The 135,833-nt window shown below is 50.3% G+C and overlaps 2 protein-coding genes across 14 annotated transcripts; both read right to left on the bottom strand.

Annotated features, from left to right (window-relative positions):
* Positions 1–42,660: 42,660 nt before the first annotated feature.
* On the bottom strand, positions 42,661–74,140 carry ARHGAP27 (Rho GTPase activating protein 27). Of its 12 annotated transcripts, XR_005024381.2 has the most exons (20): positions 73,940–74,140; positions 72,881–73,013; positions 70,911–71,588; positions 52,130–52,525; positions 51,790–51,972; positions 51,468–51,548; positions 51,315–51,398; positions 50,905–50,972; positions 50,505–50,595; positions 49,902–50,006; positions 46,805–46,903; positions 45,617–45,722; positions 45,371–45,496; positions 45,199–45,297; positions 44,938–45,015; positions 44,715–44,849; positions 44,465–44,570; positions 44,009–44,380; positions 43,464–43,605; positions 42,661–42,892 (listed from the first exon to the last, which is right to left on the bottom strand). XR_005024381.2 is itself a non-coding variant. In XM_036883083.2 (18 exons), the coding sequence occupies exons 3-18, from the start codon at positions 71,568–71,570 to the stop codon at positions 44,203–44,205; spliced, it is 2,592 nt and encodes an 863-aa protein (XP_036738978.2). In that variant the 5' UTR covers positions 71,571–71,588; positions 72,881–73,013; positions 73,940–74,140; the 3' UTR covers positions 42,661–44,202. The 12 variants fall into 12 exon arrangements, 6 of the variants coding, with proteins under 6 accessions (XP_036738978.2, XP_036738972.2, XP_036738974.2 ...); XR_005024380.2 differs by having other exon boundaries at positions 42,661–43,605; XR_005024377.2 differs by having other exon boundaries at positions 42,661–43,929.
* Positions 74,141–75,595: 1,455 nt separating this feature from the next.
* On the bottom strand, positions 75,596–120,604 carry PLEKHM1 (pleckstrin homology and RUN domain containing M1). 2 transcript variants are annotated; one of them, XM_036883072.2, is made up of 12 exons: positions 120,464–120,604; positions 114,583–114,671; positions 112,414–112,661; positions 110,134–110,760; positions 102,120–102,525; positions 93,253–93,523; positions 89,836–90,756; positions 87,348–87,493; positions 84,167–84,360; positions 79,455–79,518; positions 78,731–78,888; positions 75,596–77,887 (listed from the first exon to the last, which is right to left on the bottom strand). In XM_036883072.2, exons 2-12 carry the CDS (start codon positions 114,628–114,630, stop codon positions 77,776–77,778), a joined length of 3,195 nt encoding a protein of 1,064 aa, XP_036738967.1. In that variant the 5' UTR covers positions 114,631–114,671; positions 120,464–120,604; the 3' UTR covers positions 75,596–77,775. The 2 variants fall into 2 exon arrangements, with proteins under 2 accessions (XP_036738967.1, XP_036738969.1); XM_036883074.2 differs by lacking the exon at positions 120,464–120,604 and adding an exon at positions 117,906–118,033.
* Between the last annotated feature and the right edge of the window lie 15,229 nt (positions 120,605–135,833).

Below are 135,833 nucleotides of genomic sequence, written 5' to 3' on the forward strand. Positions count from 1 at the left end.
CTAAGTAATTACAAGTGCTGTTACCTGGTGGGTCTCATCGGGTTGGCAGGCTGTATAATTTAGTACCCTAACTGGGACACAATTGAGAGTAGAAGTGATTGTTACCTATTGAGCTCTCCAGAAAGCAGATCCTGAGACAGAGATTTGTGGGCAGAAAGGTTATTGGACACACTTTGGGGGTCAATACCTGTGGAAAGGGAGAGACAGAAGCCAGAGTGGGCAGAGAGAGAAGTTGAGATGGGACCCCATCAGTGGAGGCCTCATCCAACCTCACAGGGAGCCCAGAGCTGAGAGAGCCCTTCAGCATCAGCTCTATTGGGTCAAGGGGGCCTGGTTTTAATACCATGGTGTTGATCAGTCATTGGCTACTGGCTGCCTCTGGAAGGAGTGTGACCTTGGGTGAGACTATTTTCTTCAGCTGGTCCTGTATCAGTGCAGGGTGGCATTAAGCTCTGGGCAAGCGGAACAAGCTCATGGCTTGTTCATCCTGAAGCGTCATCATCGTTAGCTCTCTCCCTTTCCCTCATCTGTTTCCTTTGCTTTAGAGGACAGTTCACAGCTCTTGCAATGCATTATATCATTCACTTCATATGCATCCTATCATTTAATTTGCAGCAAGGTGCATGTAATTATTATTCTCATCCCCACATCCAAACTGTCAGGAAGTCCATTCTCAGTCACCTCCAAATAGAGCCCCAAACAGTTCACTGCCTCTGTCTTCACTACCTCCACCGAGTGTAAACCACCACCGCCTCTCTCCTAACTGCTGACATTGTTCTGATTTTGAATCAAGCTGGCCAACAGCACGGAGCTACTGAAAAGACAAGAGACAATGTGAACAACAAAAAGACCACTGAAGAACCCCAAGTGGAGCACATGAACTCAGAAACCTCAGGGAAGCTAACAACATAACATTTGATCTGAAAAATCAGCACATGACCTGACAGTTGAGGATATTCCTTCTTCAGAACAAATTGAGAGGCAGAAGAGTATGGTTAGCAGCATAGCCCCCAAGGCCATAGTGCCTGGGCCAGTTTCTGATTTCTTCCTGGCTCAGTTTCCTTGCAGAACAGTGGTGGTGATAACAGGACTATTAGACAGGTCATCAGGAGCAGTAATGAGTCATGTGGGTAAGATATTTAGAACTGTGCTTGTGGCACACAGGAAGCGCTCCTCCGGGGTTAGCCGCTGGCATGACCCTGTGAGCTGCTGTCTTGGTCCACATTGAGCATGGCGGATGTGGCTGTCGGTGGCCCTTCTGGTCCCATCCCCCTTCTGCTCCTGTCTCCAGTACCCCCTTCCCCACTCCCACATGGAGTCGTTTATCCAGTCAACAAACATTTCTTGAGTGTCCACCCACGTGCTAGGCACTAAACTCTTGCTTTATTCTTTTGCATCCCACAAGTCCTTGAGCTGACAGTCTGGCTGCCCAGGCTTGCTTTTGCTGGAGAAGGGAGGCCCCATCCCCTGCCATTCATTTCCTGTTCACGCTCAGGTCACCCAGATGAGAAGCCAACTGCCTCTTGTCCTCCCTTTTGGACCTTCAGCTGCTGGCTGAGAACGAGCATCGTGGAAGACCCCATGGACCTCCTCTTGGGCACAAGAAGGCTCAGCGGGATAGGGGGCCCTTTGCAGCATCGAACCCTGCTCTCTCACGTGGCTGCATTCTCCATGCTGATCCTAACTTGGCTGTGGCCCTGTGTACTCCTGACCTGTGCCTCCTTTCTCGGGATGTCTCTCTTGATGTCAGGAAAGGCCTTGGAAGGGTTGAGGTAAGGGTCAGAGCAAGTGGAAGAAAGGATGAGGCCATGTCAAGCGAAGGGTGGGAAGGGAAGAAGGACCAAAGAACACCGATGACGACATTTCATGTGAATTAACACATCCAGGCCTTAATCTGAATAATAGCCCTGGGAGGTTAGTACTAATTCCACCCCCATTTTCCAAGGGAGGAAACTGAGGCAAAGATGGGTTATGAAACTTGTCCAGAGCTATGGCTTTAAGTGGCAGATCTGGAATTTGAATGCAAAGAGTCTGGCCGCATCCCCTGGATGGGGAAGGGTGCAGAAGTTCCAGAGGGAATCCTGAGGAGGGCAAGCCCCTGGCCAGTAGCCAGCATTGGACTGCAGAGTGTTCAATGGATGGTGGTGCAGGGTGGATGTGGGCTGGCTCTTCCCCTAATCCCTAGTGTTTGTTGGCATCGGCTAATAAAGCTTCTCTTCCTCACCCACCTTGGTCTGTGCCCGAGGGAGACCTGGGGTCTCCAGTTCTGGGCTGGCACCAGCTGTGTGAGGAGGGAGGTGGTGGTGGTATGGGTACAGCTTGAGTTGGTCATTTCCTACCCCTTCGGGCCAGAGGCAGACGTTTAGCCTCACTTTCCTCAGTTGCAAAATAGGAACAGTAGGCTGGGCCTCACCGGGTCACTGTGAGGATGAAATGGCACACAGGCAGAGCCCCGCGCAGGGCAGAGAGGCAGTAAACCAGCACCAGTAGTGTTGGGCTCCGGGTCCCCGAGTCTACTGCGCTGATGGCTGCTGAGGTCTGTACGGTTGGCAGAGCCCTTTCCTCTCCCATCTCAGCCTAGCTCGGATCTTCTTGGCAGGTGGGCAGGTACTGCATAACCTCCCTGCTTCACAGATGATCAAATTGAAGCCCAGGAGGTCAGAGAGGACGAGGAGGCCTTGCCGAGGTCTGTGGGGGTCTGTGGGAGTATCGAGACAAGAGGACCCTCCGGGCAGAGAAGGAGGATGTCCAGGAGCCCAGTGTGGCCTGCCTGCCTTCCCCTCTTTCCTCAGCCACTGGGCCCATCAGTGTGGCTGGGATCTGTTGGCCCCACACGGCTCCCATGTTCCTTTCCAGCAGCAGCCTGACCCTGTCTACTTGGAGAAAAACAGGAAGCTGGGCTCTGCCAGGAATCAGAGCACACCCTTCCTCAGCCCAGGGCTGCGGGGTGCTGTGGCAGCAGGGGGCTCTGCGGGCAGGACGCAGGGCGGGTGTGGGGTAGGTGCTCTGCCGGCCAAGCCACGGGGGCCTGGGCTCCTCAGATAGGCTGGGTTTGCCCTGGCTGGGCCTTGCTGAGCCCCTCAGGGGCCAAGAGATCGCAGGGAGGTGGGAAGTCAGGGGAAGGGGCACCCAGCTTGCTCTCCCGTGTGGGCACAGAATCATGGGATGCCAGGGCCACATCTAACTTCTGCCTGCACGGGCCCTTTCCTTCACAGAAAATATTATAAAGTATATTATATCACTGCACTGGCATTAAGAAGGGTATCGTTATGCTGGATTTATGATTATATATTCATTATAATTTTATTCAATTTATCTTCTGATTTTAAAAGGAATTAAAATGAAAACATTTTCATGGGACCCTAGAAGTATGGTGGGCCCTGTGTCTAAACGATGTCAGCCCTGTGGGAAAGCTCCTAGCACTTTCCTGTCCTGCAGAAACTGTGTTACCCCCACCCCACCAGGCCGTGCAGCATAGGGAGCAGCACTCAGAGGTTAGAGGGCAATGACTGACTGGCCCAGCCTAGAAATAGAACCTCGCTGAGCCTCAGTTTCCTCTTCTGTAGAATGGGAGGAGAGCATCTGCCTCTGATGTTCTTCCGAGATGGCCCTGTGAAAGATCCTGTGCCTGCCCCAGGGACCCCACTGTGTTCACAGAGCCGGGGGACACCACAGCAGCTGCTGGGGCCTTGCTTTGGGCTTTGGGGACACTCCCAGCATTCCCACATCTTCAGCCTCTCCCTCTTCTCTGTCTGTCCCCCTTGGACCCCTGTTTCACAGTCACACCCAAGGTAACAATGAAGCTAATGAATCACAAACCACTTCCACCCCCAAACCCCATCCATCCTCCAACAGCCCCATGAGGACTATCTTACGTGGATTATTCACCCATTTGCCCAGAGAGGATACGAATCATCAGAGAGGTTAGTTAACCTTGTCCAAGGTCAAACAGCTAGCAGGGACAGAGCTGGGACAAGAGTTTAGATCTGTCAATCCTAACCTCGGTTGGCTCTGTTCAATTCGACACCCCAAGGTGTTCATGACAACCTGTGTGTGTGTGTGTGCACGTGTGTGTTGGCTCTTGTGACAAGGCAGGTGGCAAGGACTGGAGCAACGGTGGAAGGGCCTTGGGTGCAGAACCCAGGGAAGAAAGAAGCTTAAGAGAAAACTTTCTATTTTACATTAGAGCTTGGGGTCATCTTTAATTTTTAACTTTTTATTGTAAAACAATTTACTATTTTCAAATGCACATAATTTTACAAATAGAAATATAGTGAAAAGCTGGTATTCATATTATATTTCAGTAAGGAAGACAGAGGCCCAGGCTGAAGAAGACCCAGCTCATGAATACTGCTTAAGCACACAAACTACTTGCCAGGTGGTGCACAGAGAATGCTTTGACCTTGAGGGAGAGACTGAATTTCCAGCCGACAGGGATGGTCTGGGTAAAGGTTTTCATTTCCGTGATGTTTCTGATTAAAACCTCCCAGCTTCTCTGGCTGAGTTAGATCACTTTGGTCTCTTGTTATTTCTATATTTCCTAAGAATCTGAGCTGGGGCTGGATGACAAATGTGCTCCTCAGCCCATTACCCATGGATTCCGTGAGCTGTTGGCCTGAGATGCCACCGTGCAGCCCCTCCTTCGCCAGGCGAGGGGGAAGGGAGGGGCAGGGAGGGCAGGTCCCCAGCTGGTAGGTGTGTTGGGATTGAGAGTGAATTTACCAGGGATTGGGGGTCGGGGTCTCTTAATGACCCAAATCTGAGTCTGTCACTGTTCTGTCTGAAAACCCTCAGGGGCCTCCTCCCAATAGAAGGGGAGGCTCATCCCCTCCCCAGCCCAGCAGAGCTGTGCTCCCTGCCCACTGGAACCTTCTCGGCTCTCACTTCCTCACTTCCTGCTATTCTGGGTGAAGCAGGTCTGCCGTTACGGTCCATTTGAGCCTCTTTTTGGCCTCCTTCACAGACTTCAGCATCTGGAAATGACCTGTTTCCACACACGAGTGTAGGAGTAGAGCCTTTGAAATAGAGTCCACCTGCCCCATTGGGTTGTAAGCAACCTGAGGGCCATGTCCTGTCCCACTCCTGGCTCAGCGTCCAGCCCACAGGAAGCACCCAGGAAATATTTGTTGAAGCCATTATTGTACGTAAGCATACAGTATTAATCCATACAATGATGACTGCCACAAATCTTTACTGGAAGACAGGCTTAGGAGTCACACAGACCTGGGTTCACATTCCATCTCAGCAAGCCTCCCGTCTGCCATTTTCAAAGTTGGGCACTAATTGCACCGGGCTCATGGCAACTTCAGAACCAGTGACACTGGACACAAAGCGCTCAGCAGAACGCTGGGACAGAGCATGCGCTCACCAGTGGAAGCTGCTATGCTGAGGATTCCCTCTGGGGACAGGGATGGGTGAGGGAGAGGATCAGGACCCACTGTATGAGATCACACAGCTTTGTCTACATAAATGGTGGACATTCATCACCACAACCACAGCTGTTCCAGCCCTACACTCGCTTCATCTGATTTAGAACAGTTTTACAGCCATGGTTCCCAAACTTGGCTGCATGTTGCAGTCAAAGGGGGGGATTAAAAAAGAATCCTAATGACTGAGTTCAGCCTCAGAGATTCTGATGCAATTGATCTGAGGTGTGGCCTGGACATCAGGACTTTTCAAATGACCCAAGATGATTCTACCATGCAGCCAAGGGTGACAACTGCAGCCTTAACTCCAGGTGTGACTTCAGTGGCCCCTCCCTGTCCCTGCTTTCTCCCCATGGCCTGAAACTCCTTTGACGTAGCACAAAGACTTTCACTGCACAGTAAAGATAAATGGCATAAAATGCAGAGGACTAACAGGAGAGAAATGGCTGAATCTCTCTCCCACACCCTCTATCAGTCACCTGTCAGATTTTTTTCTGCCTTCCTAGTAGGAAAGGGATAAAAGCAGAGGGGATTGGTCCTGGGAGTGGGAAAGAAAGGGGGAAATTGGATTTGGTGTCTGGAGACATGCATCCTAACCTCAGCTTTGTCACTGTGTAAACATGGACAAATCACTCCTCTCTTGGACCTTGAATCTCAGTTCCCGCTCCGTGAAATGACATCCCTTTGAGAGCCAGCATCCTAGATCTACAGTCCACTACTGGGACAATTCTCCAGTCCCTACGAATCAGCCTTTCAGCAATCCTGAAAGCTGCATATCCATGCAGAAGCCCTGGACTCTAGCTTGCCCCGCTTTCTGATATTTATTTGTTTAACACAATCAAGTAATTATAAAGCTTGATTCCCAGAAGGCATCTCTGTACTTTTGAGGTTATGAAGCAACTCAAAGCAAACTTATGAGGTGTTGATAAGTAGAGGTCATGGGGGAATCAGCCTTTTATTGCATAGACAAAAACCTTCTATAATCAGCTGGAGGCTTATCTGCAGTTAGATGTTGCCTAAGAGAGTGAAAATGTTTCCTCTCTTGAGCAGGCCAACATGGAGCCACTGTAATAATTTTTTTACACAAGTTATTGAAAGGGAACCATGTTCTTGTTTCCCTGGTCACCAGCTAATTGACAAGATTTTATAGCTCTTGGAAGAAAGAAGAAATGGAAATTCTCAGGAAGAAACAGGAGGACCTATAAAGTACTTATTCATACAATGAGACACAGGAATGAGTAGGGCTGAGGTAGGAAATATCCTAGAACCAGCCTGAAGGGTGGGCGCAGGAAGGTGTGGGCCACCACCCTTGGCTTTCAGATGATTTCCCAAGGCCAGGGCTGAGGGTCTCCCACCTACAGAGCTCAGGCAGGCCGTGATGATCACACAAATCACAAACATCTAGTGCAGCCAATCTGGCCCAAGTTCAACTTTTTGAAAGTTAGAACTTGCACATTTGAGGTCAAGTTCTGCTGGACACAGAGAGGAAGGGTATTCGGGAAGGGACAGGCTTTTTCCAGAAACTCTCTGGCATCTAGCCCCCCACCCCCACCCCACCAATTAGCACATCACAGCACGGCTTCTCATCACAGAGTTCACATCACAAAGACTTCTCAGATGCTGCGGGGAAGCTCAGATACCAGTGGATCTCTAAATGAAATTCATTCAGTCTCCTCAAAATATACATTGGTTGAGCCTCCTATTGCCCAGCAGTCGGTTAGATGCTCAAGCAGGAGGCAGGAGCTGGGAGGTAAGTAAACTTGGCATTGTCCCTATGCTCTGCCTGGGAGGGAATTGAGCAATTCTGTGTTCCAGGCACTGTGGATTCCGAGTGGGGGTTCAGAGGGGAGGAAGACCTGCCCCTACTCTGCAGGTGTTCACAGTCCATGGGGGAGACAGACAACAGACCTGATTTGACTGTCCTGCTGCCCAGGCCTGGATCCCACCTAGACAGACCCTGGCCCTTGGTCCCTCCCACAGTGATCATTAACCCCCCTGCACACTATTACACCCTCCTATATCGGATTGGCTGCCTGATGGGCTGTCTGAATGACCCAGCCTCCAAATAAGAATTTATCTTGATTACTGAGTTTTTTGGCACCTCCTAAAATTTATCTCTTCAGGCAAATTCCCAACTCATCTAACCCTAACGGAGGCCTGGGCAGACCTCTGACCTCCACACATATCCAAGAAGCTCCAGGCCAGAGGAGTGAGTGATTAGAACAAAGGCCCCTAAGAGTTCAGAGGGACAGTTGAGTAACCTGGGTGCAGTGTTTCCCAAAGTGTGCTCTGGAACATCAACCTGTGAGGGTCTCCTCCAAAAAGAAAAGATTTTGTGGACAAATAAGTTTGGGGAACTGTGCTTCCCCCCGATAGTCACGATAGACATGAACACACTGAAGGCTTTAGACTTCTGTACCTGAAAACATTCATTTCCTAGCCCAGCCTCTGTGGCTACTTAGCTGGGTCAGCTTGGGAAAGCCTATCAATGTTTGGGAAAGCCTATCAATGTTTGGGAAAGCCTATCAATGTTTCTTAAAGTGAAACAAGAGGGCACTCATTTCAGAGGCTCCTGGGGGAGCTTGTAGGAAATACGGAGTCCTCAGCCCTGCTGCAGACTTTCTGAGTCAGAGTCTCTGCATCCAAGACCCAGGAATCTGCTCTGAACGTGTTCCCAGTTCATTGTGATGCATGTTCCCATTGAGAACCCCAGATAAACCTTCTGCAGCCTTGCTTTTTCTCAGTGCTGTAAATATCAAGAGATAAACTTGATCAAATGAGTAGTCAAAAAGAAACCTAAACACTTCCCAACTCATTTTTTGAGGCCAGTATTACCCTCATAAGAAAAACAGGCAAGCGTCACAAGAAGACAAAACTGGAGACCAATATATATATATATACAATGAATTATATGATGCAAAAATCCTCAACAAAGTAAGAGCAAAGCAAATCCGGCAACATATCAGGATTATACACAATGATCAAGTGGGATTTAGCCTGGAAATACAGGGTTGATTTAAATCCAGAAATCAATTGTAATACACCATATCAACAGAATGAAAGATAAACACCATAATGATCACCCAATACATACAGGAAAAGAGTTTGACAAATTCCAACACCACTTCATGATAAAAAAAACAAAAATGCTCAGTAAACTAAGAATAGTGAAGAACTTCCTGAACTTGGTAATGGGCATCTACAAAAACCCCACAGTTAACATATTTAATGGTAAAAGATGGCATGGTCTCCCTCTAAGATCAGGAACCAAACAAGGATGTCCACTCTTGTCACTTCTATTCAACATTGTACTGAGCAAAGAGTAGAATGGTGGTTGCTGGGGGCTGGGGCAGGAGAAAAGAGGGGATTTGTTCAATGGGTTTAAAGTTTCATTTATAAAAGATGAATAAGTTCTAGAAATCGGCTGTACAACATAGTGGCTGTAGTTAACAATACTGGATTGTACACTTAGAAAATTTGTAAGAAGGTAAATCTCATGTTAAATGTTCTTACAATCAAAACCAAACCAAACCAAACCAAAACAAGGGGCATGAAAACATTTTTGGAGGTGATGGTTATGTTTATTACCTTGATTTTACCTTGGTTTATTACCTTTATTACCATTGTTTTCATGGGTATATACATATATCCAAATTCATCAAATTGTATACATTAAATATGTCCCATTTTTTAATACATCAATTATACCTCAAAAAAGCTATTTAAAACAAAAGCCTCACAGAACTGGAGGTTCTAGCCAGGGTAGTTAGGGAAGACAATGAAATAAAAAAGCTTCCAGGTTGGAAAGAAAGAAGTAAAAGTTTTTATATTCTCAGTTATCTTTTATATAAAAATCCTAAAGAATCTATTAAAATGCTATTAGGATAAATAAGCAAGTACAGTAAGTTTGCAGGATACAAAAATTAGTTGTACATCTATACACCTGCAATGAACAACCCAAAAATAAAATAAAGAAGTCCATTTACAATAGCATTAAAAGGAATAAAATACTCAGAAATAAATTTAACAATGGAAGTGCAAATCTCATACTCTTGAAAACTATAAAACATTGCTGAAAAGAAGTTTAAGAATATCTGACTTCTCTAATAAATGGAAATACATCCCATATTCATGGATTAGAAAACTTAATACTGTTAAGATAGTAAACTTTTCTATAGATTCAATGTAGTCCCTATTGGAGTTTTAGTTGGTTTATTTCTAGAAATTGATAAACTGAGTCTAAATTCATATGAAAATCCAAGAGATTAAGAATAGCCAAAACAGTCTTGAAAAAGAAGAACAAATTTGGAGGACTCAAACTTCTGGATTTCAAAATTTACTACAAAGCTACACTAGTCAAGATAGTGTGGAATTGGTGTAAGGATAGGCTTATAGATTAATTGAATAGAATTGAGAGTGCAGAAATAGACCCTCACACTTATCATCAATTGATTTTTGTCATGGATGCTGAAACAATTCAGTGGAGGAAAGAAAGAATTTCAACAAACAGTGCTGGGACAACTGGATATCTAAGTACAAAAGAATGAAGTTAGATCCTTACCTCACGGTATATAAAAAAATTAACTCAAAATGGATCATAGATCTAAATGTAAGAGCTAAAACTACAAAACTTTTAGAAGAAAACATAGGAGTGAGTCTTCATGACCTTGGGTTAGGAAATGGGTATTGAGATATGACACCAAAAGTACAAGTGACAAAAGAAAAAAACAGATAAATTAGATTACATCTAAATTTAAAACTTTTATGCTGTAAATGATGCCACTGAGAAAGTGACACAAAAGCTCACACAATGGGAGAAGATATTTGCAAGTCATATAACTAATAAGGACCTAGAACTTGTGGTATATAAAGAACTCCTACAATTCAACAATAAAAAGACAACCCAGTTTTTAAAATGGACAAAGCATCTGAATAGACATTTCTCCAAAGAAGATATACAATGACCAATAAACACATGAAAAGATGCTCAACATCATTAGTCATAACAGAAATACAAATCAAAACAATAATGAGATACCACTTCTCATCCCCTAGGACGGCAATATTAATAACAATAATAATCATAACAGCAACCAGACAAAAGCAATTGTTGGTGAGGATGTCGAGAAATACACTGCTGGTGGGAAGATAAAATGGTGTAGTCACTTTGTAAAACAGTCAAAAACTCATCTAACCCAAGTCAAGGACCCAACAGACCTCTGATTGATAGTGACACACACACAAACAGCTGCAGGCTAGCAGAGTAAGCTCCTCAAAAGGTTAAACATAGAGTTACCATATGACTCAGTAATTCCACTCCTAGGTATGTACCCAAGATAATTAAAAACGTACATACACACAAAAACTTGTACATGAATGTTCATAGCAGTATTATGCATAATAGCTGAAAAGTGGAAACAACTCAAATACCTATCAACTGATGAATAGATAAAGAAAATGTGGTTTACCCACACAGTGGGATATTATTCAGCAACAAAAAGGAATGAAGTACAGATTCATGCTACAACATGGATGAATCTTGAAAGCATAGGCTAAGTGAAAGGAGCCAGACACAAAAGACCACATATTGCATGATTCCCTTTACATGAAATGTCCAGAATATAAGCAGATCTATAGAGACAGAAAGTAGATTAGTGGTTACTTAGAAAGAGAAGGGGTGGAGGAAGGGGAACGACTACTAAAGGACATGGGGTTTCTCTTCGGGGTGATGAAAATGTTCTAAAATTGTTTGCGGGGATGGCTGCACAACTCTGTGAATATACTGAAAAACATTGAATTATCCACTTTAAATGGTGAATGCTGTGGTGTGCAAATTATATCTCAATAAAGCTGTTGCAAAGAGAAAAGAAACAGGGGACTCCAGCTGTGCCCTCTGACTGATAAAGCTCATCAGCCTAGACACAAACAGAATGAAACTGAACATGAATCGTTACCGACAACCTCTCTCTTCCTTGTGCTCCTCGGTGTGCTTCCCCTTGCTTTGCTCATCCCGCCCATGACCACACTTGGTGATGTAGCAAAGGAGTCCTTGGCTGCAATCTTGGCTGATGCTTCAGGTCACCCTCTCTCTTGATGCCTAGAGTTAATTTTCAAGATCTCATTTACCCCAAGAAACATTTATTTAGAATCCATGTTTCGCAAAGCACTTTGAAGATAAGAAATTCAGCCATTGCTCTCAATTGCTTGTAGTCTCATAGGAGACATAAGACCTATTGTTTAGGATTCACACAGTTAATTCAAGGAAAAAAAAACCAAAATACCAATGGCTTAAACAAGATAGAATTTAGTTCATTCATACCAAATAGAAGTTTGGAGGCCGGTAGTCCAGGGCTGGGGCTCTTTCCTAGGGGACATGGGGAATCCAGGCTCTTTCTGTATTCCCATTTTGTTCTAGCCCATGATTTCCCACCCTGGGCCAAGACGGCCGCTGAAGTGCTTTGAGAACAAATGGGGGTTGACGCAGAGGGGGCCAAGGAGTGGTACAATGCTGGATGGGCGTATGATGGGGTCAAGAGAGGAACTTGAAATGGTGGGAGATAGTGGAGGCATGTGAAATGATCTGGTTCAGAAGGAGAAATTGGGGACAGCAGAACAGGTAGAACAGCTCAGGAGTCCAGTTATTGGGAAGGGGAGGAGAGGGCACCTGCAGAGAAGCGGAGCGCGTGGCCTTGGAGAGGAGCCGGACACTCTTCCAACTGTCACAAGGAGAATATGGCACATAGGGGGGAGGTGGGAAGGCGAGGGTACTCCTGAGGGGTTGCTTCTATTTTCTCATCAAAGTTGTCTCCTCCCTCCCCCTCCTTCTATCTTTCTTTCTTTCTACAAGTGTGTATTGAGCTCCTACTGCATGCCATGGCGCTGTTACCGTGCTGCAGTTATAGCAGTGAATAAAACAGACAAAAACACCCCTCCTCATGGTACATACATTCTCCCCGGCACAGAGTCAACTAGTAAAATGAATATAGGTTGTATTGATGTCAGAAAGTGATAAGTGCTATGGAGAAAACAAAAGCAGGAAAGGATGTAGGGTAATTTAGTGGAAAGGAAACAAGGGAATAAGAGGGGGCTGTGGAGGAAAAGTAGGGGGTGACCGGATTGGAGATGTCTGGAGCACTGGTGCAGTGGGAGAATGAGAGTCAGAGCTGGAGGGAGGGCCACGGCGTCCGAGGGCGGGCTGCCTGAAATCAAGAGTCAGAGGTAGGACAAGGTCTAGAATGTGCTATGGGGAGTGGGTGGCCGAGTTGGGTGGAGGAAAAAAGCCTTGGAGGTGAGGAGGTCAAGTAACTGAGAGGCCAGAGTACCAGAGGGTCATCCATGCGGGCATGAGGTCACAGGAATGTTGACAGGTGTGGATGGAGTGGAGTCGGTGCCTGGAGCTGAAGTTCACAGGGACTAGGAGGTTGTTGAGAAGGCAGGTGGATGCACTGGGGGACAGGTGTGGAGGTTTTGGTGTGAGCCTCGAAGGAACTAGAGTTTCTGAGGGAGGAAGGAAGAGAAAGGGTTTGGAAGGAACAGCGGGGAGCAAGGAAAACACCCGCCCAGCCTCACCTCTTGGCTCTGTGCTACTTGGAATCTAAGAGGAAAAAGGTTCTTGAGCGATGTCTCAGAGACTAGCTTGGTTTTCATCACAGCCAGGAGGTAGGGGGAAATCTCCAGAAGAGACCAAGGGTATGGTAACAGTGGGAGTTTCAGAGAGCCCAGGGCATGGTTTGTAAGAGGTAGGAGAGGGATTGGGCAGCGTGGGGCAAGTGTCTGCGTGATGATGGATCAATAGAGACTTCTTTCAGTGAACAAAGTGAACAAGGATGTGGGCCTGACGGGATAGTCCCAATGGTCTCTTAGAAGGAAGGAAAATAAATGGTCTAGACTGTGCTGATGAAGATTTGTTTGTTTTGTCTTTTTCCCAAAACATTTCATTTTGAAAAATTTCGAGCATACAGAAAATTGAAAGAATTGTACACGGGCACTCATATACCTACCAACTAGATTCTACAGTTCACGTTTTATTCGACTTGCTTGAGCATGTATCTATATATTCCTCCCTTCATGCAGCCACCCACCACCTCACCCACCTATCCTTCCTTATTTTTATTTTTTTGGAATTATTTCAAAGAAAGTTGCACACATCAGTATATCTTATGCCTACACACTTCAGAATGTATGTAATTAACTAGAGGTCAATATTGGTTTAACTTTTTTTAGGTAAAATTTACATACAAGAAATGCACAGACCTTAATCATACCTGTATCTTAACTTTGGGAGAATTTTGACAAATGTCTGCACCTGTGTAACTCAAACCCCATCAAGACACAGCACCTTACCTTCACCCCAGGAAACTCCCCATGCCCCTTCCCAGTCAGCCCCTCCCTTCCCCCCACCCAGGTAGCCACAATTCCAATTTTTTCACCATAGATCAGTTTTGCCTAAGTTCTAGGACTTCATATAAATCAAATCATATTTTGTTTACTCTTTTGTGTCTAGCTTTCTTCTCTTAGCATAATGGGAGATTCATTCATGATATCACATGTAAGGGTAGTTAATCCCTTTTCATTGCTAAGTAATAACCCATTATTTGATTACATCAGAAGAATTGTTTATTTTTCTGTTGTAGCCTCTGGATCTGTTTCTGGCTTTTAGCCATTATGAATGAAGCATTCTTGTGTGAATCTTTTTGTGGTCATAGGCTTTCATTTCTCTTAGATGAACATCTAGAAATGGACTTCCTGGATAATAGATAGGTTTTGTTTTAAGAAACCACCAGATCTTTATCCAAAGTGGTTGTTACCATTTTGCTTTCTTACCAACAATGTGTGACAGTTCTAGTTACTCCACATCCTTGTCAACATTTGATGTTGTCAGTCTTTAATTTTAGTTCTTCTGGTAGGTATATGTTGGTGTCTCATTGTGGGTTTAGTTTGCATTTTCCTAATGACTAAAGATTTTAATCACTTTTTTTCATGTGCTTCTTGGCAATCTGTGTATCTTTCTTTGTGACATTTTTATTCAAACATTTTGTCTCTTTTAAAAATAGGGTTCTTTATCTTTTTATATGGAGTTGTAGTAGTTCTTTATAAATTCTGTGTATAAGTCCTTTGTCAGATATATTTTGCTAGCACTTTTCCCCTGTCTGAGACCTATCATTTTCTTAATGGTGTATTTTGATGAGCAGAAGTTTTTTTTCTTTTGACAAAGTCTAATTTATCAATCTTTAAAAAATAGTTATTGCTTTTTGTGATCTATTTTAAGATAGTTGCCTACCTCTAAGTCCCAAAGATACTCTCCTGTTTTCTTCTAAAACTTCTATGGCTTTAGCTGTTGTTTGAGGTCTAACATTCATCTAAAATCAGTTTTTTTGTGAGGGAGGGTATGAAGTTTATTTTTTTTCTGTATGGCTATTCAGTTGTTCTAGAAATGGTCATTGAAAAGACTTTCCTTTTGTCATTGAAATGTTTTGGTGATCATATACGAAAATTGGATGACTGTTTAATTCTGGGTCTATTTCTGCATTCTCTATGCTATTTCATCAATCTATTGCTTATCTTCATGGTAGTGCTACAATATCTCAGTTACTGTAGGCTCATGATAAGTGATGAAGCCAGGTAGGGTACATTCTCAAATGTTGCTTTTTTTCAAGAAGCTTTGGTAGTCTAGGTCCTTTGCACTTCCATAAAATTTTAGCATCAACAGGTCAATTTCTACAAAAGAATCTAGTAGAATTATGATTGACATTGAGTTGTATCTAAACATCATTTTGGAGAGAATTGATGTCTCAGTACTGATAATCAATATTAAGTCTTCTAATCCAAGAACACATCTCTCCATTACTTTAGGTCTTCTTGGATTTTCTCAGCAGTATTTTGTAGCCTTCAGTGGTCTTACATGTCTTCTGGGAAATTTATTTCTAAGTATTTTCCCATGGTTTTTAAATGCTATTGTAAATAGAAAAATTTTAAATTTCATTTTCTACCATTGGCTGCAGAGCTGAACAACAGAACAAGGACAGAAAAAACAGTCCATAAGGAGGTCCTAGGTGTGGGGAACTGGGGACGGAGGACATGCCATTTATTTGTAGGCAATTATAGAGGGTCTGAGAGGGTCAAGTGGAATATGGCCATGTGATGGGAGGAGGTTAGATGCAAAATACAGTGAGGAAGACTGACCTCTTTTCTCCATCCTGGTCCTAACAAGGGAATTCTTTCCTCAACACTGTCTTAGGAAAGAGAAGCAGGCAGTGCCAAAGGGCCTTGGGAACATGCTCCTGTGCCCTCTTTCCCAGTCTTCAGAGCTGCATCTTTCAACCTGCCCACTGGCGGGGGTGCTGCCACCGTGGCCTGGGAGGAGCATGGCCCTCTGTGGGCAGGTTGGCTGGCCTCAGTGGCGTATTCTGCCCTCTCTACGAGAAGCTGCTGTGGCCTCTGGTCCTTAGCTGGTCCAGCCTACAGGGAGGGATGGAGCCTCAATATCCAGGCCGGGGTTTACCCTGCTCAAAATATCACAGCCACTCTCTGGGCTGGCGTTCAGCTCTCTCCCACTGACTGCCACCCGCAGTGGTTTCTCTGGCCCCATTTCTTCATGTTGCCCTGCCAGTTATAGAGTCAGCTGCCCACATTTCTCAGGAGGGCCAAAAGTTCCAAGTTAAACTCTGAGGAGATTCTTAAGAAGCAGAAAACTGGACAAGCCCAAACTCCACCCATCCTGGCCCTGGCCCTGTTTCATGAGGAAGGGTGTGTGAGGGGAGGAAGGCACGGGTGCTGCCCTGTTGCTAGGCAGAGGGCTATTGGAGAGGCAGCTGTCACCCCCCTGTACTCCCCAAGATGCTCCCAAAGCCCCTTTAGAGAAAGGTGGACTTACCATGTTTTAAGAAATGCTAGTTGCTGGACCCAGTAAGCCCCAAATACACTGTGTCTGTCTCCCTCATGCACTAGTTCATACAACTGCTCATTTCCTCCATGCAATGATTTAGAGGCCAGGCTTTTTGCAGTTTGAGACTCTACCATCCCCTGTCTGACTGTACTCTCAGACCCCGTCTAGTAGGAGGGGAAAGAAACCCAATGGAAGACATAACGACATCTCAAAAGCGTGGCACAGAGATGACACACAGTACTTCCGTTGGCAAGAAGCAGACATGGGGCCACACTTAGATGAAAGGGAGCCTGGAAAACATGGCCCCTGGCTGAGCAGCTCTTTCCCAGTGACAACCGGACACTTAGAAAGATAGCTTGGATTTTTCTGTCCCTGTCACTGAGCCCTGCTAAATTTTAACCAGTCTTGTGACCTTGCGCTGTAAACTATAGGGGGATGTTTGTATGTGAGGGTTGTCCCTCACCCCATCACCAGCCTGGGTTTCTCAGGCTTTCCTCTCTCTCTGAAGTTGCTTTCCACCTCACTCAGACACCACCCACACCCCAGTACCCCTTCCTAGACAATAGCCTTAATCTGACCTCCTCCAAGAAGCCCTCTAGGGACCTGAATATCCACACTGAGGTTCTCCACTCTCTGGGCATCCTGCTCACCACAAACATGAGCAGCAGCAATGTTTAGGGGCACATCTTTCCCTTTCTCATCCCCTTGCAACGTGTGGAGTTCCTTCAGTTGAGGCCAAGACTTTCTCCCCAAGGCCAATACTGAGGCTTCAAATACATGTGCTCTGGGAGAGAGGGCAGAATTCTCACACCTTCAAGTCCTTCTAGGTTCTTCTGTAGGGAAGGGAAGGAGAGCAAGGGGATCCTGGGCTGAGCAGAGAAAGGGACCTGCTGTAAAGAGCAGGGCTGTGAGCCTAATCCAAGCTTTGCTGATGTCTCAGCTGTATTTTTCAATCACATGTTGAGCATCTTTAACTTTCTAAATGAACGGAGACTAATCAAATTGTGCTCATTTATTACTGCTTACCATGAGGCAATGCTAAGCACTGTTCATGAGCATTATCTGATTAATCTTCCCAGCAGTCTAATAAAGTAGGGACATCTACATTATCCCTGCTTTGCAGATGAGGAGAGTAAGGCTCAGAGCAGCGTATTTTTCCAAGGTCACATAGTTATTGAACAGAAGAGCTTGTGTTTGCCCTGAGGCATCCAGCCCTGAGTCTGCTGGCTCCTCTGTGCCTCTGCCTCCCTATTTCCTGGGACAGCTGGTGTGGCAAAGGCACTTAGTGCTCACTAAATAGCCATGTGCTCCTGCACATTTCCCAGCCTTCCTCGCAGTCAGGCGGGGGACATCTGACTAACTGATCAATGGGCTGTGAATGGAAGTGACATGTGTCATTTCTGGACTAACGCACTTGCATGCTGGTGTCTGGCCCTCCTGCTCTCTCTTCTCTAGTGGTGACTCTACAGCCCATGGCCTGAAACGGGGGAGCTGCTAGAAGGAAGCAGCCTGGGTCACTGTACAAAGGACAGCTGACCTGGAGAGTGGCCCGACCTGCAGCAGCTTTGTGTGGATGAGAAATACACCTCTGTTGTGTTAAGCCATTGAGATCTGGAATTAATCTGTTACTGCAGCAAACTATAGCCTCTCCTGACTAACACAGCAGAACAGGGCACCACGTATATCACTGTTTCACCCAGCTGGCTATTGACAACATAGTATCCTTCAGGCGCTTTATTTTGTGAACCCCAGAGTAAGAATGGGGCTCAGGTAACTGCCCAGAGTGAAGCTGCCAGAAGCAGAGGGGGGCATATTGAGCCCCCTGGGCAGCAGCGGCCCCAAGACCTGGCCTTTTGTTCCAGTTCCTCCTCCATTCAACATCAGGCTTCTCTCTGCCGCTGGTTTCCAGAGCGGCTCGCCTTTGGCACAGCTCTTCTGTCTCCGCCCCCAGTAGAGAGCGTCCAGAAGCTAAGGCACTGGCGCCTCTCCAGATGCCGGCCGAAGAGCCTGGAAGTCTCTCTGAGCCTCACATTGTCTTTCATATGTGTCCCTGGGGATGCTGAGCTCTTGCAATCTGGGCAATCACCGCTTTCTGGCCACTCCTGACTCGGGAGCCCCTGGCTGGGTGGGGCGGGCAGGAAGCCCAGGGAAGGGCTGCTCACTACCAGGTCAGGCCTGGGGAGAACATGGGGGCTCTCAGGGCCCTGCGCTGGCTCCTGCCTGGGCCAGGATAGCAAGCGTACTCACTCTTCAGAAAGATCTCAAATGCTCATCTCTCTCTGAGGGCCTGGCCCCACGCTCGGTGCGGTGGAAGCACAAACACAAGAAGCTGTGGGCCCTCCCTTGTGGGAGCTTCCATCCCATAGGCTCAAACATGACATTAGCTACAAAAAAACAGCAACAGAGCACAGGGGAGTCTATCATTAGGGGTTTTTCAGTTGCAAGTAACAGGACATCTAGAGAGAAAAGATTATGTACTTCTCACTTCTGAAAGTAACTCAGATTCAAGTGTTATTTTCTGAAATGTTAGTTTTTGAAATGTGTGTCTGGTGTGTATGTATGCCCAAATTAACATTTTCTATTTAGATTTTCTGATTGTGAAATTCTAAATAAGTTTATCAAAATTGAAACTTCTTTCCTTTTTCTTTTCCCTTTTCTTCCTAAATTAATTGGTACCCTAAGTTCACTCTTTGAGTTTTTCAACTCTGACCTAATCTCAAAAAGAGAGCATTTTGTCCCCATATCTGAAAAGATCCAGCTGGCTTCAGGCTTGGCTAGATCCAGGTCCTTATAATATGTTGTATGAAAAGTGCCAGGCTCTGCTTTTCTGTGTTTTGGCTTCATTCGTAAGAGAAGCTCATATTCCTAGGACTATATCCCATTCTTATTGTCCCACCTGAAAGAATGGGTCCATCTCCTGGTCGCATCACAAAAGCCCTGATTTAACTGACTCAGACTGGATCACAGGCCTGTCCCTGAACCAATCTCTGTGGTAGCTTGGGTGGGGGTGGGTGAGGTTGGAGAGATGATGTGATGCTTTGACTGCTAGGCCTGGGTCACCTGCCCCCCCCAGATCCTGGGGTGCAGTCAGCTTCTTCTGGTCCATATGGCTGAAGGTGGGAGACAGAAGGTTTCCCAAGGAATATTGGGGTGTTATGATCAGAGGGGAGACGGGTGCTGGGTAAAGTAACAATCAATGCCTACTGCTGGTCGGATAATGGAATGTGCCCTCAGAGAGGTATAAACCAAGGGCTGTGGGAATTCAGAGGAGGGAGCTATCATTTCCAGTTAAGGGGCTCAAGGAAGGCTTCATGGAGGAGGATGCATTGGGGCTGGGCCTTGAAAGATGACTGGAGTTCGAGTGTTAGATCTTGGGGGATGGGGAAGAAAGGACATTCTGAGCAGAGGGAACAATGCGAGCAGAAACCTGGAGGGAAGGAAGCACAGAGAAGGGCAAGGGCTGAAGCAGATGAGGGAAGGGCCTTGAATGCCAGGTTGAGGGGCATGGAGTAAACTCAGAAGGCATCATGGATGGTTTCAGAGACGAGGATGGAGTCATCAGATCTGAGCTTCTGGGAGCTGGTACTGTCTGCCACTGACCTGCTGTCCCCCCACCCCCCAACCCCCTGGCTGCCCTGGGTGCCCACAGGCCTCCTTATTTTGGCCCAGCTCAGGCAGGCTGGAGTTTTCCCATAGAAATGCTTACTGAGAAAGAGAGGGAAAGGGACAGCACCAAGTGGGCCCCAGAGCTTGGCTTTCTCCTGCCAAGTGTAGAAAGCCTGAGTACCTCTGACATCCCCCTACTCTGGACTTAACCCCCTTCCCCCACCCCTGTCCTTTTCCTGCTCCATCCCTGCCCTGCCCTGAACAGTGTTTGTCCTGCAGCTGCCCTGGCTCAGGGCAAGGGGGGCACCCTCAATTCTCACCCCTAAGAAACAATCCCTCCCCAGATACTTGATCCACATGGTCCTTGTTGTGTCACCCAGAGGTGTCTGCAAGATGTCTGCCAAGTATCAGAGGACAAGCAGCTGACTGCCGAGTGAGCACTGGTTCTCAGACCCTCAGGCGTGGGGTCTTGGACCAGTCAAAGGAGTGGGCTTTGGAGTTGGCCGACCTGTGTTTGAATTCCACCTCTATCCCTTAAGGACAAGTCACATAACCTTCTGGAGCCTCCGTTTCCTCTTCTGCAAAATGGAGCAAATAAATTCTGCCTTGCAGGATTAGTGGGGGGATTAAATAGGATCTTTTATGTCATATACAGTCACACAGTACATCTGCAATAAATGGTGGCGACGATGATGATGAAGGAGATGAAAGAACCATCGGGGCAGGGGCAGCAGAGCCTTCCCCCCGGATTGCTCTGAGCCCAGCCTGTGCCTGAGGCTCTGTAGTGTTAGGCTGGGCAGATGCAGGTGAAGGGAGGCAGGGACGGAGCGCAGGAGCGGAGGGCAGCACCAGTCCCAAACCACACTCCTGGACTTCGAGCTCTCCTTGCCCTGCTGGGTTCAGGGAACCCCCACGTGAGCACATCATCAGGCCATCGATCCTGCAGCTCCCCAAATTAAGGGAGGTGTGGGCTCTGGGTCATGGCAGAGGGCCTCAGAAAGCCAGCCTCGACTGAAATATCCTGGGTGGATCCCCTCTGAGCTTCAGCTTCCCCCGCTGGTTAGGGGATCCTGGTCAGGCTCTTTGGAAGCCTGAGGCTGCCAAAGGCTCTCAACAGAGTTTCTACAAAGCCCAGTACGGCCAGAATAGGCCTGAAGATTGGGGCAGGGCTGGCCAGAGGGGTGGAGAGGGGAATAAAGGCCCAAGCCAGGGGTCACTAGCTCTACTGATCCCCTTAGCAAAATAATTTGAGGATGTGCCATAAAAATGTATTTATTTACTTATCTATGTCAGGAACATACATTATTACACTAATATATTATGCCCCTGTATAAAATATAGAGAAAATGGAAAATTTTATAGAGATAGCAATAGGAAACAAATTGTAGCCCATCCATACAATGGACCAGTGAACTATAAAAAGGAATGCAGTCTAGGAACTCAATAACTAAATTTTTAAATGATCAGTAGATCTGAATAGACAGTTTATCAAAGAAGATATATAGATGGCTAATAAGTACATGAAAATGCTCAATTTCATTTACCATTAAGGACATGCACTTTAAAACCACATGAGATACCCCTTCCTACCCCCTGGCATAGCTCTAATTAAAAAGACAGTATGTATCGTCAAGGCTGTAGAGAAGTTGGAAGCCTCGTCATTGCTGGTGGGAATGTAAAATGGTGCAGTGCTCTGGAAATAATTAGGCAATTTCTTAAAAAGTTAAACATGAACTTATCACATGACTTAGCTATTCTCCAGTCTACCCGAAATAAAAATATATGCCCACACCAAGTCTTATATGTGAATGTTCATAGCAACATTATTCATAATATAAAAAATTACATAAATTTTAAAAAATCCATCAATTTGTGAACAGACAAACAAAAGGTGAAGTAGCTATACAATCGAATACTAGGAACAAATTAATTAAACATGCTACAGCATGGATGAACCTCAAAGACATTATGTTCAGTGATAGAAGTTAGACACAAAAGACCACATATTGTATAACTCCATTCACATGAAATTTCCAGAGAAGGCAAGCCCATCAGGAAGGGAAGGGGCTCAGTGCGTAGCTGGGATAGGGGTGGGAGTGAGGGCCAAGCTGTAAACGGACTTTGGAGACGAAGGAAATATTCTAAAGCTGGGTTGTGCTCAAAGTTATGCAACTCTATAAATTTACTAAAAATCATTGCACAGTGCAGTTACAATGGATGAATTTTATGTAAATTATATCTCAGTAGAGCTGTTTTTAAAAAAATGAAGAAGCTCCTTGGTCACTGAAAGGTCTCCAAGGTGTATTATTAAATAGACAAAGCAAGGTGTAGTGTGCTGCTGTTTGAAGTTTTTTTAAAAGAAAAAGGCAAGCATATATATGCTTTTAAATATATATTTTTTTAATTTAAAATTTTTTAATTTTTAATTTTAATTTTTTTAGCATATATATACTTTTATACATACTTAGATTAATACATTCATACATACACTTGTATCTATGGATTTGCTTGGATATGCATAGCCCCTCTCTGGAAGGAGGCACAAAAACTGGTGACTTTAGGTGTTTCAGGTAAAGGAGCTGGGTGGCTGTGGGATGGGAGTAGGAGAGTGACTTCTCTACCTTTACATTTTTCTTTATTAAAAAAAAAAATTGTGGTAAAAAACACACAACAAAATTTACCATCTTAACCATTTTTAAGCATACACTTCAGTGGCATTAAATACAGTTGCACCAGTGTGCAAACCGTCACCACCACCATCCATCTCCAGAACCTTTTCCCTCATCCCAAACTGCAACTCTGCCCCCTTGGGCACGAACTTGCCAGTCCCCTCCCCCAGGCCCTGGCAACCACCACTTAGGTACCTAATGCAAGTGGAATCACACAGTTTGCCTTTTGAAAGAAGTCGTTGGATTCTTTCACTTCGCATAATGTCCTCAAGGTTCACCCACGTTGTAGCCAGCGTCAGAATGGCCTTCCTTTTTAAGGCTGAATAACATTCCATTGTGTGCATATACCACATTTCTTAGTGTCATCTCTCCACGGACACCTTTGCTTCCACCTTTCAGGTATTGTGTGAATATTGTTGCTACAAATATGGGTGTATGAATGGTTCTTTGAGATCGTGGTATCTATACTTCTAAAGCATATGTTGTACTACTTATTTGAAAAAATAAATGAAATTAAAAGGTACAAGGATGAAATGCCAAGTTAACAGAAATGGAAGTTGTATTATGTCTTCCCACTTCCCTTTCAGAGGCCCCTAAACAGTCCTTGGGCCTCCAAGGGGGTGGGGTTTGCCCCCGGGTTGGCGGGGGCGCGAAGCGGGATTACTAGGGGGCATCTCCCCGCCCCGTGCAGGGCAGCAGCCAGACGCTGGGGGACAGGCAGGGGCCCCGGGGACGGCCCTGTTTAGTCACGGCCAGCGGCTCAGCCCAGCCTGCCCTCGCCTGCCCGCCGCCCACCCCCGGCCGGGCGATTGGCCGGGCGGCATTCCTGCGCGCTGCCTGCTGCTGCCCGGGTGACTCACGGCCCAGGCAGCCACGGAACGCCCGGCCTCGTCCTGGGGCCCGCAGCCCTGGTTTTCCTATTTGGAAACTCCTTAGCCGCCTGTGCTCCAACCAGCCCGTGTCCTCCTGGTCCCCGGTAGGAGGGGGAGAGAGGGCAGGGAAGCCTCGGGACAAGCACCCTCTCTGCGCAGTGACCCGGAGGCCTTAGAGAGAACAGATGCTCGCTCCTTTACCCCCAGTTCCAGAATCCAAATGCCTGAATTGACACGAGACCAGGTTATAGTCTTTATTTATCCTGCTGAACGTGGGTGCTGGCATGTTTTGCTGCAGAAGTGTACATATCTGATTACCGGCTGCTGTCTCAGGTCCTCTGGAGGTGCTATGTAATATACAGCTCATGTGCTGACTTTTCTTTATAAAATAGGAAAAATTCTAGTTTTGTCAAAACTCATCTGGCCCCCAGGATCTTAGATAAGAGACTGTGGATCTGTGTTATGCTCATTTTACAAAGCAAAGTCAAGGCTCAGGAGGTCAGTCACAGCTGGGGATGGGCTGGTGGGTCTAAGCCTGAGTTGGTCTCTTTCTTCGACTTGCCTCATTCAAGACTCTGTCCCCTGTCCTTTCCCATCCCTCCCCTGGATAGAGCTCTCTTGTCTATGGTAGCCAAAGCTATTGCCCTCTCTGACAAAGGACCTCAGTTCCCTCAAACGGAAAGGAGCATGATAACAACCCTCCTGGAGAGCTGGCGTGTGGATTAGAGAAGGTGGCCTGGCATAGGGCTGCCAGATAAAATGCAGGATGCCCATATTGCATGTTGGTATACTTATGCTAAAAATTTAATTGTTCTCTACCTGAAGTTAAAATTTAACTGGGTGTCTTGTATTTTTATTTTCTGAATCTGTCAACATTAGACTGGCCCAGAATTAGTCCCCAATATAAATTTGCTAGCATATTACTAGATTTTGAATGACATGGAAGGCTTTTTTCCATAGTATTTGTATGTGCTGAATCTTCCCTACTAGATTAAAAGCACTTCAGAAGTATCCATTTATTCACTTAACTATTATTTATTGGGCACCTACTATATGCAAGTCACAGCTTCAAGCCTTGGCAAAACCAACCAGACTTGGTCCCTGCCCATGTGGATTTTTAGTTTGGCAAGGAAGATGACTATTAAACACCAATTACCCCAAATGATTAATAACCGCTGTGACAAGCCCCAAGGAGAAGTCCTGGGTGCAAACACAGTCTATGATGGGCGCTTGAACTTATCTGGGGTGGGTGCCCAAGCCTCATGTGTTCCTGTCTCCTGCCTCCCATTCCTGCCCTCAGTCTCCAGTGGCTGGACAGGTGTGCTGATGGAGGAGGGCTTGGCAAGGATGCTCCTGATCCCTGGGGAAGGGGGCGCCGATGTGTACAGCAGTGTCCCCAAGGTGGTGCTGGCTCACCCCGGGCCATCCACACTCTTTGTGGATGGAGTGAGTTGGGAGGTGTCAGGTGTAGGTGAGGAGGGACTCAGTCTGAGATCAAGGTGGGTCAGGGCTGAAGCCATGTCCTCATCTTTAGGAACATCTCCTGTGTGTCCAGTCAGCAGGCTCTGGACAGGGGCTAAGAGAAAGGGTTTGGGAGGAATGATGTCTCAGAATCTAGGGCAATCAGCAGGTAACATCAGCAAAGGAGAGAGCCTTGAAGACCCAACTGATGTGACATTTGATGGATGAGGAAATTGAATACTCAAGAGGGAAGTGACTTCTGAAGGTCACAAAAATCTTTCCTGGTGGAGATGTCACCAAAACCCAGGCTGACTCCCAGGCCATAGACCCTGCCCCACCTCCTACCCAGCTGCGGTTACAGGAGAAGGGCCTGTGAGTTCACTGCCCTTCCTCCAACAGGGAATCCCCACAGAAGGGTCACCTGGTAACCCACAGCCCTCCCTCTCCCACATCCCCCAAACAAGTTTCAGTGTGTTTCAGGGCCCAGGCCAGGGCCCCCAGGCCTCTGCCTGCAGCTCTGAGCTGGGGAGCCACTGAAAGCCAACCTCAAACAACAAATGAGAAATTTGGCTTTGAAAAAGTTTCACTTCCCAAGTTTCCCTGTGGTGGCAGTGCAACAACCTGGGCAGCAGGACCTGACATCCCTAATCCTCCTTCACTAGCTCTGTGCAAAGACCCTGAGGAGTCTGGCCTGCCCCTCCAGCGAGACCGAGTGCATGGCCCTCCTCCTCCCTTCTGCCTTGTGCTAGTTTTGGATTCAGGCCCCCCCAGCCTGAAGAAGGGCTCTCAAGCCTGCACCCCCTCAGCCCCCAGAACCACCCATCCAGCCCAGTGGTCCTGAGCCTCTCCATGCCCAGGCCTGCTGTCCATGAAGGACGAAACAGAGCATTCACCTTCTTAGCATCCTCTCTGTCCCCTCTCCATGCCCACATCCACTGCCTCAGTGAAGACCCTTCCCTCTTTTCTGGTGGCCTGTATTGTGTGAAATCCTATGACCAACTGTATAGACTCTACCATCATACACCCCAAGTTTACCTTCTGATGCCACCACTCCCAGATGTGTGTTCTAAAACACGCCTACAGATTTTTTGACACCCTGCCCATTGAGAAGTGGGGTCCATGTCTTCTCTCATTGAAGCTGAGCCAACCTTATGGGGTATGGTGACACAACAGGGTATGACAGAAATGTTGTGATGTGACTTCCAAGCCTAGGTCTTAAGAATAGTTCAACTTCCTTCAGGCTGTCCGGGGACAGTCACCTTTGGAGCTCTGAGCTGCCATGTAACAGTGCAGACCTGTGCTGACAGCCAGCATCCACCGCAGACAGTGAGGGGAGCTGCACTCAGAAACGGATGAGCCAGGGATACTTGAAGCTTCTTGACTAGAGTCCACTAAGGAGCAGGAACTTGACTGGCCTCAAATCCGGCTTTAGGCCCAGATACTCAATGTTGTCAGGGTCTCCAATGATGGATAGGGTCAGGGGGCCAGACCCCTGGGCTCACAATAACAAGAGACCCTGGCTGGGGCTGCCCACGTTCTTGAGCCAGAGCCCTCCCTCCCTGTGGGCTCCAGCCCAGGCAGATTGCTGTCATGGTGAGTGGGCTGGGAGGGACCAGCAGTCTGGGCTGCTAAACCAGACCAGGTCTCTAATCTAATCTACGCTTCCTTTATTTCCTTTTTATTTAGCTCACTCTGCACTGGAGTGTGAACTCCATGAAGACAGGAGCTCATGAGAGTTTATCTGTGTTGTAATGTGCTGTATCTCCAGGGCTTCCTACAGTGTCTGGCACATAGTAAGTGCTCAGTAAACACTCACCAAGCAAGCAAATGAATGGCTGGATGGATGGTGTGTCATTATGCAGCCAGACCAGCTGCAGAGTAGGTACTGCTTCTTACTCCAAGAAAGGGCACCACGATGGGGCTGCTCCTCAGGGGTGTTGGGGGGACAGCCCAACTACTGACTAGTCCTCAGGCCTGGTGTGTCACTAATGCCCCAGTGGGGATTACTGGGATTGTCATCATTATTGGTTGTCACCAGGTTGTGTCTCCTCTGACCAGAAAGACAAATTCAGGCCTCCTGACGGCCCTTGGCCCACTCTCCGTGAAGACTCCCAATCTTTAGTGTCTTTGGACTTCTGACCCTCCCTGCAGATGAAGCACCTCCTTGGGTTCCCATAGCCCCCTGTGTGATCCCAGTCTCAGCTCTGGCACCCTGATCACTTGTCTATGAAATTCCAGGGCTCAGGGGCCAGGCCTCATCCCTGGTGCCCCAGTGTCTAGCCCCACTTCTGCCAAGGGAGTGCCGGGAAGTGGATAGCAAGGGAATCGAGTAGGTCAAAGCTTCTGAGATGGCCTGACACCCTCCCGTCCATCAGACTCTGACCTGCAACACCACAGGCTCTCTCTGTCCCACTGTGATGGCCAGAATGCTGGACCACAGGGCCAGTTTCTTCTCATTTCCCTCCCAGAGCGAGAGTCCCACGTGCGTCAGGAGGTCGGTGGTGGTAGTGTAAACAGGTTCCGCCTGTGCACACGGGAACGGCAGCCCCAGCCCTCTCAGGGGCACCTGCTCTCTCCACAGCAAACTCAGCAGAGGGCTGCGGGGGGCTCATCTGGTGCCCCAGGCTCCCCCCACCAGCCCTCCCTGTGGTTGAAGAGCATTTCTGTGCCATTAGGCAATGCCTCCCTGGCGCTCACGGAGATTATCTGCAAAGGAGCAGGAGGTGGGGAGGGGTCTCCCGGGGCCCCTTCAGCTACTTGTACTGGCTCTGTGCAGCCTTGGGGCCCCAGCTGGGAGGGGACACCTCACCCCAGAGTGAGGGGAGGAGGGAGCGGCTGGAGGAGACTGGTTCTGCTGGCCTGGAGAGAGTGCGGCTAGCAGCCTCAGTTCTGGCAGTTTGGGGGTTCAAGGCAGTTCTGGAAAAGCTAGTTAACCTGTGCTAAAGCTGGTTAACTTCCGACCCTGCTTGGAAGGCTTCCTTCCTCCACAGGGCCCCCTCCACCACACCCCGGGTCTCCACATCCTCCCCTTTCCCTACTCGGTCCAGCCGGCCCATTCTTCTACCTCAGCTCCTTGGGAAGTCTGCTAAAGGGAGCCTCAGCTGGGCTCACCCCCTTGTCCAGGCCCCACTCCTGAATCCTCCGCAGCCTTCTCCGGGGATCTTGGGGTTCTCAGGGCACCCCCCTACCTTCTGGCCCTGGTGGAGAATTCCCAGCAGCCCTTTCCAGAGGAGGCACTGCAGGGCCGGGAGGTGGAGGCGGGCGTCCTTCCTATTGCCCCTGTGCAGCTTCCAAACCAGTTCTCCTCCTTCCTCCTGGCCCCCCTCACCCCCGGCTCCACACCAGCAGCTCTACCTCCCCTGCTCCTGCCGGGGCCGGCGTCCACCGCCTCCCAGCCACTCCCCTGCGTTCCAGGGGCTCGCTGCCTGCCTTCTACCCTGGCCTCATTCTCAGTGACTCCACCATCCGCACGGACGCCCTGTCAGCACGTTGGCCTCCTCGCCTCTGGGCACCACGTCTCTCCACATCAGCCAGCTGCCCCCTCCGGGGTCACAGCCTAGACCGTGTTAGCAGCAGCGGCCCTGAATTTCCCCCCTGACCATACCCCTCGTCCTGTAGCTCACTTCCTCTCGGGCAGGCTCCTTCTGAACCCCCCGCCCAGTGACCCTCTGAGTCACCTAGCCACCACTCCTCCCCTTTTCCCTCCTCTCCTTCCCCCCTTGGAGTCCATGGTCGGCCATTTGGATTATTCTCTTGCATCAACCCCAGCTCTTGTCCCCTGCTCCCTTTGTCACCTCCTCTGGGAGAGGCTCCCTGTGGCTGAAGCTAACTCTCCATTTCTCCCCACCCACCCCAGAGAAGCAGGGAGTTGCTCGGACAATCCCACGGCCGGGCCCTCCACACACACCTTAGCCTCAGTGGGCACTCAGCCCTGCCTGGAAATGGTTCCGTTTGGCTGGTGTGAACACGGACAGAACTGATTTGGTGTGGGGTGAAAGGAAGAAAGGACTTAGAAATTTCTGGCTGGAGTATAGAGTATGTCATGGTGTCTCGTGTCTGAGATGGGGAGAAACAGGTTTGGGAGAGAAATCAAGGCTTCCTGAAGTTTGTTCTAACAGTTTGCCTCCCATATAGATTTTAAGCCAATGAGGATCTTCCACCTTTGCTGCCTCCAGCTTGGCCTGGCCATCTTGTTAAAACATGAATCAGAATGTATCAGCTCAGCTCCTCACAGCCTCTCAAAGCATGTGCATCTCAGTGTAGTTACCTCAAATGTCTACATACCTTTCACAATCTGGCTGCTGGCTTCCCCTCTACCTCGGACCTTCCGCTCCCTCCATCACCCCCAGGAACATTCCAGTTCTTAGGCTGCACCGAGCACCTTCCCTCTCCTCCCCTGAAGCCCCAACCACTGTCCCGCCACAGGCCCTTTGCACTCACTGAGCACCTGGCCTGCCATGCTCCTTTCACGACTGGGGACTTCCCAGATGTCACCTTCTCAGAGGCCTTCCCTGAGCACGCACCCAGGGCTGCCCCGCCGTCACTGCAGGTCACTCCCCATCACGTAGCCCTGCTTGTTGTGTCTCTCAGGGAACTTATTGCAGAACTTGGTGAGATGGCCTTTGTGGCTGGTTTATGAGTTTGTTCTTCCCCACCCCACTGGGAAGGGGGTCTTCTTCATCTTTCTTGCTTCATATTCCTGGTGCCTGACACATGCTAAGCGTTCCATACGTATTTGTTAAATGGGTAGATCAATAAATGAGTGGATGGACGCATGTGGGCATGCACAGGTAGAGGGTCCTTTCTTAAGGGCACTGTGCTAATGAGTTGTGATACTGGAAACTGGCTGGTGCCACACCTGGCACATAGTAGGTGCTCAGTAAGTGCTGAGGCACGAACTCATGTGACACGAGGCGGGACTTACAGTGTGAAGGAAATGTAGACAAAGTTTCAGGGGGCCTCAGTAGAGGCAATAGGGAGGAGGAGGGCTCAGCTGCTCCCCCTCGACTGCCCTCGCCAGCTGCATTACTCCCTCACATGTGCTGCTGTTTCCCACCTCCAGCCTTTTGTTCACAAAGGATCTCCCTTCTAGACGCCTTCAGAAAGGCCAACTTCACTCACCCCTCACAACTTTACTCTGCTATTACCTGACTCCTTCACGGTGCTGACTGAACACCCACTCTATGCCTGCCACTGTTCCCAACTTTCAGGTGGTGGGAAAACAGCCGAGGACCAGCCGTGAGGTCCCTGCCCTCATGGAGCTTATGTTCTGTGACTGGGACAGAGAGCAAACTGATCAGCAATCGAAACATTAACCTCCTCCAGGAAGCCTTCTCTGACCTCCCCTCCCCAAATCTGGTGCCTCTTCTCTGACCACCATCAGCCCCTGTGCCACTTCCCCACAACACTCCCCAGCCTGTACTCTGAATTTCTGGCTGTATCTGTCTCCACTTAGGAGATTGGAAACCCAAGATTCCTGTCTTTTCTGGCTCTTAACCTGACCACGTGGGGCAGCACCCAGTGGTAGCTGTACCTTTGGGGTTGAATCCACAGGCTGAAAAGGTGCACAGCCATATTCTGGACAGACAGGCTGGTGTGAGCAGAGCCACAGTGTGTATTTGGGGGGAGCATGGGGTACAGGCAGGGGGTGAAGTGGCATGCTAGTTGGTGCCAGATCTTGGAGGGCTGAGCAGGTTTTTTTTTTTGTTTTGTTTTTTGTTTTTAAATAATTATTTTTTATTGAAGGGTAGTTGACACACAGTATTACATTACATGAGTTTCAAGTGTACAACACAGTGGTAGAACATTTATATACATAATTCTAGGTTCCAGCTATCACCCTACCAGGCTGTTACAGTAGCTTGACTATATTCCTTATGCTATACATTACATCCCGGTTACTAATTTATTTTACCATTGGAAGTCTGTCCTTCTTTTTTTTTTTTTTTTTTTTTTTTGTGAGAGCATCTCTCATATTTATTGATCAAATGGTTGTTAACGACAATAAAATTCTGTATAGGGGAGTCAATGCTCAATGCACAATCATGCACAATCATTATTCCACCCCAAGCCTAATTTTTGTCAGTCTCCAATCTTCTGAGGTGAGCAGGTTTTTAAATGTGTTCTTTGGCATTTGTCTTGCTAAGGGAATATATCCAGATTTACTAAACCACCAAGGGAGCCATCGACTCGGTAACTTGTGAAGTCACATCAGAGCAAGTTGCCCCACTCTCCCCACTGATGACTTATAAAAGTTTAAAACAAAGTGTCACCGCCTCACACAGCAAGTGCCTGGCTTAGGGAGCCTGCTAGGCTGCCAAGAGGTTAAGTAGAAGTTGGAGGCACTCTCATGGGTGACCTATCCATCTAGGGTGGTAAAGGGAACTGGGATGACTTGGGGACATCCCTAACCTTTGAGGCTGACGTCATGGTGATAACCACTCACCCACAGCACGTCTCGTGGTGCCAGCTCTCCGTAGACGTGGATGAGGTCCCTACAGCAGGGCTGCACACGTGATGTTCTTATGAGCACGTAAAAGGAACCAGGCCCTCCCAGGGAACTGAAGAGAACTTACTATCATTTCATGAGCTGTTCATTCTTTCACTTGGCAAGTATATAGCAAGACTCTCCTCCTTTAAGCAGGTACCAGCCACTAAAGGAATAGCAAACCACACAAAGTGTGTGTGTTCATGGGTGGGATGGTGCAGAGGGGGCGCGGTATCACAGCTGAGGAGGTGTTTGCACTGGGCACTGAAGGGCCGGCAACATGATCACCAAGTGGAAGGAAGGTCTTTCCAGGGAACAGCATGCCCAGATCTTCGGGGCTGCAAAAAGAAGTGAAGCAGCTGGGCTTGTTCAGGGAGCAGCAGGCAGCTGGGTGTGGCTCCATTTATGAAGTCTGCCTCATGTGCCGAGTGCTGGACCATTGCATTCCACTGAACAAGCTCACCACCCTCTAAGGTGATTTGCAGATGAAGAAACTGATGTTCAGAGAGGTTAGGGAATTTGGCTCAAGTCCTAAAGCCAGTGGCAGAGCTCAGGTTTGCCAGATTCCCAAATCTGCACTCTTAACTACTGCACTGAATTGCCCCCTAATTTGATGGAGGACCTGAAGAGCCAGAGATGGCCATTTAGATTTGATTCTAGAAGGCAGAGCACCCTGAAAACTGGCCATTTGCATTCCACCTTCAAGAAAACTCATGTCCTTAGAGTTGCATTTTCTTAACGCTTGTCTTTAAGTGTTCACTTTGTAAAAATTTAAATTTAAGAAATGTTTTCTTGTTGTATAACATACATATGAAGAAGTTCACACATCAATTTTCACTCATGTGAAAACACTAATTTTTCACACAGCATTATGAACCCCTCCACAGCTGACCTTTTACCTCCTCCCAGGCACAATCCTGTAAGTAACCACTCTCCAGGTTATAACAGCATCGATTTGTTTTGTGTGCTTTTGAACTTCGCATAAATGGAACATAAAGACTGTTCTTTTTGTCTGTCTGGCTCAATGTTTGTATAGTTTAATTTATTCATTCTCACTTTTGTATAGTATTTCATTATGTGAATATATACCAAAATGCATTTACCCATTCTCCTGCTGGCATGTAGATTGTTTTCAATTGTTGGCTATAATGAATAAAGCTGCTATGAACATTCTTGTGCATGACTCTTGGTGACCCCATGTACTCATTTCTGTTACAATTATACCAGGGAGTTGAATTCCTGAGTCAGATGTGTATGGGTACGCTCAGCTTCAGTAGATATGGCCAGTTTCCCAAAGTAGTTGTTACAAGTTTACATCCTCACTTCCAGTGAACCAGTTCTGATCACTCTACATCCTTGCCAACATTTGATACTGGAAGTCTTTTTCATTTTAGGTGGGTGTACAGGGATATCAAATTGTGGTTTTAATCCACGTTTCTCTGATGACTAATGTAACTGAGCATTTTTCATCTGTTTTTTTGGCCACTGTGTGTCTTTTAGAAAATATTTAAGTCTTTTGCTCATTTTCCTAATCAGACTTTTAAATTTCTAGTGATTTTTCTTATTGATAAGGGTTCTTTACATATTTTGGATATTGGATATTAGTCCTTTGACGGATATATGGTTTGCAGTATCTTTTTCCAAGTAAATTAATTTTACGGACAATTATTACCATAACTAAAAAACCAATATCACATGTCAGATAGTAGGTAACTGTAAAATAAATAAAATAGAAATAAGACAACGTTATGACATTTAGCTAGATATCTTGTGGCTGGCAGCAAGATTAGAGTCCTGATCTGCGTTAAGAGTGTAGCAAGTGAAAAAGAGGTGTCGGAGACATTCTAGCACCACATGGAGACTTTCTCCTTGATGTCTTCAGAGGCTGGAAAGACTTAGAAAATAATTAACTTTCTCATTTTGCATCTCCGTGTTAATTATCACTGCCACATACCCTTTGCCCTTGAACCTCCTATAAGCATGTTATCTGCCATGCACTGTGTGCCGTACACTCTGGGAAACACAAGTGTAGGGGATATGGATGCAACGAAGATTTTAAGTAGGGAGGGGTTGATATAATGAGACTGGTGTCTTAGAACAATCATTCAGGTGGTAATGCAGATAAAATAAAAAATAGAGGTGAGGAAACCAAGTTAGGAGAAGTTGAGGAGGTCCAGAGGGCAAATGTCTAGGGTCTAAACTAGGGCTATGCCGCGTACTGGGGTCGGTGTGGGAACTGGACATATAGGAGGTAGAATCTGGGCAACATAGTAGCTGATTGGATATTAGGGAGTAAAAGGAGATTCTGAGATTTCTGAGGTGAAGGATGGGGAGGAGAAAGGTAGCAAAAACCGGAGAAGCAAATTGTGGGGAGGGAACAGCTGATGGAAACAATCTGGGATATACTGAACTTGAAATGTTCCAAGGACCTCAGAGGGAGAGTTTCTCATTCATTCATTTCATTTCATTTCACAAACATTTACCGAACATGTACAAGTGCCAGGGGTGCAGCAGTAGATCAGACAGACAAGATCCCTGTTCTGACGGAGTCAGACATGGAAAGACAGACAGGGACAAGCAAGGCCTGCGCAGGGCCGGGGCTCTGGGCTGCAGGAGGGACTGGGGCCTGTCAGCTTGCCTAGGGACAGAGGCAGAGGAACCAGAGGGGAGGGTGAAATGTCCGCCTTCAGAGGCAGCGGGGGAAGGAGCATCCACAAAGAAAACCACCCAGGAGCAATCAGAGGGGAGGAGGGTGGAAGCCAATCGCAGAGAGAAGGTTTCAAAGATCTGTCAGCTGATGAGTTCATTCATTTATTCAATCAAACTTTACTTGGCCCCCTCTGAGTGCCAGGCTCCAGAGAATCAGAGATTAACCAGAAGCCTCTGGGGGAGGCAGATGTGTACACAACAGATTATCAGGCAAAGCTGCCTGAGAAAGATTTTATTACAGAAGAACACATGACACATGATGTGGGAGCAGAGACGATGGGAACTCATACTTTTCGAACCTACTCTGTGCTTGGCACTGTGGAGGGCTTCCTGGAGGAATGGGCATGGAGCTAGAGAAGGGGAGCCAGGGCTGTTGGCAGAGAGGGAGGGGCTTCAGCAAGGGCACAAAGGCAGGAAGCTGCGGGGCTCAAGCTCGGCATGGGTGGAGGCAGCCAAAGGTCCAGGAGCCTGGGACTGGTTACCGTCCTGCCCGTAGAATGGGCTGAATCTGGAAGGCCAGTGCAGGTTTTCAGAATCGTGCGTGTGACTTGGCTCTGTTGCACCAAGGGGATCATAGCCCCGAGGAACACTGCCTCTCTCCCGGGCCGGCGGTTAGCAGGTGCCTGCTCGCAGTAAGAGCCCACTCCATCCAGCCCAGCGCACGCAGATGGGCCCTGGGTGAGCGGGTGGTCATGCGGCAGAAGGCGTCTTGCAGGGAGGCCCATGTGAGAGGGGTAGAGCTCCCCCACAGAGGGTTAGCACGCGGTCCAGGGGCTTGGGAGAGTTCTCTTGGGAGAAGTGGCAGGGAACTGAGGGCAATTGTCAGAGATGGGGCAGGGTGGAAGGGACAGAAGGGCCAAGGCCCAGCCCTGCAGCCTGGGCTCAGAGACCCCTCTGAAGGGGAGCCCCGGGCAGGCGTAGGGTTGCCCTCTCCCTCCACACCACGCCAGGCCTCACCTCACCTCCTCCTCCACTACACGTCGTCAGCCTCATCCGCCAGCGTTGGGGCTCAGGGATGCACTAAAATCTGAGGGCTGGGGTTGGGAAGGGGCAAGCCTCTAAGGTTCTCTTGGCCCTCTGCACAGCGGGCCCAAACCTCTCTGGAACCCTCCCCGGTGTTCAAGCCCGAGAATCTTGGACAAAAGGCCTCTGGCGCCCCCTACTGGCAGCTCTGCTTCCACAATCCCAGTCCCCGGGTGCCCGCGGCTGCCACTGACCCACATGCCTGAACACATGTAGGTGGCGGGCAGGTGCTGTAGAGCCCTGCCAGAACTGAGGTGTGGCTCGTGGTGTTCACCTGGACTCCAGAAGATCCCTAATTGGTCTCTCTCGCTTCCGTCCTCCACCCACAGCTGGGAGAATCTCCTTGACAGTGTATCTGTGGACTACTATTCAGCAGTTACAAGTGACCTGTTGGCACAATGACTTGAATAGGTCTAAAGGGCATTACACTGAGTGCAAAACACCAGTGTCATAAAGTTACATACTTTATGATTCTATCTATATGACATTATCCAAATGACACCATCAGGGAGCCAGAGAACAGACAAGGTTGCCAGGCGTTAGGGAAGGGGAGAAAGAGTGGGGCTGCGAGAGGTAGTGCACGGGATTGCTTTTGCAGTGACGAAACAATTCTACAGTTTGCTTGAGGTGGTGGTTTATGAATCTACAATGCCGTGGAATCACACAGTATGTAGTTCATCACACAGTGCCAATCCCTTTCCTGGCTTTCATAATGTAACACAGTTACGTAAGTTGCCACCACTGGGGGAAGCTGGGTGACGGGTACATGGCACCTCTCTGTACTATTTATGTGACTTCTTGTGAGTCAATCATTCTTTCAAAACAAAAAAGTTCACGAAAAGAAAAGCACACCTGGCCATATCATCCACCTGCTCATCTCTACTTAGTGGCACCCAGTGGGCCATAGAGGATGAAGTCCAGGGAAGGAAATCTGTCAACTCCGTTAATGAACCAAGCCCTTCTCTGAGGCTGGCAACAGAAGGAGAGTATCGTCTCTTGGAGGGCTGAGGGGCTGGACCTCACAGGCCCAATTCTCCCGGCAGGGTCAGGCTCCTTAATCCCAAAGGATCCCCTGGGTACTGGCCTGAGGGGGCGCTCTTCCACCGAAGGTGCTCTGGCCCCCAAATGGACAAAGTATCCTTTCTTTAGCCCTGCTGGGACTCAGGCCAAAGTCTTGGGGGAAAAAGGCTGCTCTGGAGCTCTGGAAAACAAAGAGGTCAGAGTCCAATGTGCTGCTCCACCCACCAAGTATTCTGGCTGCACCCTGGGGGCCCCTCAGGACACTTCTGCATCTGGCTCCCACTGGCCCCACCACAGAGGCTGTCCCACCTAGGTTTATCCTCAGACCTGAGGAATGAAGACTAGCGAGACTACACAAATGTTCCTGTACCAGGCGCTGGGCCATGCAGGTTGTACACATGTCATTGTATAGTAGTAAGAAGCAACTTGCCCATGATCACTTGACAGAAAATACCAGAGCTGGGGTTTGAACTGTGGTTGTCTGTCTTTTCATGTATTAGCTCATCAAATATGTATTGAGTACCTGTCATGTGCCAGATACTACGCTGGCACATGACAGGTACTCAATACTAGGCCTACAGAGGTGATACTAGGGCTTATCATATCATGGGGGTGGGAGGCAGACAGCAATGACTAATCATGGTATATGAATGTAAAAGGACAAGTGAAGAGAAGAAAAGTGGAGGGGTCTCTGATGGTGTGCAATGGAGAAGGCTGACCTAGTAGGACATTCAGAGGAGCTGCCTGAGGAAAGGTTTCCTGAGCAGAATGCTAAAAGATGACTCAGCAGAGGGAGAAGAGAACTGTGGAGAGGGTACAGCATGTGCAAAGGTGCTGGGGCAGGAGAGAGCATGAAATGTTTGAGAAACTGAGGGGAGATCAGTGTAGTTATAGTTATACAGGAGAGCAAGTAAGGCATGAGGCCCAGCAAGTGTTTCCTGAGGGATTATCTGGCCAGACTCTATTCTCAGAAACTGGGAATTTTTATCTCATGTAATCTTCCCAACTATCCTGTGAGGTTGGTACTGCTCTCAGCACCCCCATTTTCCAGATGAGGAAGCCAGGACACACAGGAATGAGTCAATTACCTAGCATGGGTGCTGGGGGTCTCAGGTTTGAATCCAAGCAATCTGGCTCAGAGCCAGCACTCTGAACCACTAAGCTGCCCTGCTTCACGAAGGGCAGCTGAGGAGTGGACAGGGACCAACTGAGACAAAGCCCTGGAGGCTACATTAAGGCTTATGGTCTTTTCCTAAGATGAGTAGAAAGGTTCTTGAGCAGGACAATAATATAATTGGGTTTGTGTTTTTAAAATGAGGTTGGATGCTAAGCCAGGCAGAGAAAGACAAGTACCAAATGATTTCACTCATATGTGGAGTATAAGAACAAAGAAAAACTGAAGGAACTAAACAGCAGCAGAATCACAGAACCCAAGAATGGACTAACAGTTACCAAAGGGAAAGGGACTGGGGAGGATGGGTGGGAAGGGAGGGACAAGGGCAGGGAAAAAGAAAGCAGGCATTATGATTAGCACGTATAAAGGGGGGGCACGGGGAGGGCTGTGCAACACAGAGAAGACAAGTAGTGATTCTACAGCATCTTACTACGCAGATGGACAGCGACTGTAATGGGGTTTGTGGGGGGGACTTGGTGAAGGGCGGAGTCTAGTAAACATAATGTTCTTCATGTAATTGTAGATAAATGATACAAAAAAAAATACAGTAAAAAAAAAGAAATGAGGTTGGATGCAATGGGAGAAGGCGAGGGGGCTGGGGGGCTGCCACAGTGGCCCAAGCAGGAGATGTTAGCCCCTTAGATAGGTGAGACCCTACTGATGGAGAAAGGTGGGTGGATCAGAGAGGTAGAAGTGACATGATTTGGTCATAGATCAGGTATGGAGGGTGGAAAGAGAGGGAGATGCAGGGAGAAGGCCGTACTCCCAGACTCCAGGCTTGCCCAGCCTGGGGGATAATGGAGCCATTTCCTGGGACAGGTAAAACCCTGGGGGAAGGCCAGGTTTATGGAAGAGCAGGTGTGGGAAAAAAGGAAGTTCCTATGGCCAGGATCCTCACCTGCCCTTAAACAACTTGATGAAGTAATTAGCCTACTGTTAGACTACTGCTTCCACACCCATAGGCAATAAGCTATTATTGACTGAGTTATTATTTTAAGAGTTCTGTCCAGTGCTCTGGGCAGAGCCAGAGGTGGAGGATTACGGACCTGCAGACTGCTGGATGCAGACATAATTCTAGTGTTTGACTTACTGCCGTGAGAATAAAGCTCTTACCCTAAGAATGTTCTGTTGTCATTTCTCAAGCTCACTGAATCCATAGTGAACTTGCCCCGGGCTGAAACCCTCAGGCAAGGCAGCATGAATTCAGTCTGAGGACTGTCCCAGGCAGATGTCAGGTTGTCATGGGGACACAGGAGCCTGGAGCTTCTGGGAGCAGTCAGGCCTGGTGCTATTGGTGAGAGTCCCTGACACTCTTGAGTGTGGGTGACATCATCCAGGGAGGGAGGGAAGGGGCTGGCCCCCAGGAGAGAGAATGAGATGCCATGGCCAGAGTGGGAGGCCAACCAGGAGAATGCGGTGGGGTGCCAGCCAAGAGGAAGGGAATGTTTCCAAGGAGGGACCATAGCCAGTGGAGGACAGGATGGGCTCCCAAGAGGATAACTGATGTAAGGACTCCCAGATGTCCAGCAGCTATCAATGTGGGGTCTGTGGACAAAATGAAAGATCCTGTGGCCAGGATTCTCACCTGGCCCTGGTTGGCTAGCTCACTACACAGGTGTGGGCAATGCATTGCTATTAACTCGATATAAAGAGCGCCACCCAGTGCTCTGGGTGACATAGTGGCACGGCTGCAGGGCTGCAGGAGAGCAGTGCTGTAGTGGATTCCCTGGGCGCCACCCGACCCCCTCCAGGACTGAAGCATGAATTCCCAGCTGCGGGAGGGCTGGTGGCTGACAGCTCTCATCTGAGCCTCTCTCTGGAACATGCCCTGGGCTGAAGAGAGCCTCTTTGCCCAAACTTGCAGGCCCTCCCCGACCAGGACAGCCCTCATCCAGTGACTGGTCAGCAAGGTGGTTTAAAGGCCCGGCCCCCTTGCCACAACGTGGGACAAGGCTGAAGCTCTCCCAGCCCCAGCGTTTCCTGTGGGGTTGGCTGAGGCCTGGGATGAGCCTGCGTCGCAGCTCAATTTCTCCCTCAGCCCAGTGCTGTGGCCTCCATCCTCCACAGGTGTCAGTCCTGAGAGCGTGCCCCAGTGAACTTCCAACATGCTTCTCTCCATTTCCTGAGGAATTCCACCTGGGACAGTGATTAAATGAGAAAAAGAAAAGTGACCAGTGATGGTGGATTCTTTCCAGAACAGGGAGATTAGCTGGATCCTGGAGAGATGTCTCCTCTGAGGTACCAGGGGGAAGAAGGCAGAGGACGACGTGGTGAGGGAGCTCTGAGCTCTGATGGTAGGATGCTGAGGCTTGCCATCACTTCTGTGAGGTTGAGGTGGTCGTTTGGAGAGAGAGGGAGGGAGTGAGGGAGACAGGGAGAGAATGTGGGGAGCGCCTGGGGTATGAGGAGAAGTACACCTCAAACGGTTATTGCAGAAAGCGGGAGAGAACAGAAAGCCTCATACATTGCTGGAGGGCATATAAAATGATATAGAAAACTGTAGCTCAATCGCTCAACAAAAACCGTGGGTTGACAGTTCCTCAAAAAGTTAAACATAGTTACTGTATGACCCAGAAATTCCACTCCTAGGTATATACCCAAGAGAATTAAAACATATACTTATGGACTGAATTGTATCCACCCCAAATTCATATATTGAAGTCCTGCCCCCCAGTATGAGGGTATTTGGAAGTGGGGCCTTTCAGAGATAATTAGTAGATGAGGTCATGCAGGGGGGACCTGCCATGCTGAGATAAGTACCCTAATAAAAAGAGGAAGAGGTGAGATGTCTCTCTCTCTGCTGTGTGAGGACATAGCAAGAGGCAGCCATGGGCAAGCCTGGAAGAGGGCGCTCACCAGAACCTGGCCATGCTGGCATCCTGATCTGAGACTTCCAGCCTCCAGAACTTAGAGAAATAATTTCTGTTGTAGGCACTGAGCCTGTGGTATTTTGTTATAGCTGCGCAAGCTAAGACTGTATGTCCACCTAAAAGCCATGTACATGAATATTCACAGCAGCATTATTCATACTAGCCAAAAAGTGGAAACAACCCAAAAGTCCATTGGTTAATAAATGGATTTTTTAAAGTATGGTATATCCATACAATGGAATGTTACTTGTTGGCCAAAGATAACGACACACTGGCACAGGCTATGACGTGGATGAACCTTGAAAACATGCTAGGACATAGCCTAGCGGGGAAGGGATCGAAGTGTAGAAGCACAATTATGATACAGTTTGGTGGGCTGACTGAGGCACGGGTAACACACTGAGGCCGAGAGGAAGAGGAGGAATTAGCCCCATGACAGGGAGGAGGGCAGGGCAGCTGTCAGCCCAGAACACTGAGCAAGGAGCATCCTGGAGTGTGCCCGGAGCTACAGGCCGGGCACGGCTGATGTGCAGACAGGTGGGAGGTGAGGCTGGGAAGGGCCTCGGAGGCCACACACTGAAGTGACATGGTCAGAGGGCTGCTGGGTGGAGGATGGACGGGGAGGCAAGGAGCCCATTTGGAGGCTTCTGGGTCATCCAGAGAGAGACCAAAGGGAGGAGGCAGATCTGGGAACCATTTAGGAGGTGGAGGACGGGGACCTGGTGGTATACCAGATATTAGGCGGGAGGAGACTCCAGTAAAAGGAACTTGGGAGAGAGCAGTCCGGGCTGGAGATAGAGATGTGGGTGACACTTGTGCAGGCTTGGTGACTGAGTCCCCAGAGTGGAATGGACGAGGGCCCTCAGGGACGGTGGCAGGGAGAGAGCAGTGGGCTGAGGGCACAACCCGGAGGCATCACTATTTCCAGAGTGGGCAAAGCCCGTGATGCTGCCGCAAAGGAACAGCATGTCTCTTAGAGGACAACAGGCAGTCACATGTCCACTCACACAAGGGTTGGGCATGTCTAGCGGACATAGCAACCAGGCAGGCACTGATGATCTTTTGTAGGGCAGCCTCAGAGGCAGATGTCAGGCAGCAAGAGGGGCTCTGCCAAGAGAGGGCCAGCTTGGGGAGAAGGCCTCTGTGACAGCCCTTATCATCTGTGCTGTCACTAGTATTAGGTCTACCCTCCAACCAGATGGCATTTTAAGAGGGCCAATTCTTCTACATACTTACATGTCTCCAGAAAATCCAATTCACTACAAACATATTCAGTGTGCCCCTACAGGGCTCAGCATGCACACTGTGCTGGGTGGTCAGAATTTATGGCTGAGCTCAAACCTCTGGCAGGTGCATAGTAGGTCCTCAGACTGCACAAACGAAGTTCTGAGCAGGCTCTGCCACTTATCGGCCTTGTGACCTCAGACGAGTCACAATATTGGCTTTCCAGGAGTTTGTTCAATGGCAGTAAGCAATTTTTTAAGTGACAAAACATGATTCAGGGACTTCTGTATCTGCAGCTACATTGATTACATGCCTGCTGAGGCCTTGGCAGGGTCAGAAACTTAGGGAAGGGGCGGGAACAGAAAGGGGTGCTGATGCTTTCCAAGATGGACCTCCTGCCTGCTGTCCTTTGGCAGGGCATTCATTGCTGTTCACAAGGCCCTGCACATACTGTCTCCTGCCAGCCTCTCCAGCACCACTTTGCACCCACACCCACTGGCTTTGTGGACTCACAATGGTCTTCTCTCAGATTTTGTCCTCCCATGAGCCTTCCTGCTTTAGAGCCTTTGCATATGTTGTTCCCTCTGACTAGACACCCTTCCCTTAATTCCTTACCTTGTTGACTCTTCACTCCTTAGTGCTTCGCTCAAATGTGGCTTCTGCAGAGGGTTCCTGGGTCCCTGTGGGGCAGTTATACTCCAGTGACACACCTCTGTACTTTTTCTTAGCTCATATACAAATAGAGTTAACCAAGGAACCAGTTGTTTAACATGTACCTACTGTTTTTAGACCCTGTTCACCTGCTTTAGAAGCCTCTGCTCTCCACCTTCTCTGTCTCTGCATCTCTCCCCAGGATGAGGAATCTCTGGTACCCTCTTGGAGCCTAGGTCCTTCCCTTTAGACCATAGTCCTGATATGTTGGGACCCCAGAATTTCCCACCCAAATGACCCCAGGCCCATTTCCAAAAGGGTGGACCATGTGGGGTGGCCAAGAGGCAGCAGGCTGCAAAGGGTATGGCAGTTTGTATTTGTGGACTGGAGTGTCCACATGTGAGCATGTGACTCTCCCCTGGGGTAGGATGGCTCTGCGGGTGGGAATACACGGTGGCAGGCTCAGAGCAGAGCCAGCTCTTCTTAGGCCAACACATCTGGGGCTGGAGTTTGGAAGAGTCAAAGAAGTTTAAATTAGAACCTGGCCTTCCAGGTTACTATGAAAACATCTTTGTCAAAGTAGGAGAATAGAACATCCTTTATTGAACAGTTGTTAGCTTGATTTAGAACTTCACAATATTTCAACGTTTGGTGTGAGGCCTCCGCTTGTGCTCCTGCCCCAGCCCTGCTGGCTTTTGGGGTGGGCTTGGCCGGCTTCATCTGCAGGACCATTAGCTCCAGCAGAGAGGCAGCATGTGCAGTACCCCTGCCCCAGAGCCTGTGCCTGGCACAGAAGAGCAGATAATAAATATTGGCTGTGAGAGACAAATGAGATGATCCAAGTAAAATGCTTGGCATGGTGCAAATGTCAATAAATATTAGCTATTATTGTTTGTTGAATAAATGGGTGGGTGGGTGGGTGGGTGGGTGGGGCAGGGGGCTGAGCCCCATAAACTGAGGTGGTTTGTGTACAAAGGGAAGTGGGCTGTTGACCCCAGGGTTCATGCTTCCTTTCCAGAGTTTGGGCCACCCCGCAGGCCTCTCCAGGCAGGGTACTACGACAAGGAGGCAATGTGGATACCGGTAGCTATACTTGATAACCGGGGTGCTGGGAGGGGCTGGGGGCTCTTGCCTGTGCTACTTCCCTTCCCCCCAGAGGAGAACAGCTGGGGCAGATTCCCTCTTTGCCTGCAGGGACCTCCACAGCCTCAGACAGAACCTACCCAGCTGTCTTTTGCTTTAGCTGTAAGTCCCTGCTAGGGTGGGATGGGGTCTGGGGTAGCTGAAAGGACTGATTTCCCTCTCACAAGCAGCTGAGCTCTGGTGTGAGAAGAGGCTGAGCTGGGCCCTCAGATCACCCACTGGACCCTGAACAAGTCACTTTACCTCTGCAAGCATCAGTTTCCTCATCTTTTAAACAGGATTGTGTGTGGAAATGGTGCATGGCAAGTGGCAGGTGCAGGGTACACATTCAGAGAGTATGAAGAACCCTTGCACAGAACACAAGTGGATCAGGGAGGGCAGAGGCCTGGAAGAGGAAAGCAAATGAAAATGGTCCACTGCCAGCCAGCGAGTGAGCTGCGTGGGTGTTTCAGCCAAGGCCGAGGAGGCGAGGCCGGCTCAGCTGCCGGCTCTGGAGCAGTGGGTCAGTCCTGTTCCCACAGCAGTTAAGCTGTCGGATGCTGCTTCAGGACCGGCACGGCGCTGGGGCCCCACAGGGTTTCCCTGAAGTCCCTGACCAGGTGGAGGCCTGAAGAAGCCAAGAAACCCCCTCCCGAAGTCCTCCCAGCCTGGGCCATCCCGGAACACAAACCCTAACGACCCCATTCTCACACATGCACAGTAGGCGGCGCTGTAAGAAAGAACAGAACCTAATTAACCCCCGAGCAGGACACGCCAGGGGAAGAAAAAAAAAAAAAAAAAAAAATCACATTTTGCGAACTGTCCACCAGGGGTCACCATACTGCACCGAGGGGTGCAGAATTCACACCGGCTTGCTGATGGGGGGCAGAGGGTCTCAGAGACACAGTCCAGCCGCGCGTGGCCTCCAGCCGTCCAGCTCAGGTTGCCGCCCCCAGTCCCAGGTCCGCAGCGCCGGCAGCGCGGTGGGGGTGGGGGCCCGCGGTCAGTGCGGCAGGAAGATGTCTGAGCACTGCTGCAGGATGAGCTCCACCACCTGGTTCTGGAACACCATGGTCATGGGCATGCTGGTTTCCTCCGTCTCGGGCCGCAGCAGCGTGGGTCCGAACACTATGGCCACGCTCTGCACGGACATACGGTTCTGTTCGCCATGCTCGATCACCCTGTAGCGGAGGTAGGGGCAGGTTGGGTCAGGGCCCAGAGCAGGGGGCAGGTGCTGGGGGTCCATTCCCGGCTGGCCAGCTCACCGGCACAGGTGCTGGAAGAGCAGCCGCAGCGTGTCGTGGTTGGGTGTGGGCAGCGAGTGCACCAGGTCTCGTACACAGTGGCTGCGCTGGGCCGGGTCCTGCAGCTCTGGGGGAGGGAAGAGTCAGAGGGGAAGGGCGGGCAGGAGGGTCGGCTCCGCGAGGGGAACTCCCAGTAGGGGATAGCCAGGGGTGTGCCAGAGGCAGGCCGGGTACACCCCTACCGCACCCGCCCCCCTCCCCAGGCGCTCACTGATGGCGGTGATGAACTGGGGGAAATGCGAGAAGGGGAAGAGAGGCTCAGGCAGCTCTCGGAAGAAGAGCTTCAGGGCGCCGGTGATAACGTGGACGTCCTCCCAGCGCCCGTCGTCCAGGTCCAGACGCTCATCTGCGGCAAGGGGAGAGAGGAGAGGAAGAGGTCTGGTCACCCTGTGGGGCCTTCAGGCCCTGGGGTCGGGGCTGGCGACAGGCCTCACCGTGGTCCACCTTATAGCGCAGCTTCTGGATGGTGGCCAGGTTTCCACTGATGCGGTACAGGCCGTCGATGTCCAGTCCTGTGGCAGAGGGAGGCGCTGACTCCGGGTTTGGTGTGATGACCCTGGGCTTTTGTGATTCTCACTAGGGGCTTCCATTCTTTCCCCCTTGACCCTGCGCCCACCCAGGGGTGTCCGTCATGAGGTCCTGCCAGGAGGCCTTCAGGCGCCTGTGTGCCCCGCCTAGCCTGCTGCCACGCCTACCCCGGGCCTCGACGGTGCGGATGCACTGCTGCACGAAGCTGGGCACGGTGCTCCTCTCGCGCTCACACAGCACGGCCAGCGCACAGCCGAACACCTGGTCTGGGGGAGAGGCTGGTCGGCGCCGCCCTGCCTGTGAGCCACCAGCACCCCGCTCTCCGCGTCCCTCCGGTACCTTTGATGTAGCCTTTCTCCCGCAGCGACTGCATCGTGGGCCGCCTCAGCAGGAACTTGCGGAGCTTGTACCGGACCCTGCTCAAGTCGCTCTCCAGGCCCCCGGGGCCTGGGGCAGAGGCTGCTGCTGGCCACAGGGCAATGTGGAGCTGCGTCAGTCGGTGGCACTGGGATTGGCCGGGCAGGCCCCAGTGGGGTCATCACCCCCTAGTAGATGCCCTCCACCCGGGTCGCCCCTCTTGCACACCTGCATGGGACCGGGCCTCATCCTCCCGCCAGCTTCCCAGGCGCTCCCTGGACCCGAAGTCGACACTGCTGTGCTCGCTTTCCTCCTCAGGGGGCAGATCTGCGGACTGGAATCAGGCAGCCTCAGAGAGGCAGAACCTGGGGCCAGCTGGCGTCCTTCTGGGATGGGGTGAGGGACCAGAACTGCCTTCCCTGCAGGCCTGGTGACCCCCAGGCAGAGTTCACTGTTCCTTAACCAGGATAACTCCCCTCACCTCCACCAGGGAAGCTCCAAACCTCCCTTGGCTGCATGGATCCCTTCAGGTGTTATCCCTGTCATCCTGTCCTCCCCCACGCTCTTATCCTGGTCACTCTACATACCTCCTAGTTTCTGGCTCCCTCTCTCCACATTTTCCTCAGTTCCTCTGTACACACTCTCCTAGCTCAGTATTCCTCAGTATGTGACTGACATCTGAGCAGTGGTCATTAGTGCACCAGCATCACCTCCCTAGATCTAGATTCCTACCTCTAGTAATATGGCCGCACACTGCACTCAGTGTTGGTCCTAAGAAATTAAGGGTCAAAAACCCCCAGTTGTCAGAAGGGGCCTATCCTATTCCTACTTATGCAATTGGTATTTTGAACCTAAAAAATTGTAGACTCTTGAATCCAAACCTTTAAATTTTTATCTTCTAGTTTCAGCTTGTCCTTCCAGCTTGAGGCTGTTTTTCAGATATTTACTTTTCCTCCTCCTTTGAAATGGAACATTCCTCTAGGATGTGCCCCAACCCCTACCTGGAAGGTGCTCCTGCAGGGCCAGCCCCAGAGGCTGGATTCATACACTTAAGAAAGGCTGTTCTTCATCTTACTACATGGATAGATGGTGACTGCAGTGGGGTGGGGTGCAGGGACTTGATAATATGGGTGAATGTTGAAACCACAATGTTGTTTATGTGAAACCTTCATAAGATTGTATATCAATAATACCTTAATTTAAAAAAAAGAAAAGAAAAGAAAGGCTGTTTCTTCAGCAGCCCATCTGCCATCCAGCCACAGGGGGAACTGTGTCTGCAGGGACAGGCACTTATCCACCACTGCCCTGGCGCTCCAGGAGCCTTAGTGCAGGGCCCCACCCACTGTGGGCACAGCTGCCCTGATAATGGCTGGCCTTCTCCTTCCCACCAGCCCTGAGACCCCAAGCTCTCCCTACCAGCTCCTGGATGCCCTGGCCAATGGCCTTGTGCCAGGTGCTGATGATGGCCTCTGAGTCATGCTGGATCAGGTACTCTGAGCCATCTCGGCTCCGCAGCTGCAAGGACACAAGTCAGTCAGTCATCGCGGCTTCCCTGGGTCTGCCCTGGGGCCAGGCCTCAGAGGGGGATAGAGACAAGGAGATGACCTCTCCCTGTCCCCAGGAACTCAGAGCCTAATGGAGCAAGGGCCTCACCCCAGGGCAAAGTATTCCACCTCATAAAAAGCAGTAGGTGACGACATCCCTGTTACCAATGGTGTTCCAGATGGACAGGGCAAGCGGAGGCTCAGCAAGTTCAAGCAACTTGCTAGTGGACACACAACTAGTGAGAGAGAGAGCAAGGATCTGAGTGCGGCAGATCTGAATGGCCCTACTGTCTGGTACACTTTCCCCTGCCCCAGACAGCCTTCCCAAGAACCACAGAATATAGCAGGCCTCACCCAGAGCGCTGGCCAGCAAAACAGCCAATGGAAGAAATACCTGGTGGGAGGCCCCTAGTGGCTAGAATTAGCAGTGAAGAAAATGCTGGAAGGAAAGTTTTCAAAGCAGAGTGGGGCAGATTTCAGAGAAAACAAGCACCCCCTGCATTCCACACACACACTGGGGAACCAGGAGTGTTGTTCCCCCTTTTGCAGCCATGAGACTATACCCTCTCCCACACTCTAGCCCAGGCAATGAGCCTCTCACCATCTACTTCATCAGGAAGTGAAAATTAAAACTCAAGGGGAGACTTTTGGCCACTTTCTGACTACTCAAAGCTCTTACTGACCAGCAGGTTGGGGTACCAACCCACTTACTCTTATTCACTCCAAGGAAATATGCACATGGTCGGTGAGCTGGAGGAAGCACTGCCCTGTAAGTTGGCTGGAGGCTCCATGCAGACCTCAGGCCATATTCTTTCTTAAGAAACCCTAAAGTCTGGGTTTCCAAAGCCACTATTTTGTAGCATTAAGGAGCAAGCAGATATCAACAGCCCAGGCTTCTTCGTCCGGCTGCTGTTGTCCTTAGTCCCTAGCAAAGGCTCCGAAGAGCAGGGAGAGGTGGTCAGCAACTTGGGTAGATCTCTCATCAGCCTCTGGCTAGAGGACTGAGAATTCAAGGTTAACGTGAATGCTCCGTTGCGTGGCTCACACCAACGCTGCCCTTTGGGTCTAGTGAGAGTCAGACAACTAAATATAACGTCCAGAATCAGGGCTATCTTTTGGCTGTTCATCTTTTAAACTTAGACTTGAATGTTATTTAAACTGTTTTAAAAATTAAAAACAGAAAATGTAAAATTGCACATTCATCCCTATCCCTGCAAAGACAGAGAGCCTTCAGTGTAGAGATAGCACAGCTCCTAAACTAAGCTAACAAGAGCCCTGCCTCTCTTATCCCAGAGAATGACCTAACAATGCTTCTAAAACAACCATTATCTTTGGCAGCTCTCTCAAAACATTAATTCATGTTTCACAGTTTCATTCAGAAGGCAAAGCTTTACAGTTACATAGCAATGTATCTCACAAAATATTCACCCTGTTGAATGCACAGCTGAGCCACCCCAGGCTCGCTCTTTTTGGAGGACTCTGTAGTATTAAGTATTATGGGGATTAGGAAGACCTGCTATGAAAAATTGCCAGGCCCAACTAGCCCAGCTGTGTTAGAGAATTTGGGGCTGTCTCTAGAGAAAAATCCTAGAGTTGCCTGTGGGCCACCCCGGAGTGGAGGGAGGGTGGCCATATGCCAGCTGGGAAGCTGGTGGCTCTTCAATTTCCATTTAAGACTGACAGCCTTTCTGTCAGCTTGAGAAGCTTCCAAGAGCGCCATCTGCCTTCCTATCCTTGCCAAAAAAGACAACTCAGAAGTGTTTACTCTGAACTTTCATCAGAAGCCCAGTGAGAGACGTGACATTCATAGATCGCTGGTCGAGGGATGTCCCTCCAGGTCAAGAAAGGAACACATTTAGCAAAAGTGATGTCCCTCCTCGATCTGACCACCCATGGCAGACATTGCTAGTTGACGGTAACCCTCTGCCCTGCTGAGCCTGGAGAAGGCTCCACGCCGACTGGATCAGAGCAGCTCATGAGATGAAACTGCTTTTCCAAACCTGCTCTGTGGATACTCTGGGTCTAGAACTGAATGAAGCTTGGTGGACCATCAGAAGACGACACCCTCAAGCTCCTTGCAGAACTGCCTTTTCTCAGCTGAGATGTGGGGTCCTGCTTCTTTCACCATGTTCCCCAAAGCAGCCCCAAGAGTCCCTTGCTAAGTGAGGAAGGAGAAGCACAGTGAAAATGCCTTCAAGAGCTAAGGATCAGCGAAAAGCTTTGGTTTCCCTCACAATCTGGCAGGTTTTTATTTTTCTTTCATTTTGGTTATCAGGAAACCTGGGGCTAACTTTTTCCAGCAACAAACACCCTTAGCACCTGAACTTCACTGCCCCTCTCCCACACTGACCTGCTTCTCTAACTCGCTGGCCTGATCCTGGCTTTGCAGTGGATTTTGTGTGTTTTCATTGTGAGAAGCCTCACGCTTTGCAGTAGTGGTAAGGATAAAAGTAGTTTAAAAACAAGACAACACTGGACGGTGAAGGGTGCGGCACTGTGAGGTCCTCTCCTGGCCCCACCTGGCCTCTCTCTTCCCACTGGGGGAGCCTGGGAAATGTGCCACTGCCCCGGGTTATCCACTGAGGACCAGTCCAGGTTGGAAGCTGGGCTCTGGTCAGCCGGAGGTTTTCCAGCCTGGCAGAGTAAGTAGCCAGGCATGGGGAGTCTCCTGTCTGAGGCCGGAGCAGCTGGAGGAGGGCTTCTACGCATCTACTGTTTTGTTCCCCAGGCACCCCCTACCCCTCACCACCCTCCAGGGCAAGGACTGGTGAACTCAGCTCCTGGAGAGCGGGCTGAAGAATCTGTGACAGTAGAAACACCGTGGACGGATCCCTGAGGTGGAACCGCCTCAGCTTTGAGCCCGGAGAATTCCAGCTCCAGTCTCTCCAGGTCCTCCTTCCTGGGGCTTGCCTGGGAAGGTCCCAACCCAGTAGGAGGCTCCCTCTCCTCCTCCAGACCCACACCCTCACCTCTAGCACATTCTTCTTGCTGGATTTGTCTTTGGGGGCCCAGGCAAGAGAGGCCCCCCTCAGCTCCACTGTGTACTCAGGGATGGAGAGCTTGGAAGACTGCCTCTGTGGGAGAGGGGAGAAGGGTCGGGGGAAACTCGGTTACCAGGAGCCCTCTGCTCAGACAGGCCTGCCTCAGCTCCCTGGCTCCAATCCACCAGGCTCCTTCGGCTCCAGGATGGGGTCACAGCCGGGGGAAGGGAGCCCGAGGGTTCCTGGAACCCAGAGATCCTGGTACTTTTAACCACATAGCCTTGGAGTGACTGGTCCTTTGCTGCCTACCCACCCAGGAGAGGACAGGAGAAAGGAGGGCAGCCACCATCCGTGCAGGGCGCCCAGTGCCCAGCCCGACCAGGCAGACCTCTAGGACTGCTTCCCATGGCCAGGGTGGCTGCAAGTGCTTGTCCTGAGGTGAATCTGCTGTGTGCACTCCCTGCCAAGGACCAGCTCCCTTGACACTCATGTTCCACTATCTCAGACAAGCCCTTGATAGCTAGACCAGGTAAGGACCCAAGGGAGTCAGAAGCAGATGGGAGGTTCCTGCCCTGGGGGCCTGGGCCTCACCAGGCCGCCTGCAGCTGAGGTCTTTGAGTCCTTGAAGAATGTCAGGATGCCACCTTCCAGCACAGTCCAGGAGGCACTCCAGTGCTTCTTCCTAGTGGGGGTGGGGAATTAGGGGTGTCAGGGCTTGGATCTGGCCCTGGGCTGAGGCCCCCCTCCCACTCCCACGAGTAGGGCACAGAATGCAGCTTGAGGCACCCAACTGTGAGGGGCAGACTCTCAACTCTGATACCGAGGAACAAAGAGACCACAGGCGAGTCACCTTATCCCTGTGCCTCAGTGTCCTCACAGGACCTCTTATAAGGTCCTATGAGACTCACACGGGCTGGGCAAAGGGGTGGTGCTCAGTGAGCGTCATCAGTAGGGCCCATGCAGCCCTGGCCTGGTGCACATGCGCTCTCACCGGAGCCGCTTCCCCTTGTCCACTGTCTTGGTTCGATGGAGCACACCCGCCTTCTCCAAGGTCTTGATCTTGAAACGTGGAAAGAGAAGGCAGTTAAGACAGGTGGGAGGAGGGCAGAGGCTAGTCTCTACCACAGCCAGCAGCAACCCACAGGCGGGGCCTGAGTCTCCACTGAACCCTCCTTGCTGCCGATGGTGGCTGGTACCTGCTCCCATGGCAACAGGACAGATTTCCTCCCAGCTCCCAACCTCACCCAACTCTGGGCCTGAGATGACCCAGACCCAGGTTCATTCAGCCCAGGCTAGGGCTGGGCCTATGGGGGAGGCACGCCCAAGCCAGTCTCAGGACGTCCAGGAACCCACCATTTCTTCTAGGGAGGTCCTATCAGGGCCCTATGCCCCTACCTTTACCTTTTCAGGGGGGCTGGCCTGGGCTGGGGTCTCACTGTCCTGGTTGTGAGACTTGCGGAAGCTTCGAGGGGCAGGGATGGGGATCTAGGGAGACAGACACTGTCATATAATCCCCCTTCTCTCCCCAGGACTCCCCCTTCCCCAGTCGGTTACCTGGGGCAGCTCCCACTGAACCAAGTCCTCATCTGGTTTGTAGAAGTAGGGCTTTCCGTTTTGGTCCTCCAACCTCACCCACTGTGGGGAGAGGGGTGGTCAGGGCTCTGCCTGCCTCATGAGAGAGGAAAAGCTTCCTTCTAACTAGAACCCAGCATAACCCCAAGGGGCTTGGAGGGGCAGGTGCAGTGACGCGGGGTCTTGGGTTGGCTCGGAGCCCCCCTGGAGCTGTAGTTTAGAGGGTTAAGGGGAGCTACTATTGAAGAAGGGGTGGGGCAGCGGCCCCGGGGTTTGTCTGGGCCTATCTGCCCGCTGCCACTACCTGCTCTTGGGTGAAGTGGTTGGTGTACAGCGTCTGCCCTTCTGGGTCTACATGGCAAGACCACCCGGGGGGCGTGGCCAAGGGAGAGGCGGGCCCCGGCTCACTTAAGGAGCCCACGGGGGAGTAGTCCTCCTCGGGGTAACTGCTCAGCAACTCCGGGTAGTCCGTCTCGGGGGTGGGGGGCTGCAGAAAGCAAAAGAAAGACTCAGAGGGTCTCGGGGCCTCTGCTGACCCCCTGGCCCCGCCCCTCAGGGCAGTCCCGCGGCCGTGGGGAGCCGGGGGCGGGGTCAGAGGCCTTCCGAGCCGGCCCCACCCCCCCCACCCGGGCCCCGCCCCTCACCCTCTGGTCACTGGGGCTGCAGGGGCTCAGGCCCGGCTGCATCGCCGGCTGGTCCTCGGGCTCGTCTTCCCAGACAGTCTCGCCCGTCAGCGGGTTGTAGAAGAACACCTTGCGACTGTCCTCATCCCAGTACTGGCCCCACTCGGTCTCGAAGCTCTCGCGGCTGCCCCCTGAGGCCGGGGAGGTGGCCGGGCTGGAGGCGCCCTCGGCAGCCTCGAAGGGCGACTCCCAGGTCGTCACGCCCGTGTCTGGGTTGTAGTAGTAGGGGCGCCCGGTGTCGGCGTCCGTGTGCGTCTCCCACAGGGGGCCGGGGCCGGGGGGCGCGGCGGCGGCGGGCGAGGTGGCCAGGGGCAGCCTCTCTACGTTCGCGTACACGGGCTCCGGGGGGTCGTCCCGCTGCGGGAGGAGGAGGACGTGGCCTTCAGGGCAGCCCCGGGGTCACGGGGTTCCCACTCGGGCACTTGCCACCTGGGCGACCCTCAGCAAGTCGCAGAACCTCCCTGCCTCAGTTCCCCTGGCTGCCGGGTCCAGAAATTGTAGTGAAGGGAGAATGAGAAAATGCCCTTGCAAGTGTTTGTAAACTGTCCGGAGGGGTGGGGCAATTACATTAATTATTAACAATAATAAAATATCAGTAACCGAGTTCTCCCAGCTGTACACTCACTGGGGCAAATCAAAGGACGGGCAGGAACAGCGCAGTGGCCTGGGAGCCATCCCTTCCCCAGCCCCCTACAGCCCTGCGTCGTCCCACAGCCTCCACCCTGCCTTCCTTCCTAAGGAAGCTCTGGGACGGCCGTCAGGAGCCTCTGGATTTGGGGCTGAACTTCCAGGACGTGGGGTTGGCAGGCCTCAGGATTCATTCCAGGCAAGGGAGAGGAGAGCCGGACGGGGGCCAGGAAGGACGGGGAGAGGAAGGGGAGCTCCCCTCGCCCCTCTGCAGGGAAGGGAGGCAGCGGCAGGGTTCAGTCACACAGGCGGAAACCTGGTCAGGCTCAGCACCCTCACGGCTCCCTGCCTCTGGGGCAAAGTCTAAGCCTTTCACAGGCAGCGGAGGCCTTCCATCCCTGCCTGCCTTCCACCTTACTTCCTGCCACTCCCTGTCCTTGCCTTGAACTTTAAGCTCCGGTAGCACCACGTTGCTGGAGGCCCCACCCTCTCTGTGGCTTCCTCAGGCCTCGGCCCCCTGCAGTCAGCCCCCGCCCATCCCCACCCCTTTCTCACTGGGGCGCCTCCTATTCCTTCTTTAGGACTCAGCTCAGGTGTCAGGTTCAAGACCTTTCCTAAGATTTCTCCTGTGTGCGCACCACAGCCTAGCACCCTCAGCCCACCAGAGGGATAAATAACCATATTACCAAACCCCAGGCAGCAGGAGATTAATATTGTTTTTTAAGAATACATAGTGTTAGAAGGGAAAAGCTGATTTCAGACGGTAAATATAGCATAATTACAATATTTTGTTTTTAGAAACTCCAAAATGCAAACAGAGGTCATCTCTGGGCAGGGTAATTATAGAGATTGGATGTTTTTGTTTAGATGTTGTCTTTAAACTTTTCTGCAGCCTCAAAATTTTGTGCAATAAGCCTTTTTTTTTTTTTTTTTAAATCATAGTAGTTCCTCTATTGCTGGGACACCTTCGGACACCTTCACTAAGCTGCAAATTCCTCAAGAGGGGACGCATGTCCTGCTCAAGGAGGCCTTCCCTGGCCTTTACTTAGGCAGGCACATTAAAAAAACATTCATTTGTCCAACAAAGATTCACCTGATCTGTGCCAGGCACTGTTCTGGGAATGTAGCAGGGGACAAATGGACACAGATCCCTCCCTGGCAGCCCGCCTGTGGGTGTATTTGGTGGGGAAGAGGGGAGCAGACAAGCCAGGTGGTAAGTGAAGTGCACAGTATGTCAATGGTGATCACGGCTAACAAGAAAAAACCACTGCACAAGAAGGGGGTGATGTAGTTTCAGACAAGAAGGCAGGTCCCAGGTATACAGGAGGCAGGAAGGGCTGGATACTCCAGACCAGCTGTTCCTCACTCCTCTCCCTCACCCCACAATCTCCTGCGGCTGAGATAGGACTCTCCACCCACTTCTCCTTTCTCCACATCCATCACAGCCCTCCTGTGGCATCCTGTATTCTAGCCACACCAGCCCACTGACCCTCCCCCAAAACAAAGGCATTCTCCTATCTCTGTGCCTTTGCTCTGGCTGTTCCCTTAACCTGGAACCCCCTGCTGCCATTCCCTGCCTACCCAAATCTGCTTCTCTGCTGGTGCTCAGCATGTCAGCCGCACCTGGGAGACGCCTTCTCCCTGTGGGGAGAAGTCTAACCAGCTGGTACTGCTCATCGCTCTCTGAGGGTCCCGTGGCATTCTGCCTTGGTGGTCAGGTCATTGTTCACCCACCTGCCTACCTTCTCTGACCCCAAAAGGCGGGAGTTTCTTGAGAGCAAGCCCCAGGATGACGTGCTCCCCAGCAGGCAGCCCAAGGACCTGAAGCACACAGCCAATCCACCAAAAGCACTCTCAGCTTGAGTCTAGAAGTCAGTTCCAGGACAGACCTCAGCACCCAACAAAACAAACACACTTGACGCTACAGGGGAGACTGGGGTTAGCTGAGAGCAAGGACTACCTGAAAATGAGGGCTCAAGCGCAGGAACAAGGCTTCTGGAAGGTGGAGGAGGATGGGTGATCAGACACGCTTCCTGCCACCCTAGCTGGACCCACTGAGGCAGTGGCCTTGCCCATTCGTGGGACAGGGGCTGGAAGGTCACATAGGGCCTAGGAGCTAAGGAAGGAACCAGGCTCTTTGGAGAAGAGATTTCCACCTGGCCAGGCTGCTGGCCTTGGCTCTGAGTCCCTGGGGAGTCCCAGCTGGTCGGGCTGATGGAGATCTCACACAAGGAACACCCCTGGCAGGTATGGAGGAGATCTGGGAGGTAGAAGTTTAGGCCCCCACTATGATAGGGCTGTCACAGATAGAGAAGATGCAGAATCAGAGGCCAAATTGGAACAGGGGAGTGTCCCTCTGAAGGAAGCACATTCATTCTAAGGATTGGGGCTGCCCCAGAGACACAGGTTGCTTCAGGAGGTAGTGAGGGGCCTTCACTGGAGGTGAGCAAGCAAGAGTTCAACTCTCTGTTAGGGATGCTGTGCCCCTGAGGCCCCTTCAAACTCTGTAAGTCTCTGTAGAGGCTCTGCAGTGCTAAGACAGAGGCGCTTTCCTCTCCTGCCAGAGCCTTGGCCAGGATCAGACTGGCTCCTGGAAGACAGATGGGGCCAGTCCCTCCATGCCCTTTGGCCTTCAAGAAGGAGCTCACCCAGGTTACATAGGGTCTGACACCCCCACCCTGAACTCCTGGAGGCCCAGATGGGACCCAGATGCAGCCAATCAACAGGGGATTAACTAGCGTACCAGGGCTTGGGTCCAGACCCCAATCATAGAAATAGAGACAGAGGACTCCCAGTGGGAAAGAGGAAGTGGTCTCCTACCTCAGACCAGACAACAGAGCCAAGAGGGGCCCCGGCTCTCATCACGCCCAGCTGCTCGGCCCCCCAGTGCTCCTCTTGTCTCCAATGCCCTCCCCTCACCCACATGCACGTGACAGGCCTGCCTCTCCTCCCCCAAGCAGATCACCACGGCTCAGCATCCCTTCACAGCCCCTGTCAGAGGGGCAAGGCTCTGGAGAAGGAAAGAGGAGAGAAGAAAGGAGCCCGCAACCTCTGAGATCCCCTGCTCCAGGCCCCAGTTTACCCACCTCCAGGGTGAGCCTACCTGACAGGGCCAGAGGAGGGAGGCCCATTGGAGGCACCTGACTGCATAGGCCCCTCTGCCCTCCCTGTCAGAGTCTGAGCTCACACCCCCAATGCTAGGGTCCCCTACCTGTCTCCGCAGGGCCTGACTCGGCCTCCTGGTCAGCTTGGCAATCATGTCCACCATCCTGTACTCTCTGTGCTGCTGGGATGGAGCCCTGGGAAAGCTTTGGGGGTGGAGCCAAGGGGCACAACCCCAGGGCTGGCACAGGGCAGCAGGGAAACAAGAAGTTGCCTTGAGATGGCGGGAGGCTGAGCCTCCAGCCCATTTCCTGTTAGTGCCGCGGAAGTGCTGCCTAGGACGGGCTGCCTGAGGATGGGGGCTGGGGGCTGTTGCAGATTGGGAGCATTGTTATGTGTCCAGGCACACACTGGCCACCCTTCTCAGTGTTCTGATTACCGGCAAGTCTTGACTTTCAGCGCCAGTCGCAGCTGAGGAGCAGGCTCCACAGACGACGGCCCTGCAGCCATAGCGGGGAGGGCTGGGCGGCACAGACAGGGGCAGGCAGGGGGCAGCTGGGTGCTGCGGCGGGACAATGAGTGGCCATCGGCTCCCCAGAGGCCCAGGGAGGATGTGATGAGAAAGAGGAAGCTTGTGTGTTGGGGATGTCTCAAAGAGGAAGGGGTCTAGGCACCCTCCAGCCACGCGGAGGACAGGAGGGATTCTGACCATGCTGCCATCTACCCGCCTGATTGCCTGAGTTGACCTCCTTCAGTTTCGGTCACTGAGATGCATGCGCACACCCCCACCTACATGTCCACATACGTGCACGAGTGTGCCCATGCCCTGCCCCCACTCTCCAAGGCTCCAGAGAAGGAGGACAGGGACCAGTTCCCCTCGAATCCAACCTTAAGAGCTTCCTCCTGTCCTCTCCTCTCTCCATCCCCTCAGGCAGGTGTTCAGCCCCTGGCCATGCACAATGGACACAGCATATCCTGTGTGAGAAGCTGCAGCCCCTGCCCCAGGCCCTTGGGGCCCACCGTGTCTCACTCAACCCCTCAGAGGCCCTTCCTCGCCAGCACCTTGCCCACCCACCCACCAGCCAAGGCTCTCCCACAGTGGCTGCCCCACGCCCAGTTCAGGCTCCAACCCCCACCCTCCCACGCTGGATCCCAGAGCCCTCATCTCCCACTCCTCCTGCCCCCAGGCCTGGCTCTCCTTTCTCCCCTGCCCATGCCCCCCAGGCCTCTCCTCTGCCCCCACTGTGGGCTCGGGATGGGGACACCCAAGTAGAGCCAGATAAGGTGTTGGGTTGGAGTGTGGGACACTTGGGAAGCCCACACCCAGAGCAAGTCTGGGACTCATGTCCTGCTCTGCCCTCAAAAGCTCTAGTATCACTTCCCCATCACTCCCTGGGCCCCAACTCAGAAGCCCAGAACCCCATGGGCAGACTGGTTCCCCAGAGAGGCGTGGAGTCCTCCCACCTGTCACACACATGTCACATAACACTGCCCCCACCCTGAGGACTCCCCCCACACACACCACACCACACACTACACCACAGGTTACCAAGAGAGATGAGGCCCAGCCAAGGAGATGAGAACAGCCTCTGTAAATTCCAGAGCAGCCAGAAACTGAGCCATCAGGAAGGAACTGGGTGGTGGGTTGGGGGAGAGAGGAGGCTGGTGTTGAACCCAGGCCCTCGGCACTGCCCTGGAATTGGGGAGCAGGGTCTCCCTGTGGCAGGGACCAGGAGTGACAGTGGAGGGGGCTGGGACCACAGAAAACAGGCAGCACCCCACTGCTGCTCTTACCCAGTAAAAAACCTGACCCCCTTGCCTGGGGTCTCCCAGCGGGCCCTAGCCCGCAGTACAGGGACCAGAGTAACACCATTCAGCTCCGGCCTGCTTTACTCACCGAGGTTGGCCCCTCAGGCCTCCTGTCTGGGTTTCCCCTCCCCCCGAAAGAGGAGGTGGTGACCACAGAGGTCCCCAGTGGGGTCCTCCTCCCTCAGCCACACCCTCACACCCTGAGTGAAAGGCACATGGTGACAGAACAAGCCATCTGCCTATCACCCAACTCACCAGCCCTCTGTCTTCACTCCTTCTCTCCAGAAACCTCATAGGGGTGTTGGGGCAGGAGCAGGGGCAACCAGAAAATTCTAGCAGTTCTGTGGAGCCACAGGCAAAAGAGATGCCTGCAAACCAGCAGCTCAAGCCCAGGGACTGGCTCAGGTAGCTGGGGGGCAGACAGGACCTCCTTTGCTGCCTTGGAGCCTGCCACATGCCACCCGGGCCGAGTGGAGGGAGAAATGAGAGTTGGAATGGATTGTGATCTGTGGCACAGCTGGGCACAGGGGCACAGCTGGGAGCACAGAACCGGCCTGTCACCCATGTTTCCCCTGAGCACGTCTTCTCCAGGACAGAGGCTGGGCCTCACTCTTCCCACTGAGCAAGGTATCCACTCACGTGCAGTGGGTCTGGGGGTCACCCTGCAGGGCCAGGTGCCTGCCCCCTGGCAGCTTCAGAATACTGGGGGAGCCATGCCCGGTCCTGGCCCCTAAGAGTCTGATGTAACTGGTTTGGGCTGGGACCTGGGCATGTTGTGTTAAGGCCCAAGTGAGGCCAGGGTGATCTTATCGCCTGTGTGGGATTCCAAACACAGCTGGCCTGAGGTGAGGCTCTTCTCTTGGGCCTGGGGCAGAAACTTCATTCTATTAAAAGGAAAAAGAATAGGAGTTCCGAGACCTGGTTTCTTGTGTAGACTGTCTCAGGTTCTCTCTGGGCAACACCTTGAATTTCGTGGCCTCAGTTTATCCATGGAATGGGCTGTCATTCTCACCCCCTTCACTGACCTGGTTCCTGTGAAAGAGCCACGCAGGCCCCTGAGTTCCCACACCCTCTGGGACATGGAGAAAGCCCTGGTTTCGGGTTTCGATTGAGCACCCTTGGCTCTGACTCTGCCCACAACCTCTTGGTGACCTCATGGGGTTCCCTTCTTGGCCTGCTCTTCCAGGGTGGGGTGGGACCTGGGGCAGCATCTCTTTCCTGCTCTGAGTAAGGCTGGTGGACAGCCAGAAGCTCTCCTGTTTCTGGGCCAGGAGGAATCAGAAATGGTCTGTCAAGGAACCTGCTGGCCAGCAAAGGCCATGGTTGTGAGCCAACTAGGGAGATGGGAAAATGTGATGGGGTCAGGGTAGGGGGCGGGGTCACCTGCCCACCCCCTGAAATTTATCTGTGCCTGCGCCCACAGTTCCTATCTCTCCCCCAGTGGAGGGGCCAGGGCCCCTGTGCAAGCCAGCCTTCCCAGCAGGGCCTGGGCTCTCTCACCTCCTCAGAAGCTTCCTCTCCTCAAGTCTCCAACTCCTCCCACCTACCTGCCTTTGTCCCTTTTGCATGTCAGCAAACTCACAGTCTCTCCATCTTAAAAGAAAAAGTGCTCCCCGACCCCAGCTCTCCCTTCCTCTTCTCCAGAGCCAGCTTCTTGCAGGAGTGTGTGCATCCACCAGCTTGCCATCCACACCCTCACAGATGCAGTCCACTACTCACATGTCCTACAACCTCCTTGATGACAAATCTGGACCTCGTCAAGCCTGAGTCCTCTTGGGTACTCAGTCCTTACAATCCTCTCCCTCCTGTTTTTGCCTCAGACCACGGCCTCCAGGTCTGCAGCTTCATCCCCTCGCTTCCCCTTCTCAGCTCTTTGGGCCCATGCTCCTCGCCCCCTGCCCATCTCCTCAGTGCTTGCGTCTCATCTCTGCTTCCCATTCTACTGCCCTGGGAAAGCTCAACCTGCTGTATTAGGTTAATGACTCACAACTCCATCTCCAGGAGCATAACTCCAAACACCTCCCTAGACGTCTTTGGTACACCTCAAAAGCTGTGTGACCCAAACTGAGTTCTTCTTCATCCTCCTCCTCACCATCTCAGCATCGCCTCAGTAGCTCAAGCAGAGGCCTAGAGTCATCCTTGACTCCGGCTTCACTTGCGTCATCTGTCATGGAGCCCTGGTGACCCCACATGTCTAAGTCTTTCAGACTTCTTGGTCCCCAGGTAACACAGGGATTAGAGGGGCACAGGGAAACCACCACAGGAAAGCAACACTTACATCTGAAATAGACATTCTACAGGGCAACTGGTCTGGTCTCTTCAATGAGTCTGTGTCAGGGCAGAAGGAATGGGGAAGGGCAGGCGGAGAAGGAGTTGTCCAGATATTTAAGGGACAATAAAAAGCAATGCACAGTCCTTGACTGGATCCTGGTTCAAACAGACTGGCTATGAGAGAATTGTTTTAGGACAATGGTGTAAATTCGACTATGGCTTGGGTAGATATAATAATGTATTATGTTTATGGAGAAAAACATTTTTACAAGATACATGCTGAAGCTTTCATGGGTAGGGAATTTATCATTTCTTGGCAAAAAAAGAACATGGCAAATAGCAATTATTAAATCTAGGTCATAATTATACTCATTTTAATACTATTATTGCTTTTCTGTAGGTTTGAAATTTTTCATAATAAAAAGAAAAACATCTCCCTCAAACTGTTTTACTGTTTTGCATCCTCAATGTTTCTGCTCTCCAAGTAGTGAGACATTATTTATTATCTGGAGACAGACTGACCCTTCCTGCTCTCCCCCAGCCCCACCTATCCTAGACAAAGCTACTTCTTTCCCTTTAAGATACTGCTCATGGGACAAAGATTCTGCAAACATGGGAGCTAAAACATGGCCTGCTTCTTCCCATCTCCCAAGCGCTACCCTCCAGTGGCCAAGTCAGGCAGGCGCAGAGGCATCAGGGTGGGCAGGACCGGCTGGCCCCCGAGAGAATGTCTGAGCCCAAGGCTGGAACGCAGGAAACCCCAGGGCAACCTGGGCCCGCCATGGCACCCTTAGGGGAGGGCAGGGTGACCCTTGTACCAGACTCCCTTTCTTTTAGGAGCAACAGGGAGCCAAACAGGCAGGCTAAGCACTCTCTGCCCTTAAGACTGGGCACATCAAGGAGGCAGGGAGAATTCTGGCTGGTGTCTTAGACAGCAGGGGCCGGCCCAGCTCCACAGACCTGCTGGCGGAACCCACACTTTAGGGACCCCCCCCTCTCATGTGGGGTATGCCAACAGCTCAGCCCCAGCCCTGGTGAGCAATGACACATAAATTCCACTCCTCTGACAGCCCAGTGGCTGGAGGGAGGTGGCACAAAGAGAAAAACCAAGGCAGCTGCAGCTACCAGACCCCAGTACAGCTGAGGCCAGGACGGGCCAAAGGCTGACCACGCATCCTCAGAGGAAGAGGAACTCATCAGGAAGGGTGACAGGGCAAGTCGATGGCCACCCAGAAAAAAAATAATGAAGGGTAGGCCTGCATCTCACTCTGTCCACTCAGATATACCCACAAAAGATCGAAGATTTTGTGGAGCCATAAAAAGACTCAAAGAAAAAAACCACAAGCAAAATTCTGTATTTAGAAAAGACAAACTTGGTGGTGGTGGTGGGATTACAACTCATGTAGTAGGCAGAGGGCTCTTTTCCCTAGTATAAAAATCTCCTAGAAATCAGTAAGAAAAGGGCCAGTAACTCAATAGAAAAATGGACATAAGATATAAATAGACCAGTGGCAGAAAAAGAAAAACAAACAGTCCTTAAATATATGAAAAGATGCTCACTCTCACTGGAAAGAGGAGTGCAAATTCAAGCTACCTTCAGTATTTTACTATCAGATTGGCAGAAAACAAAAATTTGAGGATGCTCCGTTGACAGGGCTGTGGGGGAAAAAAGCAAATAGGTACTGTCATTTGGCTGGTGGGAGAGCAAATCGCCGTTAAGTCCCAAGGACAGCAATTTGGCAACATACAGCAGGTATCTATCACTTACCCTTTGATTCAGCGATTTTCTGAGAGTTATCCTCAATTTACCTGAACATGCACAAAAGATTATGCATTATAATACTGTTTGTAATAGCAAAAGATGGGAAACAATCCCAGTGTCCATCAACAGAGGACTGGTTAAATGAATCACGATAAATCCCTAAAATAGAAAAGCACATAGCTGTAAGGAGATGGATACCATCCATGCAATCTCCAAGATACACTGTTAAATCAAAAAGGCAAGATAAACCCAACAAGATATAGGACTCTGTGTACTGCATACTACCTTTGTGTAGGAGACAGAAAATGAAGTAATCAAATTTGTATACATACTAGTTTGTACTTGTATAAAGAAACTGAAGAATAGAGAAAGAATTAATAAAAGTTGTGACTTTTGAGTTAAGAACAGGGTGTGCCGGAAGATGACTGGTTAGCCAGAGACGGGTAAGATTCCTCAAGGGAGGAACAACCTAAGACAGGCACAGTCGCAGGGGGGCCATCAGGTGAGAAAATGGGGATCAGCAGAGGTGAGGCTTAGAACCTCACCCCCCCTGTTCTGAGAGAAATCTTCTGCATACGTGGATGTTTTATTGCCCTGGTCTAGCTCGGATTAACACATAGTCTACAGGCACACACCTGATCATCTACATGTGCTCTCTTACAACACTAAACTATGTTTTCTACCTTTATCTTGTAGCTACCTACCACTTCAGCATTTTATTAAAAATAATAATAATAAAGAGAGAAATGTGGTATCCACAAATAAATCATGTATAAAAACCAAATGAGTATTCATATTTGAACTGACTGTTTATAGTTCATAATGCATGAGCAAAACCGAAAGTTTCTGTGATGACTGCCCTTGTACTGTTCACTATGTAACTTATTCATTATGTAAGAATTTGTTCTCCATGTAAGAACTTGTTTGTTATGCCTCAGAAGATTGGAGACTGACGAAAATTAGGCTTGGGGTAGATTAATGATTGTGCATTGAGCATTGACTCCTCTATACAGAATTTTATTGTTGTTAACAACTATTTGATCAATAAATATGAGAGATGCCCTCACAATATATATATATATATATATATATATATATATATATATATATATAAACACTTCCAATTGTAAAATAAATAAGTAACTGGGATGTAATGTATAGCATAAGGAATATAGTCAAAATACTGTAACAACTTGGTATGGTGATAGCTGGTACCTAGAATTATCATGTATATAAATGTTGAATCACTGTGTTGTACACCTGAAACTAATGTAATACTGTGTGTCAACTACCCTTCAATAAATAAATAAATAAATAAATAAATAAAGAAGAATAAAAAAAAGAAAAAAAAGAACAGGGCGTGGAAGCAGGTGTATGTGTGAGAATTTTTACTATATACTTTTTAATACTGTTTGATTTTTAAAGACGCTGTAGGTGTATTACCTAATTTTTAAAAATCCCTATTAGCCAGATAGAGAGGCTGGAAAATGTAATTACAACTTGAACAAAAAATAAGAACTTACAGGGAGATTCAAATGAAGCACAAAAGAAAAGACTACTTCAAAACTTAAATACATCGTTGTACTTCTAACTGAAAGAAGATAGTTACTATTGAGACTCAAATTTGTGGTCTGGAAGATCAAGCAGAAGAAATACCTCACCCTCTGAGCAAACGTACATGGAGATAGAAATAAAGAGGGAAAAGATAAGAAACAGGGAGGGTCTAGTCAGGAGAGCTAACATGCAAATGAAAGAGAAAGTAAGAGACAATAATTACACAACAAATAAATTTCTTTACACAGAAAACAGACTGAGTCTGCAGACTGCAAGGACTGTGAGCTCCAGATGGGAGAGTTGAGGAAAAGAATCCCCATCTTGGCACATCCTATAGAACATGGCATGTGATTAGAAATTCTGGGGAAAAGCAGAAGCCGCCATTGAAATGGAAAGAGTAGCAGGACAAAAGATTAACTGGGAGGGAAAGAGAATCAACAGCAACCTGACTGCAGGGAAAAGAAACCCCCAAGATAAACCAATAAATGTAAAATAAACCATACAAATAAAATCAAGTACAGTGTATCCATTGTTAAACGAAATATGAACAGATTGAATCATCCCATTAAAAGACACAGTCAACTTAGAGTTAAAAATATAGTATTATGATATATACAAGAAAACGCTTTTTAAAAAATGATAATGGTTGAAAATAGGATACCGAGAGATACCAGCAAAAAACTAAACAAAAATAAAAATAAAATAAAATAAAAGTAAGAGTGGCTATGTTAATAACAAAGAGGTGGAATTTCAGGTTAAAATAAAGAATGCAATGGAACGAAAGGCACAATCTGTGATGACAGAACAGTCAAAATCTGTATTTTCCCAGTAAGCACTGTCTTCAATACAAAAAGCAACAACTATTAAAAGTAGAAGAAGAATTTTATGGAAAAAATTTGAGCGGGAGGTTTTCTAAACCTCTATCAGAATCAGAGCAAAAGACAGAAAAAAAAAAAGTATACAAAGGAAATGCAAGTTTGAATAATATAATCAACAAATTTGATTTGATACATATGGAACTAAGCTTACATCCTTTAAGTAGAAAATACACAATTTTTCTGTCTATGAAAAACTTCGGAAAATCACATGGTCACAAAGAAATCCATAAATAAATTTGAAAGTGGAGATTTTACAATCTAGGGGAAAAAATGTTTTCCTAGTAAAATATAAAATAGCCAAAGTTAAGTGGAGAACTGAAAATTTGAAAAGACCAATTAACATTGATGAGGAAAAAGTCTGCCATTGAAAAAGCACCACGTCCACAGGGTTTCATGGAGGAGGCTGAATTGTAGAAATCTTTTAGATTCACCTCCGACCTCACCTTCCTGGCCAAGGGGCAATCCTGAATTCCCTCTAGCTGGCAAGACCCTGGTGGGGGGACTCCTCCAATGTTCCCATAGCGCCCAGCAGGTGAGGGAAAAATCACCACATAACCGTCAGCACACTGTGGCACCCCTATGTCTGTAAAACTCCCCAACACAGAGCAGAGAAGAATGGATGGAAATAAACCAAAATGCTAAGTCAGTAGATTGAAATCCCCTCCCGGCCATTAGCCAAACATCTGTAATGGGGGCAAACTATTTTTATAGGGGGGATGGTAATTTACCATTCAGACAAGGTGAGGTGTACCGTAGTTTGCTGATAAGGAAGGAAGGCGGCTGGGGGGGTCTGCAGTGGGCTCCTTCTGGCACTTGGCTTGTCTCTCCCCACCAAGTTGGCCCAGGCCCCAGGACAGACAGGGAGGCCTACACAGGGACCTGATGCCCCACGGTGGATCTCCATCCAGGGGAAGGGGAGGATGGCAGCACCGAGGAGTCCTGCAGGCCTCACCTTGCCTAGGCGGCAGCTCTGGGAATCCCCTCAACGCCAGAATCCTTCCTCAATTTGGAAACAGTCTTCGTTATTTTAGCAAGAACCCCTATGCCTGAGGCCCAGGCCTGGAAGCCCCATTTCCCTAGACACCAACCAACATTAACTATCCCTTCACTCCCACACACTGGCGTGGAACCCTGGCCACGTTTTCTGGTTATCAGCTATCCCTGGTCATGGTGGTGGGCTTTCTTGTACCCTGGCACTGCCAGCCATCGAGCAGGCATTCATTACAGCCTCCCCTGCTGGACACAGACAGCTCCAGGAAAAGCAAGGGAAATAGACCAAGAGTGAGTTGAGGCCAGCTGCTGGGGCTCAGGAAGGAAGCGGGGAGGCAGGTGGGCTGGCCACAGGCAGTCTCAGGAGGGAACCTCAGACTGAGAGGGGAATAATGAAACCCAGACTCAGGGAAGACTGCCTGGGGAAAATGGGCCACCACGGGCCTGCAGGGTAGGAGGTTGCTCCTCTCTGCCCTGGGAGTGGGTGGGGCGGGCTTTTGGTGGCTGGAATGTGGGGTGAAGTTATGGTAGGGGCCTACCCAAGAGCCTGCTCTTTCACAAGCCAGGTCATAGTCTGGGCAGTGGGACCTCTGGGTCAGCCTGGGGCTGCAGGTGAGTCACTGGAAGGGAAAGTTCAGGCCAGATGTGAAGAAACCAGCTGGGCCACCCCAGGGCGCTGCCCTCTGCACGGTTGGGGATGGGGGCAGTTGTTGGGAGGAGGAATAAGGACAAGGAGATTCACTGGACTCTCTGCTTAGCCTCAGCAATCCTGCTCTTGCCAGCCCCCCTTTCCACAAGGCCCCTGGCCTCCAAAGGGGGAACCGGGTGGGTCTGCCCAAAGCCAGTTCCTTTATCTCAGCTGCCTGGGGCTGCCGCAGGAGCCCGGGAGTTTGCCCAGGGAGGGCATGCCAGGCCGGGTATCCAGAGATGGATCACTATGACCTGGCTTGTGAAAGAGCAGGCTCTTGGGTAGCCCCCTACCATAACTTCACCCCACATTCCAGCCACCAAAAGCCCGCCCCACCCACTCCCAGGGCAGAGAGGAGCAACCTCCTACCCTGCAGGCCCGTGGTATCCAAAGAGGAGGGCCGTCATCAATGGGTGTTATCAGGGTACAGGAAAGACCGATGGGGAGTTGGGAGGGAGGAGAGAGCATGGGAAAGCTCCTGCAGCGCTCGCCCTCAACCCCAAGGGCCCAACTCCATTCCCAGCTGAAGGGTCACTCACAGTTTCCAGCAGAGGACGAAAGGAAAGAGGGCCCTGGGGCTCCTCCGGGTCCAGGCCCCCTGCTCGGGTGAGGTGCCTCTGGGCTGTTTACAGAAGAGGCTGCAGAGGCCAGGCTGTAACTCCTTCCTCCCTGTGGCCAATGCCCCGAAAGCAGGGGCGGGCTCCAGTCCAGATGGCCAGTCTGGGCCTCCCCACCTCTGAGGCCATGGGGCGGGGATAATGACCACACCTTGAAATCCCCAGTCAGGATGGCCCCTCCCCCAGGCTGGGCCCCACAGCCACAGGGGAGGAGTCTCAGAGGCCCCTTCCTCACCCAGCTCCTCCTCAGACCGGGCAAGGGTCAGGTAGAGTGCTCAGGCCTCCCTCCCTCTCTCCTCCATCTCTCCCTCCTTGGAGTGCGTGCTCTGCCCTGTCCTGGGACACCTCATTCTCCTGCTGCACCCTCGGCTGCAGAGAGCAAGGCGAGGGTTTGGAACTCATGCCTCCAGGGCTGGGCACACACAGGAAGCTCAGAAAAGTGAACACTGGTTTGCCTTCAGCTTGTAGAGTCCTTGCTTAGGGGAACAGCAAGGCCACCTGGCTGAGACTGAGGCCAGGGTGGAGTTTGGAGTTAGGAAGACTGAAACTGACCCAGACACAGCCACCTCCTGGCTGGGTGACTTTTGGCTAATTACTAAACCTCTCTGAACCTCTGTACTCAAGACAAATCAGGATACCCATGCCTGCCTTCCTGGGGCTGGGAGATGAGCCTTTTAGTGAGAGCCCACAGGACCATTAGCCCCTCTGGGACAGGACCATGTCATGTCCTACCATAGTTTGTGTCCTCAGGGTCCAGCAAAGTGACCACCACATACCAGGTGAGCATTATGTGCTAGGTGAGTGAGCAGTGAATGACAAGGATGTAAAATGCCTTACGGTGTAAAGGCTCCTCTTCCGGGGTGGGTGGTGGGGTCCCTGCGTCTGCTGATTGTTCTGCCCATCTCACCACCCTCCCCCTTGTCAGTGGCTCATGGACTGGACACTGACCCCACCCTCCCCATGACCCTATGTCATCTGCATCCTCACATCCTTGCCCCTGTGCAGAGGAAGCCAGTCCCCCCTACCCCCTGCTCAGGGTCCCTCCCTCCCTCCTTTCTCCACTTACTCACCACCAGCAGCCTCCCAGCTCCCTGTCCACCATTCGCTTAGATTCAGGGGAGCCTCCACCTCAACCACAGGCCACAGCATCTGTCCCTTCACTAACAAGCTTCGGAGAGTTGTCTACACTCTTTGTCCACATCCTCACTTCATTCCTCTGACCCTCTGCCTTCAGCAACCCCCTTGACCAGTCCCTGATAAGGTAGCTGCTGATCTTCTGGTACCCATTTCCAATACATGTTTGATGGCCTTTACCCAACTTCCCCTTTCTTCTGGACACTTCTAGCCTTCTGGGTTAGCACTCTCCTGCTTTTCCTCCTTGTCCTTGACTATCCCTTCCTCTTGGGCTCCTCTTCCCTCCCTTTGTCTATCACCCAAATGTGGTGGGCCCAGGCCCAAGGGCAGTCTCAGTGCCCCTGTTCCCACTCTCCCCATACCCACGGCCCCACCATCACACGCTGAAGGCCTTTTCCTGGGCAGCAGGCCCAGCTCTCCCGCTGCCTTCTGGCCCCAGCCTCTTTCCTCCACTGGCATCTCCCCATTGTCCCCTGCCGCAAACAGCCCACTGTCTACCCAGGTGTGTAGACTGGGAGGCTGAAATTCATCCTGACTCCCCTCCCACCCCCCTCAGCCCCTCAGCCGCCAGGTCCTACCAAGTCTACCTCACGAATCTTCCCTCATCACTGCAGGCCTGGGAGACCACGAAGGTCCTCTGCCGTTCTCAAAGGCCCACCACAAGGGTCTTTTCTCAACCCCACTCCCTTCTCTGCTGAGAGCCTTCCAATGGCTGCAAGACAAAGTCCAAATTCCTGGCGAGAGCCCATGAGGCCCTGCCTAGCTAGGCACCACCCACTCCCCACCAGAGCCCCCTTTCCTGAGCCCCAGCTACACAGAGTGGAGGTGGGCTGCAAGGCCCCAAAGGTGCCACATCATCTCATACCTACCCCCTGCCCATGTTCCATGGCACCCTGAGTGTAGCTCTATCACAGACATCCTGTGCCAGGCTGGATGGGGGCATCTGTCTCCTCCTGCCAGCCTCCTGACCCAGACAGTGAGCACCCACCAGCTGGGGCTGTGCCTCACCTGGTGCTCGGCAGGTGTCAACTCAGGCTCAGTGAATGAGCAAATGGGGTTGGGGGAGGGTAGGCCCTGCCTCTCCTGCTTCCTCCAAGAAGAAAACAGGCAGGCTCACCTTTCAGGAAATTCCTTCTTGAAATGTGGCCTCAAACAACAAAGAGCAGAGTGGGGTTTCCTTCCTGGGAGAAAACCAATTCCCCTCCCCCAGATTTTCTCAGGGAAGAGGTTCCAGGGAGACTCACAGCTGACACTTGAATAGAGCCAGTCACAGGGAGTGTGTTATTATACCCATTACACAGGGAGGAACCTGGCAGAAATGCTCAGCCACTTCTTGAGGCTACACAGTGAATCAGCGCTGGAAGTGAGACAAGGCAGAGCCTCTCTGCCAAAACCCGGATCTCTGGCAGGGGTCCTGGTTCCTCCCTGTGCAAGCACTACCCCCACTGTCACCTGTGTGTCCCCTGCAACACACACACACATGCACACACACTGCAATGCTGGGAGCTGGGGGAAGGAGGGGCAAATACTACAGGACAGTGGCCTTGGCTGCAGGGTGATTTCTCTACCCAGGAGGGTGAGCTACCGGGTGGTGTCCCCCGGGCAGACCTGTAGAGCCTGGCTTATGGGTAAGGGGGCTGCCGCCCCTCCTCCCTTGTCAACACACTCTTTGCACATGCTCTGCACCAGGACCTGGGCTTGGACGCAGGGCTTCAGCGGGCAAGGCCAGTCCCCCAACTTGTGCAGGAGTGCACCTCCGAGGAGCACACAATGTGGAGCGGCCCGGGAGTGCGCTGCCAAGAGCCTGCCCTGGAAACAGAGGGGCGCCGGGGTAGAGGAGCGCGGGCATCCAGTCGTCTATCCCACAGAAGCCAAGGGGCACGAGGATCACACCCCCAGCCCTCGGCCGAGTCCGGGTCCGCGTCCCCGCCCGCCGGATGCTGTTCTCCGCCCTGGCCATAAGGGGGCGGGCTGCACCTGCAGAAACAGCTAAGGCAGTGCAGGCCTGGGGGAAAAGATAGCGTACGCGACCCTATCCAGTCTTGACAGATCGCCTTCTACGCGCCAAACACTCCCATGCCTCACCTCATTAAAGGCGCTTAACAACCCTAATATTTAGGTATTGCCCTGCATTTACACACGAGGACACTGGCGCTGAGAGAACTAAAGTACTTTGTCAGCAGCTGGCAGATGACTCAGCAGAGTCAAATTCGAATCTCTGTAGCCTCAAATCCTGAGCTCTTTGCACTATAGTCAGACGGGACAGAGGGACGACCCAGGCATGGTGCCTCCTTTTTCTGAGCAGCCCAGACAGTCCTGGCAAGTGACAGGTATCAGTGCTTATTATAATTACATCAAGTTCAAAGGAAAAAATCAAAGACTCACAAGCTTCAGGGAATCATCCATTCATGCTCCCCGCCCCACTTTGGGCCAAAGGACAAATTGAGTCCCCTAGAGAGGAAGTAAATTGCCAATAATTACCCCATCTGGTGACAGTTGTCAGGAGTTTGTGCATTCTACCACAAATACCCCCTCACCTGACTGCCAGAAAATTTCCTAAAGTTCAAGATGTCAGGGCTGCCCGCAGGATTCTGAGGATGTAAGAGCGTTTTAAAAGCGTGATCTATTTTCGATTCCCCAAATTAACATAACTGGATTCTAAACGGAAAAAACACCCACAATACAACTGAATTTCTTTCTGAAACAAACTAATCAAAAGTTAAAAAAAAAAAAAAAAGGAACTGAAATGTTGGAAGTAGCCAAAAAGGGAAGCAGAGCCCGGACTTTCACATCCATTATCTTGTCTGACCCCCCAAGCTCCTATGAGAAAGGCGAGACTGGTAGCGCCGACTGCAGTCCACAATCCCCTCTTCACTACCCAGATGCATTTCAGAATGGTTCGGATTTTAGAAAGGTAATAGGGCGCACACACCTGCCATAAGTTACAGAATGCTCCCAACAAGGCTTGGGGCCGCACTTTGCAATCAAGTTCATTTGTATTTCTGCAGGAAAACCTGAATATTCGTACTAAATGGGATGAATAAAGACCATCAACAGCCTCACAGAGGGGTTCAAGTAAAATCTTGCCACCAATTGAGTTAACGAAAACCCTCTGGGCTCCAGAGAGCTTTCGCGTTTCGGAATTTCAGGTAAGAGACTGCGACCATGTATTTCTCTCATTTAGTGGTTTTGGAGAGTGAGGCTCGGTGTGAGGCAGCTCATCCAGAGCCGGCGGACATTGCTGCGCCACGGCGAGCCGGCCGCTAGGCCGAATGGGTCTCCTCGCGCCTCCCCACTGCCAGTGGCGTACCTGCTTCGGGGGCTCCTCCTGCGGCGAGCCGCGCGGGTCCCGGTCAACCTTGCGGACGTTCTCGGAGTCGCTGCGTGCCAGGGGGCGCGGGCACACCCAGGAGCCAGCCACGCTGCAGGCCTTGGCGCGGCCCCCGCTCCCGAGGAGGCCGGCTGGGGGCGTGGCGGTAGCGCGCGCCAGGTCGTCCAGTGACTGCGCGGGCCGCACGGGCTTCGCGGGCCTCGTGTACAGGCAAGCCGGCAAGCCAGGCGCTATGCTGCTGTGCTGAGTCGCGGTGCCGCACCGCGCAGGGCCGCACAGGGAGCCCGCGCGGCCCCGGGGCCCGGCGGGCGCACCGTCGGGGCCCGCTGACGCTGGCGCGCTCACGAAGCGGTAGTTGTAAGCGAGCGGTTCCGGGGCTGCGGGGCCCGGGTGGGGCGTGGGCGGCGCCGGGGCGGTGGCAGGGTCGCAGAGCGCCGGCAGCTCGCGCACGTACTGAGCGGGGAGGTAGAAGGGACGGCCACCAGGCTCGCTACGGACGTGCCACCAGTGCTCGGTGCTGCGGCGCAGCAGCCGGTAGCGCTCGTTGGGCTGGATGGCGACACGGCGCCCGTCCTTGCCGGTGTACTCGAAAGGATGCTCCACCAGCACGTACACGTCCCCTTCGACGGACGCCGCCATCGCGGCCTCGGCGTTTCCCTGTGGGCAACAAGAAGGGGCACCGGGGTCAGGGCCGCCTGGCCAGAGATGCACCGCACTAAGGGGACGCAGGACCTGGGTCTGAGTCCCCATGCTGCACTCCTCGAGTGCGTTCGGGCCTCGGTTTTCCTATCTTTAGAACGGAGGACTTGGACAAAATAATCTCAAAAATTTTCATTCTCACACTCAATAATGGGATTATGACCACCCTTTGATTCTGTGGCGTTGATTGCAACATTTGAGCCTCGCTTCAGATTGTGGGTAATACTGGTCTAACTTTACAGCCAGGGAAACCTCGATTTAAAGAAATGGAGTGACTGCCAATGAGAAAGTCGACACCAAATTTGCCAAAAAAGTTGGCTGGGCCTCAGTTTCCCCGTCTGTGAAGTGAAAAGAACAGCCCATTCCTCCCGCCCCTCATCCCCGCCCCCTCCTGAAGCCTCCAGCCCTCAGGGAATCGGTGTCCCCGAAGCCTCTTCCTTCCAGGGGTCTGCGCCCCGGGCCCGCTGGGTCAGGGTTGGGGAGCTCAGGGAGCGGCCCTCACGCCTCTCTACTCTGGGAGTGTCTCTTTCTCGCTTAGTCCAAGGGCCTTGGCGTAAGGGTCCGTGACTGCCAAGGCGGGGGAACCGGTTCTCTAGGTTTCTCTTTCCTTCCCCAGCGGCATAGCCACAGACGTGAGCCTAGAGCCCGGCCCGCCCAGACCGGTCCTCACCGCCCCCTGCTCTACTGCTCCCACCTCCGTTTCCCAAGAGAGGCTGGGCCCTCGCGGCCTGCCCACCTGTCCTGTGATCTTTACATTGCCCCATAGAGAATGCACTTTACCCTTGAGGTGTCCCCAGGGCCCCCCAAAGCTTTCCTGGGGTGATCACCACCCACTCCCCTTCATGCCGACGCAACCTGGCTCCTGGTATGTTGGGGGAGGGGGTCAGAGCCTAACTGAATTAACCTGTATCCCTCATAAAAGAGTCGGTGACCTCCAGAAGTGGCTGGTTTCTCCAGACCTTTACAGTGAACACACCTCCTGCCCTACAAAGGTGGCCCGGGACTAGCAGCTGGGAGCTCAGTAGCTTCTGAGGCCGAGGGACAAAGGAACAGGGTCCAGCCCGGAGGAGCACAGCCCTGCTCTTACTTTCTCAAGCTTGCCTCCATGGAGGAAGGGGGTGTAAACTGAGTCACTAAGCATACTGGGTCCTGGAGGCAACGTCCCTGAGCGGCCGGGAGCTAAACCAAGAAAACCCCAGCGAGGACAGCCCTTGTCGCCACCTTTCCTTGGACCCCCGCCACTCACTCACGTTGGCAGGGCGAGTCTCAGGGAGCCCATGGGCTGGATGGGCGGAACCGGCGAATGGGTGCAGGTTAGGTCCCTGCCATGTCCTTGGGCGGGGCTTGCAAGCGCTAGGCTGGAGAGACCTCTGGGAGCAGGAGCTGGCAAGGGGAGCAAGACGGAGAGGGACGCTCAAAAGGGCTGCCCCCAAACTCCAAAGCAGCTGTGTCTGGGAGGGGCGAAGAGGAGCCTAAGTCTGCCTGGGTCGGTGGGGACACTGGGGGCGGGGCCCGGAGCCAGAGATGGCATGAGGGAGGGGCAAGGGTCGGGAAGGCTGCGACTGAAGGGGCGCTGGCGGGTTGCGAGCTGAGCCCAGGGAGAGTAGGGCTCCGCCCCCGCCTCTCCTGCCCGCCACGCGGGATTTGTCGTCCGAAAGCCTCTGCGTCCCACGGGCGCGCTGCTCTGGGACTGCTCGACCTGAGCTCGTAGTCTCGCCGGGGCGTTCCCACTCCGAGGAGGCCATCTGCACCCTGAATCACCAACTACGAGCCCTTTTCAGCTGGATTGCAGGCACTGCCAACTCCTGGCCCACCTCCGCCCTCCACAGGCCTATCCTCGCCGAGCTTGACCCGCCTGGAAAGCCTCCGAGCAGAATTCCCACTGCAGGGATTCCCATCGGAGCGCAGGGTCTCGGGCTGGGTGGGGTGGCTCCTTCCCCGATCTTAGGGGAGTGAGGAGAAGGGGAGGGATGGGGGGAGCAGGAGGTGCCCTGCGCGCCCGCTGCCCGGGCGACGCGAGCCACAGCGGTGCTAAGGCCTGGGTAGTTGCTGGGGGTCTGTGCCTAGGCCCCTGTCGCCCCCGGACGGAGGGCAGCCTTTGCATCCCCCTTCCTCCTGGGGGATAGGGGGTGGGGCGGCAATCTGTCCCACTCAGCCCTCCTCCTGAGCCTGCGCAGCTCCCGCGCAGCGCGGTGCGAAGGGGAGCAGCCGCCTGGTGCTCACGGGTGATGACCTGCCACCTGCGCACCCCGCTCCCCACCCTCAGTTCTTCACCCCCCGCCCGGTCCGGTCCGGTCCAGCCCCGGCACCTCAGGGTGTCCGCTCGCTGGCCTCGCCTCCACTTGTCCCGCAGGAGCGCATGGGCTTGGCGTCCAAGGCTCCCTCCTCCACCGCCCAGCTCCCGAGCTACCCGGTTTCCTGTTCAACAATACTGCGAGGGAGGCACCAGCGGAGAGCGCCCGGCAGAACTTCCTCCCGGGCTGGGGCTGGGCTGCGGCTGTGAGAGACAATCCCCGGTGTCCTGGCTTCCTGTCCGCTCTGGGTCGGCCCAGCACCCCAGGGGCAGAGACGCCACCCCCTCTCCCTGCACCTCCCGGGATCCGGGGCCACACCTGGCTGTCTCCTGGAGGTGAAGGCAGCAAGGCCAGGATGGTGGAGTGAGGGGGAAGGGAGCTTCCTCACCAACTTCTGGCCAGATTTCCCTCCCACTGCTTGATTCCGGCCCCCCAACCCCTGAATCTTTGCTGGGGAGGAGGGCCATCCTCCAATCTGTCCATAGTGTGAGCTGAAAGCAGCCTCCAGGGGCTGGACTCAAGATCCTTCCTTATCTCTGCATCTGTTTTCTTTCCTCTAAACTAGGGACAGTAATGCGTACTTCAAAGGATTGTTAATCCTTTGGGAAGATTAAATGAGATGCACAGTATTATTTAATAAATATTATCACATTAAGAACACACATTGTATTAGTTATTATCACTACTTTTATTATGAGATGTGCCACCCTCCTCCTTGGGGTTGGATTGAGGTCTCCAACCCCTGCAGCCTCCTTTAGGGAGGAGGAGGAGGAAGAGAGAAACAGGTGTGTCCTCAGCAGCACCCTGCTGAGGATGGAGGCGGAGTCCAGAGGCAGGACAGCACCCACAGCGTGCCCCCAGCCCTCTGCTGGGCCTTCTTTTCCCCAGCACTGACACCTGGTTCCTCTTGTCTCCTCCACGCCTGCCACCTACTGCCCTGGAGCAAAGTTGGGTTCACGGCATGAGCAGTGGGTGCTCCCTTGTAGGCTGAAAGGTTTCTTCAAGGTCAGGAAACTGCAGACCTGAATGTCTGCAGGTCCGTTTTCCTGCAACCTGACTTCCCTTGGAATTAATCTCTGTTCTTCTGTCCTGACAATGGGCAGTGGTGGCTTCCCCATGCAGGCCCCCACCACCCCCGGGCTTCTGGAACTTGAGAGGAAGGTCAGCAGCCAAATAAAGGCCACTTAGAGCCCGAAAGCCATAAGCGCTGACTCGGCCTCTGTTCACACAGCCTTTCCTTCCAAAGCCCCTTCTCCTGCTCTGGATAACCCAGTGGGAGAGCGCCAAGGTTCCACACATTCCGGTGTCAGGGATCTGTGCTTTCACATTTAAAGCACAGGAAAGAAGCCATCGAGGTGGAATGTCAAGCATCAGCTTCTATTGTTACACATGCATGCCTGTGAGTAAACCTCCCAAAAGGCCCTGAAATCCTATTCCACAGGGGCCTGACTCCTAGGAGTGCCAAGGGTGGGGTATAGACTTTCCCTCTTCTCCATACCCACTCCTGGCACACAAGCCCCCAGCTTGCAAATGTTTACCACTAACCCCTCTGCAGGCTTCCCCTGTGCCTAGGGATTAACTAACAAGAGTAGGGGGCCTCTCAGATGCTGATGGAAGGCCATGGGCTTCCCCAATCAGCACAGCATTTGGATTCAGAAGCCAGACCAGAGATTAGAAAGATCACGTCTTTACTGCAAAGTCATTCAAAAATCACATGACAGCAATTCCTTCAAGATACCATAAAGCACTTCCCAGAGCAGGGGCCCCTCACTAGAAACAGTTTATTGCATAAGACATTTAAAAAATAGTGTGGGCACTACTGAGGTTCAACCTCGCTTTCCATTGGACGTGAGGGGGTAAAAGCCAACTCATCTTTAAGTATTAGCAGCGTCTTGGTAATGCAGAGAGGGTCACCTCTAATGCTACTGATCCCCGGGAGGGCAGGGGGTGAGGTGGGGTAGGCCCCCCAACCAAAGTGAGCTCCTGCAGAGCTTCACTCCTGCTGCCTCCTAGGGCATCTTCTGGAATACAGAATATGCCCACAGGCCCGAGGAAACAGGGCTGGGCTCAGGTGCCACCACCCACTGCTGGAGCCTGCCAACTTAGGGACCTGGGGCGGTTCCAGCTCTGATCAGGCTGTGCGTGGTAGAGCATTAATGCTGGCTATGGGGGAGTAGGGTGGGGACAAGGACCCACTTTCCAGTTTAGGAGGTTTTGGTGTGCTAGGCATAGGTGTGCACCATCTTCCATGGTGGGGACAGAGAAGCTGTGTGGCAGCTGCCCCCTCCCCCACCTGCCTACCACCTCCTCTATCTATTGCACAATATATCCAGCTCCACAGGGCTGGGCAGGTGACTCAGCAGCCAAGTCACCCCAAGGGAGAGGTGGGAGTACGCTCATCTCTTGACAATGATAGGCAATCTCTACCTAAGGCCCCCAGTCCACGCTGAGAACAGACAGGATGGCCAAGGACCTCAGGGCTGAGGGGGGCCTACTGGGTCCAGAAAAGGTGGGAGAAGGCAGCAGGGAAATAACATCCAGATTCCCCCCAAACTACAGGGTCTAAACATCACTTTAAAAACAATTCTCAGCTCCCCCACCCCAAAAATCCTTTCAAAAGGCAATCATGCTTAGGTGAAATTTCCAGTCTCTGGCAGTGCTCTTCCTGGGCCAGTCCAGCAAGCTTTGTGAATTCATGGCTTTGTAAACTGAGGCTAAGCATCCTTCCACAAGGGTGGCTTCTTCTGCATGAACCTGCGCCATCTCAGCAGCAGGGCTGGCACTCCGTGGAAGGGCAGGGGGTATGTGCTCCACAGTGTGGGGCCTGGCAGTCATGGTGCCCAAGGCTGGCCCCTGGCCTGGGCTTACTGCCCTGTGGGCCCAGCAAGGGGCAGTAAGGTAGGCTGTGTCCCCCGAGAGTGTCTGCAGTAGCACCCTGCCCATCTGGCTTCTGGTCTGTGGGAGGAGGGAGAAGGGCATGGGGCCGAGGGGTTGGCAAGATGCTGACTCTTGCCTGGACCAAGGAGGGCTCAAAGTGCTGACAGTGCGGCTGAGTCATCCCCCTTCTCCTGCGGGGACCAAGAGCCCGGGCTATGGAACAGCCAGGGGTTCTGTCTCAGAGAAAGGTGATGGGCTTTTCAGGGGAGCAGGATGGAGCAGGGAGAAAGAGGAGAGGGAGAGAAAGAGGGTGGTTATCGGTGACCCCACCGGCCTGGGCAGTGCGGCACACTGCACTTCAGGCGGCAGCCAGCACCCACCGCGGGTGAAGGAAAGGCATCCTGTCTAGCTGACAGGCTCCGTCCCAGTGGCAGCCTGCCTGCCCAGCCACCCGCCTGCCTGTAGGCAAATGCTCTCACACGTTTGCTCAGGCTGAGTATGCCTGGATTTCCTGGGTGACTTATGTAGGGTCAGGAATAAAAAAATATCTTCTGTTGAAATAGGAAGGGAAAAAAACCCACCTTAAAAAACTAGACCTTTAAATCAGGAATGTGTAATTGAAAACGCACCCCAAGTCTTTTACCACAGTGTTAAACAGCCCTGATGGAGGTGCCATCAGTGAGGTGAGCTGGTTAGTGCAAAGCTCTCCTCCCCCTCCACCTGGGACAGGGGCATCCAGTTATGTCTACAACCTCCCAGGGCAGATAGGTGGTGAGGGGACTGGGGCACATCTTCACGGGCTTCCTGGGCTTCCTTGGAAGGCTTGAGCTCTGATCACATCCAAGAGTCTTCTTGCCAAGGCAGACAGCTGTGACATCTTGTGGGAGCGGGAGTAGCTGGGGCTGAGGGCAAACCCAGCTGGGATGACTGAGCTGAACCCCACCCCATGGTCTCCGTGGGGACAGGGTACTGGGTTAGGTGAGAGCATTCTGCTCTTGGTACTTGCGCCGGCGGGCACAGCGGGGGCAGCCCTTCTTCACCACTGCCTGGCAGCTCTGGTGGAACACGGTCTTGCATTCATCACACCTGGGAGAGAGTGGCCAGTGCGGCTTGTGCTAGGGGTCTGAGGCCACCCTGGGCCTGAGGCCGGCCAGTGTTCCTGACTGGAGCCCACAGGAAGGCTGTGTTCTACCCAAAACCCACAGCATGCAGGCATGGCCTCTCCATTCTGGGAGAAAATTCTTGCAACAATGCCTACCCCTAGGCAATACACACAGATACTGTATCCTAGTTCATGGTTTATAAATGCTACTTGAGACTCACTAAATGATTTCTTGCCTATGTTTAAAACATCCCGCACTTTAAAAACCTCAGTCCTAGGTCTGTTCAAGGGCTGAATCTGAGCCAGGGGATACCTACTGAAAATGAGTTAATACTCCCACCAGTTCAGATTTCTACACCTACATGGGTTGGCACAGAGGTTTGGTGGATGAATTTTTCAATTTAGAAACTTCCAATAATAAGTGATACCTGGGACAAGGATCAGGTACTGCCCACTAGGTGCCCACTTTGTGCCAGGCCTTGTGCCAGTACTCCAGAGCAGTAACTCAGTCAGTCCCCCCTCAACCCATTCACAGATGACAAAGATGAGATGCCCCTAACCCGCCATTCAAAGAGGCAGCAGCCACTTCTTCTCTAGGAAGACAGGCTGCTCCACAGAGGCGGGGGAGCCTGAGGGCTTGCCTTGTGCCGAGCTGGCCCAGAGCTGGTCGTACCTTCTCAAGGCATCGGCTGCTCTGGACCTGCCCTGGGACACTGGCAGAGAGGATGTCCAATGTGTTACCACACCATGGCACTGGGCCTGCCTCCCGGGAGCAATGGGGCCAGCTGTGGGTGGGGGTGGGGTGGCAGGCTGGGTGACCCACATACCTGACTGTGGTGTCAAACTCAAAGGGGAAGATGATGTCATGGTGATGGCAGATCTGACAGATGAAGCCGCGCTGGGTGCACAGGTCGCAGTGGTAGACATGTTGGGAGGCGAACTCAATGAGGGCCTTGAGGAAGCCTTCATATACCCCCTCCGCGATCTGTCGAGGGCATATACAGGCCACGAGGCCTTTTAGGAAGCTGTGCGGAAGCTGAGGCCTGCTCACGGCACTCTGCCCGAAGAACTCCTACCCCAAAAGAAGTCTCTTCCCACATGGGCAAGAAAACCTCGCAGAATCAGGCCAAGCAATGCAGGTGTCCAGTCCCTGTACACAGAGGTTGCTGGGATAACAGGACAGACAGAAGAGACCCAAATCCACCGTATCTTCCCTTGACAAAATGAATGTCCCAAACTCTCACCCCTGTGGCCTTTCCAACCCCCACCCACCTCAGTCCTCCAAGTCCAGATGCAGGGAAGGGACTGAGGAGCCCCTGTGACCAGGGCTTTGCTGAAGTGCCTGCTTATTCCAGGGTGGCCTGGGGTGTGGTCACTGTCCCAGGAAGCATGGGACAGCAGGACACGTCTGGTGTACTGCAAAGCTGAGGACTGCTATAAACTGCAGTCAGCTGAGGAAACACAGGGACCCCTAGCCTTTTCTCCCTGTCTGATTTCTCCAGGAATGAGGTCCCTCCATGGAGGCCTGGGGCTGGGGGATGACAGCCTCACCTGCTGGAGGTCAGCAACACTGTACTTGTGGGGAGACTCCAAGAGATAATTCCTGTGGTTGAGCCTTCAAAGAAAACACAAGAGGTTCCTTAGAAGGGTTTCCAGGACTTGGGCCGACCTGTGTTTGTTTTCATTCCTTTGCTACTAACCAGGCATAAACACCTGGGAAGGGTGGTGCCTAAGACCAGTCAGCAGGCCTGGGCTTTGGATCTGGCCTTTCAGGTCACTAGCTGTTGGGACCATGAGCAAATTACTTAACCTCTCTGAGCCTCAGGTTTCCTCACCTGAGAAATGGAGCTGTTTTGAGGATTAAAGAATTTAAAGCATTTGGCACAGTGCTTACCACATAGTAAACAATTAATAATTATCAACTATGGTTGATAATACCATATTGTATAATTGAAATTTGCTAAGGGAGTAGAACTTAAATGTTCTCAACAAAAGACAGAGAGGGTAATGGATGTGTTAATAACCCAGATGGGGGGAATCCTTTCATAATCTACATATATATCAAATCATCACCATGAACACTTTAAGTAACTTACAGTTTTGTTAATTATACTTCAATAAAACTGAAATGTAAAAACAAATTTAAGATAAAAAAATAAATGTCTATAAAAAAATGATGATGACGAAAGCTAACACTTGGTCCCAGGAACCGGACTAAGAGCTTCATATGTGTTAACTCATGTAATCCTCACAATTATTCCGTGAGGTTGGTATTACTATAATCCCCATTTTAAGAAGAGGACATGGAGGCACAGAGAGGTTAAATAACTTGCCCACAGTCACACAGTGCTGGAGTTTAAATGCAGGACTGTGGCTCCAGAGCCTGCATCCTTATGTACCCAGTGAATGCCTGTAGGTGTTAGCTATTGTCATTATTGCCACCGTTATGTCCCAGGGACAGTGCTGGAGACAGACACGCACAGGACATGGCCTTGCCTTCCTGTAGCCCCTGGTCTAGCTGAGGGACAAAATTTAAGCATCCAGTTTCAGTGCTATGTGAGAGGAGCTGAAACGTGCCCTGAGCACAGCAGATCCCATTTCAGAGATGGGGTGGGGAACGGGGGAGACTGAGGACACGGGTTCAGCCACCAGTGCAGCTCTAGTTTCCACTTGCCAGTGGCAGAGATCCCAAGGGTGACATCCTGAGGGGCGGAGAGGAAACACCTGCAGAAATTCCCCTGGCACAAAATCCTGCCTGGCCTTGCTGGGTGTGTCTGTGTGGGTACTGGGGCTGGGGCTGCTCCAAGTCTGAGGAAGCTTGGGAATCTGCTCTGGGATGGCCCAGACACCTGGGCACAGAACGGTGCCTGGCCCTGGGGCATCGGGAATGGGGGCTTGGCCATGCCCCACCCTATGGCCTCAGCTGTGGTCTAGGGGGGGAACCAATCCAGGGCAGAGATGACAAGTCCCACTGAGCAGCAGGCAGGCCATGCTGTGCCAGCTGGGGTGAGAATGCTGACTGGCTGCTCGGTTCACCATGCTGGTTTCCCCAGTAAACTTCCAGCTTTTTGGGAACAGGAAACCACCCTTTATCACCCGGAAAACATGGGGGGGGAGTGCGGGGGGGGGGGGCACACAGGCTGTCCCTGAGCTGGCAGGAAGGGTGAGGCTGACTTGGATGGAGAGTCATCTCTGTCATCTGCCCTCTGTCCATGGCCATGGAAGCCCTGGGGGCCAGCCAGGTACAGGGCCTTCCCTGCAAACCACTGTCCCCTGGGTGTGTCACACTCTCAGCAAGGCCTTGTGACAGCTCCACGACACTCAGCTGTGGCCAGAGGGGCGAGAGCAGTGGCCCAGGGGTGAGAGGCACCTTCCCATCTTGGCCTCCAGGATAGGAACCCACACCGCAGGCTACTCTGGGCCTCAGCTCTGCACCCACACAATCAGGAGACCACTCTCTGTCCTCTTCTGGTGTGAAGCTGACTGCCTGGGGAAGGGACCAGCAGCCTTTAGGGGTTTCTGGAGGAGAGTGAACACGACAGGAGAGCCTGCATCTTAACTCCTGTAGCCAGCTGAGTGGTGCGGCAGGAAAGCGCCCTGACAATGGCTGGCAGGACTGGGTTCCAGTCCCAGCTCCTGGCCTGCCAGGAGGAGCACCTGAGGTCTGGAGGGCCAACAGCTCTAGGGCATTTCCATGATGGCTCCTTTCCAAAGGCCCGAGAGGTGCTCAAGGGAGCTTCTCTGGCCCTTGGAGATGTGCCCAGACCTACCAAGGATCTCCTTTCTCTCAGAGGACCCTGCCAGAGGGCAGCCGCTAACAAAGAGGAGCTCTCCCTGACTTCACCTCCCATCCCCGAGCCCTGCCTGTGCCTTCTTGACCCTCACTCCTGCCCCCGCCAGGCTACCATGCCCTGGCCGGGAGAGCCAGGCCTCCTTCCCTTCCTTCACTGTGTACATGATACCACATGTGCTGAGGCACCCTTCCCGTGTCTGAGGACAGGGTGAGAGCTGGAAGCATCCTCCAGTGGTGCTGGCGGTGGTGGCAATGGAGAAGGGTGATCTTAACTTTCTGCTTGGTTCTTTTATCCTGTTTAAATATTGACTATTTTTGTAAAAAAGAAACTTTTTTTTTTTAACTAAAAAAAAAAAGAACTCCACAAGCCCTCAGCTCAGATGCCATCTCCTCCGGAAGCTTCCCCATGCCTCTGGGCCCTGCCAAGGCTGGGTCAGGTGCCCTCCCTCATGGCACACACCATGCTGACCCAGAACCTTCTGTCTGCCTGTCTGTGTCCTTCCTCAGACTCTGAGCCCCTCACTGTGGCCCTCACCACTCTGGGAGGCCACATGAGCACAGGGATTACTGGTCCATTTTACAGGTAGGAAAGCTGAGGTTCACAGAAGTAAAGCAACTTCCCTGAGTCTCACAGTGGGTCTGGGGCCGGGCAGAGGCTGCGCCGAGCTCTTTCTGCTCCCATGCTGCTTCTAAAGTGGGACTTCCACAGGCGTGGCCCTGCTCTCCCAAAGGCTGGGTGCACAGTGGGTATGCCATGCTGTTGCCCAAGGATAGAATGGCAGGGCCGGGGAGAACAAGGCAGGGCTGCCCTTAGTGCCCAGCATGCACGGATCAGCCCAGACAGGACAGTCAGGCGGATGGCCAAACCACCTCAGCAGGGCAAGGACCGGGAGCGAGGCCAGCACCCGGGACTCCCATGGCAGGCACCTAGTCCACTCGGGTCTGCAGAGGACCTTTGTCTGGGGACGGTGTCGAGGTCCCACCTGACCCAAGATTTCACCATTCTGGTCAGGGGACAGAAGGGCAGACTCTTTGGAGTCCTGGGTCCTAGACTCTCAGAAAGGACAGGCATGAGTGGAGACCCAGGCCCCAGCTGAGGATTGAGACAGGCAGAGCCTCCCCAGAAAGCAGCCTTCTAGGGTCCCTCACGGTGGCCCCCAGAGGGCTTTCTGTTCTTCTAGGCCTGGGGAGACCAGGGTGCAGCTAGATGCTCTGGGAGCCTGGGAGGGGCCAGTTCTCTCCCTTCTACTTAAAAGAGGGCTCCCTGCAGGAGTCCCCCGACAGTCCTGGAAAGAGGACTCCACCACCCCACCCCTACTGTCCCAGGGCACCTGCACTGCATACCTCCCTGGCCCCTAGGAGCCGCACAGGGGCTGCACAGAGGCCGGTCACCAGGACTGAAGAGGGGCAGCCTGTCAGACAGGCGGTCTGTGTCAGCCCTGAGGGAGGAGTGGCTGGAGGGGCGATGCGCAGGGAGGGGCTTGTGAGTTGCTCCAAGTCCCCAGAAACCCAGCAAAGAAGCCCAGCTGGGCAGCAAGCACCTGGCTGCATCTGGGCTGTACCCTAGGGGCTAGAAAGGGTCTGTGACAGGCACAGAAAGACCTGAGGTCTATGCTGAAGGCCAGTGTCACCTCCCAACCCTGAGCAGGGCTCCAGGCACTGGGTCTGGAGAGGCTTCTTGAAGGCCATCATGAGGGTTTCGCCCCAATCTTGCTCCCTTCCAAAGATTTTGGGAGGGATGCTGCCACAGAAAGCAACACAGCAGCTGTGGGATGGAAGACTGGCCAGGGAAGGAGGGACCAGGGCAGGGAGGCCCTTCTGGTCTGGCCCTCGCCCATCTGCCCAGCTTTCCTCTCACTGCGCTGCCCACTTCCCTCCTCAGTCCCAGCAGAGGATCCCCATTCTTTCCACAGGTGAGGCCTTCATTCATGGCCCGTGCACATTGTTCCTTCTGCCAGCAACACTCTTTCCTGATAGTCTTGCCTTTCTTACTCCTGCTCATTCTTCAGGCCTCACCTTAGGTGTTGATTCCTCCAGGAAGTCTTCCCCATTCACCCTCCTCCAATCTGGGGTAGATGTCTCACTTCTGAACTTCAGGCATCCCACTTCTCTCTCCCGGCCCTCAGTCCCATTGCTGCTGGCTTACTCATCTGCCTTCCCTTCAAGAGGGTAGGAGCCGGGTCTACCTTGCTCAGTGTTGTAGCCCACACACAGCCCAGTGTGTTCTCAATAAATATTTGTTGAATGAATGAATGAATATATGAACAAATAAAAGACACTCCCAAAGCGTGTGGCAATTTCCTAAACCCACCGGGAAGGGCATCTCCATCCATCTCTGGCATTTCTCCCAAGAGGATGGTGTGGCGGGGGGGCATTTCTCCCAAGAGGATGGGGTGTGTGTGTGTATGTCTCTGTGTGTGTGTGTGTGTGTGTGTGTGTGTCCGTGTGTCCCCGTATCCTGGGGACCCACCTCTTGCTTAGCTCCTTCAGGGCTCCACTTCGGCACAGGCCCAGGTAATCCCCCAGAAGCTTCAGCTGCTCCCGGCTCCTCCCAATGAGGTGCATCTGCTCCACATGTTCGTACAGAGATGCGTTCACCAGCTGCAGGTTGATGAGGGGCTGGGCCCGGATGTGCGTCAGGAATCTCAGGGCCTGCCGGCAGATCTGGGGACATCCCCAGGTGGCAGGGGTGGGAGAATGGCCATTCAGTGAGTATGTCTGGACCAGGCACTGCATCACCTTCCCACCTGCTTGCCCTGCCACCTCCCTCCAAGGAAAAGTGATGCCATCTTCATTTTACAGATGAGGAACCTGGGGTTCAGGCAGATAATGTGACTTGGCCTAGGTCCACAGTTCATAAAAGTCAAGATGTGAACCCAGTTAATCTGCCTCCCAAGTCCACTCTCCCTCCATGGCAACAGCTGATGCCCCTCCTCGACCTGTGCTGGGATACTCTGGTCAACACCCCACTCCCTCTGGGCCTCACAGATCTTTCCCCATTTCCAGTCCTCCCAGTTCCCACTTTCCTGCCTGAAGGAAACAGGCACTGTGTCCCAAGCCAGGCCCGGCTAACTCAGGAACCAGGTGACTGTCTGAGTCAGGCTCCGGCCACAGGAAGTCACAGACACAGCTTAACAAGAGGTTTCCTGAGCCACCCGGCTCTTGTCAGAAGCACCAACCAGGGCTCCCCCAAGTCTCTGTGTGGAGGTGAGTGATCAATCTCAGTCTCTCCCAACTGAGGGTGAGGAAAGTGTAACCTGCAGCCCTGACCCTAACGACAAAGCCAATCATTGAGCACCTACTATTTGCGGGACACTGGGCTAAGGACCTTGACCACACCCTTTCTTCCTTACAGCCCAGTGGGGAAGGTATCATCACCCCCATTTTATAAATAAGGAAACTGAGGCTCAGACCTCAAGTGGCTTATCCAATGCACCTGCAGAAGTGGAGCCCAGGTCTGAACTGAGGTGTTCTCTCCACACACCTGGCTGCTTGACTGAGGGGAAGTCTCTCTCCCAGGCTCCTCCCTGGTGCGGTGAGGCTGCAGGAGCTGAGATGTGTTCCCCACTGTCCACCACCACCCAGTGACTAGGAGCTGGGCTTTCAGGTCAGAACTGCGTTTGGATATTGGCTCTACCACTTCCTAGGTCTATGAACTTGTGAAGCTTACTCAGCCACTCTGTGACTCAGTTTCCTCATCTGTAAAATGCGGAAAATAAAAGCACCTACCTCATGGGATTACTTAGCCTTCAGATTAAAAGATAACCCACATAAGCTCCTGGCACAGAGCATATCCTAGGTAAATGAGAGCTGCCATCAGACCCTATGAGGGCTGGTGTGGCCCAGCTGTCCCCTGGAGGGTCAGGAATGCAATAGGACCCCCAGGAGACTGGGTGGCTGGGGGGCCTCTGGCCTCCTGTCTCTCAGCTCTACTGCTGTCTTTCGCCTCCCCCAGCAATGGACAACTCCTTCTTTTCCCACTTCCCAGAGCCTTGAGGTGCCAGCCCCTAGCCAATGGGCAGCCTGGAGCCAAAGGCCCCCTAACTCAGGTCAAACTGCTCTTCTCCATCCCTGGCCCAGGCCTTCTCACAACTCAGCCTCAGGCCTTGGGTGAGGCTCAGATGAAATAACACACAGGAATGTGTGCTGCAAACTGCCAAGTGCTATAGACAGGCAGGAGCTCCGTGCTCCCCCAGGGACTGTTCCTGTCCTGCGGGCATGGACGGGACAAAGAAAGAAGCCCAGGTCTGGGCTGACATCCTGCCAAGTGCCAGCCAGGCCTTGCACAAGTGGGTCAGTCAGTGGGAACTTTGTGAACAATAAGGCCCCTAACCCGGCAGCCAGCCGCTCTCTATTTTGCATTTTCCTGTCCTTCCCAGGCCAGGCATCTTTGAGCGAGCACTGGGTTTTTCCTGGTCCAGATATGCTGAGAGAAATACTGTAATTCTCTAGGTGGAAAAAGGAGGTGGCACAAAGTTTAAAGCGATGAATGAGGAGCTGGCTCCTCAACAGAAGTATCCGGGAGTTGTAAGTACTGAGTGTGTTTTACGGCCAGAGGGTTATTGGCATTTGCAGTGATTTTGAGGTTTAATATTCTCCATGTAGTAGTTAGTTAAATACTTAATACTGAAGGCAGGGTGGGGATCAGGTGACAAACAAAAAGTCAAAGTGAAGCCTGTTCCTAAGGGGTGGAGTTGGGGTGGCAGAGACTCGGAAAATCACGTTCCCTGTACTCTTGTTGAGGACACAGCCTCATGTCAAGACTGCATGGCCGGCAGGCCTGGGTCTTGAAAGAAGCGAACAGCTTCTTCCTCATGATTCCGTGCCTGTCTTGGCAGAAATCTGTGCCTCTGGGAGAAAGTCAAGTTTGTGCCTCTCCAGTAGACCCTCACCGAGTGAATTAGGGGCAGAAGGTATGACAGGCCTCAGGAGAGGAAAGGTCACTCTTGTAAGGCACGGTCAAGGGATGAATAGACACTGTCTCCGTTGGTCCTCAAACAATCCCAAGGCGGACGCTGTTATCAATCCCCTTGACTGATGAAGAAACCGACGTTAAATAATTTCCTCCTCGTAACATGGCTAGATGAGTGGGTAAGCTCAGTTGGAAAAGAGGGAAATGTAAAAGATCTTAGAATACATCTTATTCAAAAGTATTTGGTGAACATAAAAAAGCACCAAAGATGTAATACTAAGTGAGCAAAGCATGTCACAAGGCAGTATGAGTCCAGTGTGGTCCCAGCTTCACAAAAAGTAGATGTGTGTGTCAACAGATGCACAGAAAAGGGGACACACAGGCAGCTGGCGAGCCCACCAAGCCATCTACCCCCCCCATCATTTACATATCTAATCGATCCTATCTATCCTTCCTTCCTACCAATATCTATCTAGTCGCTGGTGCCTTAAACAGTTTTGTCTGTAGCCCTGAGGAGCTGCAGAGAACCATCCTCAGATTCCCACCTGAGGACCTAGGCACACACTGACAGAGCTCTGTTACCAGTACCAGGTTTTATTCTTGGTTAGCTCCCTGACCTCATGGGGCCAGGCCAGTGGTGGCTTCCCTAGAGCCAAACTCTACCAGTCAGAGGAAGAGCAGCAGCAAAGAGGAGAGACCACTCCTCTGTCACTCTGTCACCTGTGTGGCCGTGACTTACCGGGCGCTTGGTGAGGTCCCAGTTGTGGATGATCCTGGCTGGAATCACTGAGGCATCATCTTGGTGGCAGATGTCACAGTAATAGAGGCCAGAGAAGGCACAGAGCTTGGGTCGTACGAATGAGAAGCCAATCTGCCGGGAGCAGCCTGGAGAAGAAGGCGGGAGGGTGAGGGGTGGCGGCAGCTCCTGAATTACACAAAGCGACTAAGGCGGAGAGGTCCTGTTACTTAAGGAGAGAATGAGGATTAAAAGGGAGGACACTCATATTCCCACCACTCAGAAACAACCCTACTAATTAACCTGTACAGCAAGACACCATAAGGATTATCATTGGATTACGGCTGAAGGAGCTGTGCAGAGGTCGGAGAGCCCGCCCCGTCACACACGAGTTGAGTGGCACAGCTACCACTCAGCAGTGGGGTCGGGTTGGGTCTGCAGCACGCATTCCTCGTCCCTACCTGCCTCTGTTCAGTGCTCCCACTGCTTGCTCACCAATGCCAGCCTCCTCTAGGTCTACCCCTCCACTGGGGCCCAGAATGGAAGCAATTAAGCCAGGGGCTCAGCAAGCAGGGAAGGGGCTGGGGACATGGGGCTGGTCACAGGGTGTGGGTAGGAAAGCCTGCTGGAGGCAGAACAGTCTGGATATTGCCTGGTGCCAGCTTGAAGCCAGACCTACCTGAGCCCCCAGGATAGTGGTGCAGGGCCCAGCGCTGGCCCCTCTGCTGGAGGTCCCTCCAGAGACACCAGAGGGAGGAGTGCCAGGACAAAAGGAGAGACCCCCTGCTCTCGGGACTAGAAAGGCCAGCTCTTCCGCCTACCAGCTGCTTTATCCTAAACTTCACTGAATTTTCGCAAGGTTCTGCTGCAGTACCTGTAAAATTTGGCTACTATTTGCTCTTCTGTTGAGTTTTTACAAAGTTTAAATGAGACAGGGTTTTCAAACTGCCCTGCAAACTATGAAATACAAGGCAGATGTCAGCAGCTGGCGTCTGCCTGGCCACAGGGCTGTGCCTGCGGTGGAAAGGAAACTGAAGCTCCTCAGTTTCAGTCTCAGCCAGCGGACTAGCGAGTGGCAGGCACAGGGACAGCTGCCCCGGGTGGACTCACACCCACAGGGAGAACCCTCCTCACAAGCCCCGGGGGCCTGAGCCTGACACCCACAGGCTGCAGGTCAGAGTGTGAGTGTTAGAGGCTGGTGGGGGCGAGGGGAGAGTGGGCGTGAAGATGTTTTCTGCAGGCTGCTCTGCTCGGCCTAGCTTCTGTCCTCCAGGGCCACCAACCGCAGACCGCTTCCTTCCAGACGCCTGAAGCAGGCTTTCCCCTCCAGTCCCACAGGCTGCCCCGGGCAGGACAGCTCCTAAACCACTTGTATCCAGGCCTCTCGTTTTGGCACCACAGCAGGGCACCCTCCTCACTGTGCACCTGGAGGGCCCAGGGTGATGGAAATGGTGTCTGGATTGGGGAGAAGAGCTAAAAATGGAATGTGAGCAGTGGAATATCACAGTCTTGAAATACAAGGGAATGAAGGGGCCTACGAAGACCTGGCTGAGAGCACCGGTTCTGAGGCCATCAAGGTCTCCATCTGGCTCTGCCACTTCTGAGCTGTGCAAACCTGGGACAAGGTACTTACCAGCACCTGACTCAGTTTCTTCAGTTATAAACAGAGACCATAGTGGCACTGATCTCTACAAGGTTGTTGTGAGGATTGAATGAGATGCTCCAAATAAGCACTGGGTCCAGTGCCCACCACAGAAGAATCAGATTTGACGATGCTATGACACAGCAGATGTAGTGACTTTGAATAATATCCATGACATATTCTTAAGGAGGGAAAACCACGATACAGTACTATATATAGCTGTGCTGTGCAGTATGGCAGCCACCAGCCACAGGTGCCCATTTAAATTAAATAAAAAGGAAAACTTAGTTCCTTAGTTACACCAGCCACACTTTAAATACTCAGTAGCCACGTGTTGGCTTGTAGCTACAGAATTGGACAGCAGAGACCTAGACCATTTTCATCATCACAGAAAGTTCTATTCAACAGCACTAAGTAGCACAAGCTCATTTTTGTAATTTAAAAATATTGTGTGCACTTGCAAAAGCATGCAAAAATATATGGAGGGGTACCATGTCTCTGCTCAGACGGAATATAATAATATAAGAATATGATAATGAAGGGGCCGAGCTTAGCTCCCTGGAACTCCCTGAGCAGAGAGCAACATGCCACAGAACTGCCACCCACAGGTCCCAGCCCCCAGCAGAAGGTGGCAGGAGGGGCTCCCACAAGCTGGGGTGCAGGCCCCAGTGGCTGCTGGGCAGGAGCAGAGGCTACTGACTGCAGCGGCCTCATTTGCTGCAACATTGTAGGGCTGGGATGAAGGCACTCATCCTGGGGAGCAGGCAGGACTGGGAGCCTAAGGCAGGAACCCCACAGGAGGCAGAGCGGGGCTGGCAGGCTTGGGGTGGAGGGGCAGCGAGTTGGCACCTGCACAGAAGCAGCCCTGGGAGTCGAGGCCTTTCTCCGTGGGGATGGCCACCAGGTACTGCAGCAGGAAGCCATTCTCCCGTGTGGCCAGCTTCAGCACCTCTTGACAGTTTTCATCCAGACTCCCGCCGAGTGTCACTGCCTCCTCGGCCGTCTCCAGGTAAGATGCCAGGACCTTGCGCACCAGATCCCTCCACAGGGCGGCCTCCTCAGCATTCCCAGCCTGCAGCTTCAGGACAGCCTTGGCTGTGATGATTTTGAAGAAGGATGGGCCCCCAAGGCTGGTGTCTGGCAGGACATCACGGATGGTCTCAACTCCGTGGCTGTCACTTAACATCTTCTCATTGTTTCTTATGCGGAAACATTTCAGAGACTCCAAGGACAGAGAAAAAATATAGGGTGTCCAGGTCCTGTCTGTGTACAGGTACAGAAGGGATTCCTTAATAGCATCTGGCTCAGGAACTTGGACAGAGGACCCACCAAACTGCGTGCCCTGGAGATGTCCAGGCTCCGTGAGCAGGTCCAAGCGGGTGGGGAGGCTAGCCTGGGGGGCCTCGGGGGGCTCCTCCGGCTGGTCTGGGTACTGGAGGTTGACCCACTCCTCCTCCTGCTGGGGCCGGCACTTCTGCAGGGCCTCCCGCACGCGGTCCAGCCAGTCCTCAGCCTCATCCTGGGAGGAGGCCCGCAGAGTGAGCTTCTTGCCAGAGAAGACCAGCTCGAAGCGGCCGTCGCTGTGGGCCGGCCCCACAGACTCGCAGCGCAGCAGGGAGCAGCTCTCCACGCACATGCGCTCCTCTTCGTGCAGGTAGAGGCGGAACTCCAGTGGGGAGAGTTCGCAGAAGAGCTCCTTCCAGATGCCCATTGCCCCACGCCGCTGCACCATGCCCAGCTTCATGAGACCGCGGAAGGGGTTGGAGAGCCCTGGGGGCAGAAAGAGGCACTTCAGACAACAGGCCTGCCCCTATAACACCGAGAACACCACCAGAGTCTGAGGTCCTGTGGTGGGTGTGGGCAAAGTGACTGCCTTGGGAAAGCAGGCAGCCACGGGCTGCATGGGGCGTTTTTTGAGTGCCTCCATCCCAACCTCACCCTCAGCTGTGGACTTGGGTTCTGAATGTCACTGAGAAAATAAAAGCACTCAAAAGATTACCTCCGCAGGCCCCCTCGCTCCAGCTCCTGTACTCACCCTGACTTCCCTCTCATCTCCAAGGATGAGCTGACCTCTGTCTGAGGCCAACCCCTCCATGTGTGGGACCCCCTCCCCGCCCACTCGGGGCAAGGACAGCTCTCCAGTGCTTCCCCTCCCTCGGCTGTGCGGCTGGTTTTTCCCTTCTCTGCTGGATCGTCTCCATCTGCACACAAAGATGCTGTTATTTCTCCCATCTTCAAAAATGCCTCTGACTCCACTCACACCTCTCATTACCACCCTCTTTCTCTGTTCTTACAGAAAACCCCCTGAAGAGGTATTAGAACTCAGTCTGGGGCCCTCTGCACTTCTCTGGCAATACCCACCTCCTGGCCGGCCTTACCTACTCTTAGGGCTTTATGCCAACAACACCCAGCTTTCATCTCCAGCCTGGACCCTCTCCTTGAACTCCAGGTTCAGATCTCCATCTGCTCCATGTATGTCTAGTAAGGCTGCCCAACGTTGACATGTCCAGAAAGGAATTTCTTATTCTCCCACTCCAAACCTGTTTATCTCCCAGTTTCCTCATCTCATAAAACGGCAAGCTTCATCCTTCCAGTTGCCCAGGCTAAAAACCTTGGAGTTATCCTTGGTTTGCTTTCTTTGGCTTTCCACATCAATCCATCAGCAAATCCTGCTGGCATGTCCAGAATCTTCCACTTCTCACCACCTCTGCTACTACCTCATGGGTTCATCCATCATCGTCCCTGGCCAGGGTTACAGGAATAGCCTCCTAACTCGCCTCTCTCCCCCTGCACTCCTTTGACACATGAGCAAGGCTTACTCTCCCACTTAAAAGTCAGCTCATGTCTCTCCACCCAAAACCCTGCAATGGCTGCTATCATCCTCAGAGCAAAAGTCAGTGTCCTCTTGCAGCCCACAAGGCCCTCTGTCACTCTGACCTCACTCTGACTGCCCCCTCCCATCTCCTCCGGTCTCCACCATTTCCCCAGACACGTTCCCACTGCAGGGTCTTAGCATTTGTTCTCCATGCTTAAAACACAGAAGTCACCCCTGCCTTCCTCCCTCCTTCCTCCCTGTCTCCTCAAACAAACCCTTATTTGTGAGGGCTTCCTTAGCATCCTATATGAAATAGGACCCTCCCACCTTGGCATTCCCTGATTTAATGTTCTCTGTACCAATGATCACCACCTGCCATGCTACAGTTTACTTGTTAATTTTCTTCCTGTCTCTCGCACTAAAATGTAAGTCCCATGAACACAGGGGCTTTGCATTGTTTCCTGCTGGGTCGCCAGCACCTAGAATAGTGCCTGGCACATCACAGACACACAGTAAATATTGCCGAGTGAACACACACCTGTGCACCCACACTGCTCCATGCAGCCTGCTCCCTGGGGTCTGCCACCAACCAGGCGGTCCACAGGACACATAGTTCTTTCTCTCCTGGCCTGGACTAACCTTGAGTATTTCAAGCCACTGCATAGCATCTTCCTACCCCTCAGGTCACCTGACAGCCTAGGCATGGAGCACACCTCCGTCATGGTTGCACTCACATGTGGGCTAAAAGAAGGACCTCAAAGGAGCCAGCATGGAGAAGGGGCTCTACCCATGCTCCCCAGGCCAGGGCCCTAGGTACTGGGCCAGAATTCTCTGCTGGGTCATAGCAAACAGAAAATGAGGAGATAAAGAGACTGACTCTAGGGCACAATTTTGTTTGTTTATGATGGTTTCAGAAAAATGAGGTTATGGTTATTTAAGGCTTTCTGGAATTTCACAGGGTGTGGAAGTTAAGTTGGCCTCATTGTAAAAAGCACACAGAGGACACTAAACAGATAATAGCAGATCTGATAAACCCCACCAGAGCTGTTAAATAAACCCCTGAAGATAGAGGCCTTGGGCAGGAGCAGCTGAAACACCTAGGCCTTCAAGAGGCAGGGTTTGCTCTGGGCTACAGAGTCAGGGGTTCTGTACATAAGACTTAGAGCACAGTTTCAGGGAAAATATTGTCCATTTCAACATATAAAGCAGTATTTTTGTACTCTGTAGGCAGTTTTGAGCCTTTCTTTATTCAGATTTTGTGAGAAAATGCTGTATTTTTCCTGAAATGCTTCCCTGAATTACTCAGCAAGGGTGCTCCTTATTCTGGGATGAAGTTACACTTGTGAGAAGAAACCACCCAACTGGTAGTGGAGAAAGGACTTTGAACTGCTCTCTGAAAGGCACTGTCCCTGCACAGTGAGCCGCCCCCCCGATCCTGCAGAGCCACCCACCCATCTGTCGGCGGTGCACCACCCTGAAGTTCTTGCCCTCCTGCACCGCAGCCACCTCGCTTTTCCTGCTTCCTGGGAAAGGCACGCAAGCTGTGTCTAAGGCCCCCATGGAGGAGCTTTTTCTTGGTCCTTGAGAAAGCTGCCTGAGGAGACAAGGCCTTGACTCTGGGGTTCCTCTGGAAGGAGCTGTGGCGCTCTCTGAAGGACTCTCTGCTGGTCGATCCTGGGGAGGCCGGTAGAAGTCATCTTCCGAGATCCAGTTCTTGCTTTCCTATTGGGAAACAAGCGAAGACATAGGTTGTTTCATACATTTTTAAAAAAGCATCTTTATGGAAACATGATTCATGTCCCATAAACTTAACCCATTTAAAGTGTACATACAATTCAATGGTTTTAGTATATTCACAGAGTTGGGTGGCCATCACCACAATCTCAGTTTAGAACATTTCCATTACTCCAGAAAGTAACCAGCCAGCACTCCTTACCAGTCACCCCCTTCCTCTCCACCACTCCAGTTCTAGGCAACCAATAATCTACTTTCTGTTTCCAAGATTTGCCTATTGTGGACATTAGGTATAAATGGAATCTTAGAATGTGAATCTTTTGTAATTGGTTTCCTAGCATAACGTTTTCAAGGTTTGTCTATGTTGCAGCACATATTAGTACTTCACACCTTTTTATTACCAAATAATATTCCAGTACATGGAGAGACCACATTTTGTTTATCCATTCATTAGCTGATGTGTATTTGGATTGTTTCCACTTTTTGTCCTCTATAACAAATGTTGGCAATTATGAATAATGCTGCTATGAACATTCATGTACAAATTTTATGTGGACATATGTTTTCTATCTCTTGGGTAAATACTTAGGAGTGAAGCTGATAGGTCATCTGGTAACTATGTAACTTTTTAAGGAACTTCCAAACTGTTTTCCTAAGAAGCTGCACCATTTCACATTCCCATCAGCCACCTATGGGGGCTCCAATTACTCCATATCCTCTCCTCTCCAACATTTGCTATTAACTCTCTTTTTGATTACAGCCATCTGGATAGGTGGTAAGTACAAGCTATGGCTTTCTCTAATGTCTAATGACACTGATCATCTTTTCATGTTCATCTTGATCATTTGCATATCTTCTCTGGAGAAATGTCTATTCAAATCCTTTGCCTATTTTTAAATTATTTGCTTTTTTATTCTTGTGTTATGGACTGAATTTGGTATCCCCCAAAAAGATACATTGATATCCCAACACCCAATACCTCAGAATTTGACCTATTTGCAGATGTAGCTAGTTAAGATGAGGTCATACTGGGGCAGGATGGGCTCTTCATCCATGTGACAGATGTCCTTAAGCAAGGAGGAGACATACACGCACAGAGGAGAATGCCACATGCAGACAGACACAGAGGGAGAATGCCATGTGATGATGGAGAAAGGGACTGGAGTGATGTGTCTACAAGTCAAGGATTGCTGGCAACACCAGAAGCTAAGAGAATGGGGCAGAACATATTCTTCCCCAGAATCTCAAGAAGGAAGTAACTCTGCCAACATGTGGATTTTGGACTTCTAGCCTTCACAACTATCAGATCACTCATTTCTGTAGTTTTAAGCCATCTGGCTTAGGGTAATTTGTTACAGAAACTCTAGGAATAAATACAAATTATAAGGATTCTTTATATATTCTGGATATTAGGCCCTCCTCAGATACATGCTTTGCAAATAATTTATTCAATTCTGTGAACTGTCTTTTTAATATCTTGATGGTGCCCTTTGAGGCACAATATTTTAGTTTTGATGAAGTCCAATTTCTCTACTTTTTCTTTCGTCTCTGTATTTTTGGTGATGTAGCTAAGAAACCATTGCCTAAGCTGAGGTTGCAAAGATTTGCCCCTAAGTTTTCTGCTAAGAGCTTTATAGTTTTTGCTCTTACATTTAGGTCTACGATCTATTTTGGGCTAATTTTTGTGTGTGGTGGGAGGAAGGGGCCCACCTTTATTCTTTTGCACGTGTATATCCAGTTGCCCCAGCACAATTTGTTGAAGGGATATGGAGTTTTTTGGCTCTGCCTGTAGGGTTTGAGGTGAAGGCGGCATGGTGAGCAGAACCAAGTCCCCACTGGCTGCCTCTGCCTCTGCTCCTCACTTCTGAGCAGGCCCCTGAGGCCCCAAGCAGCCAGTCCTGCCCCTTCCCTTCCGTTGCTGTCTCTCTAAGTCTGAAGTTTCTCACTGTCTGGCGGAAAGTGGGGTGGGTCTGGGGTCAGAGTGCTTGTTGGAATGGATTCTAGCTCTTTTTTTCCCACTATTTCAAGCACTCCTTGCCATTCAAGCATGGAAGAGCAGATGCAAGAAGCTGGCTGGGCCACCCTAAGTGGCTGTCTAAACAGGAAATGAGTCACAAAAGGGGTGGGACCAGCCCCACTGTTTCGTTAAGTGACACCAACCTCACCCTGGCATTGCTATTTCCAACCGTCAAATCAAGACAGGGAAAAGGAGCAGGGCCAGGGCTGCCCCAGAAGGATTGGTTCCGACAGTTTAATACATTCAGATGCCTTAAGAGTGGAGAGTTCTGAGTCAGGAGCTTGTAGGCCTCACCAAGCTGGGCCACCAGGGCTTCCTCTGAAAACCCTCAGAATTGGCAGGTGCTTCCTTCTGCCAGTGACTGGACAATGTGTCAGTCAGGGTGGTTACTGGGGACCATTTACAACACAAGATTCTGAACAAAGCCTGCCTCGGTCATGAGACCCAGGGGAACTCCCTGAGGAAAATGGGGGTGTTGGGGGGGGAGCATGGCTTACACACACCTGAGAAACTCTGTGACCCCCCAGCCCTGCGAACGGCTGTTATGAGAGAGACCACCATCCCTTAAGACTCAGCTCCAGGTCATCTGTCACCTCCTCCTGGAAGCTTTCCTTAACTATTCCCCAGCCTACAGGGCTCAAGCCCCCAGCTGAGTTAGGGATGCCTCCTGGGCTCCCATGCCGTTCTGTGTTTACCCCCATCCTAGCACCTACAAAACTGTTTGGAATGGTCATTTTTCTTTGTGCCTGGCACAGTTATAAAAGGTGAAGGAATAAATCTCCACTATCCAAAAATCTTTAATGTGAAATAACAAGGGCTGGGTAAGGGAGCTGGAAAGGAGACAAACGTGAGTTTGGGAACAATGTATGTTCACTGAGAGGGCTTCTCTCTCCGTGGAGGAGAGGAAGGTTACTGGGAAACGTTCAGACATGGTCCAGTGACCACCGGTCAGCCACCGGGAAATCATACTCGGGAATACGTTTGTTCTCGTAAGTAATCTAGGAAAACAGTGGGAACACTGGGCGTTTGGAGTTTTGCGCATGCCCCAGAGAGGCCTGAGAGAGCTTTGTGGCTGTGCTCCAGCCAGGGTCCTCAGTCATAAGGTAGAGAGGGAGGGGGTTATCTGGCCAGTTCCCTACCCTTAAACAGTGTGTGTGTGTGTGTGGTGGTGGAGGAGGGGGGATTACAACTGACCAAGATCTAAGCCAGAGCAGCCCTGCCATTAGGGGCCCAAGACAGAAGAATGCCACCCTGAATGACTATGTCTACAGCAGCTAATCCCAGAGAGGAGCCTGGCTGAGGACTGAGATACTAGGTCTCTGGCCTGCTTTCATAAAAGTACTTTTTGTCCAGTCTTTCCTCATTATGTCAGGCAGAGGGACAGCTCGAACCTCTGCCACAGGCAGGTGACCCATGAGGGCAGTGATTAGGGCCCAGTCTTAGAATTCAGACTGTTCCCTGGAAGTTAAGAATGCAACTCACAACCCTCTCCACCTCCCTGCACCTTGCCTTCCCAGCACTTATCACAAGTGTAATTATGATATGGATAATTATTTGTCTAATCTAGCATCTTTCTGTTTGTCCTCAGAAAGCAGGGCACTTGCCTGTCCTGTTCTGTTCCTCACTGTACCAAGCAGGAGCTTTGTACTGAATGAGTTTAAACATTTTTTCTTTAAAGACTGAATGATGGCCTGTGGAGTTATATGAAATTTGTCAGTGATATCCCCCAAATAAATAGCAGTGACTAAGTGAAGGAAGCAGAGAAAGATGAGAACAAGAAAGGCAACATGCAGAGCATAGCACCCTCCCACCCTCGTCCAAAGGCAGGGATCCACCAGGCCAGCGTGGGCAGGCAGGTTGCACAGTGGTGCCCAGTGACTATCCCCTAAGAGGAGGAATGAATGGACCCACCACTCCTCAGGGGAGGCAGACTCAGGAAGGGCTGAGTGTCTGAGGCTGTCACGCTGGACTCAGCACCAGGTTTGACTCCACAGTCCCCAAGCAACCCTCCAGCAACCAGACTCCCGTGAGGCTCACGAGGAGAGGGAGCTGCCCAGCCTGTGCACTCGATGGTGCACTTCTCAGGGTGGACTTCCAGCTGGCATCTCAAGAGCCTCTGCAGAGTCTGAGAACTAGTAGTTGATGCCTACTCTCTCCCAGGTGCAGTGCTCGGAGCTGGCATTACAGAAGTGAACAGACATAAGCTTTCCTATCATGGAGCTATAATATTCTAGTCCAGAATATAGAAAATAAACAAGTAGGCAAGCAGAAGGATAATATCATTTCACATAGTGATGAGCGTTATAAACAAAGTGAAGCAGGTAAATGGGAAAGAGAGTCATTGGGATGGTGCCTTTGAGACAGGGTGGTCAGGAACGCTGAGAAAACAGCGAGGAAAAGTCCAGGCAGAGGGAACTACAAATGTAAAAGCCCAGGACCAGAAGCAACTTGCTTTGTCAGGAGCTGCAAGGAGACCAGAGGGTCAAAACTTGGTGAGAGAGGAGGAGGTGTGTTGATGAGTTTAAGCTGCCCTGTTCCATTGGCTCTGGGACGCTGGCAAGACAGGATATTTGCTCCTGCAAAGCAGAAGTCAGGCCCTGGACAGGAGTGAACTCAGCACGGTCACTGCCACTCTGTGGAGCCCTTTCTGGGGCCCACCGCCACCGCCCCTCCCCTCTGCCTCGAGCTCCAGGCAGGGTTTTTCTTTGTTCTGCCTCCAGAGGGTGTTAGCAACTGTCCGCTCACAACCTTCAGGGGCTTGTGACATTCGGGGCCCTAAAGCAATCTTCAGGATAGTAAAAATGGAGGTCTGACCCGCACACATACAGTCACATGATTTACATAGTCGTATTCAATAAATGGTGCTAACGAATCAGATACCCATATGGAAAAACTCTGAACTTTGAAAATAAGAACTTTGACTTCTACTTCACAACAAAGACAAACATTAAATCCCAGATGGACCATAACCTAATTGTAAAAGGTAAAATATTAAAACTTCTAGAAGAAAACATAGGGATTTTTATAGCCTTCATAGCCTTGGGGTAGACAAAGATTCTAAAAATAGACATAAAACACGTTAACCATAAACAGAAAGACTGATAAAATTGAAGATCATTAAAGTCAAGAACTTCTGTTCAATAAAATATGCCATTAAGAGATTGAACAGGCAAGCCAAAGACTGGATGAAGACATTTGCTACATATATTTTTTTCCAATAAAACATGTATCTATAATATAGAAAGAGACAAAAAGGAAAATACACACAACTCAATTTAAGAATGAAACAATGACTTAAAAAGACACTTCCAAATGAGGATCAAATGCCCAATAAGCACGTATGAATATCCAATAAAAAGGTATGAATATCATTAGTAATCAGGGAAATGCAAATTAAAACCACAGTGAGATACCAGTACACACCTACTAGAGTTGTTAAAATTAAAAAAGATCAACAACACCGCTGGCTACGATAAAGAGGAAAGAGAATGCTCATATATTGCTAATGTGAATATAAGTTAGTAGAAGCATTGTTAGAAAACTGGCAGTATCTACTAATGCTAAACATACACCTACCCAATGACCTAGCAATTCCATTCTTTGACGTGGAAATGAGCATGTCGGTTTCACCAAAAGTTAAGTACAAGAATGTTTACAGCAGCTTTCTTCATAATAGCTCAGACTTGGAAACAACCCAGATGTCTGTGAGCAGGAGAATGAATAAATACCCTGTGATATGCTCTTATGATGGAATACTATAGAGCAAAGGAAAAGAACAAACTATAACCCATGCTACATGTACAGCTCAATCTCACAGACATAATGTTCTGCAAAAGAAACAAAAGAGTACATACTGTGTGGTTCCATTTGTATGAAGTCCAACAACAGGAAAATGAATCTATGGTGCTAGAAGTCAGAATGGTGTTTTCCTTTGGAGGGGATCAATGACTGGAAGAAGGCATAAAGAAGCTTTCTGGTGAGCTGGATATGGTCTATATTTTTATCTGGATGGTGGTTACAGAGTGTACATTATATACAATTACTCACTGAGGTGAACACTGAGGATCACTTTAAATACATCAATCCTTAAAAATTCTTAAAAGGGGGAAATAATAGTCTTTCCAACAAATGGTGCTGATCTAACTATACACAAAAGAATTAAGTTGGGCCTCATCCTTACACAATATACAAAAATTAACTCAAAATAGATATAGATCTACATGTAAGAGCTAAAACTATAAAATTTTTAGAAGAAGTATCTGTGATTTAACCAATAAAGAATTCAAAATATCAAAAAAAATTTTTTTTAGAAGAAAACATAGAGGAGTAAGTCTTCACAACCTCAGGTTAGGAAATGGGTACTGAGATATGACACCCAAAGCACGGTGACAAAAGAAAAAATAGATAAACTAGATTATATCAAAATGAAAACTTATATGGTGGAAATGATACCATCAAGAAACAGAAAAAACAACTCATAGAATGGGAGAAAAATATTTGCAAATCACATATCCAATAAGGGTCTAAAATCTAGGATATATAAAGACTATTATTAGCTCAATAACAAAAGACAATCTCACTTAAAAATGGGCAAGGATTCTGAGTAGAATCCTACTTCTCCAAAGAAGATACACAAATGGCCAATAAGCACATGAAAAATTGCTCAACATCATTAGCCATCAGGGAAATGCAAATCAAAACCATGAGATAACACTTCTCACCCATAAGGATATTAAATAATTTTAAAAAAGACATTTAAGAACTGTTGGTGACAATGTAGAGGAATTCACTACTGATGGGAGTATAAAATTGGGCAGCTACTTTGGAAAACAGTTTGGCAGTTCTTCAAAAGGTTATAGGGTTGCCATATGATCCCAAAATTCTACTCCTACGTATGCATCCAAGAGAATTAAAATATACTCACACGAACACTGGTACATAAATGTTCGCAGCAGCATTATTCACATTAGCCAAAAAGTGGGAAGAAAACCAAATGTTTATCAACTGAGGAAGGCATAAATAAAATGTGATACATCCATACAAGGGAATCTACAGAGCAGCGTTACTCAGCAATGAAAAGGAAAGACAGATACATGTACAGCATGGATGAACCTTCAAAACATTATGTCAATTGAGAGAAGCCAGTCACAAAAGGTTACATACTATATGATTCCATTTATGTGAAATGTCCACAACAGCAAATCTATAGACAAAGGAGAGGTTAGTGGTTTTGGGTTGAGGGGAGTGAGATAGGGGGAGAAGAGAGGGATGAGGAATGACTACTAATGGGCCGGGGGTTCTTTTATGGGTGATGAAAATGTTTTAAAATTAGACTGTGGTGATGGTTGCCCAATCTTGTGAATATAAGAAAAAAATTGAATTACACTTTAATTAGGTGAATTGTATGGTATGTGAATTATATTTCAATATATCTGTTAAAAGGGGGTTGGGGGCTTCCCTCTTCTAGTTAGTTTATTTCATGCCCCTGGCCCCATTCTGAATTAAAGGATGTGGAAGCTATAGGACAAAGGAGAGATGCGCATGGATGGAGCTGAAAAACCAAGACTATATCCCAACATGAACCTCAGACTGCTGCTGGGATCAGCTCCAGGCTTTGAGTATCCATGAGCACACAAGCACACAAATTCCTACCTCGGCTTCTCATGACACAAGAACCAGTATGAATGGCAAGAAAGCTTGAGTCCGCAGCCCTGACTACTGCTTCCCCGGCCAACAGTTCTTAAGCTTCTCTACCCATGGCTCTCCAGGACATTTCCAGGGCTGGCTTCCCATGGGTTATATAACAACAAACTGGATCGGCTTATTCTAGAATACTGTTGTCCAACAGAAATACAATTAAGCCACTATATATCATTTAAAATGTTCTAGTGGCCACATTTAAACAATGTAAAAAGAAATAGTTGAAATTAATTTTAACGTTATATTTTATTTAACCCAATATATCTAAACTATTTTCATTTTGACATGCAATCAATAAAAAAGTTATTAATGAAATACTTTATATCATTATAAGTCTTCACAATCCAGTGTTTACACAGCTTATCTCAATTTGGACTAACTTCATTTAAGGTGCTCAGTAGCCACATGTGGCTGCCATATTGGACAGCGCAGCTCTAAATCTGGTTCCTGTTGCAAAATAGTATTTTTAAAGCCTGGTACTTTGTAACATTGATTTAATAATAACAAACACTGAGGAGGAAACCAAGGCTCAGTGAGGTAAAGCGCCTTGCCCAAGGCCTTGAGCTGGTAAGTGGCCGTGGTTACGAGCAGAGTCCGGGGTCAGAGGAGCGTTACCTTCTCCACAGGGTCAACGGATGATGACAGGAGATACCCATGGGAAGTGATTGGCAGTGCCTGGCTCACATCCCTACTCACGCACCAAGAAACATGAGATGCATCACCACGATGCTCTTAACCCTAACACTGTGCAGGCAGGCGGGCTGGTGGGGAGAAGGCAGAGGCCACTCGGGATTACTAGCTGGGGAAACCCTGCACCGTGCGGAGACTTTTCACCAAGACTCCCCCCAAACAGCTTGTGCCACTCACCGGACTGGTGGGTGAGGACACGACAAGGCTCAGGCCAGCTCCAACCTCCTTTGCTGGCTTCTGCTGGCCACTCCCTTGGCTGACTGCTCTGCTCGTCTCTCTCATTGGACTAGAAGGCTGCTGGCTGGAAGTGCTCCCCAAAAGGACAGTTTGGATGGTGCCCAGCTGCTGCAAGCCCAGGGTGCCAGGTGCCTGGGAAGATGCCTCCTGCTTGTGGCCGCCATCTTGAGTCCCCAGGGTCACCTGGGTGGAGCGGGACTCTGCAGGCACATCGAAGTGCAGGTGTGAGCTGGTGTGGAGGCCGTGGAAGGAGAGTGAGGCCTGCAGGGTAGGGATCTCTGCTTCTCGGCTCAGTCTGCTGGTTGGCACAGAGTTCACCTGGGCTTTGCTGAATTCCGACAACACCCTAGAATTTTTTAACAAAGAAACCTGTGTGACAGGTGGTCAGTTAGGTGTGACAGGTGGTCAGTTAGAATGCCCAGGCTACTGGGCAGTGGTAAGAAGGGTGAACTGCTATTTTGTTATTTAAAAAACAAAACAAAACAAACAAGACTCTCTTCATGTGCACTGCACTCCCCTGCCCACACAGGTCCCCTCTGCTGACAGACCCCACCGAATTTCTCCTCAGGTGGGACTTAGGCACACTGGGTGGGCAGGTGGGTTGTGGAGCCCAGGATCTCAGGTGAAAAAGCTCGGCTCACAAAGCAAAGAAAAAGGACAATGCGATTGGAAGCTGACTGCCTTTTACCTTCTAAACAGGCTACCTGTGGGCCTGGAGAGCTCACTCAGCCAAATGGTCACATGGGCGATCATTGGCCCAAGCCACCTGCAACACAGCTTTGGTGAACGGAATGTCTCAGAGGTGAGCTGCCTGACAGCACGCACAGCTGAGGCACCAGGACTCCACTCCTGGGGCACGGCCGTAGGTGAAGTGAGGGCCCACTTTGTTCCTGGAACAGTAACTAAACAGCAGGGTTGGGGTGAGTTGCAAGGGCTGGTCCACTTTAGAGGTGGACTGGGTGTGGAATCAGAGAAGCCTTCTCTTCCCAGAAGTTGCTGCTGGAGATCACTGTACACAAGGTGTGGGAGTGTGTGTACAAGTATTTATGGGGTGTGGGCCTGCTCACTCCTCCTGATGAGACTGGCTCTTCCAGACCCTCAGTGGTACCTCTGGGGCCACAAGGTGCCAGTATTACTGCCTTTGTGTACATACACACACACCTCTGGAATGGGCACTGGCTAGTGGCTGCTGCTTCCTCTCTTGAGGCTTCTGAGAATCCAAATTCTGTTTCTGAAGTAAATCTGTTTGTTCTCTCTCCTCCTCTGCTTATGAACCCAATGGAGAACGCCATGGACAAGTGCAGGTTCAGATGGCAGTAAAGCTGTCTGGAGCCTAACGGCTGAGACTAGGTCCAAAAGACACATCAAATTCCCCTTAATGTGGACTTAGAGAAATAAGGATTTTAGAACTAAAGTTTTTTTCCTGATTGTCTTCTGGCTGAGCTCTGCTCTTGTCTACACCATCATAACTGGGAACACTTCAAGACATGCTAGTCAAGAATAGCTGACCAATCCCTACATTTATGGGCAATTGATTTTCAACATGGGCACCAAGACATTTCAATGGGGAAAAAGTAGTCTTTTCAACAAATGGTACTGGAATAAGTGAAAAGTCCCATGCAAAAGAATGAAGTTGAACCTCTACTTCATACCATATAAAAAAAGTTAACTCAAAATGTGTCAAACACATACAGGTAAGAGCTAAAACTATAAAACTCTCGGAAGAAAACAGGTGTAAATTTTTATGTCTTTGGATCAGGCAATGGTTTCTTAGATAAGACATCTAATGTATAAGCCACCAATAAAAAATAGACAAGTTGGACTTCATTAAAATTAAAATCTTTTGTGCTTCAAAAGGCTACTATCAAGAAAGTGAAAAGACAATCCATAGGATAGGAAAAATATCTGCAAATACTATCATATATCTGATAAGGGACTAGAATCCAAAATATATAGAGCTCTTACAACTCAATAATTAAAAAAACAAATAACCCAATCTAAACATGGGCAAAAGATTTGAAGAGACATTTCTCTAAAGATATACAAATGGCCAATAAGTACATGAAAAGATGCTCAGTATCATTAGATAGTACTGAAATACAAATAAAAACCACAGTGAGATACTACTTTACACCCAGTAGTATGGCTATAATTAAAAAAAAAAAAAAGAATAGCAAGTGTTAACAAATGTGGAGAAACTGGAATGCTTATGCGTGGCTGGTGAGAATGTAAAATGGTGCAGCCCCTGTGGAAAATGGTTTGGTAGTTCCTCAAAAAGTGAAATACAGAGTTACCATATGACTCAGCAATTCTACTCATGGGTGCGTGTGCGTGTGTGTGTAAACCCAAGAGAATAGAAAACATGTCCGCACAAAAGCTTGTACATGAATGTTCATAGCTACAATATTCATAATAGCCAAAAAATGGGAGAAAAACAAATGCCCATTAACTGATGAATAAACAAATTGTATTACCTATACAATGAAACATTATTAGCCATGACACATGCTATAACATGGATGAACCTTGAAAACATACTAAGTGAAAAAGGTGGTCACAAAAGATCACATATTGTATGATTCCATTTATATTAAGTGTCCAGAACAGGAAAATCCACAGCTAACGGATCCTTACAGGGTGATAAAAGTGTGCTTGAATCATGTGCTAGTGATGTTGTGCAACCTTGCAGATACATTAAAAGCCACTGAAATGTACATTTATAATGGTGACTTTTATGGCATTTGAAGCATCTCTCAATAAACAAAGATGACCTGTCAGAGAAAGGTGCAAATGTGTTTGTGGAATCGTTATGGGGGTGGCAAGTGGGTGCTGGTTCTTGCTCTCAGGCCTCATTCTAAAAAAGATGGATGGAAGTCCAGGAATGCAACTTAATGGAGTGGGCAACAGTGAGTGAGGAAACAAGGGGCGCTTCCCCAGGCAGAGTAGGAAGAGATTCGCTACCAGCCATGTGTGTCCAAACCACTGAGAAACAATGGGGCCACCTCTGTAATGAACAAGGGAGGCAGACTCCTGACAAATGTCCCCTGTGAGGTCTCAGCTCCTCACGGGCTCCAGGAGGCTGCGTAGTGAATAATTAAGAGCAGGGCTCCAGAGTCCACCTGGCCTTAGTGAGCACACTGCTGTGGCCCCACAACAGCCCCCAAAGCTCATAGACTTCCCTTAACTGTACAACAGGCATGGTGACAGCACCCACCTTTTATGACCATGACAAAGATTAAATGAGATAATATAGGCAAAATGCTTAGTAGAATGTTTAGCACAAAGTAATCTCCCGTAAACGTTAACTTCAACTTGCTACTGCAGTTGTTTTTATTATCATCGATAAGAGTGCTTAGACTCCATGTACACAAACACAAGACTGCAAGGAAAAGAGTAGAGTTATGGAAATACTCAGTGCTACCAAGATGGTTATCAATTATAAATGAATCCTAATCTATACAAAGATTTTAATGACAGAGTAGACTGGGTGTTAGAATAAGTGAGTCACTTCATGTCTAAAGAAATGCAAACAGCAAGAAGCTTGTGGGATAAATTAGAGTTTCCAGCAAATCAAAACCAAAGTCAAGGGGAAGTCGTGTTCACAGAGCTTTACCAGAATCAGGACTGGTCTTCAAGACCCAATGAGAATGAGAGAGACATGTACATCAAATGGAAAATAGTGCTAGAGGTAAGATTTTGAAGGAAAGGCAAGAAAAAAAAAAGAAAATGTTTAAAAATTTTGAAGAAAATGCAACATAGAAATTAAACAGTGAAACTGCTACAGTCCTTCCACTTCTGCTGATTCAGAGCAGTGTTTTTCAAGAACTTTCTGTTCAAGATTTGTAAAACTTTGTGTTCTTCTTTAGTAAACAATCTGAAGAAGTATATGTATTATATACATATGTATATATGTATGAGTATGTATGTGATATGTTTAAGTCAAATAAATAAAAAGCATGGCCTGTGGGTTTGGGCAACCACCTCATAAAATACCCTGCCAAGTGATTCTGAGCCTGCGGTTTTCCTGAACATGAGGACTATCATACTGGTAGTACACATACTATTTGGCAGTTGAGGCCCATACAGAGGATGTATACTTAAAAGCACAGGAGCTGCACAGGCATAATCATTTCCCCCAAAGGGAATGAGAGCTTGTGACAATAACATCTGACAAATCTTACCAAGGTTTTGCAGCAGTGTTCATAGAGACAAGTAGAGGAGAACTGAGGTCACAGGTACCCAGCAGTAAAATGACAATGACACCACCCACTGAGCACCCACCATGTGTCAGGAGCTGCTCTAAGCACTTTACATACCTTAACTCATTTACTCTTCCCAGCATTCTTAACCCCATTCTACGGATGAGGACATCAAGGTCAGAAAGGTTGAGTAACTGCCCAAGATTGAAAAGATGGTTAATGGAAGCCTCAGGTGACCTGAGTCCATGTTCTTAACCACTGGCCTGCACCAAGGCTTCTTGGTGAGAATTATAATTCAGACCCAACAAACACAAAAGAAGCTATTAAGGGCAGTCAATTCTCTATTCACAAGGCAAACTGCAAGTTGGTTTCCATAAAACATTAAACTAATACATTTCATTTGGAATTTTCTGTTTGTTTTGAACTTTATAATTTGTAGATGTTTTGATTTTACAGTTGTTTAAGACTTATAAGCACAAGATACTTATGCCTCATTTTAAGATACAAACATTTAAGTACTATAATAAAAATAACAAGTGAACTCTCACGTTTTGTGACAGTCTTTACCCTTAAAACATACACTCCAAGAAATGGTGGTCTCTGTGGATGATCTAAGACTAACTCTGAGCCCAGCTCTGAGGATTGATGGGGCTGCGTGTGTCTGTGCATCTGTGTGTTAAGGGTCTGCGGGCTCCTCAATCACTGCAGTGCTGGTCGGGACATCCTGATCCTCTTCCCCTGAGTTCCCCATAACATCAGCACAACACTGCCCAAACAGGGGGGATGGTCACTGATTCAACAACTTTAAGCTGGAACTTTCCAATCACAAGACTCATGAAAGACAAAGGCAAAACACATGACAAAGAGAAGGCTGGCTGGTCCATGGGAGGACTGAACGACAACATGGGGCTAAAACAAGTGAACGAGCTTAAGTCATGCCACGAGCCCAGCCATGTCTGGGACAGAGACTGCCTTTCCAACATGTTACACAAAAATTCTTCCATTTGCCATTTGTAATTCTATCTGATGGGCTCAGTGCTCAGAAGCTGTTTCTGGGGCCTACCAGAAGTTCTTATGTGTGCAACTCACTAACAGGCATCTGATGTAATTCTCAAACAGTCCCCTGAGAGAATATCCATTTTAAAGAAACAGAACCTCAGGAAGAGTCAGCAGTCTGCCTGACACTGCTGGACTTTAAGTGGTGGAATGGGGCTTAAAACTAGATCTGCTCCAAGCCAGGCTGTAGCACCATCAATCCTGGTGGTATTTCCCTATTAGGTGGGACCCTGTAAAGACTTGGACTAAAGGTGGGCGGTGGGGCAGCAAGAGTAGCAAAGAAGGTCCTCAACACAGCTGAGAGAACATGGGTCTGAATAAAAGAAGCGCTTAATAAAAGCTTACCATTTTTTATCTACTAAATGAGCAAATATCCATAAGTTTGATAATATTTTCTGCTGACTAGGCTGAGAGGACACAAGTACATTCCTGATGGAGTGTAAGTAGGCAATTATCTGTGAAACTTACAGATTAATCTATCCTTTGGCTCAGCAATTTTGTTTCTGGGAATTTATCTAATTGCATAGAACTAAAAGACCACGAACACAAGGTTATTTACAGAAACAGTGAACTCCAATATCTATTAAGTACAGGGCTAATTAAATAAAAAGGTACATTAATACAATGGAAAAATATGCAATAGAAAAAAGATTACGAAACTCTGATATGAAAATCTCCTCCAAAATGCAGTGGAGAATAGTGTAGTTATACTAGTCTTGGTGGGAAAGGGGGGGCATAAGAAATAAGAAAGAAATTTTAAAAATCTGTATATTCATATTTGTTATAGATGCACAAACACTGGAAGAGTATGTAAGAAATTATTAATTATGGTTATAGCAGTAGGAAAGACTTTGTATACATTTTAGATTTTTTTTTTAACCATAAAAACAGATTATCTGTTCAAAAATTAATGTTAAAAAGCCTGCAAGGAGGGGCTGGGAGCAAACGGCGGAGGGACTCGCTGCGCAGTGAGAGCACCCCATGGGGGGTGGTCCGGGCGCGGGGACAGGCCGGGCCGAGTGGGCTGCCTGAAGTGGCGGCGCCGGGAGACGGCGGGGAGTGGGACCGGGGACCTGGGAGGGGTGAAGTTTGGAGTCTTCCCGACCGGGTCTGGTCCTCAAACCGTCCCGGCATCCCCGCAGCCTCACCTCTCAGAGCTCGGGGTTCTTAGGCAATTACCGCTTGTTTCCCGATACCCCAGTTGGTATGAGATCGGGAGAAACGGCTCTCCTCTGCTCTTCCACGGGGACGCAGACTCTGAGGCCGAGATTTGCCAAGTTCTTCCCCCTACCCCATGCGGCCTGGGTATGGCGGCGAGGCCCAGCGTGGCGGGACACCCACTTCGACGGGCGAGGTGGGGGCGACGCCAGGTTCCAAAGACTGGCGCCGGGGAGGGTGGAGGCCGCAGCTCCAGCCGCGCGTCCCTCTAAGCGTGGCAGTCAGCTGAAGGCTCCGAGGGCGGGGACCCCGGTGCACCCGCCATCCCCCCACCGTACGCCAAAGCCATTACGCGGCCAGGGCCACGGAAAGGAGCAGCCTTCTTCCTATTGTAGAGCCACTGATTCTCCCTAGATAGGGGCACGTGGAAACCTTCACGATCCCGGTGCTTGGAAATCTTTGAGCGCCCCTTCCCTCAAGATTTCTCCTGGCCAGCCCCGATTCTAGGAACGACCCGGGTTCGTACGTTGCCGGTCATTTTGGGAAACTCCGAAAGTGTGCTGTTGCACTTGTACACTAAAAGGGGATGGATGGGTTTTGCCCTTTGTGGGGTTGGGGCACATAGGAGTCGCGACGGCTCTAGGAATAAAAGTGTAGTGGCCCATTTCGGATGCTCCAGGAACATGTTTGCACTTTGAAATCTGAGCTATAACCTTTACCAAAACTTGTGGAGAACTGGCTGCTGTCCTACAGAATTCCAATGTTAATCTTCATAAAATTACAAATCCTTTCCAGTTTGAAAACTTTTCTCCCACAAAGTAAACAAAATGGGGGGGGGGGGGGTTGCCACTGGGCATTGTTACTAAGGAACCTCAATTCTGAAATAGTAATTAATTGGAAATCACTTCTGTAGGTCCTAGATGCTACCAAAATAGAAATTGAAGTTTTGAGCTACATCACTATGTGGCCTTTGGTGGGTGAGGAAGACCTACTTTGAAAAAAAATAGACATTATAGCTGTAGCAGCTTCTTAAGGAAAAAAAAAAAAAGCCTGCAAAGAAGGCTCCGCCCAGACTCCCTCCTCCACGGGCTCCAACGGCCTGGTTTGTCTACCACCTCCCCAGGCATCGTTCGGGCTTTGTGTCTTCCAGGAGGTCTGTGTGGTCACAGAAGGGCACCCTTATGCATGATGTCTCACTGTACTTTTGGGAAGTTGTAACGATAGCTCTGAACTGTTAGCTTCCTTCCCTCCAGATGAAGACGACAATATTTTACACCGAGCGGCACAGAGATTACGTCCCTTGAACCACCTCTGAGGCCTGTCAGAGTCCCTTCTCTCACTGCCCCCGTGCTGCCTCCAGTTACAGGGGCCAGCAATTCCAGTCCCTGAGGGAGAGAGACGAGGTCCCCTGTGTCTTGTTCTCTTACAGAGGTCAGTGCTCGGGGACAGGCAGTCCCATCTACGGGGAAGGAAGGGAGAGAAAGGGGAAGGGGAGGGGGAAGGGAAATGAGAGACAGGAAAGGGGTGGGGGAGGTACTCACTCCTGCAGAGATGAGTCTGAATCCTCGGCGTTTGCTGCCCCCGGGTCTGAGTCGTAGGACATGGGCTCCCCGGAATGGTCTGGGCTCTTGGAGTCATTCTCCTGGAGTTGGCAGTTGTCAGAGTTTAGGCTGCAGGACAGCTGGGATGAACTGGCCGTGTCCAGGCTGAGGGAGGAGGCAGTGAGCTTCTTGTTCCGTCGGATCTTGTGGCCTGAGTGCTGGACTTCGATGTCCTCCGAGCCTGAGGAATGGGAAACTGAATCCACAGACTCCTTCCGCTGCAGTTCCATCCCAGAGGTGGTGAGGGGGTTGAGCTCAGAGAGGGGGCAAAGCCCAGAGAGAGCCAGTGGGGTAAGTGTCCACTCGTTTAAGATGGCGGACTTGTAGGAGAGTTCGAAGGACAAGGATGTCAGTCCCTGCAGGAAGCTGAGGAGGAACTCGCCCTCCTCGGCGTCCCGAAGCAGGGCTGCCGGCTGATAGTACTCGCACAGCCGGGCCTGCTCCTGGAGGAGCAGTTTCAGATAGCACTCCATCAGGCCGTCGTTCAGGGCCAGCCGCAGCCAGGCCCGGCAGCGGCCCACATCCGTGCTGACGAAGGTCAGGTGCTCCAGTTCCAAGATGATGTGTCTGGGAATGGGGAGAACAGCTTGTTTAGAGGAAGGCCTTCAAATCACAGAGATGTCATTTTATCCACTGGTTAGCAAGAACCAACAGGTACAAATATATATAAACATGAAAAATTTTTGGATAATTGTGTTCTCATTTAGAATTTAGATATATTAAGTTATAACTCCCAACTTTTTGAGGCTGGTATCATGAAGGATAATTGCCATTTTCACTACAACTACCCCTTGGGTTCCTGACATCATCTGTTCATCCAGGACATGTCTCCTGAGCCCCGAAGTGTAAGGTCCTCAGTGCTGCAAAGACACAGGGTAAAGACATGGTCCCCCACTCAGTCCAGGTACACTGAGGTGAGCCCCATCATTAGTAGAGCTGGGGTGGGGGCTGGGCAATCGTTTCTGGGCTGGAGTCAGAAAAATGCCCTCGAAAGGGCAGTATCTGCACTGCACTACGAGGGATTTAAAGAGGTAAAGATGGAAGGAGAACCTTCTAGGCACAAAATACTGGCAGAAATAAAGGATAGGAAAGCAACAGACTGTAACAGGAGGGTTGAGTGCTCCAATTACAACACGGGGAGGAGTGGGTGATTCGGTTGCAAAGCCAGGTAATGCAGGGTCTTGAGTATCAAACTGGTGAGGCAAAGTGGAGCAATGGTCCCCACATCTGGCTGTGCATCAGAATCATCTGGGGAATTTGGTTAAGACACAGATTTTTGTGGCCCCAACCTAGTGACTCAGATTCCATGCTAGCATTTGGGAGCCCATGGCCTACAAAGGTTTGCAGAGAGGAGCGACTTGACCATAGTTATGCAGACTTCAGGGTGGTTGCTCTGGATAAGATCAGACCCCACGTGTACCAACTCAGTTCCTAAATGCCTCGGTCTGCTGTAAATGGCCCTCCTCTGACTTCCACAGGAGCGCAGACCACGCCCTACAGGACTCCATGACTGAGCTCTTGTTAGCATGAGCGTGAGCTTAAGAGTGAGCCCAGTACATGCTGATGAGCTGACTGACCTAAGGAAAGACAGAATGAGGTAAGGGGGACAATTAGAAAGCCACTGTTACCCAGGAGTGAAGTGAGAACCTGAGATAGGGCAGTGGCGGCAGGCATGGCAAGGGAGATAGAAGCTGACAAGGTACCCTGGGGCTGAGGGCGGCAGATAATAGCCCTCAAGGCACAGTGCCAGCTCCTTGCTCCAAGCCCAGGCACTTGGGGGCAGGGCCACAAACACAAGTGTCTCAGGGTAAATATTCAGATGCTCTACCTGGATTCCACTCTTCTTAAAAAATCTCACACCTGGGTTTGAGTATAATACTTAGCACAGATGTTCAAACATTCTAAGGCAGGGTCAACAAACTTCTTTGATAAAGAGCCAGATAATGAAGATTTTGGGCTTTGCAGGCCACCTAACCTCTGTTTCAAGTACCTAACTCTGCCACAGTGTGCTGAAAAAGGCAGCTCCTGCTAAAGGCAACAGTCCAGGAGCTTGAAGCAGCCCAGGCTGTTGCCCGAGGTCTAACACTGGCCCTACCTTGGCCATCTCTACTCTAGAGTGCAGTGCATCTCTGTCCACTTTCCCGCAGCGCTGGAGAGGAAGAGCCCCGGGTCCCACCCTGAAACTCTGCCCCAAAGCAAAGCCTCCCCAGCTGATCTCACTTGTGGGTGACAGCTTTCAGAAGGGGCCAGAAGACAGGCTGCGGCAGAGGCTTCTGGGGGGCGCTTTTCTTCCTCTTCCCCCCAGACTCGGCTCGGATGTGCTTGGCATGCAGGCCGTGGATAAATACGGCCTCCAAGGCGCTGCACATGGTGTTGGCATCTCCGTCTTCACTGGTGACCACTGTGTCCGAGGACACATACTGCTTGTGCAACGCCTTCACAGATCCCACTAACTTCTTCTTGATGACCTAGGCAGTGCCAGACAGGACACAGGCTTTTAGAAGATGCTATGGCAACCCCTGGAATGTAACTCTGCCTGTCACCAAATATGTGAGCACCCACATGAATGCATGTGTTTATATAGCAAACCAGCACATATTCTAATTATAGAAAACAAAGATAAAGCATAAAGAAAAAAGGAGAATCAGCCACTTACATCACACAGAGGTACTGCCTTTATTTTTTGCAAAGATATTTGTGTATTTTTTTTAAACCAAACTTCAATGAATGATAATCATATAAATCTTGTGTTTAAACAGACTTGATCATAGTTAGAGCTGTGGGAGGTTGGGTAATCCATCAAGGACGGGTGAAGCTTTCCACCTTATTTACATAACCAAGATTCTGCAGAGGCATTACAAGCCAAGAGGCAAAAAGTAGTGCTTTAGAACAATAAAAACATGCAGAAAACAGAAGCACATTCTACTTTAAGAAAGACTTTAGGCCTGGCAGTCAGAGGTCTGTTTAGTCTCAGCTTAGTCAGTCAACGGCTGGGTCACCTCAGACATTTCACTTGACCTCCTCTCTGAGCTTCAATGTCCTCATCTGTTAAATGAAAATTCCTGGCACAAATAAGTACCTAATAAATGTTTGTTAAATGAAGAAGTTATAAAATATACATAAAGTCCTTTGGAAATATAAAGACAGTTCTATCATAATATAAGTATGTCAAACTTACCTAAGTATTTGAAAAGGACTAGAGAAGAATGCAGAAAGAATGGTTTGAATTTTTAGATGACAGGATTATGGATAAATATTTTATTGTGTTATTTTCTTTTAGCCAAAACAGTTCATGCTAATGTTCTTTGAAAAGTTACATGTTTTTTGTAACAGCTTTAATAAGACATAATTTACATAGCATAAAATTCATTCATTTAAAGTATATAGTTCAATGGTTTTTCATACATTCACAGAATTGTGCAACCATTGCCACTATCTAATTTGAAAACATTTCCATTGTTCCAGAAGGAAACATGTATCCCTTAGCAGTTACTCCCTTGTCCCCTCTCCCCCAGCCCCTGGCAACCACTCACCTACTTTCTGTCTCTATGGATTTGCCTATTCTGGACATTTCATATAAATGGAATCATACAATCATGTGGCCTTTGTGTCTGGGTTCCTTCACTTGGCATATTTTCAAGTTCATCCATGTTGTACATGTATCGTACTTTATTCCTTCTTATTGCTTAATAATATTCCATTGCATAAATATACCACCTCTTATTTATTCATTCATTGATTAATAGACATTTGGGTTGTTCCCACTTTTGGTTGCAATGCTGGTATGAACATTCATGCACAAGTTTTTGTGTAGACATATGTTTTCAATTCTCTTGGATATGTACCTAGGAGTGGAATTGCTAGGGCATATGTAACTCTGTTTAACTTTTCTAGGAACTATCAAACACCTTTCCACAATGGCTGCACCATTTTACATTCCCACCAGCAATGTATGAGGGTTCCAATTTCTCCACAACCCTACCAACACTTATTATCATCTGCCATTTTGTTAACAGTCATCCTAGTGGATGTACAGAAGAATCTTATTGTGGTTTTGATTTGTATTTGTCCAATGTCTCATGATGTTGAGCATCTTTTGGTCTTTTGTATATCGAGTACTTATTGGTCATTTGTATATCTTCTTTGGAGAAATCCTTGGTCTTCAGATAACCTATAATATTAAATCCCCATTGTTTTTCATGAAATTCCATTTTATCACCAATAAGATGACCTAGAAAGGGCAGGATATCCACAGAACCTGCTTCTGTTATAAGTCTTTCTCAACCCGAGGCCTCTTTCTGGACAGGGCCCATTCATTTCAAAAGAAGAAAACCAATGAAATGGCTGTCCTGTGCACCCCTTCCCACACAATGCCCCTTTGCCACCTACCAGGATGGCAGCCCGGGGGTCCAGTCCATTTTCCACCACTGAGAGCATTTCCACTCATGCAGCAGCTCCCTCAGAGAATCACATGACACCTGCAGAGACAGACGGCAGCCCCGTGAGCCAGCTCCCAACTCACCACCTCCAGCCAGTCCCCTGTCACCCCCAAGCAGCCGACAGGAGGGCAGCCATCTTACTCAGACTGCAACTGAAAGACTCTGGGATACAAAAGCAAACACCCAGAGTGGATTTTAAGGAAGAAAACAAAGTCCGAGGGCTGGAATCCTGGGGTGTGAGGAGCCCCTGTGCCAAAGGCGGGTCTGCCCCAAGGAGTCGGGGGAAGGGCTCTTCACTCCACACCAAACACTGGCACAAAGAGCAGGGGATGAAAGACTGATTTAGGTACTGAGCTGAAAGTGCAAGGGGGGACACTGCAGCTGAAGGGGCCAAGAACCCACAGGGACCAGGGATCAGGGCTCACAAGTCACATCCCGGGCCTAGGCCCTGCCACCGCCCCTCTGACTCCTGTCCCAGTCCAGGGTCTGCCAGCTCAGCAGGGAAAAGTACAACTGGAACGGCCTGCTCCACATCTACTTCTCCTTTGGGCTGTGAGGCTCCGGCTTGAGCGGCACAGGGGCACATCTAAAGGGGACCAAAACGAGTTCTAATCTCAACTTTCCACTAACCAGTTGGGCATGCTGGGCACTGAATCAGATTTCTCAAACGGCAATTATGAATGTGGAAAATGCTCAGCACAGGGCCTGCTATGTACCAAGGATGAATGGTATCTATGACTCCAGGGGATGTGGCCACCCAAATCGATAGGCAAAGAATGGTACTGCCGAAATGAGTGCGCACGAGTAGCTGAAGTCAGTACAGGGGTAGACCCCTCAGGACACCTGGCTTGCGCCTGGGGGTGGCTGAGCCTGAGGGGCTGCTGACTGGCCCGGCCCAGTCCCAGCAATTTGGACAGATGGGGACTGGGCAGGCGCATTCCCATCCAAACAAAGCCCTAGTGACCACACAGCTGAGCAGGAGAGGCCACCAAAATAGGAAAAGGTTCCCGCTGTCTCTGCTCTCAAAAACTCTTGCATGGCCCAAAGAAGAAACCAAGGCGTGCTAAATGGGTTTTGTGCCCTTTACATATATGGCCTCATTCATTCCCTATAACCACCTGAGGAGTGCTATTTTATCATCTCTGACAGATTAGAAGTAGAAGCCGACCCAGGTTGAGGAACTTCCTGAGATCCCAGGGCTGATAAGTGGGGGCTCCACCACCCACCACCAAAATGAGGCCAACTCCAGCTGTAGGAAACCCCCAGATGCCTGAACAAGTGCAGTCCCCTCCCTTCAGAAGAGGCAGAGGGAGCTAGGGCTAAGAGGCTAGGGGGATGGGGGCCGGGGGACTAGGAGGAGGGCTCCCCAGCTGGGAGCCCAGGCGAGGGGGTGCAAGCTGACACGAAGGCCAATCTGGCGGGAAAGCTTTACTGAGCGGTGGAGCATGAGGCTCGGAAATGAGTGAAGCAGGGTGGCCCTAAATGGTGGGAAAAGCTCCGATTCAATCCCCGGCCTCTGGAGCTGGCAGAGCCAACCGCCCTCAGTAAGGACACGCAGAGGGAGGGAGGTGTGTGCGGAGGAGGCCCCCCGCAGGCCCAGCTCTGGTCAGGGCGTGGCAGACCTCCAGGAACGGCACTGGCCCCAGGCCACAGCGCCTGACTGCCTCACCCTTCGCCACACTCCCCACTCCCAGGGATCCTACCCAGGATTCTCGGGGCCTCCTCTGGACACCAGCTCCACACTCAAACTCTGGCCACCAAGGCAGCAGAAACTGGGGCATGTGCTGCATCAGAGTCCTTCCTGAAAATGTGCCTCATCCTGGAGGCTAGGTTCCTTCAAGGCCCCCTGTGCTGCCCACCACGACCTTGGGCTCCAGTCTTTCAGAAATGCCTCCCGCAGGCCTGCCCTTCTAGCCCCAGCCTTAAGTTCCAGAACTGTTGTTCCTTCAGCCATTCACAAGGCCAAACCCCCTGAGGAGCTTAGATCTCAACAATTTGGATAATAGCCTGGGTCCATTAAAGCCTCATTAATGAATTCCCCAGAAATAAGAGTATTCACTAGAGGGAGGGAGCCTTCTCAGTCAGTGGCTGCTCTGGCCAAGTAAGTCTGCAAAAATCCAGTGAACTGACCTGAGATGGGCTAGACAAGAGAAAAATAACTGTCCCCTAAAATAAAGTGTCAGAAAGGCCACAACATGACTGACATCAGCACAGAGGATTCCAGAAGAGCCACTTGACAATTCACAAACTAGGACTGAGGCTTTGGGGTTCACGCCACAACTCAGGGCATACCTTTCTTTATAGGAAGCCAAATCACCCTGCCTATGTGCGTCTGTTCCATGATGCCTCAGGGAGGCAGGGAAGTGGCTCAGAGGCAGGAATCTGACGGTCTCTGATGAGAACTTCCCAGTGGAAGTGGAACAGAGCTTTGGGGCTCCTGACTGCCCTGGGTCAGTGCTCCATCACTCTCCTGGGTGGCCCAGACCCCCAATTGGACATCCTATGGGACTGGTTTCACTTCCTGCCCTCAGAACACTCTTCACTGATGCCAAGAACCAAACCAAAGAGAGGTGGGGCTTCAAGGAGACCTGGGCTGCAGAGAGGAAGGAGAGAACATGGCTACACTGCCAAAGGCCCTTCCAACACCACAGGTGGAGTTTAGCAGAAATAGTGACTTCTGTCTGTCCCTCAGGAAACTCTGCACCATGCCAAGCCTACCTTTCCCCCTAAAAATTGATTCACCTTATTGCATTCACCCTGTTCACATAGTTCTCCAAGCTTCTCTGACCTCATTCTCTTATCTCATTTAATTCCCACAACAATCCTGAGAGGAGGAGGGTTATCCCTGTTTTACAGAGAAGACAGACAGCAGAAACAGGCCCCAGGCAAGGGACAGAATTCTCTGGTTTCCTCATTCCAAGTCCCGAGCCTTTTACCAGATCAAACTGCCTCAGGTCCTAGGTTTAAAGAGTTTCAGCCAAACTGATTACTTATGGACTCTTCAGAGGCACTTGGAAATGCCACTTTACCAAAGGAGGCCTGAAGCCAACAAGAAATAATCTTGCCATCAGACTTGCAACCCTGACCAGCTGCACCCACGTCCTTTCCATGGTACCCAAGTTTCAGAGCTGTTCTTTCTTAATTGTTCCAGCACAGTTAGAAAGGAATTGTTCTAGTTGCTTTCTTCATTATCATGACTGGCCTCTGTACATGTCCAATTTCACTTCCTCCAGGGACAAGGGAAGAAAGGAGAATGGCTTAGATGAGACTTACATTAAAAGAAGAAATGGATGACCTGGCTTCATGGCTTCTGAAACCCTCCATCCATCGGTAAACAGCAACCGCTTCTCCTTGGAGACTTCTCAGCCATTCCCACCAGCCTCCTCTCCTATACTGTTCAGAACAGCCTGGTGTTTAAGGCACTCAGCTGCCATACCAATTGATGAGTCATGCTTTCCAGTTGGGAAAGAATGACAAAGTTATCTTCTGATTTGGAAAGACAGCTGATCTTTCAGACATGTGCGTACTGCACATGCAAGGAGCACTCTGTCCACCTGAAGGAAGTTGGGATTTCTAGACAAGTGTCCTGTGAGGATAGTGGGGGATGGGGAGTGGGGGAGCTAGGCCTTTGAGGCAACTGAATACCAGCTGGAGAGGGAGAAACTTCTAGCTTGTGATTTCCAGTCCAAGGGTTAGTGGGTGAAGCCAGAAATGTGAAGTCGGTAAACACTATCTTTCTTCCCTCCTTCCTTCTATCCAAAACACCCATTTCCCCCATATTCTTGTCCCATGGGCCTTAGGATTCTAGCAAGGACCAAACTCTGAATGAATGACAACAGGAACTTTGCCTGACTCAGTAACCATGGCATTTCTAACGCCTAGAATAGTGCATAGCACATGTGGTGCTCAAAAACTACTTGCTAAATAACTAATAAAGTAAAACAAAGGCTTAGAGCAGGTATTTCCATTTCACAGACTAGGACGTTGGAGTATACAGGCCTTCAGTGGTGGGGCCACTGTGAAACTCCTTCTATTAAGCCAAGATGCCAGCAGGCTAAAAACCATTCAGATATGTCACACCCAGATAAGGGGATACTGAAGGTAGCAGGGCATTTGGTTTTCAGGGACATGACACTACACATGGCAAGCAGAGACAATGGGTCCTCTTTGGGGCCCTTTACAATTGCTGTCAAACAGCTAACCCTATGGAGCCCGGTGCCAGAATCTGGAGGGATGTGCACCCAAAAAGCACAGGAGATTATATATATATGCTGAGAATGGGCCTGGAGTGCTCAGGAATGTCCCTCTGCCTCAGCTAATCTGAGATAACTCGGCTCCCTGTGTTCTCGGGTAACCAAAATGGTCAAACTCAATGAGCCAGCACCTGCAAAAAGAGGAAGCAATTCAACAGCCTCTGTACCCACCTAGGCCTCAGCCTTCCCAGAACCTACTCATCTATACTCTTCACAATGTGCAACATCGCCTCTGGCACCCATTGTGTTCCCTGTGTTTAGTGTTGGGACTAATGTGTAACCAGCTCCCACTGGGAGGAGCACTGGATGTGGGTCCCTTCCAAGTTCCAGGACAAGACACATGGACATGGCTCTGTGACCACAGCCAACTCAACACACGGGCACTCTCTGAGTTTCTCCGATCGCCAGCCAAAGGAAGTGATGGCTTCTGTTGCCCCAGGCTCAGTGTCCTGTAAGTGGCCACCCCTCACCTTCCAGGTATTTGGGTGATACATACCATTCCAGCAGCCTGCACGAGTAATTTAATATGAATGCTAGAAACACAGTCCATGGAAAACAGGTACAGGGGACCAGACAACTAGGAAAATCTCTTGACCCAAGGAATGGGGGGCTCTCTACTCCTCCACAATTTACCATCTGAGGCTATGCATGCATCAAACTGCTCGGTAACTGTCCAGTTCTGAGCAAACACCCAGATTTGGCTGCTGGGAGGCAGTTGGTGGGGTTGGCAGGGGACTCTACCAAGTAAGTCCTCAGAAGGAATGGGGGCTGGGTCAAGGGAAGAATGGGCCCAGAGCTGGAGTGAAGAGTTAAGGCAGGGACATCGAGACCTCACAGACTTAAGATGAAGTGTCCTCAGGGCAGTTGGAGATGGAAAGTATTTGGTGGGTTCAGAAGTTAGGAGATGAATATCTGAGGACAAGATGATACATAGAAATGTTGGGATAGGGCTGTGATCAGAGCTACCAAGAAAGAGTGAGCTCAGCAGAGCATCTACTTTGGTGGTGGGTCTTTCATGAGTGGGACAGAGATGGGGTATTCAGGAAGAGCAGGCCTTGGGGAGCTGAGCAGGGGCCGGGGGAGTGGGGTGGGAGGAGGATGGGGTGGAGATTGGGATTAGAAAACTGAGCCAGAAAGGGAGAAACCAGAACTGTGGGTCTGGAGATTTGCGAGGAGCATTGGGACTGCCGAAGGGGTTGAGGGGTGAGGATGAAATGTGTTAGAGGGTGGCGGAGACATGCGGCAGAGATAAGGGTTGGAACTGGGCTAGAGTGGGATCAAGTGTGGGGCTGCACTTATGCAAGACCGGTGGGGACGGAATGGGAGTAAGGGCTGGGATCAGGTCACAGGTGGGAGAAGATGGAGGGGCGCAAATGCAGTGGCAGTGGGAGCCGAAGGCTAGGGTCCGAGAGGGCCAGGGTGCCGGCCTTTGGGCTGGGAAGGTAAAGGGCTCTGAAGCAGGAGTTTCAAGGCAACCAGGGGTTTGGGATCACGGAGAGGGCTGGTGGCCCACCGCCCGTTCGCGTCTCGGACTCGCCGCTCTTCCGCTGCCCTCCTTGCCCGCGACCCCTAACTCACCAGAGGGAGCGAGGAAGAGGGGCGGCTACTCCAGGCCGTTGCAGACCCTAATCCTGTGACCCGACGCAGTGGCTTCCCGGCCACTGACAACAGGAAGCTGCGCTCTCGGAGCCTGACGTCATCACGTCGGTTCGGCGTCCGGCTCCGCCCCCGGCCCATGGAGCCAATCGCAGGGCCGGAGGAGCCTCAGGGCGGGGCCAGAGCTCTCGGAAGCCCAAAGATTCCCAGCCCGGGAGACCTCTTGTAGTCCGGCAGGTTCGCGATTCCCCGTCCACAGAGGCGCGTGGAAACCAGCAGCCACTGGCAGCGGGCGGAACGCGTCCTGACTGCCTGCCTCCAGCAGGGTCTGCGTCAGAGGAGATCCTGTTTTCTAGGTTGCTGATTCCGCCTACACTGACGCTGTCACTTGGCCTCCTTCAGTGAAGGTTGCCCACTTGCAAAATGGGACCAATAATGTCTACTCTATTTTGGCCTCCCTGAGGGAACCGGAGCAGTCGAACAGGCAGAGCCTGGCGGATTTCAGGAAAAACAAACATGTTTCGACCATATCTTACATCAGGGGATCTCCTTGAGATCCCCTGGGCCCGCTCCTGTAACCAGCCCATCAGCCCTGCGGGGCACGAAGCTGAAGGGGTCCGGTGATTCTCATATAGCCATGTTGTTGTTTGCTTTCTTTCCATGGTAGAAGTGACAATTTTCTTTCAAATGGACTCAGAAAAGATCAAAAGTAGCCGGGCGTGTCCTGCTTTGCTTCAGACACTTCACACATGCAGGCTTTGGTCAAATGGGAGCCTAGGGTCTGAGTGTGGGTGGCGCTGGAGAGGTACGGCTATGAGTAGGTTCAGGGGAGACTTTGGGGATCGCCACAGGGCTAGCTGGGAAACAAGCAAGCTCTGCTGGTCTCTTCCAGGGGTCCTGCGCTCACTGGGCCTTTCTGGGAAGGAAGATGTCCCTTATACCTCCGGGAAAGGTCAGGGTCCTTTCTGGTCATAACTGGTGCAGCAAAAGCATCAGTGACTTGGTACAAGCACCCCCTCCGCACAAACGGAGCACACAACATCCCTGTTATTCCAGTTAAGTTTTTTCCCAGCTGCTGTCTGCAAAAGCTGTGGGAACCCCACGGAATATCTCCTGTTTGCCTTTTTAGGAACTTCCACATCAGGTATTCTTACTTCCTAGGCATCTCTACCTCTCTGTAAAGTGTGTAGGGTTGTCTTCATTTTGCTCTGCACCCCTTTGTGAAGCTGAAGAAAGCATTGGATCCTGGGGAGAGGGTTTGAATGTGGGAGTCGGCGGGTGTGGGTGTGGATAAAATTGCAATATTTCCAGAATCTTTCCCCTGGCTTTAGAGCATCTCCACACAATAGGTGTTTACAAGGGATGGAGAGAAGTAGTCCATCTCCATATCAATAGGTAGTTACAAGGGGGAGTGAGGGCCTATCTGGACCTGGACCGAGAGGTTGGGTGGGGGCCTCTTCTACTGCAGCCTGGTGGGGAGAGACACGGGGGAGCAGAAGCGCACTGCTTATAAGAAATAAATGGGTTTCTCTCACTTTATTTCTCCCTTTGACTGATTTATTTTTAGAAGTATTTTGCCCCGGGATTTTCCCCCCCAGAGTTATAGTTTCTGAACCCAAAATCTGTCTACATGGGTGCAACCCTTGGGCGGGCTTTCCCTAGAGATAGTGGGGAGATGACCGGAACCCTCACTGTGCATAGTGGGGGGGGTGTCCCAGTGGCTGCAGCAGTAGAGGGTGCAGCTTCACCCGGGAGCCCCCTATCTGTTGGGCTTCCAACTGGAGAGCCCCTAGTGGAGAATTGGTCTAGGGTAAAACACTTCCTAGAGGAGTAGGGCCTTCCCCAAAACTAGGGATGGGTGGAGACACCTGAAACTGCGGAATTAGCCCTCTGTGAGACAGAAGACTGCTTAGAGGCCCTGAATGGCTGTGTAGCAGCTGGGATTGCAGGATCTCTTTTCCTTGAGATAGTGGAAAGTGTTATGGAGGAGAGAGGGAGGGTTATCAAGGAGAGAAAGAGACTTTGGCAGGAGAGAGACACACTTCAGCATCACTTGGAGGAGCTGGGCGATGACCTATGGGATGCCCTTAAGGAAGACAGACAGTTATTGAGAAGATGGGTGGCACTCCTGGAAGATTCCTTAGCAGCAGCTAGGGAAAAGGCAGCCAGAGAAGCTGCATTGCCAGAGGCCACGGGGGAGGAGGAGGAAAGAGGGTGCCTTCAGCCCCGGAGATGGTAGAGATGTTGGGAGAGGATGAGAGAGTGGGGTCGAGAGCCAATCTGTTGCTGAGGCCACCTCCCAGAGGCACCAGCCTCTCCTGTATTAAAGGCCCTCCCGGTTGTAATTGAGAAAATAAAAATGCAACAATCGCAGGCTTCTCAGGGGGAAGAGCTTCCCCTCCCCAGGTTGTGGAGCACTCCATGCTCCGCCCCTATACACAGGGTGAGCTGGTGGACGTGAGCATCCAGTATAGACAGAAGCCATCGGAACCTCTGCTCACATGACTTTTGCGTCTCTGGAATATGGGGGAGGAAAACATTGTTATGTCTGGTTCTGAAATGAGTAGATTGGCTTCCTTGATGACTCACCCTTCCCTCTGGTAACGGTTGCAAAGTTCCCGTCATACCTCAGGGAATCAGGTGCTTCTGGACTGGCTGACAGCAGCCATCAGGGCAGTTTGGCTTAACCAGGGTAATTTACCATACTTACCCACTATCTGGAAAACATATGCAGAGCTCCAGCAGGTGTTACGGAAGCTGGGTATGAAAAATATCATCTATAATATGGACTCCCAGGGCCTGGATGAGGAGTTGTTCACTGTAGGAATGAGAAATCTGGTGCTCCATACAGTTTCCCCATCTCTCTTCGGGTCCCTAGTGACTATTCTTGCCCCCCACATAGGACAACCCATAAGCGAGACTACTCATACTTTAGCAAATCTGGGGGAGGTTGAAACAATAAGAGCACAAAAGAAAGTATGGGCTACGACTAAAAGGAGAAGTACAAAGGGCCCCATGAAGGTCTCAAGGATCCAGATGTGGGTTGATTTGATAAAGGCCAGGAGTAGTGAAAGAAAAACTTGATGGGCAACCCAATAGGATCTTGTTAGAACTGTGGCACCAATTAAAACCAGAGCAGCAATTCCAGCCACTGAGGTCCAGGTCACAGAAGCGGGAGTCAAAGTCCCATGTCCAGCCTGCCCCTGCAAGACTTCCTGGGGGATAGTACTCAGGCTCTGCCTGGGCTCTCATTTCCTCAGGAGGACAATTGGGCATTGTGGTTGGACTGAGGCAGGGGGTTCAAGATCCCCACCTTGGGGGATGTGGTGGAGACTGGAAGCCACATGTAGAATTAGCAATTCATTAGGCCCCAGAGAACGTACAATGCGTCCTGGCACTGGTGGACACAGGAGCTAAATGCTCTCTGATTTATGGCAACACTGAGTGTTTTCCTGGGAACCCTGCTGTGATAGATGGCTATGGGGGGAAGGCAATTAGAGTGAAGAAAGCCCAAATCCCATTGGGGATAGGGCATTTACCCCCAAAGGAATATACTGTGTACATTTCTCCCATCCCAAAATATATTTTGGGGGTGGATATCCTTCAGGCCCTGTGGCTACAGATCACCACAGGTGAGTTCAGACTGAGGCTATGTGTGGTAAAGGCAGTTCTGAGGGGACATGCTAAGTACCCACCTGTAGCTCTGCCTATACCTCAGTGAGTGACAAATACTAAGCAGTATATATTGCCTGGAGGGCACAAGGAAATTGGAGAAACTCTATAGGTGTTGGAAAAGGTGGGCATCATAAAGCCCACTCACAGTTCTTTTAATTCCCTAGTGTGGCCAGAAAGCAAGCCAGACGGCTCCTGGCATATGACCGTGGACTACAGGGAATTGAATAAAGTCACACCCCCCTTGCATGCAGCTGTCCCCTCTATAGCAGCCCTTTTGGACACACTCAGTTATGAACTAGGAATGTATCATTATGTTGTGGACCTTGCTAATGCTTTCTTCTCTATTGACATAGCACAGGAAAGTTAGGAACAGTTTGCCTTCACGTGGGAAGGCTGGCAGTGGACATTCACTGTCCTTCCACAGTCCCACCATTTGTCAAGAACTTGTAGCCCAGGACTTGGCCACATGGAATAAACTGCAAACGGTACAGCTGTATCACTACATTGATGATATTATGCTCATCTCTGAGTCTCTTTTAGATTTAGATGGGCAGTTCCTAGACTGCTGCAACATCTACAGGAGAAAGGATGGGCTGTGAACAGCACCAAGGTTTAGGGACCTGGTTTGTCTGTAAAATTCAGGGGGCAAAGTTGCAATATTTCCAGAATCTCTCTCCTGGCCTTAATACATCTCCATATCAATAGGTGTTTCCAAGGGGTGGAGAGAAGTAGTCCATCTCCATACCAACAGGTGATTACAGGGGGAGCCAGGGCATATCTGGACTGGAGAGGCTGGGTGTAGTCCCTGTTTGCAGCTGGGTCATGGGAGGCATGGGCGAGTAGAAGTGGACAACTGCTTTTAGGCAATAAATGAGTTTCTTCCACTTTATGTCTCCCTTTGACTGATTTCGGTTGCAAAGGTAATTTGCTCCAGCCTGGAGAAATATTATTCCCAGGAGTTACAGGGGATGAAAGAGAGGGAAACGCATACACATGGTGCACATTTCCACAAAGGATTTCATCTGTGCACCATGAGTCCACCAGGTAGACTCCAACCAGGAGAAAAATATCACATTACCATGTAATTTGAAAATAATAAAGGCACTTGCAAAGTGTTATGGTACCAGAGGAGAAGGATTGAATGGCATCCTGGAGGTGATGACTTTTGATCTGAGACTTCCAGGTGAGTAGAGGAAAGGGCACTGCAGAAGGTATTGGCAAATAAGGGCTTGTGGGTAGGAGTGAGGGCTAAGCTCGCAGGAGGGTGCACCAAGAAGTGGAGAGGAAGCTAGGAAGTAAGAAAAGAGTAAGGGGAGGAGGTCAGGATGAGAGGGAGATAAGAAGGAAATGGAGAATGCACAGACATGGAGGCCAGTACAGGAAGGGCTTAAACATTTGCAAAGGCAGCTATCATCCCACAGGTCTGTTAGCTTAGATTTCAACCACCACCCAGAGTTATTCAAAACCAGATGGGAGAATTGCAGGCATCCGGATTCCCTTGGGACAGGTTCAACTTGGAGAATCCTGAACCCCACCCCAACCCTAAAGAGTCACTCCTTAGGAATTTAGGCTTGACACTTCCCCTCTTCTGTTCTGCCCTCACCATTGATGGATCTGAAGCACAATAAAATGTGAGAATCTCTGCCCTAATCTAGGAGATGAGGGGTAAGGGATTTAACATTTGTGGAAAATAGGAGCTCTGTTTGTCAGGTAGGAATTGTGATTTGTCCTCATCAACCACCAAGAAGGTGGTCCCCACAGTACAGGTAAGGAAACAGGCTTAAGAGAGGTTGAGTAACTTGGGGGCCCACACAACTAATTAACGGTAGAAGCAGGATTCTCCTCCAGCTCTCTCTGACTCTAGTTGGAGAGGTAACAAAGTTCAGTGGTGGAGCAAGTGAGCTTTGGAGCTAGGAGTGCTTAGGTTTGAATCCCAGCTCTACCCCATACTGTTTGCTGGTTCTTCCCAGAACACTGAGGGGCTCAGGGCAACCCGACAGGTGTGGGGCTGAGACAGCTGCCACAGTGTCAGTATTTTTCAAAGGCCCACTTAGATGGTATTGATAGAAACTTCTAAACTGACTTTTATTAATGTTCAGGAAAGAGAAGTCAGTCACACCATGCTATGGCCCTTTAGCCTCAGGCAGAGGGGCCAGTGTGTGACTTCAGGGAAGTTCCCAAAATTCTGAGCCTCAGTTCTTCATCCATAAATTGGGGAAAATAGTATCCTTAGCAAAGTTTCTGGTCTGCCATAAGCACTCAAAGATAACTAGCTATTATTACAGTTCTGGCTAATTCTCACCTTTCCGATCCAGTCAGGTCCCTGCCTTTAACTGCACTTCTGAGCACTGGAGCGAGATCCTTTCTTGTTTGAACCCCAGATATATCGTTACTCAGCATCTGATTGAAATCACCAAACTAGTACTAATGCAACCCTCTCTCTTGACATTGGAATAGCTAGGGTTCTGTTGTTGGAAGCTGGTTCTTCCCACTCTTTTCAAAAATGGATTTAAAATCTTTTGTTTGTCAACTATACCTCAGTAAAGCTGGGGAATAAATAAAGATCATAAAATAATTAACTACAAAAAAATTATATTATGCACATAGTATTCAAATAGTGCTAAGTAAAATGAAATGTAGGTGAAACATGACCCCGAGCTACTCCTCCAGACCATCCCTGCCTCCTGAGCCAGCTCCCTGCCCTGCTTATTTCGAGGTGTCAGCTTCCATCTTATGGTGCTCATCTCCACATCCCTCGTACTTCCAGTGTTTTGGTCTACCCATTTTAGACACTGTCTTTTGACTTCCTAATGACATAGTTAGTTCTTTCACACCCCTGTCCAGCCCATTCTTGAGGTTTAGTTATGTCACTCTTTCCAGAGAACGAAGTTTACAGAATTGTGACTATGTCAATATTGTGCACCCCAGAGCTTCATAATGTCCTGCGTTTCCCTGCCCAGAGCCCAGGTGTTTAATTTCCTCTCCCGTCTTTCCGTGCTGCCTGCCATTACCATCCCTCAGCTCGCCTCCAGCGTTCCGGTGCAGTAGCTGGTCCCGGTTCCCTCAGAGCCTCGTCCCTGGGCTGCTCACCTCCTCCACCTGCCACATAGCGGCCATGCTGGAACCTCCCCTCCCGGCTTCCTGGCTTGGGCTTCATCCTGCCTCCCGGTTGCTTTCTTCACTCTTCTTTGCTGGAGCACATCCTCAAGTTAAGAATCAAGTTTATCTAACATTAAAAAACAGAAAGGTCCTTGGACCACCTCAGGATAATAGTTATACCTTTGGTATCCATTCATTGAAAAAAAATACATAAGGACCAAAAATTACCAGGAAGGCTCTTATTTATTTATTTATTTATTTTGGTATCATTAATATAAAATCACATGGGCAACATTGTGGTTACTAGATTCCCCCCATTATCAACCAGGAAGGCTTTTAAAGGAATTGTTTTACTTACCACGACAGCATCTGTGAACATGTGAAAGCCTGCTAGGACTTAAGGCTTACGGGCTGGTTCAGTCTCACTTCATTCTTTGATCCTCCGTGCACCCTCTTCCCCCCCTCATCTTCTGGTGACAGAACTTTCCTTTTGACATTTCACTGAGCCTCCTCCACTCCCTGCAATTCAGCCAGGACTGAAGCGCTGGTTTAAGGCCCCACCCAGCATGTGCGCACGACCGTGCCTGGCCAATCGAGGTCTCCTCCTCCTGGATATGTGATCAAAGCCAGCCAATCAGAGGCTTTTAGAGGAGGGGCTTTCCTCTGAGAGGTTAGCTCCCCAGCACTGCAGAGTTGGAATTACCAGGGACCATCTTTGCCATCATGGGGCACTGCTGAGGCAGAGGGCATCACAGAGGAAAGCAGAGTTGTGTGGGTGGGTGGGGAGAGGAGGTCATTGTTTGAGCCCTGGATGCATGCCCTTAGGCCTTCCGATTATAAGAGCCAATATACTGTATGCCACTTTTGGTTTAAGCATCTTTCTTTCACTTGGAACATAAAGAGTGGTGATGAATATATTATCTCCGTGAACTTGGGCAAGTTATTTATCCCCCCACCTGCACCCCAAGTCTCAGTTTCCAGATCTATTAATTGGGGAGAATAAGATCTACTTTACAGGTAGCTGTAAGATTTCAATGAGACAATGTGCACATACACTCAATATATGTTAGTGATACAACAATTATATTCGTGGGAGACACAGGATTTGCTCTCTGAACAGTGCTTAGTGCGCACATGATTGAGAGGCCCCTACTCTAACTGGCCCTCCAAGGACCTGTGGCCACCTTGGAAATCACTGCTCCAGGGGTTGCCTTTTGAGCAGAGCAATACACAGTCTCCCATCCCCTTGGGGTCTGTGTTTATTCTTTCTCTAAAAGCATGTCTGGGTGTTGCCTAGCTCCCCGTCCCCCTATTCCCACCTTAACTGGCCTGGATGCAGGTTACAGGTAGGATCCTCACCCCCTATTACCCCCGTACTCGAACTTGCTCAGGAGGCAAGGCATCTGGAAGTGGTGCATTCTGCAGAACCCTTATTGCAGTTACAGAAGTGGGAATAACCTTCCCAACAGGTACTCTGGCCATGTGTACTCAGGCAGAATAAAATCACAATCATCTCACATTTCTTAGGAAAAAAAAAATCTGCAACCAGGACTGCAGTTGGTTGATTTCCCTTGAACGTCACCTTGCTACTTATTACTTCACCTTTTTGCCTGTGAGCTCACAAGAGCAGAGAGATGGTGGCAGGAGCTAAAACTTTAACTCCTTTTTTCATTCTAGAAATGAAAAAAATTAAATGTGAAATCATAATATCGATTAACTTATTTTGCTTCAGGCAGAGTGCAAAGTCATCTCCAGGGAAGTCACTGTCCTGGTAAAGTGACCTTATGGAGGGACTCCTAGTTCCCAATTTGTTTTTCAAACTTTATCTTTTAAATCCCTGCTACAAACATGATATAAGATTCCAAGGTAAATAAGGGAACACAGCACTGCAGCCTCCCCATTCTCTCCCCAGGAAACAACCACTGCTACAGGTTAAGGTAGTGACTTGCCATGAGTCACTGCCCTGAAATGAGTCTCCCACCCACATGCCCACGCCTGGAATTCGGTGGTGATGGGAGCAGCATTCTTTAGGGTTCAAACGGCTCCCTTCAGGTGTTTCTCTTTTAGTGCGCAAGGTTGGCTGGGAAAGGCAGCAATTAAGGGAGCATCTGGGCTGATTTTGCTTTTGGCCTGAGGAGAAGGGCCAAGAGACCGAGGAGCCGTGGGGGCTGTGATGGAGACCCTGACTAGGGCGGTGCCTCCAGCCAGCCTTCCTCTTGGGATATTTCAGGGGATGAGCATCTTTCAGCTTCAAATGGCCTCTAGAGAAAGAAATTCCACTAACCTGTCTGATGTTTACCTTGTGTAAGCCCATTCCTTTGGCGGTCCCTAGGGGTGGTAAGGGATACAAACTTTGGTATCAGATCTGCATACAAATCCCAGCTCCAAACGGAACAGTCCCTTTGCAGCTTCTGGGGCAAACATACAGCACTATGTGCTGACCTTTAGGAGGTCAGTCTGTATTTCATAAGGAATCATATGGGGAGAATGAAGAAATGGCTTAACATTCACTCAGAAATGTGGGAGTCATTTTTGAGGGCAGGGCCTGGAACTAGGTGCTGGGGGCGGAAGGAGATGGGATTCTTCCCTTGTCAGGGTTCCTGACCTAACAGAGACCTTTGGTGGGTCTTCACATGGCTGGACACTATCTTTCATGATGATCCACTTACAGGTGACACCTAGAGAAGTGGAGCTGGGGTTGGGACCCAGTCACATCCTGGGACAGGTAGAATTACTGGCCCTGATCCCCACCCCTCCCTGCACCCACACCTTTGCTGGGTCTCACTTCCTATCCCCTGGCATGGGGCTTGGCCATGCGAACTGCTTTGGCCTCCGGAATGGGCAGAGATGAAAGTGTGCCAGCTCTGCACCTGGGCTTGAAGAAGCCTGATGGGTTTCTGGTTGCCCCCTTAAGCTTTTCTTGGGTAGCTGCTGCCCCTCCAGCCTGGGTCCCAGAACAAATACAGTGGCAAAGAGCTTCCCTGGCTGATCTGCAGACCACCAGTGAGAAGCAGAGCCGACCCGGCCCGCAGAGTGTTAGAGCTTCACTGTGCCAGGCAGCCTGCAGACTGGTGAGAATTGTTATTCCAAGCCACTGTGTTTGGGATGGTTTCTTATATAACATTATTGTGGCAACAGCTAACACAGATATTCACTCCTTTATCAGGTGATAGTTTCAGCTGCTGCAGCAGAGACCCAACACAGCAGTGAGTTAAACGAGAATATTTACTGATATCTCATGTAATGATCTGGTGAAGTACTGTAGTTCAGTGCTAGTTTGGTGGCTCATGTGTCAGGGAGCCATGTTCCTATTTTCTGCCCCATCCTTGGGGGGTGACCCTCATCCACCCGAAGGTTTTATACTGTGTTTTGCCAATGGATTCAGTGTGATCAAAGAAATGACAGTAAAACGTTCTTGTGTGAAAGGGTTACACCCAACTTTATTTCCGCAGTGGCAGGTCAGTCACTAAAATCCCATTCACTCAGAGCGAGTCTGCATGCAGCAAGCCAGTCTCTGCCTGCACAGTCGTCTCGCACAGCCGTCCTCCGGGCCTCTGTCCTCGGTGCTGCCACCACTCCAGCCTCTGCTCTGCTTGCCTGCAGCCATGCCACCGTGTCACTCAGACCACTGAGCAGAGCTCTTTAGATAGAGTCAACGGCAATGTATTGCCCACAGGTGTGCAGTGAGCTAGCCAACCAGGGCCAGGTGAGAATCCTGGCCACAGGAACTTTCATTTTATCCACATACCGTTTACAGGGCTGAAGTCTTAATCTCCTTCCACTGCAAGTCAAAACACTCCACAGCGTGGCGCCAAATGCTCTTCCCAACATTGCCCTCTAACACAGAAAGCCTTGCCTTGAATCATTACTCCCACTTTGCTTCGGGCTCAGAACTTCCCTTCTTCCTGAATGAGCAGGCTGCCCCCATACCGACAGAGCTGGTGCCCCACTGCCAGCCTCCCAGTCTCCCCATCTCTCCCACCAGGACCTTAAAGCTAGAGTTGGTTGCACCTGGGGCTCCCTGGGAGTGAGAAGCCCTGATCCCTGTGGAGGTGGCGGCCTCTAGCGTTACATATGTTAGGAGTCCAAGGTTAGGAAGCCAGGGGTGCCCCCGGTCACCCTTGCCCTGCCCTGCCTCTCCTACCCTCCAGTCCCTGCTGACCTCCAGTCCTGCAGAGGCCAAAGCACCTCTGCTTTCCCCACCTCCCTGCCACCCCCACCTCCCACCCTCCCTGCCTCCCTGCCTTACTTCAGTAGTTTAGTGAGCGTGAAAGCCTTGCTAAATGGGTCCCTCTGTTTCAGAGACTGACTCGGGAGGGGTGGGCGGGTGGGTTTGGAGGGTGACCCCCTGTCCTTGAACAGACTCTAGCCAGGCTGCTCTGTGCCCTCTTCTCAGTTCAGCCTTGGCCTAGCAGACTTGAACAAACACTAGCCAAGTTTCTAACAGCTCAAGGCCAAGTCCCTAGGATGACCCCAGTGGCCCTTAAGGTGCCTGTTCACAAAGCTCAAGGCTGCCTAAAAAATTTGCTGTTTGTTCCAGCCAACACTGGAAGAGGGCCCCTGTCCCCCAGTCTGCGAGAGCCGCTGGGAGCCGACTTTGGTAAATCCAGTTAGCAAATCCAGTTGGGTTTCCTGTGGACCAACCCCTCCATTCCTGCTTATTGTAATCTTTCACAGAGCCCCCACCACCCACTCCCTGTGCTCTCATTCTGCCTTTAAAACATCTGATCACCTTGGTACAAATCCCAGTTGAGTTCAGTTCACGATGGACTCTTTCCCCTATACTATTGAGATAGTATATTACTGATTGAAATTTTTCCTTACCACTTTAAGTAGCCTCTGGCTTGTTTCTTTTTGACAAGGGGAGATGTCCAGGATCAGCCCTTTGTTTATTTTAGTTAATTAATTAGTGATTGTTATTTTTCAGGATAACTCCTGAAAAAAGTTTATTTTTCAAACTCCCAAATGTTTCTCCAAACCCCTCTGGGGATGAGTGCATGTCATCAGCATCCAGTACCTCGCCCACTTTCCAGCTAGAATGACACCTTTCCAGGTTTCTGACTTAGCTAGTTCTTTTACAAAGACTTGAACACCCATAAGCCTACAAAAAAAAGCAGGATGTTAGGATACCTCTGAGCACAGGTGGGGTCTTCTCTCCGTACCTGTAATATGGAGGTATGTTGAATAGCATTGGTTGGCTCTTGATACCAATTTCCACCCCATTCTCTGCAGATGCTGGAAGCCCAGGAACCACATTTCACGGATTCCCTTGACAGCAGGGTTATGCCAATAAAATGTACTTGTGTGAAATTTGGAAGGTAGAAAGGAGGTGGAAGCCATTCTTTCCTCCTCTGCAACAGAAGATGTAACAGGCTGCATGTTGGCCTCTGTACTCTCCCACCAGTCACCAGCCTTGTGGCTGTTGGGCTGCAAGGACCTCAGCAGTGGTTTCCAGAAGTTCCCTGAGTTCTGAGTGGCAGCAGCAACTGTGGGTCTATGGAAAACAGCTACAGCAAAGTAAACTGAAAGCTAGTGGGGTACAATCCCCCCGTCCTCAACTTTCACCACCACTAACCCCTCCAACGATTAGCACCAATTGCTTGTATAAAACTTTTTTTTGTTTCAAATATCTACAGTGGTTTCTGTTTACCTGAAATATGTAAACATAGCTAAAATATGTCTGAAAATTTTTTGACTCCTCTTCCTTCAAAAGGTTTGAATGTGAGCTGGTTGGTGACTGACTTCTAACCATTCACGTTGTATGACAGAAGTGATGCTATGTGCTTTCTGAGGCTAGGTCATAAAAAGGATAATTTCCATCTGTCCCAAGATTGCTCACTCTGGAGGAGGCCAGTCATCATGTGTGAGGACGTTTAATCACGGAGCACGGGGACAGGCCCGTATGGGGAGGACTGAGGCTCCCCCAACAACCGGCACCACCTTGGTAGCCGTGTAAATGAGCAGCGCACCACCTTGGAAGGCAACCTCCAGCCTCAGTAAAGCTTTCAGATGACTGCAGCCCTGGCAGAGATCCTGAGACACAGTGACTTTAGGCGGGAGGTACGGAAGAAGCAGAGGGGCTGGAGGTAAGCAGGAGGCGTCCCTAAATCTCCTCCCCCTTCCCTGCCTTGGCTCAGTCCTTCTATCAGTGGGAACATTCAGTGAAGTTAGCCATCCTCAGAACATACAGCAGGAGGCTTTCCCCACAGCGTCTGTCCACAGAGGTCGGGGTGGTTAGGAAGCTGTACCAGGATCCATGTGAGCAGTACCCATCTCTGGGAGGCAGGGAGCCAGCCTATGGGCACATTCGGTCGTCTCCTCCTCCACAAGAGCAGCTGCCACACCTCCCATCCCTTGCCTACCCTGTCCTTACGGGGCTACAGCCCTCCTTCAATCTGCTCAAGAGCTGGGATGCCCCTTCCTCCCCTCCTCTCACCCTTACTTGACTTCCTGAGGTGCCAGTCTCAGGGCCACAGTCAGTGGTCCCTCAGGGTGGTGGAGGAGTGGGCTCAGTAGTGGGCCCAGCCTTTTCCTAGAAAGTACCAGGTCTGCTCTGGGACTGAATTGTATCTCCACAAAATCCTCAATGTGATAGCACTTGGAGGTGGGGCCTTTGATCATTATATTTTGGCAAGGGTGGAGCCCTCATAATGGACTTAGTCTACTAGCATCTCTCTCTTTCTGCCCCTAGCCTCCTGTCTCTGTGAGGGTACAGCAGGAAGGCCAGCAGAAGGCTCTCACCCAAACCCCATCATGCTGGCATGCTGATCTCCGACTTCCAGCCTCCGTAATTATGAGAAATAAATGTCTGTTTTTTAATGCACCCAGCTTACAGTCTTTTGTAACAGCAGCCTGAATAGACTAAGACATGGTCTGAGTCCTGGTTTGTCTGAGGACAATACTGGAAGTCAGTCCAGTTAAAGATAATCTTGGAAGTAGTCACCTGGTATCATATCACTCCTCAGTGGGGCAAGTGCAGAGCCTTACTGATGGGCCCAGCAGGAGGGAGGCTGGGGGAGGGAAGGGGTGACTAAGAGGACAGGAGTTTGCTCTGTTTTCAAATGAACAAGCCCAATGTCATAGCGGGGCCCCATAAATCATGCTGGCTTCAGGGGAGCTTCACCAAGTAGGAAATGCTTCCAGAACTATTTCCTCAAATAGAGGTGGTGGCTGAGCCAGAGCAGCCATCTTAGACCATGAACAGAGGTCACACACTGCAATGCCACAAGACAAAAGGAGCCTGGATCCTGAGGACTCTGTGGAGAACAGGTGCACACCAGCCCCAGACTGCCAACCTCTGGACTTCAAGGGGAGGGAAGAATGCATTTTCATTTCTCTTAAGTTGCTGTTTTTTGGTCTCCATAACTCACAGCCAAATATAATTATAACTGATACTGCATTAATAAATGTTGGCTGTCACATGAATACAACTACTTAATGTATGTCTTGCCACTAGACTGTGTGCCCCATGAGGGGAGGGACCATGTCTGTCTAGCTCAGTGTATTCTCAAGGCCCAAGCCAGTGCCATGCACACAGCAGGCACTCAGTAAGTGTCTGTCGAATGAGTTGGTAACCCCTCTTCATGCCCTTCTCCCTGGGCCTGAGCACCAACCCTGGGGCATCTTTTCCTTTAAGGGCTCCGTGACAGCCCACCCACAAGGAAAAGCTTTCCTGCCCGCGCGCTCTTCCTGCAGGCCCTGGAACTTAGCTGCATGTTGCATAGATGAAGTTGTCCTGCTACTGTGGCATTTGGTGCTCATTTTCTACTTACTTCCTAGATGCTTATGTCCTTGCATAACTAGATTATAAGCCTCTTTGTCAGGGAAAAACTTTCAGTGATTTAATCATTGGGAGACTTAATTCCCAATTCCTCATAAATGCATATGATGGATAATTATTACTTGAAGAAAGAAAAGGAGGGAGGAAAACCTGGCAAGGCCCCAACACGGAGAAGGAATGTTGGCATTTCAAGTTGGGGAGGTGATTTTTTTAAAGGAGAAGTAAGTGAGGAAAAAAAAGAGCAGTAACAATGGTAGGGAGTGAGCAAGAGAGAAGTCTCTAAGGAGATGGACTTGGAAAAAATTTCAAAGGCAGTTTAGTGTGTTGAAAATGGGAAAATATGAGATTCTAGAGACCTGGGCTCAACTTCTACTAGCTGCGGTCTTGGGTAAGTCACTCCACCAATCAAAATCCATTTCCTTAATTTTACTATTAGAAGGGCTGGCTTAATCAGTGGTCTTCTGACTGCTCCAAGGAGCCCAGTTAGAGGCTCCAAGAGCAGGAATCTAGCTCCTCACCTCTTCATCCAGAGAACTCTGTTCCCTACAGCTTCATGCATGGGCTTCCCCACAGAATTTAGCTTGAGCAAAAGGCTATGGAGCTAAAACGAAGTTTGAAAACCACTGGAGTCAATGACACCCGTCACAAGTACATACAGATCTCTCTCCCAAAGCTGAAGCTCCTCTAAAACAGGAAGGGTACACATAGGCCTTGGTCTTGTCCTCCCTGCCAGATTTTAAATTCTGAGAAGGCCGAATTTAGGCTCACAGTTCTCAGCTTTCCATGACAAGCTTCCCA

The sequence above is a fragment of the Manis pentadactyla genome, chromosome 4, assembly GCF_030020395.1.
Source record: "Manis pentadactyla isolate mManPen7 chromosome 4, mManPen7.hap1, whole genome shotgun sequence".
NCBI classification, from domain to species: Eukaryota; Metazoa; Chordata; class Mammalia; order Pholidota; family Manidae; genus Manis; species Manis pentadactyla.

Bases quoted from the DNA above. Each gene is read 5' to 3' on its own strand.
- ARHGAP27 (XM_036883077.2), bottom strand. From the start codon at position 71,570: ATGGCGGCGTCCGTCGAAGGGGACGTGTACGTGCTGGTGGAGCATCCT. The intron at 52,526-70,910 runs GTACGCCACTGG...CTCCTCCCGCAG, and splicing joins AGGAGGAGCCCCCGAAGCAG to CGGGACGACCCCCCGGAGCC. The intron at 44,381-44,464 runs GTGAGCTGGCCA...CCTCCGCTACAG, and splicing joins CTCTTCCAGCACCTGTGCCG to GGTGATCGAGCATGGCGAAC.
- PLEKHM1 (XM_036883072.2), bottom strand. From the start codon at position 114,630: ATGCTCTCAGTGGTGGAAAATGGACTGGACCCCCGGGCTGCCATCCTG. The intron at 90,757-93,252 runs GTGGGTGGCTCT...TTCTGCCCCCAG, and splicing joins GGTGCACCGCCGACAGATGG to GGCTCTCCAACCCCTTCCGC. The intron at 79,519-84,166 runs GTGGGTCCCCAG...TTTTCTTTGAAG, and splicing joins CTGAAGGAGCTAAGCAAGAG to GCTCAACCACAGGAATTATC.